Source organism: Toxorhynchites rutilus, chromosome 2 (assembly GCF_029784135.1).
Source record: "Toxorhynchites rutilus septentrionalis strain SRP chromosome 2, ASM2978413v1, whole genome shotgun sequence".
In the NCBI taxonomy this organism is placed as follows: Eukaryota; Metazoa; Arthropoda; class Insecta; order Diptera; family Culicidae; genus Toxorhynchites; species Toxorhynchites rutilus.
In genome coordinates, this window is record NC_073745.1 from 267,906,869 (window position 1) to 268,051,047 (window position 144,179).

A 144,179-nucleotide genomic window follows, 5' to 3' on the forward strand; every position below is an offset into this window, starting at 1 on the left:
TAAGAACTGTGACTCATCAGACATCATAAAAATACAAAACGGTGCATATATAATCGAAGAAATGTCTATAAAAATGATGTTTTTGATTTTTTCATAAAATCGGCACAAATTTTCAGGGCAACCTTATATTTCCCACGATGAACGAAGCGGTACAGAAAAATATTGGTTAATGGAATCATCAATCACGATTATACTGCAGGTGTTCAGTATTGACTAGGTTCATTGTAGCCGCCTAGCACTACACAACCAAGTTTTGTGTAATGTAAATGAAGCTTAGAAGAGAAAATATTCTACATTAACCCATCAACGACCAAGCTGTAAAAAATATTTTTTTAACAAAAGCCATTGATGTAATTTTGATTATTGCAGTTACAGAAACCCCAATCTTCAAGAATTTTTTTTCCGTTCTTCCGTTTTCCGGAAAATGACAAAAAAATCCAAAAACCGCAAACAAAAACATTGGCCTAAACCTACATTTCGGATCCTGCACGAAGTTCAATTCAATAGTTGTTTATCGAAGTAATCAAAGTAATATCAACATAAAACTGTAGAAAAGTTTTTTCGTTAGGTTATGTGAGGTTATGTACTTTTCACGCGTAGTTGCGTTAAACTGAATTTATTGCCGAATAAAGCTATATAAAACTGAATGGAATTGATAGTTAGTGGTAACTTACAGATTAAGTTCCCATTTGATGCCAAAATCTTAACATATGGTTGCTTTCCAGACCCATGAAAAATTATCAAAGTTGGTGCTCGATTTTTCAAACGCTTGGCATAAAATGGGTTAATAAACTAAACTTATAATAAACATGACAGGTATGATGAATATGCGGATCTGCTAAGTGGACGGCGTCAGAAATCAGGCACTGACTAACATCTCTGAGTTTGAGCGGCAATTTGCCCGCAAAGCGAATTGAAAACTCAAAGAACTCACCAAACTTGCGTCGGCTTTTGATAAAAATGCGTGAGATTATTTCCATGAGTATTATTTTCATATGGACTTCAGCGGACAAAAAAACAAAAAGCTTCATGAGCTCGGTTAAAAATAAAAAAATGAAACAAACCATTTAATAGCTATAGCTAACATTTCTACCAATAGAAAATATGGAATAGAACATACAAAATTAAATCATTATTAAATCTCTAAAAATGGAAGAATGTTCACGAGGACAAGATGGGGAGGGGTATCAGGAAAGTCCACGCTCGTCCATGGAGGGGGAGGTGGTGTTTAAAATCGTGCTTTTTCTGTCCACGTGGTATGTTGACAGCCCCAAAAGTTTTGCTAAGAGGATAAAGAAGAACACGAACGAAAATATATCTTTCTCTGTCTGGGCCGTGTATTTGGCAAACTATACGACAAGCTTTCATATGAATGGTTGGTTGGTTCTTTGTTTTTAAGAGGCTTTAAACTTTACATTTCATTCGCCTCTAATTTCATATGATTTTATTTAACCCTTTCATTACGGCGGTGTGCTCCGCCAAAGCGCTACCCCTGTACGGAGCACTGCGCCGAAAAGTATGCACATCGCGCTGGAGTGATCGAAGAGCAGTATGAATTTCATGTCGTCTAAAGACGACGCTCGTACACAGCTCGTCGCGCGAATGTCGTCTATAGACGACACTCGTAATGAAAGGGTTAAATGAGTTTCCTGTTTCGCTCGTTCATATTGGCTCTAGCATATATATTATACAAATGATATATATGTCTTGGGGAGTAGAACATTTTCTGTTATTTCACAGCTCATTGATTGTGATGAATCGGGATGCAATAACTTGTGCTCAAAATTAACTTTGGCTGTAGATCATCTGGGATTTCATAGATTTCTTAATTTCTGTGCGCCGCACTCAACCTTTTCGCAGAATCACGTCCGGAGATCTCAGAATTCTTTTGGACTTCTTAAACCATCTTCGCTCGCAATTTCCGATCATATTTTCCACTTCACGGCTTAATTTATTCACATTATTTTACGTCGATTTTTAAAATTTGAGAATTGAGAATATTGACGATCATTCTTCCTGATTTTTTTTTTCACTATAAAAACGATCCTTCTAGATCCAAAAGCGGTCGTAACTTGCTACTCGAAAATGGAATCAGGATATGTTATTCAACAACGAAATTTAAGCTAGGCACAAGTAGAAAAATAATACAGGAAAACTGTGTTTAAAACACATTAGGTTCTATTGCTTGGTTTCAAGTTAGAATAAATAATTGTGGGAATATCTATCAATGGGATAAGCAATCACATCATAACTCTTGCCCCCCATAAGAAGTTTATCCATATTCGATTATTACTATCACTGAATTGAAATTCCAATTCGTAAATAGAGTATTATCGTTTTAATTTTATTCTGATTCGATTCTTTGACCATTAAACTACGAACACATAACATGCTTTTCTGGCTCTTTCCAAGAAATTGGGAAGAGCACATTATATTAAAATATACATTCATTCGCGCTTATCCCATTTTTCGTTTCGGAATGATACTATTAACATTGTTCAATATTTTAAAACAACAATCATTGGTTCGCTCGCTTTCTCAATCAACTCGAGGTGATAAATCTTTTTCGTCTAACACAAACAATTTGCTCATTTACCATTAAACAGGCCCGCAAATCATTCCCCAAATCGATTCCCGCTGATTTCTATCGAATAAAGGAGAACTGATTTGGCTATTAGAAAATACTTTATCACAACACACCAAGGTGAAGCCTCGAATGGGTTTGCCTGCACGCGCGCTCTATGCTACGCTGCGGCTTTTGTCTTCCTGTTGAAACCCGATAGGGGTCATAAATTGAAAGTCTTAATTAATAAAACATCGATTAGTGACCGTCTGCTGGGTGCCGTCCATTGGATGTCCATTAGCGTGTGGTGGCTTTTACTACGAGGACTACTAGTGCCGCCACGCCACGGCAGGAAGTCCCCATCGCAGTTATGTTCGAAATACCAATTTAGACGTGGTTAAGATTTGAATGGTGAGTCCCCGCGTAGTTTACCGGAGAGGACCACACACGGCGCATCTTGGTCGACAGCAAGACAAAGCAGACACAGATTGGGAAACGATTTTCGGCAAGGGTTTGTAATTTTTCTCCGCGCGCCGACCAACCAGAACTGTCACGACTTTTTTGGCCTCGGCTTTTTTTTCGTGGCAGATATTGCGGATTCGTTGGCATGCATTTTTTTTTTGCTTTTGCATTGTGGTAAGGTCAGCTAAGCTTATTATCTCGGCACATTTCTGTTCCGTGGCGTATCCTTCGATGTGCGATCACGGAACGTTTTTATAAGACGAGCGTTTTATGCCGCATGGGGTTTGATTGTAAAGTTGCACCTTACTCACGCCGTTTACAATCCCTTCGAATATTTTCAAACAAGAAAAAAAGATCGCGTCGTTATCCCTCATTTACTCCGAACCGCGGCGGAGAAAAAACCTCCGAAAGAACACTACGTGAAATTTATTCGCCTGATATGCCAAAGTGAACGATTGAGCAAAGAAGGATTATCGGCGTGGCGCACGAGAGGTACAATAAAAAAAGGAGAGTCTCGCAACGCCAAAGGGTTACCCAACGCACTTTATCTAAAGCGCAGGTGCAGTGCATGGTCATGCGATGGCCGTGCCGACCGCATAGTTGATACTGCGAGATGCAGAGGTACTTAGCGTAATCACTTCTCGGCGAATTCCACGATCCGAACCGACGGCCGCGTGAGCAATGAAAGTAATGTGCTCTTGGCCAGGAACAATTATTGGGCGAACAATAAATCACGCTCAGCCAGATAAATTTAAAATTAACGAAATCGTTAATGTTGGGCGCGAGGATTTCAGCTGCATTCAGCCGCTGGGCTGCAAGAGGGTAAGAGGATTTTTGGAAAGTTACTTTTATATTTATCGTTAAGAGTAGAATTACTGCGCGGTTAAGTTATAAGAACAAAAAATCAATACCGTCTATTGGGGTAATTTTATGTGTTATCCTATAAAACTTCGTTTTCCTTTTTACAATACAATTGGTGAAACGAAAGATGAGCTGACAAATTTACAAGAGTATTCCAGTCAGAACAATCTGATAATATACGAATTTTCAATCGACTATAACGCATAAACTTAATTTTAAACCTTTGGCTCTGTAGAAAAACTGTTTAAGAACGAGTTGTTTGGACATAATATGACTTTGTGAAATGGAAAAAACTTTGTTTGGAAATGAATAATCAAAAGTTCACCATAGATTTTTCTTAATCCTGAAAATTTTAGCTTGGTTTTGAAGTTTTCACACAACAAATATGAAAAAAAATATAATTTTAGAGTCATTCAAACTGATTTTTTTTTCATTTTCTTCTTGCTGCATTCACTTACCACGACTCGAGGAATCACAGAATCGTAAGCAGCAAAAGGACTAATGACTCCGTCCAAATGCTCGATCTCATATAAAAAAAACACTCCATTTCATTTATTTTCTTTTTTTTTGTTTTGTTTTTTAGAGCACTGAACAAATATCCAATGAAATAAAGTTATTCAATGGTTTTTGCAACTTTATTTTCACCAATATTTTCATTCAAAAAAAATTTTTTTGTCTTCTTCGCACAAAACGCTAGCCTTGGGCAGAATAACCATTTCACGCATTAAAATATTCATCAAATCTAAGAAATTGAAATATTCTTTTCAAATAAATTTAAAGGTAAGTTCGAAACAACCCTAGCGTACGTAACAGCCAACTTGTCACTTAGTATTGAAAGTGGTAAATATACAGCCATTCCATGCCAAACCGATTTAGCGGCTCTCAGATTTTCGTGAAAAGCGATAGTTTTGTTCTTTATCGCAAAACATTAGACCCGTATTTTTTTTTATTTTTTCAGTAGGGTGACCATTTCCATTTTAGGGTGGTCCGAAAGAACAAAACTACCACTTTTCACGAAAATCTGAGAACCACTATATCGGTTTGGCATGGAATGGCTGTATATAAAGCTCGAAATAGGTTTTGTTTTAACCAAATTATTCAAATTCCGGACTTATTGCGTCTAGATAAAATTTTAACTACATTGATTTAGGACCCTACGCATGAAACAAAAAAAAATCTGTCTAGACAAACATAAAAATGATTTTTCATGCTTGAATATGATAATTTGTAGGTGGGTGACTGTTAAAAGAAACTGACGCTGCCTCAAAAAAAGTACGCCGATTCCGAATCCCTGTGACCAGCAGCGGTTGAGCATTCTAAAGGACAATATACAATGAAGCGTTTAATAAACAAAGCATCTAGATAGCGTACGTGAAAATGAAAACATTAGAATGTCATCGGAGACTTCTATTTAAAAGGACCAAAATCACTACAAGTAAAAACATAATTAGATTCCACGCTCCTCCATCGTATTCAATAGATGAACAGACAATGTCTGAATTTAAGGAAGGTCAAAAGAACATGAAAAAAGACCAATAAAATAGTGGAAATTCGCTGAAAGTGAGAAAAATTCCTCTGCTTATAACTGTCAGTCCCATTGATCAACACTTTCCTAAAAAACTTTCCTCACTTTCCTCACCGCCCTTGTTCTTCTGCGACTTGTTTTCGTTCCCCATGACCATATCGGTAGTTAGGGCTTAGCTTCAGCTTAGCACAAACGTATCAACTTGGAACACTCACACTGAAGACTGGTGATGAGAAAGATACAAAGTTAGGGACAAAAATCTCACAACATTTGTCGCATGTGCAGATCACACACCAAATTGAATATATGCATATTTTTTGATTAAATATGCTTTGTCTTGATTTGTAGTTACAATTTTTCGTCAGCTTCCGTTCACAAAATCCCGTCTTTCATCATAACGGGGATAGTTCGTAAGCTTATTCTCGAGAAAAGAGTTCAATCTTCCGCTTCATGGACGAAGCATTTCCAATCATTCACCTTCTGCTCAAAGATTCTTAAACTTGCGTCAGTTAGTATATGTACGGCAGCCGCTTCATGCCAAACCGTATTTTTTATTTTTTCGCTAGGGTAGCCATTACGATTCTAGGGTGGTCCGATAAATATTTTTTTCAAAAATTCATATTTTTTTAACCACTAAACCGATTTAGATGATCGACATATGAAATTAAAGTCAATTAGCTAGTCTTTTTTGGAAAAAAATCACACTTGCAAAAAAATCGAATTTCGTTTTCGTAATTATTCACTGTATCTGTTCCTTTATTGTTTACATGATTTCGAGACCAAGAGCGCTATATTTTTTTATGTATTTTCATGAAAGGATGGATTGAAGATTTTTGAGGATTGAGGATTTTGTACATAACATATCCAAAAATCCGAGCTCTTTTTCGTTTTTGAGTTATGATTTTTCAAAGTAAAATGAAAAATAGTAATGAGGGTATTTGAAAATGCGAGAAACTTCGATGATTCATTTTTATAAATTAGTTTATTTTATTTATTAATTTCTTTCGTCAAACAAACCAACATTTTTTTGAAAATGTAGCAGGTAATCTTAACGTGAAAAATATAAAGCATAAATGTTTTGAAGATCTGTAAAGGATTGGGAAGATGCAGTTATACAAAAGTAGTGCTCTAAACTCCGAATACCAAAAAAATGTTTTTATGGATTATAAGGTGTCGAGACAAAACAGGTTTTCTAATTGTTTACGAGCAGCTTTGACAATGTTTAATGTCTTAATGACCATATAGTAATGTTTGGACATCAAATGATAGCTTAGTTTATAAGCTTACCATCCACTACATTCAATTTAGTATAACTTTATTGGGAAATAAACTCAATGCAATGCAATTTGACGCAAGTGTGTGCGGAAGGTGTTTTCAATCTCAATAAAAAAAACTACAAAAGTATGTGAACCAGAATAACTTTGATAAAAGAAAACACATTGCGATATAGGGTAAAAACCATTCGGAAAACTTTACAGGGAAAAAAGTGCGAAATTAAAGTGATCGAAAAATCGAACATTGGCCATAACGAACGTTATTTTTCTTGAATAAATTTGACCTCCGCAGTGCATTTATTTAGGATTGTTAACTTCGAAATACGGTATATTTTTCTTTTTTTCACAATTTTTTGCATTTACAATTGTGGATGTTTATAAGCATCGATTAATTGATCAAATACGCTCAAACGCTTTTATTTGCAACAATCTTAGCTGATGGCTTTTTTTACAATTTCGAATGTGGAGGAGCTGAATAGAATAATCGAGACACAGAACGACGATTTTAATGAGATTGCTAGTGTTAATATTCTTCCGCCGGGTCCGATGGGCCTTGTCACTGTTATAGGAATCCTAGGTGACGATTATATTCCACTGAATGACAACCTTTCAGCCCTCAATGCCATTATTTTTCGCAGCGTATTTGTACTTTGCATGTTCTGGAAAATGTTCGATTTTCGGGAAATGGATAATCAGAAATAAATAATTCTCGAGCATTGACATTAACCAACAATAAAAACATCAGAAATAGTTTTAATTTGAAAGGAAACAGCTTGCCGGTAATAAGTTAAAATTATATCAAATAAGAAATGTCACATCTCGCCATAGGTGGGGAATTTAGGTTTTTCCCTAGAGACTGTCAACTTGTTCGTCTCAGAATGTAAAATTAACTAATAAATATGTCTTTTTGTTTGCAGTGTGTTTGTACTTGCAAAAAAAGTGCAGGTTTTGGTCAATGTTATTTTTTTTTTTGACAGTCATTTCCCGGAAAATATAAGATTGGGTTAAGAGTTCAGTAAGATATATTCCTATTGAATAAAAACATATTATTTATAATTTTGAAAAAAAAAATATATCTCAAAAATAAAATACACATCTTCCTGAAAGCCTACGTTTTACAAAACATCCGCAAAAGCTTACAGCTTACAAAATATAATTATCTGCCCGGGATACGTGGGTCAATGGTGGGTCGCCATATTCTCCAGACATCATCGCTTCTGACTACAATTTGCTCTGATCGATGACTCATAGCCTGGCTATGCATCACTTCCAAGTTACAAAGAGACTGAAAGCAAGGTAGATTCGTGGATCGCTACGAAAAATCGGTAGTTCTTCAGACGAGGAATCCATATGCTCTCAGAACGATCTATCGATTATTGTGGCCAGCAGTGTTGCCACACGTACAGATTTATCTGAAAAGGTACAAATTTTTTCGTTATTTTTGGTACAGATTCAGTACGGTACAGAGTACAGATTTTCATCAAAAAATACAGATTTCAATTGTGAAATTTCTCACATTTAAACAAAGCAACAATAAAATACATGACGACTTTTACATCGCAGTTTCGTTTGGTGCTGCTGAACATAAAAACACTGATCAGTTTCATAAAGACGGAATTCCTTCAGGATCGTCTGTAAAGATACGCGTCGGACTGTGCGATGTATATTTTGCCCCAGATCAACAGATAGAATCGTTTTTTCCAGATTGAAAAAACCTGAATTCACGATGCTAAATGAAGAGCTCAAAGTTTTTTATTTGATCGCTCTCACTATTATCTGCGAGGAGTCTTACGTTAATTCAATGTCAGATGCTATAAAATTTGAAGATCATTTCAAAAGCGGCAAGAATTTTTAGATTGGAATAACAGCAGAAGAAACTATGAGAACAATGGACAGCGAAAGACGGATCGTTTCTAAGGATATTTGTCGCAGTAGATCAAGCTAATGGAAATAAAATAAGTAAAAAAAAAACTTTTTAAGTTAAACGATTTAATTGTGATTAAACATGATAGTGTACTAAAAGCTAGAAAATAATTTGGCAAGTAGCAGTTAGCAGTTATCACACTTCTACTTCACTAGTCTAGGGCATTGATAAGACTAAAATAAAATAGTGGGACATATGATGAAGTCGCTAATTGTGCATAATAGAAATCCAATGACACGTCATATCAATTCCATAGACTAATGAAGAAGAAGTGTGATAACTGCTAACTGCTACTTGCCTAATTTTTTTTAGCTATTAGGACATCATTATGTTTATTCACAATTAAATCGTTAAACTTAAAAATTTTTTTTTACTTATTTTATTTTCTAGTTTTTAGTTTTTTGTTTCATTAGAATATTTCTCTACAATAAAACCATTGTACTATATTCTATAAAATTTTATTTGATACCGATATTGAGTGGATTGCAGAAAATATACAGTGTGTTATCCAAGTCAAGTTCGTTCGATTGATACACATATCTCAATCAACATTTTTTTGAGATGATATGGAATCAGCTATTTTGTAGCGGCGACCAAATTGGATTTTTCAAGATAAGCAGTTTTAAAACGACAGCAGAGATATGTTATAAATCCGGTCAGTTCCTATTGGTCAAATTTCTATTGATGTGGGACAACCCTACAGACATACAAACATACATACGAACAGTTCAAGCTAAATAAAGCCGTTCAATAAAGTAATTTGCTGTTTTGTGATTGCGGCCATCTTGAATTTGGATTTTTCATGATCTACTGTGATCTACTATTCAAGCCCTTTCATTCGATACCCATATTAACCGGGTTTTGAGAAAATATGCAGCCCACCATTTGATAGTGGCAGCCATCATAGATTTGTATTTTTCATAAATAACAGTGTTCTATTAGTCAAGTCCTTTCATTTGGTACCCATATTAATGAGGTTTTGAGAAAATATGTAGTTCGCCATTTTGTAGTGGCAACCATCTTGGATTTGCATTTTTCTTAAATAACCGTATTCTACTAGTCTAGCCCTTTCATATCATACCCATATTGATTGGGTTTCGGAAAACGCATATTGATGAGGTTTTTAGAAAATATATGATCCGCCATTTTGTAGCGGCCGCTTGGATTTTCAAGATCATGAAATACGCAGTTTTATAATGACTACAGAGATAAAGGTGTGTTCCAAATTTCAGATCAATCGGTTAACAGGAAGGGGGTCAAATTTCTATTAATGTGAGTCAGCGCTACAGACAAACATGTAACAAACATACAAACATACAAACATACAAACAGATCACAGGGCAAGCTAAATAAAACCGTTTAATAAAAAAGATTCGACTTTGATGATCCGACGCCCATGACTGCGGCAATGTTCGATTCCAGAAACTTTTACAATTTGACAAGCTATGATACCATGAGAATATACAAGATCTGGAGAATTACATCCGTACCTCAAAGTTTAAATTACTCTGCAACAACATGTGAAGGATTGGTGGACAAAAATTGTATGTCTAAAACGAATAGACGGTTGGCTCGCATTTCGGCGCTTCGATGTCTTGTTGCAACGTTCTCACTATGTCTCACTCCTCGGCAACTGTCGAAAGGTTTTTTTATGAGTCTAATCAGAACAAAAATAAGCTTCGAAATCGGCTCAGCAACGACACGATGAACGTTATTTTGAGATCAAAGGATTTGATTAAATTGATGATTGGCGGCAGCTCGAAAACATTAGTTAATTATGGTATACTATCTAGATTCTGAAAAAACTATGTATAAGCATCATCAAACACACGAATGACTTGCAAATGTAAATATAGTTTTTGTAGTAAATATATGAGTATTTTTTTCATGCTAAAAAATAGTTCTTTTCTGCAACGAATATTTTTGGAGGAACAGATTTTTGGGAAAAAAAAGTACAGATGGTACATATAAAAATGTGGCAACACTGGATGCTAGTGGCATTGTGGCTGGTGACGGCTCATACTTTCAAGGACGAGGATAGCCTTTTTTTGTAAATAAATCTCAAATTTTGTCAAAAAATAATGGATTTCAATGCACACCTAATAATAATTTATAAAGAAATCCAGAAACGTTCAGTAATAATAACCTCCGTATGTTTTTTCAATGCGAAACTATATATAACTATCTTTGTACTAAGTATTCAAACAATATTTCTATTTCAAAATTATCTTCCATTAATTTTTACACTGACTATATCTTCAACGGAAGGTCGGATAGGTCAAGGTGAGTTTTATGAATTGATAACATACCAGTAATTTAAAACAGGTTCTAATTTTTCACGATTTTTTATTTCAAAATTTTACCGTAGTTTGACCAATGTTTCTTAGATTCTTGTCGTTGCTTCATTTTTTTAATAAGTGGCCATAAAATTCACTATTCTCATTGTTTGTTTGTTGATTAGCACGTTTATCAGGCTGATATTAATTATCGAATTGAGAAAAATGTAAAATCAATCAGTTGGAGATTCTTATTAATGACATGTAGACATCTGCATACCCTCCAATCATAAACATAATTCTCACATACGTTAAACTCTGGTACAACATTCAAACATCCAATATCAAATTCATGGAAAAAACTGGAGCTGATTACCACATCTTGGAGCAGCAAGCCATCGAAAACAGAAAATCCCGTTTATCTCTTTCGGGTTAATAGCCGACCACTCCCCGCTGCGCCACAGTAAAAGGGTGTTATTTCGAACACCTTGTTTGTGGCCGATAAAAAATTTAAATAAAACAATCTTAATAGCCACTTTTCGGTGCGAATCAAACGCGTTCACAGTTTGTTTGCTCTTTTTTGTTTATTTTTTCAACGCCACATTCCATATTCTCAAATCCAATACATGACATTGGCTTCTGACTGATCCTTCTGGTGGACGACGGGAACCGCATTAAATGCATATCGACGGTGGAATCGTATAAAAATGTTATTACCTGGTCCACTGGTAAAATATGATCCCAGCCGCTGATAAGAAGGGGAATCACTTAGCGCTAAGACTGCGCAGAAGCGGAAAGTGTTTTCTCGAACGACAATGCCGTTTATAGAATGTGTTCCCGAATTTCCGATAGTTCATGTGATTTAATTTTTTGTTAAATATTAAAAAAAGAAGCTGTGAGAGTTGTCTTCAGTGCGAAGATGCTTGTGTTGCAGTTTTATTAATCACGAAAATCCAACCTTTTTAATTTCATCGCAAAATGCTCATCACCTTAATCGGTAATTCAATGTGAACAATGTAATGAACTCAAGAATAATCTCTTTTTGAAACATGTTTAACACTATGAAAAGAATTGGGAAGTAACAGAGTAACACACAAAGCCAAAGGTTCCCCGAATAGGGATAATCCTCCCAAAAAAAGAAAATTAATATATGGAGCGGATTTGTGAAAAGAGTTAAACACTCTGCTGCCACAAAACGCATTAAACAAAATAATTGGTTCAAATCTTGTATTTGCGGTGAACAAAAATTCAAGCTACGCCCATTCGCCAGCTCACAATCGTAAGTGATCAATGTTATTTTTTTTTCTCAGCAAAAAAACACTTCCTAGAAGCTTTTTTTCCTCAAACTGCAACAGTACAGTCAATCATAAGTCTGTTCCAGAAGAAGGACCTTTCAACCTCAATAAAGCAATTCATCGCTCATCAGAATTGTCCTGTTCATCCGCCCACAAAACGTTTCCATCGGGACGAGAAAAAAAACGTTCTATTTGTCCGCTCTAATCATAAAAAATGCAGACCCAAGCTCTGATGACACCAAAAAAAAGATCAGGTTTTTTGAGAACTAAGGCAAAAATTTGCCTAGCTCCCAATGCGCTCGGTGTCTCCCCCCAATAAAGCAATTCCGGCCTATTTCTACCCCGCAAGGCCGCTCGACTTTTTTAGGACAAATCGTAAAAAAGATGTCCATTTTTTTCCGACCGTCAAAGTACCGTTTTTTATGGCGGTCCAAAAAATCACACCCAGGCCAGGCAATTAGTGCAAAAAATGTTTGCAAATAGAGCCCCTAAAATGGGCGAAAGCAATAGAACATGATCCGGAGTTCGTAAAAAGTCCAAGAGACGCACGATCTGAGGGCGATAAAAAAACAGACCATTTGAGGGATAAAATAAGAGCGCTTTTTTAAGGCAATCGACAGGACGATAATTTGCAAGTTTATTTGCGATGTTTATGGCCGAATTTTACGACAGAATGTTGCAAATTTCGGTATCGACGTTCTGACCTGGTCGGCCGGCCCGTTTCTGGTTTGCCGAATTCAGATTTGAAATTCAGTTCATCCTGCCAGTGGAGGCCAGTGTGTGACTTTTTTGCAATATTCTCGTCGATTTTGTCTCTCTGCCTTTTTCTTCACGTTGGATGGCTCATGCTCAAGGGCGTTCGGTGATTTAAAGTGATTTTTTTTTTGCAAGTTCAGGTAGTTCCCGAAAAGATGAATCGAATAAAAAAAACTAATTGTCCGATGGGCGGCAGAGAAGAAAATAGCGTAAAGGAAACCGCCACACCCGCTCATCAAATGATAATGAGCGATCGACAAAACAAATTCATAACTGCTTTAAGCCGTCTCCGAATAAGTCCACTCTCGGAATAGATGCACTCGGTAGATCTCCACCCTTGTGTCATTTGAGGATCCGAGAGCAAGGTGCTCTCCGAAGATCGAACACAAAGAGCGAGATTTTTTTTGTCGGGAACTTCGCCAACAATAGATCAAAGGAAGCCGGTCACGCTATATTTGAGCCGTGGCACGCTTAAACGAGACAAAATTTTGGTTCCAAATATCCATGGTTCCTACGGCTCTTCGGTCGGTCAGCAACGATTAAGCGAGGTGTTTACGGGCGATGGCCACAGAAGAAAAATAAAATAAAGTAAAAGCATCACCACAATCTGCGCTGCGCAGCGATCTCCGTAATCGTGACCTTTGCGTTATGGGCGGCACATTTGCAAAGATTTGTCGGCATTTTTGTTGAGCACGTATGGAAGTGCTCCTGGTTGCGGCGCGTTCTTTTCTGCTCCTCTCCGTGCAGCAACAGCAGCTGGATGCTGCGAAGTCATTATCATTAGGCTACTAAATTCAACAATCGTTTTGAACCGATTCAAACCAGGGCGGCAAATATATGTAGCAAATCGGTAGGAAATTTCACACAGAGCTGGCAAGTGCTGGTGGCGTATAGCTGACCGGGTGCGAGATTCCTTTTCCAGAATGGGGGGAGTGAACTATGACGGTTTCGGGATCAATCAGAAGCCGCTTGTTGATGATCCGAAGCAACACTCAGTGATGACTACGGTATGTCATTTTAAGCTACGTTGGTTGAGTATTTGAATGTTTATGAAGTATCGGATTCTTATTGTTTATTTTATTTTTATTATTTATTATTATTGTTTATTTCCTTTGTCTTCGAAAAAAATCGTACAGACTGTTATTAATTTAAATTCCTTATCCTATTTTTGAAAACGTCCTAGCTTATATTATAGTCAAAATAGTCAGAAACATCGTTGAATGCACGTAAACTCGCACTGAGTGGGTTGTTGTGCCCGTAGTTCGTCCTGTGGAGGGGGATATTGATCGCGTTATGATTGCGAAGCAAACGAGATGGAGCGTTCAAGTTAACTTGCTGGAGCAGAGCGGAACAATCAGTTCTGTTTGTCATTATGTCGAATATGAACATCCGTTGCAATTTCAATCGTCTGGATGAAAGGCTTTCAAGGTCAAACAGGAGACACCGTGATCTGTAGGGAGGTAGGTTAGCTGGGTCCAGCCATGTCAACTGTCGAAGGGCGAAGCGAATAAAGTGCTTTCGGATCCGCTCAATTTTGACGATCTGGGCCATGTGATACGGCGCCCAAACTGGAGGTGCATATTCTAAAATGCTGCGGACAAGAGCACAAAATAATTATGTCAATGCGTAAACGTCAGTGATGAACGATGCGTGTCGACGAATAAATCCTAGGACAGAATATGCCTTGAAAGCTGTAGTTGTGACATGTTCGTTGAACCCCATTTTAGAATCGAGGATTACTCCAAGATCGCGGATGGCATTTACACGTTCAAGAGCTATCGTTCCGATCTTATAAGCGTGTCCCAGACTAGCGTGACTCCGAGTAAACGAGATCACCTTACATTCCATTCTCTTCACACCATTTGAGTAGCTCGTCGATATCATCTTGCATGGCAAGACAGTCCAGATCTGATGCAATGACCCTGAAGATTTTCAGGTCATCAGCAAAGAGTAATTTATCTGTTGACAATCGATGATCTAGGTCGTTGATGGAAAGAATGAAAACTAGGGGTCCAAGCACGCTTCCTTGTGGAACTCCGGAAGGGATATCAAAAATAGTGGAGCAATCTGCGCCAATCTGGGCATAACCTTTGCGGTCCGCTAAGTAGGATATCAGCCAACTAGTTATCCAATCCGGGAATCCTATGTGCTTCAGTTTAGCTATGGCAAAAGTGTGAGGTACCGTGTCAATAGCCTTTGAGAAGTCCACATAGACTGAATCTACCTGCTGCCGTTTCTCCATCGCATGGAATAATTTGTTCACGTAGCACATCAGATTTGTAGTTGTCGACCGGCGTTCAACGAAACCATACCGATTTTCGGACAAAATCGGTTTAGCGACATTTTATAGGAAGTGGTGAACTTTGGAAGCATTAAGTTTATTGAGAGCTTGGAGGGCCTCTGTAGTCGAAAATTGTCTGGCAGGGAGATGAACATCGAACGAAGGCACGTGTTGAAAATTCTCTAAGAGGTATATTTGTGTAGACGTGCGAAACACACTTTTAAATAATTTGGCAAATAAGTTTGCTGCTTCGCATGATGTACTGGCTGTAGATCCGCAATACTCGACGTTGGATGGTATCCGTTTTTTGTTTTTTTGTGCTCTACTGAAACTCCAAAATGACTTCGGATCTTGCTTCAGTTTGGTCTGTAGTCTATCAACGTATGCTTTGTAAGCTGAAGCTAGGAGTTCATTGTAGCTGCTTTCGTTACGACGCAGAATGCGCCTGTTTTCGTCAGTCCTATCGTTGAAAAAAATGTTACGGGCTTTTCGAAGTCTATTTCGTGATTGACGCAACTCATTGGTCCACCAAGGTTTCCTGTGATGGATGTTAACTGGACGACGTCGACGGGGAACTATTGCTTCGAAGACGGTATTCAGTGTCTCATAAAACAGGGCTAAGCTATCGTCAACTGATAAGCAGTTTTGTAGATCCCAATCCCAGTTAACTGACGAGATTGTTTACTTTAGAAGCTGGATGTCGCATCGTTTGAAGTCGAAATCCAGGACATCGACATCAGAGCTAGTGAGCATTGTTGCGTTATACTGTGTGTCAAGTCGTAAAATAAATGGCTCATGGTGAACATCTAATTTGAGTTGCGGGATTGGGGGTACTACTACTTCAACGAGATCTTTTGCATTCACGAACGCAAGGTCAAGGATTCTTCCGTTGGAATTCATTACCGCATTTACTTGTGTCAACCCATTAGTGGAAATTGTTTCAGTAAGCACTTTTTATTGCTCTGTTGATGAGTTAAAGAAGAGATAGCCATTAATATCTTCATCGAAATACCACCTTAGATTAGGAAGATTATAGTCGCCTAGAGTCATAACGATGTCGTCTTCAGACATCATGTTACTAATTCTTTGAACAGCATCGCAATGATCGGAATATAAAACTGGACTAGAATTTGGTCGTAGATATATGCCAATAATGTATATCGAACGATGCGCATGACGGATACCTACGATAACCTGCTCAAGATGATCACATCCCGGAAGCGAAATTATTCGACACTGGTAACTGGGCTTGATGGCAATCAGTACTCCTCCACCTCTTGATAATTGGCTCGAACTAATACTGCGATCACATCTGAAGATGAAGTAGTCCGACGATAGCTCGGAATCGGTGATGTCCGAACGTAGCCAAATCTATGTCAGCACGAGAACATCATAATCACAACTAGACAGTAGTAATCTTAACTCGGTTGTTTTCGTCCGCAAACCTCTGACATTTTGGTAGTATACGGTAAGAAAACGGTCGATGGATTTATGATCGATATTTGCGACACATGCTGGATCACAGAGCAATGCAGAGAGATTGTTCGTCGGCAAAATGAGGCTAGGGATAGATTGAGGCTGAATCGGTAAAGGCTCATTTTCATCTGAAAATAAATACTCGCCTGGGATAGCAGGTTGAGAGAACCGATAATCGCTTCCGTACACAGGACCCGACTTATAGCTGATTCCTCGGTAAAAGGCAGGACTGTGACAGAATGACTCAGGTCTCTCATTGATTGTTTTTGTGCGCGCTCGGGCTGGAATAATGCAGATCGGCTACAATTGATAGTTTTTTGGAGCCAGATCCACGAATTCTCGAAACTGCAAATTTTTTTACCAATACTATCTCTCCAGGGCTTTTACCATGAAAGCCTAGTTAAACGACCTTGTAAGAAACCGAGGTGTACGAAGAAGTATCCGCTCCCTTTGGAACCAGTCTCACAGCTTTAATATTTTCCGTGACTTCCAGACAGCGACTAACGATTTTAACGACATCATCGTCAGTTATGTTCGGATTTAAACCAGCCAAATATAACGAAAACTTCGGTGAGGTGGAGAGCATATTTCAGGTATTGAAAGGTAGTTCCTGAACATCACTCCGATTGTAATTCACAGTAAAGATTGGTTTCAAAAGAATTAGAGATCTAGGGATGATGTTCAATTCATATCACTTCGGGTTTCATACAATTTTCGTGCTATAGTCCCGAGATAAATCTCTCTTCCATGTATTCAAATACATTTGTTTCATACCAGCAGGCAGCATCAACCATTTTTATCTTGGGGAAAATCGGCAATTTCAACGTAGAAAGTAATCTGGAAAAGTTATTTTCTGTACGTGTAATTTTACTACATTGTTTCATATGAATTCTGTATGTTGGAAACAGTTCTTTATAAAACTAGCTGACCCGGCAAACGTTGTTTATGTCTGTCTAACGTGTGAATATATTGGTTGTTAAAGTATTGTACTAATGTATTGTCAGTGTGTTTAAGTGTTTGAACGATCTACACATACGTGAAACGTTCATTACTCTTGTGTTCAAACTTTTGTTTGACATACCGAGGAATTGAGCGCCAATTTGATGACCACCGACAAAAATTTAAAAAAAACACAAACCATTCCCGATGTATTTCATTAACGAATCTGACAACATGTAATTCTCTTGAACCTTAAATGTAAAGTGAAAAAAGGAATATATTTTTGTCATAAAGTAGAGAAATTAAATAAGGAAAATCAATATGAATTCCGTTGTTGCAAATGTATTTGTTGCTCTTCATCGAATCACAGAACTCAACATTAATACGAGCATTGAATGTTTTGCTCAGCTGAGGCGAATATGGCACTGCCGATCGATTGTCCCTGTCAATGTCTGCGATGTTAGTTTTTATGAATGATTGTCCGTCATTATCAGTATTATCAGTCGTTGATATATTTGACATCCACCTAGACTTGCGGTCGTGTTGTTGGTTAAGCCTTTAAGAAAATGCATTGTACATTTTCCATTTGCTATGCAAGACTATACAAGTTTCATATTACCGCACGGCAATGAACCATGTTTGTGGTAACAATATCGAACAATCACCCAAATTTCGTCATTAGCAGACCCGCAAGCAATTTTAAGCTGTTGAAATTTGAATGAGAATTTTTATTCGATGTTGTTTAAATACTCAATAGACATAGTCCGGGCCCTAACTTAACTAACTCTCTATGCATGTCAGCCAAAATATAATCCAGAGACTATTTTCGTTCAACATTTTTCCCTACCTGCAGAAAATGTGTTATTCTGTTACACAGAACACACAATAGAGCCATATTTCTTTTTTTTTAAAGCGTGTTTATTTCATTCGAAAACTCGAAACAATTTACGCTTCACAGAAATGGAACAAGAAGTTCAATGACCGCTATACGCATTGAGTTTCAAGGTCAGATGACATTTGCACATCCCGACGAAGTCGACGGATGGCAGAATGGGAATGTGAGCTCATTCTACATTTCATTCCTTTTTTTGTTTGAAGACACGTTTTGTAATATCATGAAAATGTATGTTTTAGGCCTGACAATATCAAAGGCTGCGTCGGCGTTGCTCATGATAGCGTCTCGCAAGTGAGTGTATTTTTCTTTACACCGCTTCTGATTGTCTAGAAACGCTTTCGTTCGCCCTCTACCTCTATATCGTTCGCAAGTCATTCTACATTAGTATCATTGAAGAAGAAAATGGAGAGCGTCGTTTGAACGGTGAGTGCAAACGGTGAACTTCAGATTATTGTTTCTTCTACGAGTCACAAGTTTTCGCGTCGCTGTGCAGTCGCCTACCATGACTCCAGCAATGTGTTCAACAACATGCGCATTGAATGTATACACGTGTTTTCCAGTCGGTGTTTCATTAGGATTGATGACAATAACGTGAATGTTACCTTGCAAAATCTCATGAAAAATTTTAATAATTCATTATGTTTATCCAAAAAGTCTTCCAGCTCGCTAGCAATACGCATTGCTTTAGCCGAATTAAGGTTATTGGCGCGTGTGAGGATGAAAGTTTGACGGAGCGAACTTAGTGCCATCTGTCATTTAACAACGTAAATAAATTCGGTCGCTTTGAAAAATAAACTACGGGTCGATTATTTGGATATAATTTATACCAAAATACTAGAATCGCGTATAAAAATAGGAGATGGGGATGAACCTTTGAGGTTATATGTACTTTAATGCAAAATTTGAGAAAAAATAGAAATTAAAATTATTTAGAATTGTTTTTCTGCATAGGGTCACCCTAATCGGTATTAAACATATGGTAATCGGTACCCTAGCGGTATCATATATAGTTTACGTCCTATTCTCATGCCTACCAAGTCAGTGTTCATTTTCACCCAAGGAAAGTTTATACGGCGAGAAAAATTGGAAAAGTGAAGAAATATTAGAAAAAGTGATTCACCATATGATCTACATATAGTATTAGCTGTTGTTAGTCCAATTAAAATTCGCACTCAGAAAGTAAAAATTATAAAAGAAAATTACCTTTTCCATTTCAAATATGTTTTTTTTTTATATTAAAGTAACATGTTTTTACTGATGATAAAAATTGATAATTGTGTTTGGTATAGGTAATTATATTATATTACATTGGTGAGTTTTATTTCTTCATTTCATCCATACATAACACAGGAGGCATCTCGTCTAGGAACACAGAGGGCGGTTTTCATCATATCTCGTTCCACTTCGGTATCTTTTATCTGATACGCACCATCCAACGACTGTTTACCATCATTCGGTAAACACTGGTGGAGTGAACAAACAATACCCAACAACCAAACGAAACGGCCCTTTTCAGGACCACCAAATCATTATCAAAGGGTTTAACGATGTAATTCTTCAAACAAATCCAGAATAGATAGCCTAACGGAATCCTACGTCAACTATACGGTCGTGTCTCTGACACAACCCTTCTGTGACTTTTTTCACTTGTTCTGTTTTATTGATCTTATTCGAATAAATTTGATAAATCGTTAAAACATTCAAACACTCTTACAATAGATTATACAAGTTTCATTTAACACCCGAAATATTCACTAGAAATAATTTATATGGCAGAACAAATGTTTCTATGCTGGCTCGAGACCCCTTCCCTATCTCTAAGGAGCGACTGTCATACAAATGAAACATGGATGGGTACATGAAATTTGGAAAATCGGAAAATTTATGTTCGATGCCAAATAACATAAAAATGCATAAAATGTCGAGATCTGGTGACATCTCGGAAAAAAAATCGGCCGAAAATCGACCTTCTGGGACTTAACCTGAGTGACAATGAAGGTATGGAAAAAAATTAATCATCGAATTTATAGAACCGACAATGTACATTTTGTTTATTTGCACTATGAGTGCTTTCGCAGTTTCGCACTAACGGAAGCTAAAGTAGTGTAAACCGTAGCTGAAGGATAACGAAATGAGCAGTAAGCCCGATATTGTAGAGCTGATTGCGATTATTTCTCTTTACGCACTCATTCATAAATAGCGCGATAGCGTGAGCGATGATAGTATACATAGTTCTAGAACTTCAGCCACTAGTCGGTTACCGATAATCTTGAAATATAATTATTGTACAATATAAGAAAAGTAGAACGGAAGAAAGGATTGTTTTGGAAAAATAAACTTTTAAGAGAATAGGGCTCAAAGTGACCCTATTCAAATTTGATTTAATTGATGATGAAAATAATTTGTGATTATTTGATCAATATATTATATTTCAACTATGTGCGTAACACTTAACGTAATCTTTGAGATAACCCGAAGATTATTCGGCGATTTGTTAATAGTAAACGTGAAGAGACTGGCTTACCGTGTTCTTAAATGATGAAGTCTTCAAGTAAATGTGCTTTGTTTGCGAAATACTTTATTCAGCATGGAATCAATATCACCAGATAATGGAATTAATTCTTTGCGTTTCGTTGCTAGATGTTGAGGACGTTTCGTTGCTAGTTGCTAGTTGCTTTTTTTGCGGTTTCCAAAATTAATCAATCTCATTGTCCTTGGCCTGATAGTATTCCTGCTGGATCATTGACTTTTACTTCCAGTTTTGGAAGAATGTCGGGAGTGAGAATTGAACTCGTGACCTTTAGCGTGAGAGGTATGGATGTTACCACTATTCCAGATCGCCTCCATTTATGCCCATTGTCTTTGATAATCTACTGTTTCGGGTGAAAAGTTCCATTTCTACTGCACAATATGGAATCGATGTGGCCGATCAGTTTCAATAAATTGATTGGAATTTACATCGCTATGTACCATGAAACAGGGTAACCAGATCGACACCATTCGATCATGTTGATCGTGCAATCTTGTTTGTCAAACTCAACAAATTAGTATCATCTAGCTTGCTTTCGTGGCTAAGCTATTTTTTCGTGAAAGTAGGTTACTCCCAATCGAGGTGGTTCCTGAATGGTTCTGGAATACTACAAGGCGGCATTTTAGGTCATTTCTATTCTCTGAGACTGGAAGTTCACAAAATAGTAAAATAAAAATATATACGGTTTGTTTTCGGAAGTTTAACGAAATGTGACTACTTTCTGTTCAAATTGCTGTCTATTTTCTATTTATACAATAAGTATCTTTGGGAACTGAGGCCGACACCGATATTGTGAAAACGCTCATGGTGCGGGTTGAATAGAATGCGCAGCAAGAAAAAATCGGAGCTTAGCGTGTTAAAGACATTACTCGACTATTGTGTAATGGAACTAGGTTATGCTACGTTGACGATGTTAGAATTTATCTGCAAATTGAGAACATCAGAGTTTGTTGAACATAAGATGTTTGTGAAGCCAATAGTAGGCACGACTTCCGTTGATTATGCGTCTTGGAAATTTCACGGCTGTTGTTGGTAAAACAGTATTCATCAGTACATCTAAGCGCACACAGGACCAGTAAAGTTTTGACCTCATTTGGCAAGCAACCGCTACAGTGGATAAAAACTACAATGGTATCGAGACAACGGGGTAGATTAATGCGAAAAAAACACCAATCCACCCAACTGCCCTCATTACTTTTCTGGTATTCGAAGTAGAGTTAGAATTTTCACCGAAACGGAATCGGAATTATTTGTTTTTTCTTCTATTCTTCCTTTAAAGTGCAATAAATGACCTGCAATTTGATTATTCAACATTTTTATTTCATTAACATGGTTCCAAGATAGTAGCTCCGTTCATTTGCGTTCATATTTGAAATGACTCAAGCTTTAGTTTCATTCGAATCGAGACCACTCGAATCAGGCCAATCCGTCATTTGACGTGAACATGCTCAACATCACTTCGGGGTCAAAAATGCTTATACCAGGACACTAAACGTTTCTCCGTGACGTGAACATGACTGTAATTGCTAGAAAATGAGTATATCATTGTCTCATGAATAATTTTAAATCGACTCATTGTCGTTTATCCTCTAGCAAAAACAAGACAGATATCATTCCAATCAAATCACTATGAACGAAGGTCCCACGTCCATCTCATCTCATCTTGTATACAACAGGAATTATAAATCAATCGGATATTCTTATTGGCATATAATCAAAGCCGATTGGCAGGAAAATGACAAAGAGAATACAAAATAACTAAGGATGATTATAATAGTTTTATCCATCTCAAATGTAATTTCAATTGTAACAGTTAGAAATTAGCACAGTAGACCCGTCGATTTCAATGACTAGAAAAGGAGCGATAGCTAACAATAGATTCAAAAATCAAAGTTCTTGTATCATTTGAATTCTTATAAGCACAAACATTCTATTCCAATTGTCGCTCGGTGTATTGAACACGGAAATAATCGGACTAGGATGAATATCCGAGCTTATGACGCTATTAGTAAGTCAATATTATAAGAATCAAAATACGAAAGTTACACAATATTGTATATGCATGGTGGCGCAGTGGGAATCTCATTTCAAGCATACGGAGTTTCAGGCAACCTATTTCAAATCTTTCAGGAGGTAATTAGGATGTCATTTGATGAAAAATGCTTCTACGCTTATTATCAAATTTCGACCATCACATGTTCATCCAATTAATTCTAGTTGTGTACTACATTTGTCTGGAACTCATTCATACTCTATAAATAACCTACTGTTTTTTTCTTATAAGAACCAACTTCTAGCATCACTAGCTCAAAGGTTCATTCATGTTCAATAAAAATCATGTTCCAATGCACTGTGTGTCGTTCACAACTAAACCAACGTACACTGAACTCTTTTTTACGCGACTGAAGCGTGCGCGCAAAAAAAAATTGCGTAATTTCGAGCGTATTTGGGATTTGTCAAAAACAGAGCAAGATGCGATTTGTTTTCTCCAGGAGCGAAATAGAAAACATAGAAAATGTACCAAATCTCATCAAACGAAAATTTATTTTGGTAAACGTATGTTTTGAAAATATATACAGGTCGGACGCGATTATTTACAGTTTTAAAAAAAATTTTTTTTTTAATTTCAAATATGACTTATTTCAAGAAGAAATTTAACTTTTTGACGTTAAGGTGCAATTTAAGTGGTTATTACATGTACAGTGGGATAAAAATCGTGATTTTTGAAGATTTTGCTTGAATTTTTTATATCGATATTGCAGCCAAACTAAGAAAGGCAGAGGTTGGGTGTCAAAAAACAAATTGTAGGGCGGTTAAAGTGCTTCAATTTAATTGATAGAAACAATCTAGTTTAATATATATTTTTAGGATGAAATTAATAATAACACAGTAAAAATAATTAACTTTTAAGTTTTTCACTCCAAACACCTTATTAAAATCCACTAATTTAGATGTTCCATTACTATATCCTGTACAAAATTTTCTCATCTTTCAAATGAAAGCAACAGAATCGTATTCCGTAGTGTACATTGTAATGTAGAGCCAGTTTGAGGCAACAAAATCCGAAACAAAAAAAAAGTTCAATAACTCTGTCATTGTTGAAATTCGAACATATGCGTAGAAGGATTTTTTTTATCAAATTTGATTGTCTATCGCTTCCTGAGAGAATTTGGATAAATTTATTGTTTTCATGTGAGAAAAGTGTTTTCTGACTTTAAGGGGATCGTTCAGTCCACCGCTCAGCGCAGCGCACTGAAAGTACGACCAACAGGATGGTGGAGGAAGGAACGCAACGAAAGGGCGATCGCGAGGGCACAAACACCAACATACGCCCCACCCGTGGGAAGAGTGCATTGCGAGCGCAAGAAAACTGCACTGCGTGCATGGACCAGACTCCAATTTCAACCGCCGCTTTGGAAAGAAGGAATTTTAATCTGCTAAACGTTTAGAATCTAAAAAGAAAGTGATAATATTTTATCTTGTAAATTTGGTGTAAATAAAATGTGTACAAAGGATTAAGTGACTTATTTGCTATCAACCGATTAATTCCTCATTCGGTCTGTGGTGTGGTTTGGTTTTGGATTGGCCCTTAACAGGACCAAAGAAGCGAATGGAATTTTCCATTTGCTTCGCATCGCACGCGGCACTGGGCCGCTCGGAATCATTCCGTGGAAACGCATTCTCTCCTAAGTAGCATAACTGCTACTTTGGTTGAGATTGAAAATTCCAGTGCCTCTTTCAAACTCAAAGATCCTTGTTCCGTGTATGTCGCAGAAATGGGTGCGATATACTATGCTCTAGGGATCATTGAAACACTGCCCATCGACCATTATTTTAGTTTTTCAGACAGTCTCAGCTCAATAGAGGCAATCCGCTCAATGAAGGTTGATAAACGCTCATCTTATTTCCTAACAAGAATAAGACATCTATTGAGTGTTTTGGTCGAAAAATTATTCAAGATTACCTTAGCATGGGTTCCCTCTCATTGCTCGATTTCGGGGAATGAGAAAGCGGACTCGCTAGCTAAGGTGGGCGCTTCAGAAGGCACACTTTTTGAAAGGCAAATTGCCTATAATGAATTTTTTCACATTCCTCGTCAGGACACACTCGTTAGTTGGCAGCGCATGTGGAGTGAAGATGAGTTCGGTCGTTGGTTACACACGATTATCCCTAAGGTCTCGACGAGTGCATGGTTCAAGGGATTGAATGTAGGTCGTGATTTCATTCGCGTGATATCTCGGCTTATGTCCAATCACTACAACCTAAACGCGCATCTCTATCGCATTGGGCTCGCAGCAAACAATCTTTGTGATTGTGGCGATGGCTACCACGACATCGAGCATGTTGTCTGGTCGTGTATCCGGTTCCATGCTGCTCGCTCTCAGCTCTCTAGAGCACTGAGAGCACAAGGCAGAAAATCGGATATCCCCGTCCGGGATATCTTAGGTAGCCGGGATCCTGATCTTCTGCTTCATCTATACCTGTTCCTCAGAAACGCCGATGTCAACGTTTAATGATGTTTCCTTCGTTGTGTCCCCGTTTCATATCCCTCCTATCCGATCGATAAACTTTTACATAGTCGCGGCAATACATACACACACTCTTTACAGATGCACGGGCCGAAGGTTGTGCAGTCCACTGATCATTCAACAAGAGCCAAAGGTTGTACCGCTCATGACAACTCTACACGAACTGATGATTGCGCCGGCTAGTGACCATTCTATCCTGGATTCCTCGAGTCGAGAAAGACGCACCACGCTAGATATGGGGTACAGACTAGGGAGCGTTGCTGATTAATGGTCAGCTGCATCCCAATAGGAAGTAGCCCGTGTCGGGCACACGTATAAAGCATCGAAGACTGCAACATACCAATTATGAGAACACTTGTAATACTAACCTCGAGCCAACCGCGAGTAATCGGTTACATATTACTAACATAGTTGTAAGACAAAAATTGTCAAAATATTGGACTCCCGGCCCCGTCAGGCTAACGCCACATGTGCCTTAATAAAAAATATATTTTGGAAAAAAAAAAAAAAAATATAGGGGGACAGCGATTTTGCTATCTATTGTGTTTCGACTCCGGTGACGGATATCTACGGATACTTAAGTACAGAAAAAGATTATAATGGGTAAAATTTTCAGCCATTTGTTTTTTAATATGTATGTTAATATGTATTCCATTGCACTATACTGTTTGTTTTAACGTGTTGGTAGGAGCTTATTGAAGGCAGCAAAATGTTGATTTTATGATCTATGCAAGTAGGCAGGCTGCTTATTAAAAAGAAAACAAAGAATGTAACGTATGCTTCAATTTTAAAATTCTTTAATAATTGACGTCCATGTTCCAGTCTTTCATGATCCTGAACCATTACGATGAAATTTATTTAAATTTATTTAAATTGTAGTTTGTTCACAACTGGAAGTACGAAAACAATAAGTTTGCATTTAAATTCTTCACTCTCATCCACCTTCCCATCCTTCCAAGACATGACTTTTAATAGCAACAGCCGAGCGCAAACAAAAAGGCAACATGTCACAATCAGTGTGTGTTAAATTTGTACCAGAGGGGTCATAATCTTTCTCATTTGTACTTTTTTTCCAAAAATATGTACCAAAAATTTTTACCTTGAAAATATTCGTTGTAGAGAAAAAAATAATTTATTAGCATGAAAAAACACTCATTTATTTACCACAAATACTACATTTACATTCGTGTGATTGATGATGCTTATACAATTTTTTTAAATCTAGATTGCATACTATCAAATGCATATAAATGCATAGAAATTTTCGAGCTGCCACCATGATGTTTGGCCAAATCCTTTGATCTCAAAATAGCGTTCACCGTGTCGTTGTTGAGTCGATTTCAAAGCTTTTTTTTGTTCTGATTATATTCAGAAAAAAAGTCGCTCGACAGTTGCCGAGGAGTGAGGCATAGTGAGAACGTTACAAAAAAAGCATCGAAGCGCCGAAAAAGCGAGCGAACCGTCAATTCTTTTTAGGCATCCAATTTTTGTCCACCAACCCTGCACATGCTCGTTTTCTGAAATTATGATTTCCTCACGGAGTAATTTTATCTTTAGGCTACGTAAATCATTCTCCACATCTTGTACATTCTCATTGTAGAATCCTGGAGACGCTTCGAACACAACGTTAATGCTAGTCAAATTGGAAAAGTTTCTGGGATCTAACACTGAACCTACCGATGTTTCATGTGTACCTATTTCTGCCACAGTGAGTCAAGTGACTCTTTATGAATCTATCTATCTATATATATAAAAATGGAGTGATGTCTGTCTGTCTGTCTGATTCTTATAGACTCGGAAACTACTGAACCGATCGACATGAAAATTGGTATGTAGGGGTTTTTGGGGCCGGGGAAGGTTTTCGTGATATTTTGAGACCCCTCCCCCCTCTCTAAGGGGGGGCTGCCATACAAATGAAACACAAATTTCTGCATTACTCGGAAATTAACCAAGCAAACGAAACCAAAGTTGGCATGTGAAAGTTTTAGGGTGCAATAAATGTTTCTATGATGGTTAGACAGTCCTTCCCCCACTCAAGGGGGGGGGGGGCTGCCATACAAATGAAACACAAATTTCTGCATTACTCGAGAATTAATCAAGCAAATGAAACCAAATTTGGCATGTGGAGGTTTTAGGATGCAATAAATGTTTCTATGGTGATAAGATACTCCTTCCCCCTCTCTTAGAGGGGGCTGCCATACAAATGAAACACAATTTTTTGCATTACTCGGAAACTAATCAATCAAACGAAACCAAAGTTGGCATGTGAAAGTTTTAGGGTGCAATAAATGTTTCTATGATGGTTAGACAGTCCTTCCCCCACTCAAAGGGGGGGCTGCCATACAAATGAAACACAAATTTCTGCATTACTCGAGAATTAATCAAACAAATGAAACCAAATTTGGCATGTGGAGGTTTTAGGATGCAATAAATGTTTCTATGGTGTTAAGATACTCCTTCCCCCTCTCTTAGAGGGGGCTGCCGTACAAATGAAACACAAATTTTTGCATTACCCGAGAATTAATCAAGCAAATTAAACCAAATTTGGCATATGGAAACTTTAGGGTGCAATGAATGTTTCTATGGTGGTTAGATACCCCTCCCCCTTCTCTTAGGGGTGGCTGCCATACAAATAAAACACAAATGTCTGCATTACTCGAGAATTAATCAAGTAAATGGGCGGGACGAAGTTTGCCGGGTTAGCTAGTAGTTTATATATGTTTTTTTGTATACCTTCAGTGGACACACTGAACTCAATCAATAAAATAACGTAATAACAAACAAAAATAGAAACTGAATGGTTGAGCTAAACTAAAGAAATTTAAAGCAATAAAGGGAGAAAACAACAGTACATGTGCTTCTAGTGGATCAAGACCCTTTGAAAGAAGCACAGTAAAATATATCAAAAAAAATTAAATGTTTAATGACGGTTTACACTTAACAATATAGACAAACACAACATCAAATTTAATGACAATAATAGTAATGATAAAACATAATTATATATTAAATTAATAATTGCGCAATTTGTTCTTTCAGAAAATAGTTGATCTTAGTTTTGAAGGTCAAAATGTTCGTAACTTGTTGAATGTCGCGTGGTAGGTTATTATATCTTGTCGGACCTATAAAGGATAGCCGTTTTTGACTGAAATTGGAATGCGTACGGGATCTTGCAAGGTGGTAGGCTTGTCTGGTGGCCTGAATCCGAGGAGACGTATCAATATTTAGATTGTGTAGCATTCCTGGGTTGTGTAGAATGTTGTGAACCATTATCAGGGTTTGTTCCTCACACAAACCTAAGATTGGCATTATTTTGCGGGATGAGTCCGAGTATAGTCCGATCGATGGATATAAAAATGGAAATTTGAAAATAATTTTGAGGGACCGGTTTTGTAAAGTCTGGAGTTTCTTTAGCTTTGATTTACTAGCTCTAACCCATGTTACGATCAAATAACTCAAGTGTGAATAGATATGGGCAAAATACAGAGAGAGCATGGCATAACGAGGGAGAAAAGTACTGACACGTCTCAAAATTCCACACATAGAAGCTACCTTACTTGCGACCTTGTTTATGTGGACATCCCAAGATAAGGTAGAGTCTAGATAGACCCCCAGGTATTTGAAAAATGCAACCTTTTTAATGATGTCGGCGTTCATAGCTAAAACTGGTGCTTGAGGAAGTACTTTTTTCGGTGAGCGGAAGATCATGTACTTAGTTTTTTGTAAGTTCAGCGAGAGAAGATTAACTGAGAAATAATACTGAAGCAATCGTAAATTCTGATTCATGTTTGCGTGATTGTGTCCAAGTTTGAATGCGGATAAAATATAGCTGTGTCATCGGCAAACAGCCTGGGGGTTACCAGTGAGGTTTATTTGGCTTAAATCATTCATATAAAGAAGAAAGAGTAGAGAACCAATGTTGCTTCCCTGTGGAACTCCAATACTTATTTTCTTTCTAGAGCTAATTTCACCATCATATGCAACATATTGACTTCTGTCCTTCAAATAGCTACGAATAATGCTGTTAGCAATACCTCTTATGCCATATTTATCTAATTTCTTTAGGCCTTCTTTAAATCAAGGAACAAAGCACCCACCATATTTTTCGAATCTGTGTCTTCCAGAATCTGATTTACAAGTTCGACTACAGCCACAGTTGTACTACTGCCGTTACGAAACCCATATTGCAGGTTGTACAATATGCTGTGTCTATCCAAGAAATCTACGATACGTTTCATAAGTAACATCTCAAAAATTTTGTTGAAAACCGACAATCTCGATATGGGCCGATAATTGTCGGTTTGGCCTGAGTCGCCAGATTTAAATATTGGTATAACTTTAGCCGTTTTGAGACGTTCTGGATACGAACCTGTTTGAATCATCAAATTGAAAGATTCACTGAGAATTCGCGAAAAAGGAACAACATTATTTTTAACAATTTTGGAAGGAATATTGTCAGAACCTGGGCTTTTTTTCAACTTGATATCGTTTATCAGCAGTATAACCTTATTCAAAGATGTTGGTTGTAGGAAAATTGAATCGGATACAGGGCTTATATGACGTAACGGATTACCCCTTCTAGTAAATATTTTCGCAGCTAAGTTAAGTCCAACATTTGCAAAATGATTATTGAATGCTTCACAAATAGATTTACTGTTAGTAATCGGAACACTAGTAATAGTTAATGAGAGCTTCGAAGTTTTTACGGATTTACCCATAATACCATTCATATTTTTCCAAAGTTTCGAGTGAGTTGTATTGATCAGTAGATTTTCAAAATAATTTCGCTTGGCTTGTTTCTTGGCTGAATCTAATTTTTTGAGACTTGTTTCAAAAGCTCAGATGCTCGCACATTAATTGGATTTCTGCGACATTTCTTCAAATAATTAGTTTTAATTTTCATAAGTCGCCATAAGTACAAGTTCATCCAAGGGCACTGTGTGTCTTTGGTGTTCACAGTTTTAGTCACAGCTTTACAACAATCTTTCAAGATAGTGTTGTAGCTTGAAATAATATTTTCTAAGCATTCGTTCACATCACAAACTGTATCTATGGTATCCAAATATCTATTGAATTCGTTCTCAAGTTTATCATGATTAATTATGTTTTTCGATAGAAGAATCCGGTTGGAGCCAACATTCAACTTGAATTCTGATATGATTGGAGAATGATCACTGAGGTCACTAAAAAGAGTATGATTGCAAAGCCGATGAGCATCAGCAGTTAGTGAACAATGACTCAATTTATGTGGTTTCGTTGAGAAACGTAACATACCATATTTCTCCGCTATATTTCGACACACTATTCATTCACAAATACAACAAAATATATAAAGTGTAATGCAATGGTTTTGTATCACAAACACACATACAAGAGATGAGTAAACACTGAAAAATACATTGGATGTATGTTTTAGGAAAAGTAGTATAGGCAAATTATGTTGTGACAATGTAATTTACAAGAAAAAAATCAATAAAAGCTTAAAATGGTTAATTTTACCCCTCGTGGTAGGTTTAGTGTTAACATTGCCGTAGATTTGAGCGTCGAATCATCGAAATCGATTTTTGACGTAGAACTACGTCTTTCATTAAGGGTGCCAAATCAGAAAACAGGTCACGTTTTTATGAAATAAAGTTCACGTTAATAACTGTTTTTGCCGCGAACGGATTTTGGCGATTTATATACCAAACGAATCGGATGTTCTCTAAGATTTGTTTGATATTCTATACATTACAATCCCATAGTCTGTATATGGTTTAAATTGATGAAAATTGGAAGAATTCCCATTTCATCATACATTTGTTCTGTCCATTTGTGTGCTTTCCCGATCAGAGCGGTCAATAACGAGCAACTTATCGACGAGCAACGAAGCGAAAATCGTAAGATGTAAAGTGAACAAAGGAAAAAAAGAAGAAGAACGAAGGGGAATATTTGCCTAGAGTATAAACAGTGGATCTCGCTGAGGCTAACTTTCATTCTTCGTGAGGAATTCGACTGAACAACATCGTTGCTGGGCGAGCTGGACGGCGAGGGATCGAATGCCTTTCTTAAGGCAATGGGGGTGGAGGAGTAATATGATGGATAGAGTAAAGTTTTCCAAGGGCCTTTTTGAAGGTTAGAGACGAATGAATTGAAGAAGTTTAAAGTCTCAAGCAAGGAAGGAAAGCAAACTTTCAGTATCGTTCTATATTCGAAGCAATGACAATCGCTTGTTCTTCCTTGTTTTGCGTCATCATATGTCTTCGTTTCGGATTGAGCTGTGGACGCGACCAAATTACTCACTCGCTGATGTCTCTAGCATTGCAATCATTGCATCAAGCTGACGCCATTTCATTAAGGTTCTGAGCTACACAATTGTATGGGGAATCATCAAGTTAGGCTATCGTCAGCTCACCAAGAAAATAAATGTTCTGGAATTTTTTCAGTGATTTGGTTTCGCATGACGGTAGAAAAACTCTCTCCACAAAGGAGAGCTAATCTAAGCTAAGCTAATCTAGACTAGCAATATTAACAGAAAGGCCTTCTGTTGTGAAGAGCACAAAACGGAGATAAGTGTGTACGTGCGTGCTTCATAACCTGTACGTAAAAAAACTGCATCTTCGCTACGCTGTAACCCCATTTTTATCTGCTCCCGTGTACATTGGCCCTGCAACCGCCTATTTTTTTATGCTATGATTGCCGATTTTTTTTTTTTTTTTTTATCTTCGCTTATTTTTCGTCGGCCTATTTCCGCCACTTTAGTGCCAATCACCGACATCAGGGAGGCGACTCCACCTGTTCCTACCTATCAGACTCAACAACTCATGAGCCGGGCCAACTTCTTTTACTTCCGCTCCGAAGGAAGACGTAACCAGAGATTTTTCGCCTCAGAAAATCCCAACGACGCCAGCTGGGATTGAACCCAGGCCGATCGGATTGTGAGGCTGTTACGCTAACCATACAACCACTGGCGCCGTCGATTGCCGATTGTTTGTGTTGCAAATTATGCATTCGTAATGATAAATATAAACAAGGAGGTAAGATAGTGCGAAGGAAATAATTACGCTAAGGTATTAGTAATGAATATCTGCTGAGGCAAATATTCAGCCTTTTTCCATGCAGTTAACAATCTTTGTTTTCTGTCATCAATGCATTGAACTGACGCTATGGTGAAGCAGGTGTTAAGGTTGTGCAGCAAAAAATTATTTGGGGAATACCAAGTTATTCAATTAGTTATATTAAGTTATTAATTTATTTGGGCTCGCGTGCCAGTCGCAAAACTGCTTTCAACTAGGATTGCATTTGCGCTAATCGTGATCATAATGAAGCAGTGCTACTCTTTTCAAGTTTGTTGATATTAACAGATAGAGTTTATTTCGTTTATTAGTCACCAAGAAAGTAAATGTCGTTCTGGAATATTGTATGTGAATTGGTTTCGCTTGCCAGCAGCAAAAATTTCTCCACTAAAAATGACAGCTGCGCTTATCTCGAGCAAAGTATTTGTCTGCGAGCACATGAATTAATTAATAATAAACAATTATCATCAAATGATTCTACAATAAAAAAAAATATTTCAGAGCGACCAAACTGGAAGAATGGTTATTTCAAAATGTTCGTTGCATTATAAAATAATATCCGCAGTTATAAACAAGCGACTTGAATTAAACCACAGCGTAGTTCTACGTCAACAATGCGGTCGTGTCTTGAATACAACCTCCTATAATTTATACTCTCATTTTTTTTGATACTTCGACGTTAAAGTCGTCATGTACCTCAATGTTGCTTTGTTCAAAAGTAAGAAATTTTACAAATGGAAAAAATCTGTACCAAACTGTACTTTTTGACGAAAATCTGTACTCTGTACCGTACAGAATCTGTACCAAAACTAACAAACTATACAATTCCAGATAAATCTGTACGTGTGGCAACGCTAGTCACAACGTACAGCATGGAAACAAAAGGAAAACAGATGGTACTCACAAACGGAATCATTAGGATTTGAGTTATACTTTTAGCGGAACTTTTTTTATGCGGTCCCTATCCACATAAAAAAAGGTTTTTTTACATTGTGTAGTGAACACTTTTTTTTTAAACTGTTGGTGAAGTTTTGTACAACTTTTTGGGTGATTTTTTTGTGCGGTCCCTATTATGCGTACAAAAACAGGTTTGCCTGAATATCATATGATATGATACATTTTGCATTATGAAAACTGTTTGTTTCTATTATAGAATTGGTATACAAAACAACTCAAGATCAACCAAGCCCATTTGTAACAAAAGTGTTATTTAATGAGTAGCAAATGATGTTTGTGGATGGCTGTCTCATTCAGGAGATAGAAGTTACTCAATTGCAAAGTCAGAAAAAACTATGTTGCCACAGACTTGCGACATTTAATTTCACAGTCTTTTAGATTCGAAACCTGGATGAAGAATTCGTCTATCCTCGATTTCATGGCCATTCGGTCCGCACTCAAACACATGCTTTCCGTATCCCGTGAAACCGCAAAGAATGCATCGATTCACGGAGAAACCATGACCCAAAACAATGAAGGACAACAAAAGAACTTCATTATCCTGGCTAACGATGCATCAATTCGCCCGTGTTCTAATGGGAATCGATTCGTCACGCAGCTCCTGGTCTCGGCTACCGCCCGGCAAACGTTAAGCGGCGGGGAAAAACATTTATAATTTTTTAAACGATTATTTCTGTTTTGCACCGCATTCAGCAATTAAAGCTGTAGAACAATAACCGTCCAAAATTGCTTCTTTCCCGAAAAAGCGAGAACCGGTAAAACAATCTCGTGGCCCGTTGCTCGGCACGGTTAATGATGATAAACGAAGTGATGTGTCCGAAATATCCTTCAAAAAGCCAAAACAAAAACCGAAATGAAAAGAAGGCAACGGGATCAAAGGTTGAGCAATCACTCGCGGGAATGCAGATTCTTTTTGTTTTTTTTCTCTCCTGAAGGAAGATGAAATGCGAAATTGATGCTTGTGGCAGCTGGATTTCTCTTCCGACTTCTCGACCCTCGGACGAAGCGGTGCCAAATGCGATTACACGATCTTTAACCTGAATCCTGCGAAAGCGAAAGTACCATTTTGACGCCAAATTATTTTGCTTTTCGCTCCGGAGATACGTTTAATCCCCATTAGTCGTAAATTACATTCGAATATTTGAATTTCGATTTGATTAGGCTTTAATCACCCGATCGCGTGCGTCTTTTGCGTCCAGGGCGAGCTGCGAGCTGCTAATTTGTGCAGTTGCCACAGAGTGAGTGGCCGATCAAATTGGGAGCATTTCAAGAAAAACTTAATGGAGTTTCGTATTTACAGAAGATCCCCCAAACATTTGTATAATGGGCACCGGAATCACGCACGAACAGTTTCGCAGTCTGGAGCGAGATGAAATTAATTTAGTCGTTCCCGAAGCGATGGCTCGCGCGGCATCTTCTCTGGGAAGGAACATTCCTCCGGTCTTAATACGATATTAAATTAGCTATTGCTGTTATGACTCGTCCATGCATTGCGTAATTTGAGAGCATATGCCATGAAAATAAGTACTCAAAGTTGCGCGGGACGAGCTCGTTTGTCAAACAGAATCACGGATGTTTGAACCTCTTGATTGTAGGTTTTGTTCTTGAGACAAATCGAGTTTTAATACCTGTTGTGCGTGAAGAAGTTGTTTACTTTGACAACCAATTATGGCGGTAGCCCGCATGGGAGGGAAGAGCAACGTTGCGCATCTTCCGATGGAACCAGTTTCGTAAACTTTACATTATCATATGATGTGAAATGTACCGGGTCTCACATACAGATATCGCGTCTTTTATCAGATCCTATATGTCATCGTTGAGAGTCATATTATAGGAGCTTTCGTTCGAAAATTGTTAAGAATTATTCATTATTTTCAGAAGGATAACACTTTTGACGTAGGATTACGTCTTTCGGGAACATATTGGGGTACACATTGAAAATCGAAAATCGAGCACATCGTGAAAATTGTCCAACTTCAAACGCTTATTGTTCAGTTATTTCATGATGGATTGATGAAATTGTGGTGTCAATCGATTTCGGCACTCCATAACAATTTTGTATATTGAAGAAAATAATATACGTCATGAAACTAAATATCGAACAATTGTTTTATTTTCTTCATTTCATCCATACATAACACAGGAGGCATCTCGTCTAGGATCACAGAGGGCGGTTTTCATCATATCTCGTTCCACTTCGGTATCTTTTATCTGATACGCACCATCCAACGACTGTTTACCATCATTCGGTAAACACTGGTGGAGTGAACAAACAATAACCAACAACCAAACAAAACGGCCCTTCTCAGGACCACCAAATCATTATCAAAGAGTTTAACGATGTAATTCTTCAAACAAATCCAAAATAGATAGCATAACGGAATCCTACGTCAACTATACGGTCGTGTCTCTGACACAACCCTCCTGTAACTTTTTTAAACAAGTTTCGTTTTTTTCTCTTCAAACGAGGAAAAACACAAACTTTGCAAGTTCCATGAGATTTTAAAATAATGACCAAACTAGAAGAATAAGAAGAACTAAATGGAGGATCAGTTCAAACGTGATAATCCAATCTCTATGTGAAGCTGAATCAACAACCTCGTACACTATTTTCAAAGTCAAAGTCTAAACAACCTTTCGGAAACGGAAAAAGTTTTTGGCGTAAACAGTAGAGATATACTAAATCAGGGTTTCTCAAAGTGGGCGATATCGACCCCCTGGGTCGATTTCGGTTTCCCAGGGGTCGACAGAGACAGAAATTGATTTTGGGGGTCGACGGGGTCTAGATATCGACCCCTATAAAATAACCCAAGTTCTTATCCAAGTTATATTTAAGATGCTCCATAAGTTATGTTACTCGAACCATCCTGTTATAAAAATGACCAGGGTTGCCACATTTGATCCGGTAGGATTTTCTGTATATCTGAATTTTTAGAAAAAAACATCTGTATCAAAAAACTAACGGAAAAAATGGAAAAAGGTTTATTTTCATTTAGAATTTATTTTGTCTTATTTTAGTCGCATAAATATTCATATAATATTAAGTCGTATCAATACAACAAAATAAATCATAAAAAAAAAGTTTTCTTGTGTGATGTTTCTAGATAGTTTTGTTGCACTTTGCTTTTATTAAATTTTCGGCCAATTTCATCCTTGATGCTCCTCCTTGAGCCGATACATAATTCTTTGCTTTCAAAATTGAATCCATCATTGTGGAAGCCAACCGATTTCAGAACTTTGTTTTGTTGGCATTGTGAAGCGAGAATATTCACTCAACACACGCTGATGAATGTGGAATTATCAAGAAGTGTCCAAAAACATCCTGAGCAGGAATGGAGAAGTTTATAACGGGTGTTAAATAAAAAATGAGAATTTTTTCAATAACACATAAAAAAAATTTTTTTTTCATCGATTTCAGTAGTTTTTATTAATAACATAATGTATTTTCTTCAAAAAAAATGTCAGTGAATGTTTGAGTAAGAGCCGTGGTCTGCTTTTCGACGCAACTTTGTCGCGATACTCTCACAAGAACGTTGTACGGCACTTACGTTCATTTTCCGGATACAATTCCGGATTCTTGTAGTCAGTTGCTTCGTGTCCTTGGCCCTCCAATTGTTTTAATACACTAGGGCACTGAGTGAGCCAAAGAAATCCTCTATTGGGCGGCACTGGGGCAAGTTTGTTGGGTTACGATCTTTCGGCACGAACGGTATCTTTTTCTCCTCAAGATACGCCAGCATCTTCTTGGCGTAATGGGAAGACGCCTTGTCCGGCCAGAAGACGTACTTCCCATCCGCGTGATGCTCGTTCGGGAACGGCAGCAGGATTTCATCGAGGCACTCTTCTCGATAGATTTGTTGGTTGAATGCCAGACCGCTCGGCTTAAACCAAGGCTTTGAAATGCCCCGGTCGGAAATAGCGTTGTACAACATAACCTTTTTTTCAAACTTGTGCTTGAACTTGTATTTCATTTCAGGCGGTGTGGATGACTTGTCGCTGGAGTAGTAATTATCATTTCCTGGAATATGCGTTTTGGACAGCGGAAAATAGCTTTCGTCGTCCAGAACGAAAGACGTCCCGCGGTATTTTTTGGTGATCCATCGACACTGTGATTTAACCGTCTCAATCTGCTCCTCCGTGTTTTCCGGCGACCTCGTCTTCTTCCTGCAGACGATTCCTTCCATCTTGAGGGTCCGATGGATCCATACGTGAGAGCAGCCATATTTCCGACCGGCGTCACGCAGGCTGGTTGCGTCCTTGTTGTCAAAAAGCTTCTTTAACGATGTCTTCCTCTGCTTCGTCATAATCGTCACCGGACGACCACTTCCGACCTTCCGATCTACGTTCAGGGAACCCAGGATACGATATACCGTACTGACAGGTACATTTTCTTCCTTAAAATGTGCCACCGTGAACTTTTTTCCTTGATGGAAATGCGTTTCGTAGAACCGTACAATGCGTTTGCGGAGCACGTGCTGTTTCGACGCCATCTTTGCTTTGACTAAATTCAAACTAACAAAACCAAACACGCCTACTGTTTCTAGGGAGCCCAAAGAGCAATTTTCTTGGAGAAAGAAAATTTTACGCTCTTTATTTGAGTTACTGAAAGGTATTGAAAAAATTATCATTTTTTATTTAACACCCGTTAAATCAAGGTACATATCTTCATGACTTAAAGATAAAAAAACAAAGTTTATTAGTAAGAAGGTAGACAGAAAAAATGAACTGTAATTAATTTAACATTTAAATTTGAATTTGAAAAAATATTTTTAAATTCTGTATCTTTGCAGAAAATCTGTGAAATACAAATACTTTATATATGTGGCAATCATGAGAATGACTAATATCCAAGTAGAAAATATTATTGCTGTAATTTTAAAAACTCAACAAGACGATGAGTGTGCACAAGATGAAAATAAAAAAGTACAAAAAGTACAAGATGAAAAATTCGGCATGTAAAAAAACGTGAACAGGTTCGTTTAAGATAATGTGTTTGAGAGCACGAGGTCTCCAGGCATGTTTAACATTTCTCTGTATTTTAAACATATACGCGATTTAACACGAAGGAAGTCATCATCAAATTCATGTCCAAACATGCTCTCTATATTTTACTGTATAACAAGCTTGTCCTTAGGTTGTAAGTTTATATGCGTTTTGAAATGCGTTGGAGCTTGAATGATAATGTATTCATCTTCTAATTTAATTCAAGAGATTGTAAGGTATTTACAATCTAAATGAAGTTGAACTAGAATAAAGTGTTTTTCAGGAAACTTGAGATGGGTCGCGAAAAGGGAAAAATGCTATCCAATTTATTATAGACCAATATATTTTCTCTCCAGCTGAATGAGTCTACATTACCCAGCAATTAAACTTTGTTGTTTGGGTATGTTCTATGTATTAAAGATGAAAACATGTGCCAAGAAATTATTTTTGCTACATATATGAAGGCTGATACCAAAGGAGAATCGATCGATTTTTTTTACCGAAAAAGCTATTCCATGGAAGCACATTGAGACTGATGGTGCACCATCAACGGTTGGTCGTCATCGTGGTTTTACAGCTCACTCAAAGTTACAATTGCGTAAGGTACTGGCCATTCACTGCGTGATTCACAGACAGCATTCAGTAGCAAAAAATCTGAGCCCTAGATAGCTTCAGTCTTTACTATATGTTATGAGTGCTATCAAAAACCTTCGAAGCAATTATTTAAACACTCGATCATTTGCTCAGCTATATGAGAAAAACGACGAAATCTATACTCGACTAATTCTATACACTGGAGTTCGCTGACCACCAAAGGTCTTTCGCATAGTAAGTTTTCCATCTTTTTTTGAATTTGTGTTTCAGCTGCAGGGTGACTATTTCAACTTGATTGAAACAATATTTATAATATCGGCCCGTTTGAAAAAACTTTCAAAACAAAATTTCAGCAGAGGAGAATATTCACAGTTTCCGCATTTGTCAAAATTATCACAAAAGCTTCAAGACCATGTTCTATTATCATATGTCTCTCAGTTGGACGCATTACGCAAGAATTTTACTAAAATGTTTTTAGATCTTCAAAATTAATAAATAAAAAAATTAAAAAATTAAAAATAATAAATCAGTGCTATATCACATCCATGAAATGAGCCAAGGTGATAATGCAAGCAAAGTTCATTATCATTAGTACAGATGAGGCAGGAGTACAACCAAGGTTGTCATATGTTCTAATTATAGCGAAACATTGAAAACAGTATCTTGCGATGTGAGATATTGCTGAAAAATACCTTCTCGTTTTTCCATCATCATACTTTGTCGAAAAAGGCTTCATTATGGTTACAAACTACACGAAACCGAAGGAACCATTTGAAAATCAACGAACGCGGAGATTTAGGGCCTTAACCAACCAATATTGAACCGTATTTTGATATGTTGGTAGTTGTGGATAGCTTGGTTTGCAATTCGAATGTTTTTATAGTTTGTGAATAATTTGTATTAATAATTATTTGTTACACTTGATATTTACTAAATTTTATCGCTTTTTATCGCTATGATGAGAAAATATTTTTTTCTGTATTATAGTTACCTTCAACACTTATGGTTTTCAAATTGAATTATTCAGTAAGAAAAAAAACTAAAGATAGGATTTTCAAAGAAATTTGGCTAAGGGGGTCTAAGGTATGACTTAATTTTGGAAAAGGGGTCTCTTGCTCAAAACAGTTTGAGAACCCCTGTACTAAATGATGTCAATAGTTGAATAACTTTTTTAAAATTAACTGAAAATAGGAATATTTTGCGAATCATTGAGGAGAACGGATGTGCGGAAACTGTATTATCTATATTATCTTCTTCTTCTTCTTGAATGGTGTTAACGTTTCCTGTGGAACTTTTGCCGTCTCAACACATGCATTAACTAGCGTCATTTATTAATACTTAGTCGAGATTTCTTAGGCCAAATAATACACCTAATCCAAAACTTATTGGATTAAATCCCATTCCCGAAGTTTGTCTGAACCCTAGAAAAACCGGGCCAGAGAACAGGATCCCGATATCCCGTTAAACAATACCAAATACAGAGATTGAAACGACGCCCTTCAAATACAGCCAATCCATGCCTGCCAAACCGATATAGTGGTTCTCAGTTTTTCATGGAAAGAGGTAGTTTCTTATCGCAAAATGTTGGACGCCTGTTTTTTTTTTTTTTTTCATTAGGGTGCCCATTCCCATTTAAAGGTGGTCCGAAAAATCAATTTCTTTCGGTTTTTTTCAGATTAGAGATAGAGGTACATTTTTTCTATTTTGTCTTGCAAGCTGAAGTATTTTTTACATGACATATCCAAAAATCAGTGATGTAATTTTATTCGTTTTTGAGTTAAAATTTCTCAACCGATGGTAAGAAAACCAATTTATCCCCTTTCTCCAAAAATGTTTTTTCTAAAATACATAACTTTTGAACTACTGAACCGATCTGAAAACTGAAGATCGACATTCCAAATTGAATCCAAGTTTTTGGTCGTATCAGTTTTTTATAGTTCACAATGTACCGTTCTGAATCATATTTCGGACGCTTAAGGCATATGATGTAGAAAACAGATCTAAACTTTATGCACAGGTATTATTTGGTTGATATTTTTTGATAAATTAGTTCAATATGCTTTTATGCTTTCTACTTTGGTACCTAGTTGATTGAAAACATAAAAAACAGCGAATAAAATGCTTTTCAAATAAAGCGAATAATAATCAAACTCTGAACCCTATTTATATAAAAAAAACAAATTTCGGACACTCTGTTTGCATAACGGTTTCTTGTGGTGTGAGGCACAATTTAGATTTCTGTACAATTAATAATACTGTAAAATGATCAAACATCCGAAAATAACAACGACTTTGCCTGTCTAAAAGTGTGCTGCAACCGTCCATGCACACACAAATGTCTTAAAAATTGTCTACAATCGTTGATGGCTGGTTAAATTGTAATAGAACTTAACCAATTGTCTTTTTTAATTGACTTAAAATAATTTTCATCAACCTCTTTTATGATATTTTCTATTTTCCCCAAAATGTTTGTCGTTTATTGATGTTTCTTTGTAGCTTCATGGTTTAAAATACCGTAAGGCTTATATTACTTCAATGACAATTATTTATTTGAATTCAGGTTATTTGTTGATCAAAGTAATAAAATGATTGAAGGCATAAGAGCATGAATCTTGATTCTTAATTTTTGTTACATAGTTACATTTATTTTGTCATTATCCTTTTGTACCAATTTCTCTTTCTTAATTCTTGAATTTGCAGCTTTTTTTGTCTTTTTCAGTTCTGTTCAGTTTTCAGTTTTTCTTTCTGCTCCATGCATTCTTCCTGCTTTCTTAGTTTAGTTAATGTTTGGATTTCTTTTTTTTTCTCGTTTCAACTCAATTTTTCTTTTCTTTTCCTTGAGTTTTTTGGCGCTTCGCCATTTCAATCAACTTCTTCGCAGGTTCTACTTCTTTATACAACATATCCCAGAACTCGCTTGTGGACACTGCAGGAGTAACGTGAGGCTTACTTTTACCATGAGTTGATGAATTACCAGGATACACGGCAACATAGGGAGGATTCAAGGTTTCTTCTGTTAGAAGTTCATCCAATTGCACATTGTCCACTAATTATTCAACTTCCCTCATATCTATCTGTTAGTCTGAAGCTGAAAAACATTTGTATTACAGTAAATATTCACTAACTGGGCGAAAAGGGAAGACCAGTTATCGATATTCACGTTTTAACTGGTCCGGCATGATAAACGTCAAATAAAATCGAGAGGACCTTCATCGAATTGTTTGATTCGTGATGATCATGAAATTGGATAAACAAAGGCATTCCAATGGAAGTTTCGCATTGAGTGCGACAACAGGTATGAAACATAATTTGAGGAATTTTTTTTCTGTTATTTAATCAATGATTTTTTCATGTGAAAATAATGTCAATTTTCATAACATTTCAAATTACATTCGAATGCTTCTCACTGCAAATCTTCCATCTGCAAACCTTCGCCCAGTTAAAAAGCAGACCAGTTAAACCAGGTCCAGTTAGCGAACGATTACTGTTATTAAATACAATATTTCAAAATATTTTGGTGCGTTATATGAATCTACGCTTTGCATCCATAATAACCCTGAAAACTCAATTTGTAGTATCACCAATTTCAACTGTCCGAAATATGAATCGTAGGGAAAAAGTTCGATTCAAATTTCGGACACTTTATTTTGTAATTCTTTGAACGAAAATTACATTACACTTGATTATATGTTATAGTCAACTGTGTAACACCTACCAAGCAATCACAGTAACCTGATAACGATGATGAGAACTGATGAAATACGAGAGAAATTTAAATATTGATGAAGGGGTAAATTCTACGTGCTCACGCTAAGCAAACGTCAAACACAAACAATAATGAGTAGTGCTGTTAGATTTTTGCCGATTATGTTATAATTCAAATGTAGTTCTCATATGAAATGAATGTGAAACCAAGGGATTTCTCTATAGAAGCAATTGTGATATTAATTTTATAGTTATATCATCAGTGCATTAAGCATTTCAAGATATTAGAACAAAGTGTCCGAAATATGATGTTGTCCGATATATGATTCAGAACGGTGACAATGTTGCAGTCGCTATAAAAAAACAGGATATGTTAGGTCAGCTTCCAAGAAAAAATATTCAAACAATAAAGCGGTCTCTTTTTCCAAACTATGTAAACCAGAATGCTCATGGGCTTTAATTTTATACGTCGATCATCTGAATCGATCGAGTAGTTCAAAAGTTATGAAATTAAGAAAAAGGTAATTTTCTGAGAAAATGAGAAAAAATGATTTTTCAGGCCACCCTAAAATGGGAATGGGCAGCCTTAGGATTTTTTTTAAATCCGGTTTAATATTTTGCGATTAGGAACAAAACTACCAATTTCAACGAAAATCTGTGAACTACACATTGGTTTGACATGGAATTGCTGATTAGTAAAAATTACTGAGATTTTGATCATCTTTCAATTTTTTTTTTATCCCATTTATTTATTTAAGGCTCATTAGCATTTCAGCTGTAACATCTGTGATCGTGTACATGTCACATGGTTATCATATCTATAATCAGCACATAACACAGTTGCCGTTCGCCAGTATTCCTTCTATACCATTACATATGGTACATTCACACAGTAGCCATTTAGGCGTAAGAGTATTCTGTCTGTTCTTCCATTATCCAGTTGGACCACCGGACAGCAGAGACAGTTGATTGATCATTGTTGAGTTATTTATAGAACAGCAGCCCGATGTGTCTTGCAGAGCAGAGCAGTTGTATGGATGAATCGATCTTATTTCGACCGTGGATCGATCTCCATCGCTGATGATTGTTGCGTGGACGTAGCTATTCTTCTGTAACAACACAAAGATGGTCAATGAGGGTCCTGAGTTTTGAACTCACGATCGATCGCTTACTAAGCGAACGCGCAACCAATGTGGCTACGGAGACCCCCATCTTTCAATTTTTCATTTCATTTTTTTCAAACTTCGAGAAGTAGTTCCCCATAATCTGCTTGAATATATCTTAAGTTTTCAATGACACAGCGATGTAATTTCGTCCATGTGTGTGTAACTACCATGCATGGCTTTCTGCTATCGTATTTTCTTCGTGGATTGGTACCTTAAACGTGCGTTATCAAGTTGAATTTTTGACGCAGGATTTTCCTGGTATACTACACATTACGATTTCCCAGTCAACAAATAGGAAGCGGGAAGTATATCCATACATTCGTTTTATGCGTTTCTGTGCTTCATAAATCAAGCCGTCAATAACGAGTATCCAAATCAGCGGCGAGGCACAATTACAATATTCCATCAGCAATAGCAGGTGGCTGAGAATAAACGCTTCATCGGATGATTTCGGGGTTCGATTGAGTTTTATGTGCATTCGTGGACTCACGATCTTCTAATATTGGTCAAAGATTAATTGATTGTGTGGAAAATTATACTCAAGAATTAATTTCATTTCATTCTGAAATAATATTCGAAGTAATAGGCTAACGCATTGAATGAAACAATTCCGTCATCCTACAGGGTTTTCCAACTTTAAATTCCGAAAGTAAATTGAAATAAAACACACTTAGAATTCGAATTTCGATGAAACTTTTATTTCAAATTAAAGTTTGGTTTATGCCATTATGTGTGAAATACAAAATCATTCAAATGTCCACCTAGGGCTTCCTCCCACACCTTGATCCGGAACAGGTAATTTTCGATGACTTTTCGGCACATATGGGGCGGTATCTCGGTCATAACTTCACGAATGTTGTCTTTCAAATGTTCAAGAGTTTGCGGAGAGTTGGCATAGACACGGTCTTTCGCATAACCCAACAAAAAAAAGTCTAGCGGGTTCAAATCGCATGATCTGGACGGCCAATTGGCATCACCAAAACGCGAAATTATGCGTCCCTCAAACTTCGTTCGCAATATGGCCATGTTCGGTCGTGTTGTGTGGCACGTTGCGCCGTCCTGCTGAAACTACATGTCATCCGTATCCATATCTTCAATTTGTGGCAAAAAAAATCGGTTAACATGCGGCCATAGCGCTCACAATTCACAGTTACCGTCTCACCGTCCTCATTTTCAAAGAAATACGGCCCGATGACTCCACCAGACCATAATACGCACCAAACAGTGACTTTTGGCGGATGCAATGGCCTCTCAACAATCACGTGTGGATTTTCTAAGCCCCATATACGGAAATTTTGGGTGTTCACATAGCCACCGAGCTCGAAATGTGCCTCATCGCTGAAGAAAATTTGATGCGAAAATTCAGCATTTTGCTGCTGTTGTTCGTTCACCCAATCGACGTATGCCCGACGCATTCCATGGTCACCACGCTCTAATTTTTGTACCAGTTGGACTTTATATGGATGTAGGTGCAAGTCCAAATGTAAAATTCGCCACAATGATGTGTTTGACAAGCCCAATTGCTGAGCACGCCGTGGAATCGAAACATTCGGGAGGATGACACACTGGCAGCAACAGCAGCAATATTTTCGGCCGAACGCACATTACGATGATGCACAGGTTTCACAATATCCGCTACGGATCCAGTTTGTTCGAATTTACGCACTACATTAGCGATTGTGTGCTCTGTAGGCCGTCCATGACGACCAAAATCCGTCCGTAATGCTCGAAAAACATTTGCCGGGTTTTCATCATTTTTATAGTATAATTTAACAAAATTAACACGTTGTGCGATGCTAAAACGATCCATATTGTAAAATGGCAGACATTCAACTAACGATATGACGCTTTGGTTGACAGCTATGTCAAACGGCTGTCAGCGCAGGGCTGTATACTTTCGGAAGCCCGAAATGGAAAACCCTGTATATTAACAATGTAGTCGTGCTTCGGGTTCATTTCCTTTGGCATGAAGGTGACCCCGTTGGCTTCGTACCACTCCAACACGTCCTTTGAATAGTGGCAAGAAGCGAGATCCGGCCAGAAGATGGTCGGGCCCTCGTGCTGCTTCAATAGTGGTAGTAAGCGCTTCTGTAGGCACTCCTTAAGGTAAACCTGCCCGTTTACCGTGCCGGTCATCACGAAGGGGGCGCTCCGCTTTCCGCAAGAGCAGATCGCTTGCCACACCATGTACTTTTTGGCAAACTTGGATAGTTTCTGCTTGCGAATCTCCTCCGGAACGCTGAATTTGTCCTCTGCGGAGAAGAACAACAGGCCCGGCAGCAGACGAAAGTCCGCTTTGACGTTGGTTTCGTCGTCCATTACCAGGCAATGCAGCTTCGTCAGCATTTCGGTGTACAGCTTCCGGGCTCGCGTCTTCCCCACCATGTTTTGCCTTTCGTCGAGGTTAGGACCCTTCTGAACCTTGTATGTACGCAGGCCCTCCCGCTGCTTGGTCCGCTGGAAGAATGAACTTGACAAATTCAGCTTATTGGCGACATCCCGGACCGAACTTCTCGGATCACGTCTAAACTGCTTAACTACGCGCTTGTGATCTTTTTCACTGACGGAGCATCCATTTTTGCCGTTCTTCACCTTCCGGTCGATGGTTAGGTTCTCGAAGTATCGTTTTAGTACTCTGCTGACCGTGGATTGGACGATTCCCAGCATCTTACCGATGTCCCGATGTGACAACTCCGGATTCTTGAAATGAGTGCACAGGATTAATTCACGACGCTCTTTTTCGTTCGACGACATTTTTCCAAATTTACGAAAAATTGACAGTGAAGCATGGCCAACGTGATCTATACACTCTTATTTGATTATAAGCGAAAGCTGAAGATATAATTCCTAAAAATTAAATTTCTACATCGTTTTTTTCCGTGATGCAATTTAATGTGACACACCCTTTATTCTCCAGATTCAGTTTTTTGCTTCTACACAGAAGAGTATGGTTTCCGGTCGAAACCATACTCTTCTGTGTAGAACCGTTTCATGACATGACAAACTGTAGGTTGTACGACTTACAATTTTTTCAGATGTTTTCAAGATGTGAAAGATCCTTATTTTCGAAGTACGTGTGCAGAAATTTTTTCAAAAACTCTTCCGTCGAATCAATTTATATTACTCTTGCGCAACTAAAGATTAAACTCCCACATAATAAACTAAACTCACAAATTCTGTCAATTTAACTCGAAGATTCGAAAGTTTAATCAGTTTGTGTGCTGCATATTTATCATAGACACCCTTTAGCCATGAGTTCTCAAAAATATTCTTATTCATATGCAACTAGGGATTGTTAACCGAATTACCGGTAATTTAACAATCAATAACCGGTAATTTCGGTAATTTAATTTTTACAATAATATTTGCCTTTATGCCGCTTCGAAATATTACTCGTGAATCAAAATAAGATCGATAAAACACAACTAGTTGTGTTGCGCCGATTCTAGGACCTCCGAGTTTCAGCTTCAGAGCTGCTCGATCTGAAGACGAGACACAGAATAAGCTTCAGCGATGATATATATATATATATATATATATATATATATATATATATATATATATATATATATATATATATATATATATATATATATATATATATATATATATATATATATATATATATATATATATATATATATATATATATATATATATATATATATATATATATATATATATATATATATAAGTTAACAACGAGACCAACCTAAACCCCCGAAGTGTCAACCCTGGGATGAACACGACTCCAAATTTATCTGAAGATAAGCAGTGCCCGCTCGAACAACTCAGAGCCCTACAACAGATACAACAACAACAAGCAGTTGCTCTCGAACTTTTAGAAAATAAGGAAACGAACCTAAATAAACAATGACAATGTTTGCCACACCGTAGTTAGACAGTAAAGATAAGCAACGAACAATAAGGACCGAAATAGCAATAAACGATTTAGATCATTAGCAGTATCTCACATTCAGGAAAACACAACACAATGCCGATAATAGCTTGAGCTTGAGCTTGGGTAGACTGTACAATTCGTAGTTGCTCTCCGTGATTGACCTGAACCAACCAAATTGCACAAAGAACACACAGAATGACGCTTGGGACTAGCAAATCATTCTCGTTGTGCAATTTTCGCTGATTCGAGCTTTAAATGGTCAATAACGACGCCGGCTACGTCCTTACAGTCACCAGGGGAAGGGAAGGAATGTTAGTATGATATTCGCCGCCCGAAGGCCAGAAGGGTCGCCTCTATAGCGTGGTTCCCTAGCGTTTATCAAGGAAGGGATAGTTGTTAGTGGGAATGGTTAATGTTGGCACGATCACAGCCCCGGCAACTAGGCCCACAGCGCCTTCACTGTAATCGACTTATCGAAGGTTGGTTCGCTCCATCAACGGTAGGTTCGCTGTCGCTGATAGAGCGAACCAATGCATAAACAACACCTCAATTGATCTTCTGCCACTAGAAAATTATATTGTTCTGATAGCAAATTGAAAATTGTACCTTAATCTTAATTTCTCTAAAATCTATATTTGTAAGTAGCCTATAAGTATATGAATTTATTGCCTATTTACCTACATTCTATTCTTAAAGTACAGCTAAAATTATATCTATCTAAAGCGAAAAAAAGTGAATTTGACTAGCAACAAAAATTTGAACTTCGGGTAGGTTAGAAAGCCACTAAAATAATTAGAGAACTTGAACTAAAACAATCTGTATTCCTACAGAACAGGATTTATTACTAATTGAAACCGCAGCCTGAAACAATCAGGATCGAACATAGCACTATTTGATGTAAGTTAATCCAATGAATTCCTCGCAACCAATGTTTTCAATCGATTTTATTTTAGCTTTAAGCAATACAGTAAATAAAATTGCTGAAAAGAATAGTGCTCGTTTGTTGACCGCAACAAACTTAAAGATCAAATATCGAAATGGACGTGAATCGATTGGATGGTACCCCAAATCCCCGACCAGAGCACAGCTGCGTCGCATGTGAGCGACCAGATTCAGCGGAGAACCTTGTCGCCTGCGATAAATGTAGTTCGTGGTGGCATTATACCTGCGCTGGGGTCACAGATTCGGTGGAGCACAAAGAATGGACATGCTCGGGATGTCTTCCCGTACCAACAATAGCAACATCGGTACGATCACTCACGTCAAGTCGCAGAGCGAATCTCCAGGTGAAGCGACTAGCGGAAAAGCAAGAAATTGAACGGAAGCAACTTGAATTGGAGAAGAAGCAACTGGAACTTCAGAAGAAGCACACGCAGGAGAAATTCGATCTGGAAGAGTCGTTAGCGGAAGAAGAAGACAACCGAAGTGTAAGAAGCCGAGTGAACGAGATTGAGTCTCGAAAGAAGCAGGTCTCTGCATGGGTTGATCAGCACGCACCCGCAAAACACCTACTAGTCGTACCATCCTCCGATCCTGTAGCAGCGCTTACTGGAGTTTCACAGCCCACGCTGTCGTGTAACAACAATCCCGCAAATTTCCAGCAAACAGACAACGCAGTGTCGTTTGATCCTGGCATGATGTCAGGGCTTCAATTGCTACAACAACAGCTGGAACAGTGTCAGCAGCAGTCAGAACCGACACTTGAGCAGATCAAGATGCTTGAGACGCAACTGCAAAGCTTTCGAATACAGTTACAAGAGCGAAAACAATCCACTCCACTCTCACACCCTACTCTGACTACATCTAAAGGTGCTATTCCGAAGACAAATCACTTCGTTGATCGAAATACCTGCGACAGGGTCCTTCCCACTACAACCGTACCAATGATGGTACCATCGGAACAATATCCTATCAGTAAACCGGTCCCAACCGAGCAGCCGCGTATCAGTCATGCGCGCTCGAATCCTCCACCTGTGCCGGTCCCAATCGAGCAGCAGCGTACTCATCAAGCGCGCTCGTCAATCCAACTCGCGTCATTTTCTAACGAACAGCCACGTTCTCATAACGTGTCATCGAGTTTCTTCCCACATGTATCGGTTCCACGTGAGCAGCCGTTAGCGCACGAGACGCCCGTGAATACTTCTGCGAGTGCACCGCTGCCATTCGAGCAGCCGCCCAACTATCCTGCGCACTCGAATCGAGCTGCTGCGCCAGCAAACGAAGTGCTTCAACGACCATCCCCGGAACAATTAGCTGCAAGACAGGTTATGCCACGTGATCTACCCGAGTTCACGGGCGATCCAGAGGAGTGGCCGATATTCTTCAGTAGTTTTAGTAACTCCACAGCCGCTTGCGGGTTTAGCAACGTAGAAAACCTGGCTCGTTTGCAACGTTGCCTGAAAGGTAGCGCTCTAAAATCAGTGCGATATTACCTTCTGTCGCCCGATTCTGTCCCGGAAGTGATAAATACACTCCGAACCTTGTATGGTCGGCCCGAGATTATTATAAATAAATTAATTCGAACCGTGCGTGAAACACCTGCTCCCAAATCTGAGAGGCTTGACTCGTTGATAGATTTCGGGATGTCCGTCAGAAACTTGACACAACATCTTATTGCAGCAGGACAGCAAGCGCATCTGGTGAACCCAGCGCTGCTCCAAGAACTGGTTGAAAAATTACCAGCCAACGTAAAGCTACAGTGGGCGCAGCATCTTTCATTCATTCCTCATGCGAGTTTGCAAAACTTCAGCAACTTCATGTCAGCGATCGTCGAATCGGTCAGCAAAGTCATCGTTATTACTGGCGGGGAATACTCAGCGAAGCATGAGAAATCTCGAACCAAAGACAAAAGTTATGTCCATGCCCACGTCGAAAACTCAGCATCAGATAGTGCCGCGAAAGAAAAAGCGGATCAGGGTAAAGTTTGCTTGTTCTGCGGGAAAGCTGGTCATCGATTGAAAGATTGTACGAAATTCCAACATCTACCGGTGGACGATCGATGGAAAAGTATCCAGTCGCTGAAGGTTTGTCGAACTTGTCTCAATCCGCACGGACGGCGAACATGTCGCAATTCGAGTCAATGTGGGATCGACGGTTGTCAATATCGGCATCATCGATTGCTACACAACAAAGTGGAAACAGTGGCCAAGAAGACCCCGGGAACCTCTCGTGTAGAAGATCACGCACATCACCATCACGAACAATCCATTCTCTTTCGCATTATTCCCATAACGATTCATGGAAATTCAAAGTCTGTCACAGCGTTTGCCTTCTTGGACGAAGGTTCTTCTGCAACGCTTGCTGAACGTAGCTTGGTTGAAGAACTTGGGGTGGAAGGTCCCAACGTCCCGCTTTGCCTTAAATGGACCGCTAACATGACGAGAACCGAAGATGAGTCGCAGATAGTTTCGCTTGAGGTGTCCGAAATAGATCGAAACAATCGATTCCACCTGGTGAACGTACGCACAGTGGAAAGTTTGAATTTACCATCGCAAACGCTGTGCTTCGAAAAGCTTCTAGAGGATCATCCGCACCTGAAAGGACTTCCGGTTCGTAGCTACGAGAATGTAACACCAAAACTGCTAATCGGACTCCGAAACCTGAAATTGGCGGTGCCGTTGAAAATCAAGAAAGGTGAAAGCGGAGTCATAGCGACCAAAACTCGCCTAGGATGGTGTGTCTATGGTAGTCTGAATGCCAAGACAACGAAGCAAGACTACGAAGAACTTAACTACCACGTATGTGAATGCCAATCCGAAGAAAAGCTGGAACGACTGGTCAAAGATTACTTCAATGTGGAGGACTGTGGGGTGAGCAATGTGGAAATTGTGGAATCCACCACAGATGTAAGAGCACGACAAATCATGGAGGGGACGACGCGAAGAATAGGTAACCGTTTTGAAACGGGCCTGCTTTGGAGGACGGATTATGTAGAGCTTCCCGATAGCTTTCCGATGGCCCTACGCCGTCTACAGTGTCTCGAGAGACGCATGGATAAAGACCTCGTTCTCAAAGAAAACATCCACCGACAAGTACAGGAATACCAGGATAAAGGGTTCGCACATCTAGCAACGGCGGACGAGTTAGCCGACGCAGATCCGAGACGAACCTGGTATCTTCCGTTAGGGGTGGTTTGCAATCCGAAGAAACCGGAGAAGGTGCGGCTAATATGGGACGCCGCAGCGAAGGTCGATGGAATTTCTTTGAACTCCTTACTATTGTCCGGTCCTGACCTTCTCGTATCACTGATTTCGGTTCAATTTCATTTCCGTCAGTACCCGGTGGCAGTGAGTGGAGACATCAAAGAGATGTTCCACCAGACGAGAGTTATCAAGCAAGACCGATCCTCTCAGAGATTTTTATTCCGCAGCAACACCAACGTCGAACCTAGTATTTATATAATGGACGTACTAACGTTCGGAGCGACCAGCTCTCCTGCATCAGCCCAATTCGTTAAGAATCGGAATGCGGAAGAGTTTGCAGGCAAGTTCCCGAGGGCAGCCTCTGCCATTCGTAGCAGGCACTACGTCGATGATTACCTTGACAGCTTCGAGACGAACGAGGAGGCGAAGAAGGTATCCAGCGAGGAGAAATGGGTCCATGCGCAAGGAGGATTTGAAATCCGGAATTGGTCATCAAACCGAAAGGCAGTGCTGGACCACTTGGGGCAATCTCCGAATCAAGCAACGAAAGACTTGTCATTGAGGTCGCAATCGGAGCGCGTGTTAGGGATGCTGTGGCATACCGAAGAGGACAGTGTACTTTTTTCTACGATCTTCAGGGAGAAAATTGCGGCACTGATCGGAACGGGAACGAGACCGACGAAACGTCAGGTGCTGAAATGTATAATGAGCCTTTTTGACCCGTTAGGCCTGCTGGCGTGTGTGCTGGTACACGGGAAAATAATGATGCAGAATATTTGGCGTAGCGGCATCAAATGGGATGAGTTTGTCGACGAAAGCGTCTACGAATCGTGGACGAAATGGATTAGCCTGTTGGATGAAGTCAACGATGTTCGGATTCCAAGGTGTTACTTCGAGAATGCGAGCACTGAGCTGTACCGTTCGTTGGAGGCCCATGTGTTCGTCGACGCGAGTGAAGCGGCGTATGCAGCGGTGGTGTACTTCCGAACTAGCAATCGTTATGGAACAGCGAAATGCGCTCTAGTGTCAGCCAAAACGAAGGTGGCTCCTCTTCGATATGTCTCCATCCCTCGGTTGGAGCTGATGGCCGCGGTATTGGGAACCCGGTTGCTGGTATTTGTGCGTTCTAATCATTCCATCCGAATCAACCGCGTCATCTACTGGTCGGACTCCGAAGTGACTCTGGCTTGGATCCGGTCAGAACATCGAAGATATCGCCCTTTCGTAGCCTGTCGCGTTGGAGAAATTCTTTCATCGTCAAACGTAAACGATTGGAGATACGTTCCGAGCAAACTTAACGTCTCAGATGAGGCTACCAAGTGGAGTAATGGACCGTGCCTCAGCGCATCAGGCCGCTGGTTCAATGGCCCAACATTTCTGCAACTGCCAGAGGAGGAGTGGCCTATGCCGAAGAGATCGCTCGCAACTACTGATGAAGAATTGCGAGCATGTCATCTGCATCAAGAAGTGCTCATCCTGCGTACTCCGATAGTATACGAACGCTTCTCCAACTGGAACCGATTGCTGCACGCAACGGCATATGTAATAAGGTTCGGAACTTTTCGCAATCAGAAAGGCACAAAAGGTAGCATATCGTTGACTCACGAGGAATTGAAGGCAGCCGAGATATTGCTTTGGAAACTGATTCAGTCTGAGGTTTATCCAGATGAGTTGACTATTCTTACTAAAAATAAGACAGTACCGATCTGTGAACGACTGATCTTAGAGAAGTCAAGCCCTCTTCGGATGCTTACACCGATGCTTGATGATGAGGGAGTTCTCCGAGTCGACAGTCGCATTTCCGCGGCACAAGGAGTAGCGGAAGATGTGAAGTTCCCAGTGATACTACCGAGAAAACACCACGTCACCAACCTTATCGTCGATAATTTCCATAGGAAGCTTCTCCATGGAAACTCCGAAACGGTGGTCAAAGAAATCCGCCAGCGATTCTACATTGCACATCTGCGCACAGTAGTTCGAGGCATCGAGAAGCGGTGTCAATGGTGCAAGGTGATGAAAGCTAAGCCTTCAACTCCAAGGATGGGTCCTATTCCGGAAGCACGCTTGTCGCCTGGAGTTCGCCCATTTACTTATATCGGCATCGACTACTTTGGGCCAATCCTGGTGAAAGTAAACAGATCCGCAGCAAAACGGTGGGTGTGTCTGATTACGTGTCTCACAATTCGTGCAGTACACGTTGAAGTTGCGTATGATTTATCGACGAAGAGCTGTATCGCCTGTATACGTCGCTTCATCTGTCGCAGAGGGTCACCGAAAGAAATATACTCCGACAATGGTCGGAACTTTACCGGAGCGGAACGAATTCTGCAAGACCAAATCGAGCGAATCGAGCAGGATGCAGCTACGACGTTTACCAACACCGAGACAAAATGGTTATTCATTCCGCCTTCCTGTCCCCACATGGGGGGATCGTGGGAGCGCATGGTACGTTCCATCAAGAACGCCATGAAAAGCATTCCCCAAGATGACAAACTCGACGACGAAGGACTACAAACTGTATTGGTAGAGGCTGAAGGAATTGTCAACTCGCGCCCGCTCACGAACCTACCACTGGACTCAGCAGAGCGAGAAGCACTCACTCCAAACCACTTCATCTTGGGAAGCTCATCTGGAGTAGTGCAGCCAATAACAAAGTTAAAAGACTCTGCTAATGAGCTTAATGCATCCTGGAACCTGGTCCAGAAACGTATCGACCATTTCTGGAGGCGATGGGTTCGGGAATACTTACCCACACTCACCAAACGCACTAAATGGGTTGAAGAGACGAAGCCTGTCCAACCCGGAGACTTGGTCATTGTGATCGACGACAGTAGACGAAATGGGTGGATACGTGGACGAATTGTAGAAGTGACTCCGGGCAGCGATGGACGAATCCGGCAGGCGTTGGTTCAAACATCTAGTGGACTGTTTCGGAGACCTGTCTCAAAGTTGGCGGTGCTGGCTGTAGATGGACTTGGTGAGATTGATGGTTCCATTCATTCTCACGGGGAGGGGAATGTTGGCACGATCACAGCCCCGGCAACTAGGCCCACAGCGCCTTCACTGTAATCGACTTATCGAAGGTTGGTTCGCTCCATCAACGGTAGGTTCGCTGTCGCTGATAGAGCGAACCAATGCATAAACAACACCTCAATTGATCTTCTGCCACTAGAAAATTATATTGTTCTGATAGCAAATTGAAAATTGTACCTTAATCTTAATTTCTCTAAAATCTATATTTGTAAGTAGCCTATAAGTATATGAATTTATTGCCTATTTACCTACATTCTATTCTTAAAGTACAGCTAAAATTATATCTATCTAAAGCGAAAAAAAGTGAATTTGACTAGCAACAAAAATTTGAACTTCGGGTAGGTTAGAAAGCCACTAAAATAATTAGAGAACTTGAACTAAAACAATCTGTATTCCTACAGAACAGGATTTATTACTAATTGAAACCGCAGCCTGAAACAATCAGGATCGAACATAGCACTATTTGATGTAAGTTAATCCAATGAATTCCTCGCAACCAATGTTTTCAATCGATTTAATTTTAGCTTTAAGCAATACAGTAAATAAAATTGCTGAAAAGAATAGTGCTCGTTTGTTGACCGCAACAGTTAAGAAAAATCAGGATTCACTGCGGTAAGTGATGTGATTTCCTAAACGCAGAGTCTCAGCTATGTGACGGAAACCTGAAAAGGTAATCCTCAGCTCCTATAATTTCGCTATCTTGAAAACATGTGTATAATCAGAACACACGCATGAATGTGCGTGTGAAACATCTTTCGATGACCTAACAAGGTCTAACCTAACCTAACCTTACCTAGAGAAATGTTGTGTTTCTCGATATTCTAATCATTTATGATTTCTCCTTGAAACAAACACACAACATGTAATACTGAACTCTGGTCGGAGCCCTCCTGAAATTCAAAGCAATAATGGCAACACTGCTGAATTGTATGTGTCGTAACGCTTTCGTATATTTAATTGCCCTGGTCTGCATTGATGCATATCAACACTTGCATATAGCTCCGCATCACACAATACATACTTGCGAGCTCAAAAATGGCAAGAAACGAACACTTTCACATATAATTCTGAGTGTGCTAACAATGATGATGTTGTGATAACAACACTGCACATGACCGGCATGAATACGCATATTTAAACTTCTAAACAAAATTAAATGTAGGGGAATACACAAACACGATTTCACCATCCGGTTATGAATTTTCTCTTCACAACACAATGCCGATAATAGCAGCAATAAAAAGGATCGAAGAATCGATAGGGAAATATAGAACAAACAGGTAGAAATAGGAAGTTAGGAGTAAAATGTAATGATGAGTAAAAATCAGTTGGTATTTTAGCTTCAAGAGAGAGATCACCTCCCGAACGTAAGTTATGTAACTTATATATATGATATATATATATATATATATATATATATATATATATATATATATATATATATATATATATATATATGTATATATACATATATATGCTAGCTAGATATAGGTTCATTATACCCGTAATTTGTTCTGGTTGACGGGATGTATAAATCGTTCTTAGATCGTAAATTACGGTAATTTTTAACATAAATTAATTAACCGAGGGAACTCAGGACAATCGATGTTCGACATAATCAAGTCGGAGGTAAATAGGGCTAGGGAGGTTTATTGGATCATTCCACGGTAAATTGCGCAAGGCGAAACGAACGAATTTCCGCTGTATCGACTCAATTCGCTGAACATTATTCTGGTAATACGGTCACCAAACCACGCATGCATATTCAACGATCGACCGTACCAATGAGCAATAGAGAGCCATAATGCAGTGTACGTCCTTGAAATCCTTTGTGAGGTGGAAGATAAAACCAAGAAATTTCCCGAGGTCTTTGATGGTGTTGACACGGTCAAGTAAAACACCATACAGCTTATATCCGAAGATTATTGACGAACGCTAGCGTGAGAATGAAATTACTGAACATTTTGATGGTTTTAAAAACATCCTGTTGGTTACACACCATTCGGCGAATATGTCTAATTACTGTTGTAAAAACTCCGCTTCTTCGATGCAGTTCACTGGGAGGAACAATTTAAAGTCATCCGCATATGAAAGTTTCAGACACTTGAGGCTACAATTTACATCGTTAAGGTACAACAGAAATATGTATGAACCCAGGTGACTGCCTTGACGAATACCTGATGTTACGAGAAAAGACGTAGATATAGTGTCAACTAATTTCACTGACATTTCGCGATCAGTGAGGTATGAATGAAGCCACTTCTAATAAGGACCGCTGAATCCAAGACCATGGACCTATGGACCTAGATATTGCAATGTCGCGGTTGATTGAATCAAACGATGCAGAGAAATCTGAGTACACCGCATCAGTTTGATTTCGAGATTCTAGAGAGCGGGTGATGTACGAAGTATACAGAACGAGATTTGCAGTCGTTGATCTCTTAGGCGGCTCGCACACCGCAGCAATAAGCAACTAGCAAACTGCAGTACACAATATGCAACAGGAAACATATTTTGTTGTTCTTCGCATACCAGAGCAATAAAAACCCCTGACATTATGCAAACAATCGCCTTAATGTACGAAACTTGTCAAAATATGAGCGATAAGTTGCTATTCAACCGACACGCCGTGTTGCTAGCGACATGTGTTGCTCTGTAAAGGCGACAGCGATATCGTATTGCGTCGGTGTGCGAGATCAACAAAGATTAAATGGAAAAATCCATTGGTGATAATATTGCTTATTGCATGTTGACAGTTGCTAGTTGCTCATTGCTCCGGTGTGCGAGCCGCCTTAGACATGAATCCATGTTGTTCATCGGCAATGTAGTTGTTGCAAGCTTGGGAAATGTAATTCAAAATAATTATCTCAAATAGTTTGGAGATACCGCATAGGCAGGCAATTCCTCTGTAATTCCTGACAACCTTCCTGCAACCCTTCTTGAATACCGGGAACACGAATGACTTCTTCCACACATTTGGAAAAGTGCCACAGAGGATGGAGCGGCGGAATTAGATGCTCAACGGTGTCGAGAAGTTGCTCGAACACTTCTTCAAAATAATAGACGGGATACCGTCAGGTCCAGCTATACTATGGCGGAAGAACTGCACCCTTTATGAACCTGACGTCGGATTGCAATTTATGTTAGAAGAACTATCGGAGCAACCATCAGAAATTTCGATGTAGCTGCTTGGAGCCCTGAAGGAAAGGATAAACGTTTTGTATAGGTAGATTTGTTCGCGTATATAAATAATCATTCTGCTCGTGGTCGTGACTAGGATTGGGCGATCTTGGATCGATTTAAAGAAAATCGATCTTTTCCCTTCGATTTTTTGGATCGATTCTTTGTACTCAAAAAAATCGCAAAAACCGATCTTTCTCTTCCGTTTTTCGATCTTAGAAAAACTTTTTATAGATTTGGTTTTTAGTGTAGCACGGACGGATTTCATGGGATGTTTGCTAGATGAGTTCTTTTGAATTTCAAGTAATAATTTTCAATTAATTGATTCAATAATTTCCATGACCATGACAAAATTGCATTTCCCAGAGCTTTCATGTTTCAAGATGCAATTTTTCTGATCTTTAAATTTTTTGTGGCCTTCATAATGAGTAACAAAATTAAATGTCTTTGATGTTTGAATAGAAATACAAAATTTGTATTCCCTGTTTAAAGAGAAGACGTAAATAAAGAAATTGTGAAAAAACATTTGGTTTTTCAAAGATCAATTCTTTAGTACCGATTTAATCAGTGGATCAATCCATACGCCGTTTAGAAAATCGATTCGTCGAGATCGATCTTTTTCTAAAGAGCGCCCGTTCCTAGTCGTGACATAATAAATGATGACTTCGGCGTCTTCTATCAAATGCCACGGAATGCATTGATCAAGCAGGCATTTGAAATCGTTCATGACTTCAGACCTCAATAGCTGGACAACAAGAGGGAAAAAATTCCATTGGACGATGCAGAACCTGCAAAATAGTTGAGCATCAAGTGAAAACTTGTACAACGATTGCAGGAATCAAAGGTTTTAACAGAGGGCATCGGAGGCAAATATATGACAATGGTATTCGATGCTTTTCGTACTGTACGCCTAACATCATTGAACTATGAACATGCGTTTTTCTCTCCTGGAAATTTCGTTCATTTGATCCGATTAAGATCAGAAAACGACAAAATTTACATTATTTTTGTAGCAAAGTAGGTACTAGGTAGCACAAACTTGAAAAATGTTTTTTGTAAACTAATTATTATCAATAAAAGTCGTTTCTTCGAGAAAATGGTTTATTTCAAAGTATTTTTTCACCGGTAATTTACCGGTTTTACCGGTAAAGAAACTTTCATTACCGAATAACCGGTTATTGAAATTTTGGCACGGTAATGCAATCCCTATATGCAACTGACTGCGTGGAGCTGACCAAAAATTTGTCGATATAATGTTCAGCATCAACAAAGTTCTTTTCAGTTGAATGTCATTAAAACCAGTACATTACATTGTGACAATATAATCCTCTGTTTTCAACTGTAGTCTAACAATTTTTGGGCAAACTAATAGCTTGGAGAATAATTTTTCAAGTAATTATTCACAATTTTTTACTTTTACTTCAAAATCCTACAGAAGCTGGGTATTCGATGTGAAATCCTTCAGCAGAAAATATGAGTACCATCAGATGAGTTATATAACGACCATATCAGATATATAATTACTCTTGCAATTAACATAAGCACTCAACACTTCCACTGTCTCGAATCAAAACGAAGCTTCCGTTGAATTTCCTCATCAATATTAGCGACTCCTGCAGATGCCAACGAGTCGTCCGAGGCATCCTTCATCTATTCGAGCACGTTTATCACTGCCCGAGATAACAATAGTCATCATCCATCACGTTGCCGCAGCAGAACTGAAGGTGTTAAAAATGATAAATACTTTCTTTTCGAGAAAAATACAACCTTCACCATATGTGGTTCTGCGCGCAGTGAGTCAATCAGTGACGCATTTATGCAGCTGCTGCAGTAATCATCCGTGCATACGCGTTCGGACATCAATCATAATCGCACCTCGAGGGGGGAGAGAGCGAAGGAAAAGATTGACCGTCGTCGCTGCAAGGATACACTCGCCAGTAAATGTTGTCTGTGACCCAAATTATCATTTAAATCGATTCTGGCGAACCTCACCCACCGGGACAGTCCTTTTGGTTCTTGATCCGCGCGTCGTATCGTTGACGACTGTATGCCACTCGTTAACCCCACAGCGGGCCACGGCCATTCCAAGTCGGCGCATAAATCGTTAGGACTAAGAATTTCCTCTCGCGGGGCTCTGTTAATGTCCCGGTAGAACGGGAAGGGAAGCCGACTGGCGAGGAGGCGGCCTTTCGCAGAATTGTTACCGCCGACGTTATTCATAATATAAACGGCCCAGGATAAACTAGTGTTCGGCCATCAGTTATAAATAATCGCTGTCCGCTCTCGGGAACAAGGAGCATCAAAAGCGGGCGGAGTGTTGCACCTCGAGGTAAAATTAAGCGTTTTTCACACTTTAGGCTGTCAATTACTGGAGCGGTTTTTTTGCGACCCTTGCAAAATGCACGGCGCGAGATGAATGGTTTCGATAAATCCACAGGCAATCAGCTTTACGAGCTTCGAAGCAATCCTACGTAGGGGCACTGGGAAGGCTTATGTACGAATGCCCCAAGATTCGGGGCGCAGAAAGCTAAAGCTCAAACGAAATGAATTATGGGAGTGGTGATTAAGATTTTGCGAATATTAATCACAAATGAATGGGCATAATTTTCCGACGGAAATCATGCTGTGTGGAAACGTTCTAAACAACTTCATATCCGGAGGTCAAGCATATGTGAAATTGCTACCTTTGGCGGAAGATAAAACGTTCGATTCGGTGTGGCTTGTTACAGGATGTTATTTTCTGTTATTACTATTCTTTTTGGAACAAGAACCAGTGTCCCACCAAATGTATCCATTATTAAACAAACGGCTGACCCAGATTTCCTGGCAGCGCGTGTCTCAATTATTCATCCTTGCTTCCGAGCGAACAACGCAGACCTTGAAGCCACACGTGTTTCCCTCGAGATGATATACGAACCGTCACGAGCGGTTGACCACGGGACAAAATTTGAATTTACAAAAAAAAACCTTTCTGCGACACCCTCAAGAGATGGGATCACTGATGCTGGACTACTTTTCTCCTCCACTTCTTTTCTCTGCACACACGGAGACATTTATTCATTCACTGCGAGCTGTTGTTATTTAAATGTATACACTAATTACAATTGTAGGCCACTGGGACAGGCCCCGCACGTGGTACTTACCGAAAATATGTGTGTGTGTTTCCGTGTGTACCGCTTCTTGTAGCCTGCGGTGATCAATTACACGGAAAATTAATCACCACGGGACAACCGGGATCTGGATGGACAGTTTCGTGTCAGAGGATTGAGAACCAAAACACTATATTTAACGAGCTACATACTGTCATGAGTCGTATGGAATAAATTATATACCCTCGAAAATAATACATTGTTAATACACCCAATTCTATATTCAGGAAAAGGAAACGAAAATTGGGACTCGCTTGAGACATCAAGTGTTTTCGATATTATCCACTTGTCTGCTTGCAATAGGTCAGAAAGTATTCTGATACGACGGACAAAAGTTTGATGTTTTCAAAGTCATATAATTCATTCCAAATAATCCAATTTTCCCATTACCGAAGCATCTTTGTGATCACACAGAAATTTCCTTTAATCAAAGTTTTTATGTAAATCTGCCATATTATAAAGTAAAGAGAAAATACCTAGAAGATGATCAAAATGATTCTATGTCAGCGGTACTCAACCTTTTTTTTCTAGCGGACCACAAACACGTGTTAGTCATGGTGTCACGGGTAGCACCTTCAGTTTTCCACCGAAGAATGCAGCTCTCATCACTGAATAATACCTTCATAACATCTGGCTTGAAAGGCGCTGAACTTTGACGCCACTTCTAAACCGGAAGTGTTGAAGTTGAAGTATAAGCAGTTAAAATTGAACATAAGTAAAACTAAATATTTTATAATCTCGCGAAATCGCTCTAATGAAAGCGTCTCTATTGTGATTGATGATGAGACTACTGATCGTGTTCGGGAAATAAAATATCTTGGCGTGATTTTTGATGACAATCTCAAGTTCAACACTCACATTGACACTGTCATCAGCCAAAAAAGTATGGAATCTGATGTCGATTGAAAAACGATTTGACCATTCACAGCAAAATACTACTGTACAAATCAATCATCTCTCCTCATTTGGACTTTTGTTCTTCCATTCTATTTTTAGCCAATGACATACAAATATTGAGATTACAGCGCTTGCAGAATAAAATAATGCGATTGATTGCAAAATGTAATAGGTCCACTTCCTCATCTTTGATGCTGGACGCTCTGCAATGGTTATCCGTGAAGCAAAGAATTGTTTATTTAACTATGGTGTGTATTTTTAAAGTTGTTAACGGTTTGCTGCCTCGATATTTGAGTGATCGAATTGAAAGAGGAAGTGATTTTCATAGATATAACACTAGAAACGCGAATGAATTGAGAACACCTAATTTCTTATCATGTGCTTCACAAAATTCGTTGCACTTCAAAGGAATAAATGTTTTCAACTCGATGCCAAGACATATTAAATGTACAACAACACTTAAGTAAATGTACAACAACACTGTAAGTAAAATCAGTTCGTTTTTTTTTTTGTTAAACTGATTTCAAAGCTGAGGGAAAAAAGTATTACCTAGAAGGTAATATAACTCGTCTTGCTCAAACCTCTGTAGGGGAAGGTGGCGGGACCATCATCATCATCTAAACAGTTTTCGAATTCACGAAAAATAATGATTCGATCTGAAAAAATCCCCAAAAAGTCATTCATGATTTATCTGGCATCTTACTAGCGACCAGATGGCGGCGGCAACTATGCTATCAAAATTGATCTTTCTCAAAGCCGATGGACCATGCTTACTTCGTGCATATTATGAAAATGCATTATGAGGCGAAAAATTTTGCACGCCCGTTCACCACGGTAGTAAAATAGAAATGGAGAGCGAGCACAATATTTTTAGTGCTTTCACGGTAATTCAACGACTAGCATCAACCGCCGACTAATCCTGACTTCGATGGACTTATTTGTGTTTTGTGATTTCACCTATATTCATAGATTTTGCGATTTCGATAGTTTCCCTTGAAGAAGTTTTTTAACTATGGTTTTTGTGTCAGTAAGTAATAAACATCACTCATAAATCATTTATCTTTCGAGAGTGATTATCATAATATTTCGTTCCGCCGACACAGAGATATGAACGCTCAATTCCTTGCATCCCAAATATAGCGCTCTCGTTTTCGAAAGTTTCATATCCTAGTACAGATACTGAAATGACGTGGTGCAAAAATGCAGAAGCACTCTCCAGCAGACGGCGTCATTTTTATTAGTTGAGATTCCTTATACCATAATTCCTTATACCTTAAAAGCAGCACAGCAGAGACCGTCATCGGGTATGAACAACGAGGACAACGGAACGAATGGTTTGACGACGAGTGCCGAGCGCTCCTGAACGAGAAGGATGCAGCACGCGCAGCCATGCTGCAACGAGCGACTCGACAAAACGTGAAACGATACAAACTGAAGCGAAGGCAGCAAACACATCTCTTTCGGGAAAAAAAGCGACGCCTGGAAGAGAAAGAGTGTGAGGAGATGGAGCTGCTTTATCGTTCTCGAGAATCGCGGAAGTTCTTCAAGAAACTAAACGCCTCGCACAAAGGCTTTGTGCCGCGGGCCGAAATGTGCAGAAACAAGGAAGGAGGCATCTTGACGAACAAACGCGAGGTGATCGAAAGGCGATCGAAAGGGGCGCGCAGACAGGAGACCAAGACGGCGTTGAGGAGGACTACACCGGCGCAAGGAACAACGACGACGTACCACCCCCGACGATGGGTGAAGTTAAGAAGGCCATTAATCAGCTCAAGAACCACAAAGCAGCTGGTAAGGATGGCCTCGTAGCGGAGCTCTTCAAGGGAGGTCCGAGAAAACTTATAGAGTATATGCACCGGTTGATAGTCAGGATCTGGGACACAGAACAGCTACCGGAGGAGTGGAAGGACGGGGTAATCTGCCCCATCTATAAAAAAGGCGACAAGTTGGATTGTGGGAACTATCGTGCCATCACAATCCTGAATGGTGCCTACAAAATTTTGTCTCAGATCCTCTTCCGCCTTCTATTGCCTCCTCCAGAAGTGCCGCGAGTATCAGGTCCATACACACCACATCTTCGTCGACTTCAAGGCCGCATATGATACAATCGACCGACGACAGCTTAGAAGGATCATGGACGAACACGGCTTTCCCCGAAAGTTGGCAAGACTGATTCAGGCAACGATGAACGGTGTGCGGATCTCAGGTGGGCTGTCGGAATCATTTGGGACTTACAGGGGACTTCGACAAGGTGATGGACTCTCCTGTCTGCTCTTCAACGTGGCGCTGGAAGGTGTTATGCGGAGAGCGGGCTTCAACATGCGGGGCACGATTTTCAACAAGTCTAGTCAGTTTATCTGCTTCGCCGACGACGTGGACATAATCGGAAGAACACATGCGACGGTAGCCGAACACATGCGATGGATGCGACTTGTATACCCGACTGAAACACGAAGCAGGGCTGATTGGGCTTGGGATCAATGCGTCTAAGACTAAATACATGCTAGCTGGAGGGACTGATCGCAACAGAGTTCTTCTTGGTAGTAGTGTTGTGATCGACGGCGACGAGCTCGAGGTGGTGGAGGAATTTGTCTACCTTGGCTCGTTGATAACAACTGACAACAACAACAGCCGTGAAATTCGAAGACGCATTGTCAATGGAAGTCGTGCCTACTATGGGCTCCGCAAATCCTTGAGGTCCAACAAGCTCCGACCCCGTACGAAGTGTACCATGCACAAATCCCTAATTCGACCGGTTGTTCTCTATGGGCACGAAGCATGGACGATGCTTGAAGAGGACTCACAAGCGCTTGGAGTTTTCGAACGCCGAGTGCTCAGAACAATATTCGGTGGTGTACAGGAAAACGGAATATGGAGAAGGAGAATGAACCACGAACTGGCGCAACTCTACAACGAACCCAGCATTCAGAAAGTCGCCAAGGCTGGACGAGTGGGATGGGCAGGGCATGTTGCAAGATTGCCGGACAGCAGCCCTGCAAAGATGATGTTCGCATCTAATCCGGTAGGAACAAGAAGGAGAAGAGCCCAGCGAGCGAGGTGGTTGAACCAGGTGGAGCAGGACTTGGCAAGAATCGGTGCAGCCGTGAGTTGGAGAACTGCAGACATGGACCGGGTTTATTGGAGAAGAGTAGTGAATCAGATCTAATCTCAATGGGATGTAGAGTAATAGTAAATAGATAAATAAATAAATTATACCATATAACACACCTTGAATGTGTTCTTTATGGCAACTTCTGGAATACGCGTCTACCAGTGATGATCGGGAGAGCTTTCTTTGAAGAAAAATCCTCCGACTAGAGCGGGAATCGAACTCGAACCCCCGGCATGATAATGTGTGCACTTCTTTGATTTATAGAGGCTAATTTGGAAAACTAAACTAAGTTCTCAGTAATTTGAAAAAACTCGCTGCCGTCTGATCGTTATCCGGACCACTCGTAGGTCATGAATTCTGTGAATTCCCGAATAGTAAATAAACTGAAAACAGGCGGAGTCTCAATTTCATTTTTTGACGTAAAACTACGTCTTACATTAAGAAACCAAATCAGAATACACATTCACATTTTTATGAAATAAATTTAACGTTAATAACTATTTTTGCTGCGAGCGGATTTTAACGATTTTCATACCAATTGAATCGGAAATTTTCTAATATTTGTTTGATATGCTATACATAACAATCTCATAGTCTGTATATGGTTTAAATCGATGAAAATTGGAAGCATTCCCATTTCCCCATACATTTGTTCTGTCTATTTGTGTGCTTTCCCGAACAGAGCTGTCAATAACGGGAAAATTATGCAGCCGCTAGAATAGAGACAACGGAGCGGGATAACGAAAAGAGAATATTTGCGAAGTAAACTCCACCCTTGCAGAATAAGTAAGCTGTCGCTAGCGTATAAGTATCGCATCTCCTCTGAGTAAAATTCTCAAAATTTTTCTGTGCCCGAAACAACTAAGGTCGTTTATTCTGCTCGTTTTGTGTTTTATGTTTCTCCTCGAGATGTGAACGGCTCTGTTCTGATGCAACAAGCTCATAGCTTTGTCGACGGTTTTGACCAAGAGTCGAGAAACGATTTTTCATAAACGGTCATTCACGCGATGTTTCATTTTTATCAATCATATTTTTTATGCAACCGTGTGCATCTGTTAGACGCGTGTTTGATGCTTGCTGAATAACGATGTACGGAAGATACCTCTCGTTAAATACTCAGTGCAATGTTGTACAAATGTTGCAATGAAACAAATTGCAACATATGACCAATTAGTGCAGTGGTTTCCAACCTTCTTTGCTCAATTCCCTCTTTACGAAAATTAATCCCAGTGCTTCACCCCTATCAGTATGTTCTAAGAGAGTCTGTAGCATATCAGTAAAGTAATATAAGAATACAAACGGTTTTCAAGTTATATTCGCAACAAAAACGGTATATAAAGTTTAACAAGTCAGTATGGCACCTGCGCCTGAACGGCTTCCGCCAAAACCGAAATTCTTTGTGATTCGTCTTCGATATCCACTCTGTTACGGTGTTTTGTTCCCATCAGTAGTATTGTACGAAATCCATATTCATATTCATATTCAGATAAATTTTACGCAAAAGAAAACAACACTCGTAATACTTATTCCGCATATCAGGATAAGAATCGATCATTTGTAGATCGTTGAGTTTATTCTGAAATAGATCCTGCCAGTCGGAAGGCATTTTAAACCATGTCCAAATTTATTCTTTGATATAAGGAAAATATGTTTCAAGTTTAACTTCCAAGTCTTGACAAATACTTGATACTATGATCTTCTGTACTGTTTCGTCGTCTATTCCATCATCATTCACTGACGAAAGTCTTTCAAACATTGCGAAGTTGTTCATTTGAACATTAGGTTTCTGATTTGGAAATGTTTGCCGAGGATCGCAAATTTGAGCGTATCCAATAAAGTTTTTATGGCAATTTTTGCTAATCATTGTCATCTTCATACTAGGTAAATGCGTAATATTCCCTTGCACAATTCCCCCCTTTCAATGACCAAATTCCCCACTAGGAGGGAACTCCCCACCGGTTGAAAATCACTGAATTAGTGTATTGTTCTCGCAAAGGCAAGAAGGAATCGTTACTTCTCGAAACGATTCTACAAAACCACGCAAGCCATTGAACCTTTTCAGGGTCCCGGACCTTTTTACTAAAGAGTAATTTATGAAATTTCGACATATTCCCAAATAATATCCGAAATGATAAACCCACAAATTTCGAAAAAAAAAAGATTTCGTAGTCTTACGTCCTAAGCGGTCGTGTCTCGGATACAACCCCTCGAATTTTTTTTCAGTGTCATGCTTTGCCATGCCGAAGATTCGTAGGTGAGAGATAGATTGAAGAAAATCTTGCACAGAAAAAGCATCGAATTCCTGTGCGTTCCTATCATTTTGAGCCCCTCAAATATAAACGGAGAAGATTTAAGCGGTCTTTCGAGGGGCTCAAAATGAAAGGGGTGTAAGTGACATCATCGATTTCTCTCCATCGACTCTCTCTTATGGTCATAACTAAGCTATAAACACATTCCCAGCTGTATTTGATAATGTGGAAGATAGGTCAGAACCTCATCTATCGGAGTCTATAGTAAACTCAAATTGGAACGTTTCTGCAGTTGAGAACGTTTCACTTACACCCCTTTCATTCTGAGTTCCTCATTTGTAATATTGCAAATGCATCTACAGGTTAATCAGTCTGCGTTTTTTCGTCGAAATATTCCCAGTCGACAGAGCTTCCGATGAATATTTCGTATGTCTTGTAAATATTTTTAATTTAATAATATATTTTATTAATTATTATTATTTTAATATCATATTTATTTTCTCAAAGGAAATGCATGCTCGGTCAAAGGTCAAAGGAAATGTATACATCAACGACATTCGGAATTTGGATTAATAGTTTATGAGCAACGTAATTCATATCCTCTTTCTTTTAGAACCGCTTAACTTTCGTCTGGATCGTGGCTTTCGGTTTGTTGTGCAGCATCGTGGCACACTTGGGAATGTGTCGCTCGGCAGCGCTCTGATTGAAGCGTCGCGAGCAATGCGGGCACTGGATGTAATCCGGATTCTCGGATGGCGGAGGAGGTGGCAAATCGGACAGTTTGCCGCCCTTCGCTAGATGAGCTTGCATTTCTTTAGCCGCTCGAATTGTCCGGATGAACTCCTCATGCTTCTGGCGCCAATTATTTTTACGAGTCGTATCCGTCCCACCAGCCGAGGAAACAGATCTTCTCCCAAGCGGCGTACCCTTCTTGTTGAGGATGTACTTTTCCGCAACTGTTCCCGCTAGCCGTTGGTTGGTGGTGTCGAAAACCTCCCGTTTCTTGGCTTTTGTTTTCTTGCAGATTTCCCGATGTTTGTTGATACGATCCTCAGCAAAGTTTCTCTGGCACATGTCACATCTCACAAGTCTACCCGAAACAGATCCAACGAAAGTGGAACCCGCTGAAGCTACTGACGATGCCAATAAAGGTCTTCTGATGGGAATCATTGTTGAACTGCGTTGTAGCTATCGTGTGGAGAGTGGACTGAAAATGTAATGACAGTTATTTAGATTTTTAACAATGCCTACTTTAGTGAGTTTCAATCAAAAATTGTGTTTCTTTGTCGCCAAGAGGCCCAAAATCCACTTTCACAAACAAGTGGACGCTAATGATACTCTAGCACTTTTCATTTGAAACCAAAAACAAATAGGAGAACCGGGGGTAAGCCCGGCCACATAAGGGAAAGCATTGTTTTGTGTGATCTGAGGGCACATATTGTTATGTTTCCCTCACAGAATCATTGTCTAGATTATTTTCCATGAGATATAAGAAATATCAGTGCTTTTAAACGGCAATTTTGCAAGTAGTAGTCAAATTTCAATTTTCAGTATGAATGTGGCAACCACCAAATGGGAGGTATTCTAATTCTAGATGTTGCTTTCGAATATGGTTCGAATCGCTCAACTGATTCCGGAGATATGGTCGGAACATGCTCCGGTGAACATAGAATATGGAGAAGAAAGGGGGTTGAAATTAGGCAGATCTATCATGTTGCACCTCAAACCACACCACAATTCAATTAGTTCGACAGAATCTAGGTCCTAGTTTCGAGCATACCACCTTTCACAAAACGTGATTCTGTAATGTAGACCTGGGGTTCCCAAAGTCTTGGGAGTTCGTTTCATAGAAACTCCACAAACGATAGCTTCTTTTGCAAGTGCGAGATTCTCCTGGGACCCACTCTCACAAGTCGATATCCTTGGAAGCTGCGAGGCATCTGAAATAGATGGAAAATATGTCCCAATAACCTTCAACTAACTGGAAATCATACCGGGCTTACACCACTCAAAGGGTGACGGTCTTACCTCAACAGCATACATTTTTTAAGGAGGCAATTCATATTAATTTATTGGCTTAACATACCTCAACTCGAGTCCCAGTAATAGTAAACAATTCAGGAGACAAACTGTGGAACAATTGATTTAAATTGGATTTGATTTAAAACGTCTAAAATAAGAAATACAAACATGTACAGTGTTCAAAAACAGAGTTAACAAGAGTTTTCTATTAAAACTCAAGTGGTGCCGGTCTTACCCTCAGTGACGGGCTTACCCTCAGTTTCCCTACTCTTACGCCTAAATGGCTGTTGTGTAATAGATAAAACAAAGATTTGTCGATAGATAGGAATACTCTTACGCTTAAAAATGGTTACTGTGTAATATACAACAAAAATTGTCTTTACACATCAAGGACCGGAAAGTAACCTGTAAAGGCGGGATTCCAGCTATTCGATTTGATGCAAGTCAATGCATCTTGCTTATTGAGGTGTATCATTTTACGACATAATTGGTCTTGTAGAACACTTATCCAATGGCTTGCGGATCGGTGCGGCTTGTGTAGCACGACATGTTTGACAATATTGGGGCAATTATGTCATTTATTGACGATCACCATAATTCACCAAAATAATGGGACAACAAAATTATTGATTATAAAAACAATAACATCAAGACATATGTTGGAGCAGTGCGCAATCGCACACTACTGTGGTTGACGTGGAAACAAACATTTAAAAAAACGCGCAAGTATCATATACATTGTTGTTAACGGATCAAAGTTTTTGTTGCGTGCAAGTTTTTGTTCTACGTCCGATTTTTTTTTATCCAATTTCAGAGCCGAATTTTAATCGTGTATATGTCACATCTTTATCATATCTATAATTAACACATTACACAGTTGCCATTTTTTCGGCGTAAGAGTATTCCCTTCTGATCTTCCATTATCCAGTTAGACCACCGGACACCGGACAGTGGATCGATCTCAATCGCTGATGATTGTTGCATGGACGTAGTTATTCTGTAACAACACAAAAATGGTCAATGAGGGCCCTGAGTTTTGAACTCATGATCGATCGCTTACTAAGCGAACGCGCATCCAATGTGGGTACGGAGACCCCGAATAATGAATTATATCAGGTTAAATAAATTGATTGTTTATCAAGGAACAACCTTCAAAATCATGCTCATTAGATAGAGAATTGAATCGTTCATCTTTCCACGTAATTCATTTTTTTCTTGATCGTGATAGACTGGACTGAAACGTGAGCATGGGTCAATATAGGATAATATACAGAATTTCGAAAATCAAGAAAAGCTGTTCGAGTAGAGTTAACGAAGTTATTCGATCGGGAAATATTATACCTATCTTCCAGTCACAATTTTATTATTCGGAATAGGGTCTGAGAAAAGTTATAGGCCAAGTAATATGGCTGAAATTAATTATTGTAATGAAAATTGAAAATCATTAATTGAAAGGACCCAAAACACATTCTCGAGATAGTACTCATTCGATTTAGAATATTTTTATCTATGTTTAGCAAAATTTCGTTAGTCGGAAGAGGGTTAAGAAAAGTTATAGGCCAAAACCTATACAACTTCTATGGGAGAAAATAATTAATTGAAAGAAAATTTTAAAAAAGTTATTTGAAACGACCCAAAACGCATTTTCGAGATAATACTCATTCGATAGAGAATATTTTTATTTATCTTTAGCCAGATTTTCATTGCTCGGAAAAGGTTATGGGAAAAGTTATTGGCCAAAACGTATACGAGTTGTACGGGGGAAAGGGTCTGGCCGGGTAAGGGAATATAAAGTGTTCCCAAACCAAATCACCAGCTCTGTGGAAAATATTGTATAAAAATTTTGACTATTTTTCGAATCCCTATGTAATTCGCCATAGGATCTATGGTGAAAAATGTACCTTTCTATTTTTTAGCACGCCATTCTGAATAGCTTCGAGATAAAAATTTGGAAAAAATGGGTAGGTTATATCTATGATATAACCGCAAGGTTGACGAGGGACTACCTTAGCTTAGCAATCATTTGTTCATATTGATTAAATTTTTGATTTAAAGACAAAACAAACTTCCGACTTTCATGTATTTGCAATGTCGATTTCTCCAACACTGCTTGGTTTTGAAGTCTGTGTTAGGGAACACATTTCGGTGAGAACAAAAGTCCCCATACTTTTATGTATTTGCTATGCCGATTTCCCCGAGGCTGCTTGGTTATGATGACTGTGTTGGGGAAACCGTGAATCGGGCCAATCAAAACGAGGCAGTTAGGGCGTTTATAACGCTTAATATTTTACAGTTATTCAATTGTTCATCTAATGAAAAATAACATTTTATTAATTGCGATAGACGCGTAGAATTATTCCCTATCAATTGATGCAAACATCTTTCCGATCAAGTAAGAAATGTTCAAGTTATGAGCATTCGGAATCTTTCATTTTTTTCCTGCATGTTCTGTGTCTACGTCTACGGTTAGACGTAGTCCCACGCCAAAATACTGAAAGTTCAACTTACTATGATATATCGAGGAATATTATTAAAAAATAAATTCCTCAAAAATTGAAGTACTAAAAATCTTGAAATATTGTTTCTTTTCAAGATTTAGAGATTCAGTACTACTCTAATTCGTATTTAAATATGTTCGTATGTGTTTTCATATATTTGTGTTTTATTTCAGAAAACTTAGAGAACTATGCGGTACGAAAATATTTAATAAGTCTAAAAATTCTCTGTAATTCATTTTTTTTATTTTCCCGAACTCTATAATGGTATTATATTCATGGGTTCGTAAAAAGTTCCCCAAATATTATCACCAGCACTATGGAAAATATTTTATAGGGTACCAAACTAGAAAATAAGATAATTCTCCTATCTGGTTCATTATAAGAGCTATAATAAAAAAAAGAGTTTATCTTTTTTTCCTCATATTCTCAATAGGCTTGGAAATGAAAATTTGAGAAAATACTCAAAGTGCATCTACTATGTTGTACCACGACAAATTATAACAAGACTCGCGTAAAAAAATCCAAGGTGTATAGAATTTATTCATCATCAAATACGAATTCGAAATTTTCGTTCAATCAATAATATCTCTGTACTGAATGGTCCTACAACAACGTTATAGAAATCAAATGAAAGATAGTTAATCACGTTGATTGGATTTGCTATCTTTGAAAAAAAAAAAGAAAGAAATCGATTTCTCATTTCTTCCCGATATTTTTTCCCTACATCTACATACATCGAGATACAAATTTCTCTGTAAAATATTCTGCCTAAATCCATGTAAATTATGCTTTAAAGTGATTTGATATTTCACGATTTTAAAGCATTTCAAAAATCGCCTAAAAATTTCGGCTTCGCACTCTGTTCCTTCATTTTTTTTTCAAGTGTGAAAAAGTTCTATTTCCATTTTTGTTAAATTTATAGATTTCCCTCCTACAACTTGTATACATTTTGGCCCATAACTTTTCTCAGATCCTTTTCCGAATAATAAAGTTGTGGCTGGAAGATAGGTAAAATATTTCTCTATTAAATAACTTCGAACAACTTTTTTTGATTTCAAAATTCTGTATATTATCCTATATTGACCCATGCTCACAATTCAGTCTATAACTTTTCTCTGTCACGATCAAGAGAAAAATTGAATTATGTGGAAAGATGAATGATTCAATTCTCTATCTTATGAGCATGATTGTGAAAGAAAAAAAGTTGTGAAAGTTGAAAAAAAGGTTTGTGGATCTGAGCCTAGAGGCTCGGACGGGATCTTGACATAGGACTGTGATTGTGTGTAGTAATTGCATTTAAATTGAGTTTTTCATTGTTCAAAATCTGTATTTTTTCTCTCTTTTTATACATCAAATGGATGCCCTGGAAAAACCGTTCCCTGTATGAAATTGTATCCTTTAAATGGGTTAGATGACATAACGTGGTAGAATTCGGCATCACATTCTGTTCAAAAATGTACACAAAAATACCATTAAAGCCATTACTACCCTTTTCTTCTGTTTATTTAATCATGCAGCAGAAGACAAATATTCATCATGTATCATCTTTAAACACAAGTAAATAGTTAAGACCTACATAAATATAAGCCTGAGTCAAATCAATCTATGACCACAAAAATATATTATATAATATATATCGGGGTGGGAGCGAGTGGATAGTGCAATCGAAAGAAAACATACCCAATTAAATCGTCAAATTGTTAATTTCTTTACTATATTCACTGTTCATGTTTCAATAAAAAAAAATCTGGATAAATTTCCTGTCTAATGATATATAACACAACATATGTCGCAATAACCATTTTGAGTAATATGCGTTTGAAAACTCTTAATAAATCGTTACATTTTTCGTAGTGACCCGCCTATATAGAAATCAAAGACATAGTCGTATGTCAAAAAAATTGCACACAACAAAAACTTTTATCCGCTAACTTCACACAAGTCCGTAACGGAGGAACGCGGAAATGAGAAAACTCGTGAGCGTGAAAGTGTTAAGAGAAAAATGTACACGAAAAAATTCGGCTCTTTTACAGCTGGATTGCGAAATGAGCCTAATGAAATAAACAGATGGGGTAAAAAAAAAGTTACAGAGGCCTACTTCGTTATTTGCTTCACATCGACACCTACTGTGATTGCATTGTCGCAAGGTAACAACAAAGAGAAACGTATTCAGTAGTTAACTGCGGGAGATATTTGAATATCATAAGGGGCTGTTCACATACCACGTGGACAACTTTAGGGAGCATAGGGGTTACGAAAATGTCCACGCTTGTCCACGGTGAGGGGGGAGGGGGTTTTGATAATGTCCACGTGGATACGTAGGGTAATTTTGTCAAGTAAAACGTTCAAGTTAATAGTCAAAATTCAATGAGATCTGTTTTGTATTCACACGATTTTTTGAACTTCACACCCGCCCTGAGTACTCAGTATTCATCAATAAAAAGACTGAACTGCCTGAGAGTGCTGCTCGTTCAAACATCCATATTTTTTCATATGACTGAACCTTTTTCCTGAAATGTATATTCTGAATGTAACGCACATGAACTAGGATCCATCAATTTATTCCAATCGATAATAGAGGGCCATTAAATCCGTCAGGATAAAGACACCCAATAACACAAAGAATGTTGGATTTTTTGTAGTATTAAAAATTACGACTTAAGTGCGGGTTCTTCTTCTTCTTCTTTTTGGCTTTAAGAGGGTTTAAACTTTTCAGTTCATTCGCCTCATTAAGTGCGGGTTGAATTCAGCTTTTGCTCTTGATGACAAAACTGTATGGTTTTTTTTCGAGAACTCTCAAAGATTTCTGAACGTTGAAACGAACAACAATTTCTTCCATGAGTGTACGTGCCGTATCTCTGGAGATCTATTTCTTGCAATGATGTTGTTCTTCATTGATGTCTGGTAACTTTTGTAATAGGCTCCTTTTGAGTTGTCTGGAAAGTTCATGCTGCTACTGCTGTTTAATCAAAAGAAAAGATTAGTCCTTGATGCACATGAGTTAGTAAATTAGCACAGATGTCGAAAATCACCGTTCATGAGAGACGAAACAACACGAAAAACGCTACAATGCATGGACTACATATGAGTCCATATTACGGAACCCGATCGGATTTGACATATCGCAATCCGAACGAAATACACTTTTGCATTCTGCATTTCAAGGTTGCAACATTTGCACAATCCGATAGGATTTTACTCGATCAGATTGAGGGGGATAGAGACACGAATTTTGGACGTTTCTTTGAGCTCCGAAAAAGTAAAACAACGAATATTTTTACCATCCATTATATCACTATCTCTATCTTTCAACAATAAAACAAAAATTGAAAGGAAAAAAATATATCCATAATTAGAAGCTGATCAAGTGAGGGGGTTCAAAGAAAAGTTGTGCCATGGCGTACACGATTCCAGCCCTTCTGGTTATCTGAAACAAACAAATCGAACAGATTCTGAATCAGTAAAGATGCCACTATCGCATGAACCTCGGACAAGTCAAAAACGTGTTTTTGACAAAATGGCGGAAATTTGAAGAAAAAAAAGATGTTTCAAACATTTTGGCGTAGGACTACGTCTTTCATTTCTATACTGGGGTGTAAGTTCAAAGTTTCAAAAACGAAAGAGTGACGCTGGACTGCAAGGTTTTGAACGTTAATACCTCGTTACCGGTTGAATGGAGTGTTTCAGTTTCTGTTCTGCTTTCGCATGGAACAGTCGTGAAAAATTATATGCGTGTGAATGCGCCCGAGCGAAGGAATATTCGCACCCATGACTTGTTCCCGTGATGCAATCCAATAGCATCAGTTTCTGTTCTGCTTTCGCATGGTACAGTAATTCAAAATTGCCACATCACGATAAAAGCGAAATGAATTGTATGCAAGGTTATAAAGACATTATTTCGTTTTCACCGTGAAATGGCGCCCTCAGTTTCTATTCTGCGCATGGAGTGATCATGAAATATATACCAATGTTCGAGATTTCGGTCTATGTTAGTATCAGAAAGGGATACTTTGCTAAAAACGCATTCGCTTTGCAGAAATTGCTTTAAAACCGGACATCAAGCAAGAACTTGCGAATCCAAATATAGCTGTAGAAACTGCAAGGGTCGTCATCATACGCTTGTGTGTTTTAAACCTGGTAAGGATTCGAATGTCAAAATAGCATCAGTCGCAAGAAATGATTGTAACTCCGAAGAAGCTGGCTGTTCATCAGGTTCTAATTCCTCCCGTGTGGCAAACACTGCAGCAAGCAATGTTCAACTGTCTGGAAGTGCGCAGCGATTTTCATCATCGATTTTATTGGCAACAGCGGTGGTGCTGATAGAGAACTGTGAAGGCAGTTGGTATCCAGCTCGCGCACTTTTAGATTCTGGTTCCGAAAGTAATTTCATTTCCGAGCGGCTATGTCAAAGGTTGAAACTGAAACGAGACGAAGTGGATATTTCAGTTCTTGGAATTGGGCAAGCTGCAACCAAGGTTCACCATAGGATACATACAGCAGTTAAGTCTCGGATTTCAAACTACACGCGGGAGATGAATTTCCTAGTCCTACCCAAGGTCACGGTCAATCTTCCTACAGCAACGGTAAATACCAAAGGTTGGTCCATCCCAAATGGAATTAAGTTGGCGGATCCTGCATTCTTCGAATCCAAGGCGGTGGACCTGGTTCTTGGCATTGAGGCATTTTTTGAATTTTTTGAATCTGGAAAAAGAGAAACATTAGGAGAAAATTTACCAATACTCACCGAATCCGTTTTTGGGTGGATAGTGTGTGGAGGATTATCCGTTCCAAACCATGGCATCCACATCAACTGCAACGTTTCTGCTTCCGAAAAACTGGACGATTTAATTGCTCGATTTTGGTTCTGCGAGGAAATTGGATCAACGAAATATTCACCGGAAGAAACACGCTGTGAACTATTTTACCAGCAGACTGTTCGGCGAGAAGCAAATGGACGGTACATAGTGTCACTACCGAAAGATGAAGGCGTTTATCCACGGTTGGGCGAGTCAAGGGACATCGCATTCCGGCGTCTTCAGGGAATTGAGAGGAGGTTGGCTCGAGATTCCACATTAAAAGATGAATATACCGCATTCATGCAAGAATACCTGGAGCTAGGTCATATGAGGAAAATTAACGCTGATGAGCGTGATAGTGTGAAGAGATGTTATTTGCCACATCACCCGGTTATAAAGGAAACCAGCACAACTACCAAAGTGCGTGTCGTCTTCGATGCTTCCTGTAAGACGTCCACAGGTGTATCTCTGAACGATGTACTACTGACAGGGCCGGTGGTACAAGATGATTTAAGATCAATAATTCTGCGTAGTCGAACTTACCAAATTATGCTTGTATCCGACATAGAGAAAATGTTCAGACAAGTTAATGTGTGTCCTATGGATAGAACGTTGCAGAGCATTTTATGGCGTTTTCCACACGAGGATTCCGTTGGTACATATGAGTTGAACACCGTTACCTACGGAACAAAACCCGCACCTTTCTTGGCTTCTCGAACGTTGAAAGAATTGGCAATGAATGAGGAGCAAAACTTTCCACTGGCAGCCAAATCTATAATAGAGGACACATATGTCGATGACATCATCACAGGAGCAAACAACATAGACAGCATAAATAATTTAAAAACACAGCTTAATCAAATTATGGATCGAGGCGGATTCAAACTACGGAAATGGGCATGCAATCGATCAGAAGTTCTGGAAGGAATTCCCAAAGAAAACCTAGCACTGTGCGACTCAGTCGAATTCAAAATGGAAACAGATCGTTCTATAAAGGCCTTAGGATTGGCCTGGATCCCAAAGGGGGATAAATTAATTTTCCAGTTCAACATTCCATCTCCAACAACGATCAAGCAGCTCACCAAACGCCAAATACTGTCCGTCATTGCATCGTTGTTTGATCCACTAGGGCTATTAGGAGCTACGATTACTGCAGCCAAGATCATTATGCAGCTGCTATGGTCATTAAAAGACGCAAATAACAAAGGTCTAGATTGGGATCAACCTGTACCATCGAAAGTTGCAGAGATGTGGTTGAAGTATCATGTGGAGCTTCCATCATTGAATGAAATACAAATAGATCGATGCGTGGTCATCCCCGATGCAACCATGATAGAAATTCATTGCTTTTCGGATGCCTCAGAGAAGGCATATGGTGCATGTTTATATATTCGAAGCCAGAATGTAAACGGGAAAATTCAAGCCCGGCTTCTCACTTCCAAATCCAAGGTGGCGCCATTAAAATGCCAGACGATTCCCAGACTCGAGCTGTGTGGTGCACTTTTGGCAGTACAACTGTACGAGAAGGTACGCGAATCAACGCGATTTAAATCAAAAGGTTATTTTTGGACGGACTCCACATGTGTACTGCGTTGGATAAGAGCAACTCCAACGACATGGACCACCTTCGTGGCCAATAGAGTGGCAAAAATACAAGCTGTTTCTGAAGGTTGTCAATGGAAACATGTTCCAGGTATCAACAATCCAGCAGATATGATTTCCAGAGGAATTTCACCCCATGAAATCACAATGTCCAAGATTTGGTGGCATGGACCAAGATGGTTGGAACAAGAAGAATGTACCTGGCCCGATTTCAACTTAAACAGCATTGCTGAACTAGAAGAGGAACTACGTCCTAGAAAAATCACGAGTAACACCAGTTCCGCAATCAAGGAGTTCAGTGAGTGGTACATTGAAAAATTTTCCACTTACACTAAATTAATAAGAAGCACCGCATATTGGCTGAGGTTGATCAATCGTCTTCAATCAACATGCAAGACTAAGGAGCCAAACACATTCCTTACCACTGCAGAGCTACGACAAGCAGAAAACACAATAATTCGTCGAGTTCATCAGGAAACGTTCATTGATGAGTGGAAGAGCCTATCCAAAGGAGAACCGGTGTCGAGAAAATCAGCGTTGCGTTGGTATAATCCATACATCTGCAAAGAAAATTTGATTAGAATAGGAGGTAGACTATCGAATTCGAACGAAACAGAGGATACAAAACATCCAGCGGTGTTGCCGGCTCGACACGTATTTACTCGTATGCTGATGCGATATTATCACGAAAGACTATTGCATGCGGGTCCACAGTTGTTGTTGGGAACAGTCAGGTTGAAATTTTGGCCATTAGGAAGAAGGAGTGTCGCCCGAAATGTAGTTCACCAATGCTTGAAATGTTTTCGAGCAAAGCCATCAACAGTCCGTCAGTTTATGGGGGAACTGCCAGCAGCACGCGTCACGCCATCTCGTCCATTCCTGAATACCGGAGTTGATTACTTCGGACCTCTTTACGTACGAGTAGCTCCTCGACGTACCACAACGAAGGCATATGTTGCCATTTTCATTTGCCTATGCACAAAGGCCGTGCATCTAGAGTTGGTGTCTGACCTGTCGACTGACCGATTCCTTCAAGCCCTACGCCGGTTTATATCAAGAAGGGGGCTATGTGCACACATCTATTCTGACAACGGGACAAATTTTGTCGGAGCCTGGAATAAAATAAAAGAAATTTTCATAAGAATGAAGAGCAACGATTACCGTGATACGATTTCCAAGGAATGCACCAAATATGGTATCCAATGGCATTTTAATCCTCCACGTGCTCCCCATTTCGGAGGTTTATGGGAGGCAGCGGTCCGTTCTGCGAAAAAACATCTTCTGAAGGTCGTTGGAGAACATCCGGTGTTGGTAGAAAATTTGTCAACGTTACTGGTTCAGGTGGAAGGCTGTCTCAACTCACGTCCATTGACTCCATTAAGTGATGATCCAACCGATTTAGATCCTCTAACGCCAGCGCATTTTTTAATTGGTTCCTCACTCCAAGCACTGCCGGAACCAAGCACCGAAAATATTCCCATCAACCGGCTTAATAGATGGCAGTTGGTACAACGACAACTCGAGGATTTCTGGAAACGGTGGCGCAGAGAATACCTTTGTCAACTTCAAGGGAGAAACAAACGATGGAAACCTCCATTGAAAATCGATGTTGACAAACTAGTGGTCATTCAAGATGACAATCAGCCACCCATGCGGTGGAAAATGGGCAGAATCATCGCCACTCACCCAGGCCCAGATGGTGTTGTTCGAGTAGTGACATTAAAAACTGCCACAGGAATTTTGAAGCGACCGGTAGAGAAAATATGTATGCTTCCGATAGTTGACTGCAATGCCGATTCAGCACAAGAACATATGTAGTCGAAGACTGTTTACATTTCTTTCCAGTATTCCCATCCAAATGAGGAGGATTCTTTGCAGAAATTGTGGAATTTCAGGGTGGGTGAGAATGTTTGGTAGAAACGCACCCCTAAACGCGCTCCTGCGGTTGTTACACAGCGAAAGGAGAGAACGGAGTATGGCAGAGAGTGAGTGTCCTCACTGAATGAACCGTCATCGTCATCACCTACACTATTACCGACGATGATCGAACAAGGGACCTTTGTATGCCGAGATAAAAAGCCAGAATGCTACTAAAAAGGAAGTAATTGTGTTGCGCAAAAATGGTCGAGAAATAATTGTTAGTCTTAAGTCCAATAAATTTGTATAGTTTTGTAAGAGAATAAATGTAGTTTTGTGTAGAGTTTGTCTTATAAAATTTGCGAGTTATAATTTTGTGTTGAGTAACCGAATAAACGGAAACGGAAATTGGTTTCGTCCAGTGTGGATTTGAATAAACGCAGTGTTGTAAATTGGCCCAACCCAAGCTATCGAAGCCGGAAATCCCAACCCTGAGGCGCCAACGATACAACACTCGTATTATTCTCACTAAAACAAAAATGAATCAATTATCAAACATCTTCAGTTGCTTTTATAAGGCCACTCAAATTCCATTGGTTCGTTTCGGGACTACCAACAAGTTCGGAAGAGTTGAATTTTATGTTAATAACAATTCCATACTTATACTCATCCACCCACACACTACAAAAGAAAAACTTTCATCTTTCAAAATATTCATTCATTCATTAATTCAGAATTGATTCAGGTGCAATTTCAAATAAAGATTACCGAGCCAATGGTAGTCCTACGTCTACCTTGCGGTTATATCACAGATACAACGCACTTCTTGTTTTTTTTTCAAGTTTCTTAATATTTTTAACATAGTAAAGTTACGAAATTGTGGTTTTTTATAGGTTCATGCGATAGAGAGATGCATACAGATTGTATTCATAAAAACATAGATCGGATAAGTAGAACTTGAGATATCAGGTCAGCCTCTTCTATGGTATATTCTTAAATGTCTGAATTAGAGAAATATGAAGAAAAACATTGATTTTTTTTTCAAATTTCTAGACTAGAGTACCCTCTTAAAGAACGCAATACTGTGTTAATCTCAAATCCAACCGGATTACGGAATAAGGGTTTCTTTTACCGAAAAACACTTGAAGGGACTTATCTCAATCTGCGATTCGTTTCATAAACGCGACGAAAATACATATTTGTAGCGAATTGTAAAGGGCAAATCATTCACAAGAATGTTGAGTTAAAAAAAATCTTAGCAAGTAAATGGAACCCCGAAGCAGGTTTTCGCTTGAAGAAAGTTATGGCTGGGTCTGGTAGGACTGGGTGAAAATTTGTATCATGAGCTTCTGCCAAGCAACTAGTTTCGATGAATTCCGACAAGTACTGCTAACAGCTGAACGTATCAAAATCAACGATCCATAACGCTTCTAGGGCCCTTCTAAAACTCCACCCGCCTTACTCACCAGATATTGCATCTTCAGATTATTGACTGTTAAAATTCTTGTAAGAACTTCAACTTACTGCATAGCATAAGTTCTGAGAGGATGGAATTCTCAAGTTGCATGAAGGATGCTGAAATATTCAGGAAAAACTGTGCATCTATGATCGAAAAGATGTATGTCTACAAAAATATGCTTCTGGTTTTTTCCTTAGAATCGGCACGAATTTTTCAGGACACTATTTAGCATGATTTAACAATTAAGGGTTGTAGGTCAACGGAATCATCGATCACGATGATACTGCAGATGTTTTGTTTTTACTATGTTCATTATAGCCATCAGGCACTACCGAACCTGTAAAAGCGAAAGTCATTGATATTCAGACGAGAAAATTCTGTTTTCAAACAAAGTGCTTGATTTCATTGTCTGATTTTTTGAAAATTCAAACAGCCAGTCAGCTTTTATAAAAATACTAGAGAATAAGTTGACAATCGATATTTTAAAATGGATATGGAGATAACGTAAGTGGAATTCGGAAGAAAATAATGAGCTCCCGGACTATGTTGAAAAAAATTGAAGATTTCAAGACAAATCGTTACCATTGGTAAGGCTTTAATTTTTATCAATAAAAATATGGAATAGAAAATATAAACAAACTTGTAATGAATTTTAAGCGAAAAAATAGAATTTCTTGATTTTTTCCTCAAAACCGGAGGAATGTCCACTTTGACAACAGGGGGGGGTATAAGGGATGTCCACGCTTGTCCACGAAGGGGGAGGGGGTGTCTAAAATTATACTTTTTCTGTCCACGTGGTATGTGGACAGCCAGTGTTTTGGTGTTATTGTCCACTGAACCAAAAATGAAATTATGTTACTATGATTGAACAAACTAAATATGAGAATGTGTCAATTATTTGATTTTTATATTTAATAATTAAATCTGATAATAGCAAAGTATGCATAGATGACAAATGTCTTATTTTAACGTTATTATCATCCCAAATTTTGTCACTTAATGCGCTCTGATACAACGTTATCAGATGACATTAGATCTGTTAATGATCCATTGAATTTGAAAAAAAAATTTCTTGCCCTCTTATATGCGTCTAATTTTAAGTACTTTTTACTTCTACTCTATTGTCCACAAATAATGAAGTGCATGGGTTAATATTGTGTGACCGTAATGTTATTCTAGTTCAGCATTTGTCGCAATGAATCAAAAACGGATTCCGTGCATACAAATAGTCTTTAACCCTCGGAACCAGAAACAGGAAACATCGAACTTGACACTTCTCCGCGGATAGGTCGACCTTTGGCTGTCATAAATATCCTCCAGAAGGAGATGCTGAGATACATGAGAGTTTGTTATTTCAGTCTTAAATAAGCAATGTTGTTCACATTGTCAAGAGATCCGAACGCAGGCAGTGTTTTGGAGAAATCGAAGAAAAAACAATCACAACTCTTACAAAACCATTAGGTAATCGGATACGGCATAATTCTCCGCAAGGCACGCAATCCATTCTTCTTGGGCCGTACCCTCCCATTTCGTTCCGCCGATAGCAGGCGGTAACAAATGTCCCATTACGGCAAACCATCGGCGCGCATTCGGTACGCGTGATGTATTTAGTGGGAAACCGAGGAAACACCATCCATTCTTCCGAGACAGCCTGTCGTCAACCGCGACAGTCGTCCAATTGTTGCCACTTGCCTTGGCATGCAAACCCGGGTCGGCCATGTGTATTTCTCGCTTCCTACGCCCGACGGCTCCGGGGCATCATATTTCCTAGAACAACTTTTTGCTGCTTCTTCGGGAACATGTGCGCGTGTTTTCGACTTGCTGAAACCCGAACAAGCCCAAGCGGGAACCTCGTTGGAAGGGAATAATAAACGGCTGGGAAGATTAACGTTGACACTTGTTTGTAACCACTTCTTGTTGTTTTCTCCCCAACTCAGGGATCGGAAGATGTCGCATCGTTATGCATAACGTCATCCTCCGGCGTCGAAAGATATGCAGACAAGAATGAATTTAATCCGACCGGGAAGAAGAGATGAAAGCGCTCAAGCTGAAATGTTTGTTATTGCTCATTATGAAGGCATTCCGATGCTTGACGCTGATGGCGTTTGTTTCAAGCAAGCGGAAGATTATTTATTCAATTAGCTATAAGGATTGCGATGTGATTTTGAGCCATAGCAGCCTCGAATTCTCCCGAAAAAAATGTTCAATGTTTGCCATTTTGTCCGACATTGCGATTTTCAGTCATTCGCCGGATCAAGTTACTTACCTTTCACGATTTCGCCACGGTTCGATAACTCACCAGCAGGACCCAATCCCAAAGTTGTTTCCCACCGCCCTATCAGAAAACAGCTCGTTCTGATCTCCCCTGTTGCATTCTCATATATCATGAACGCGCACACGTCTCACCTGCCGCGGTACGATCTGTATCAGTTTACCTTGAAGAAAGTATTGCACATCCCCCGGGTTCCACCATAAAACCTTCCCTGGAGCAGGGCACACGGTGCACCAACATCTTGTAATTAAGAAGACTGTTGCGTGTTCTCTCGGACGTGCAGAGGGAAGCCCCCCAAAAAGGGCACCACAGGCAAGTATTGTACCAATGCGTCGGCACGAGAATCCGCGCAAGTGCGACACCGCGTTCCGCTTGGCAGCGCCCCGAAAGACTTCGAAAACGCAAACAAAACAACCCAAAGGCCGTTGTATCGCCGTAGATCGTAATTTACGCGAAAGCCTTGCGACCTATAACCCCGAGCACCGCAGCCAGCAACAACGGCAGCGCAATGTTTCACCTACGCACCTCCCCACCCCCCCTCGACGAAACGGTCACGATCGTGCGCGATTGGTGCTCAGACACGGAGGGGCCACATTCGCCAATTTCCAATTAAACCGTCATAACTTATAAACCGTACTTAGGTACCGTATTGGATTACCTCGGAAACGAGCGAGCCTGGGATGGGTCGGAAAGCATTCAATTCCGTGAAATTATTACGTGCCTCGGCAGGTCGGAATCCGCCAGCGAAAGGACGCGGCATTCGCGATTTAATTATGTTTTTGTTTGGTAGCCCAGTGTTTGGTTCGGCGTTTTGGCGCTTCTTGGATTATTGTGAATTCGTGTGCTTATCAGAGAGGTGGGTGATACGCAAGCAGGGATCCACGAAAAACAAGCGTGAGCACTAAATTAATGATTTTTTGACCGGTGTTTAATTTGAGCCGAGAGTTATTTATCGATATGTTGTTTTCATATAGCGATCAAATTATAGATTACGAATGGATGCGTATTGCAATAAATTGAAATTACCTTATATTACTACTAGCTGACCAGGCAAACGTTGTTCTGCCAAATAAATTATTTCTAGTGAATATTTTGAGTGTTGAATAAAACACACTAATGTATTGTAAGTGTGTATGAATAGTTTAACGATCTTTAAAATAAATCGAATGTTACCGATAAAAAAACGAGTTAAATGATTTTAACGAAAGGTTATATGATGTTTCTTGGTGTATTTCATTAACGTAACTGACATGTTTGATCTCTTAAAAGTTTAACGTCAACTGAAAAAAGTAATACAAGTTTGTCATAAAGTAGAAAAAATGAAATATAGAAAATCAATATTTATTGCTGTCTCCTTGTTAGAAAATACGTGCATGTGATTTTCAACATGGCTTAGTTTATAACTTGGTCTCTTGGTCTTGGCTTGGTCTCGTTCATAAATTGGAAAACAGCGATACGCCAGCTAACTTCAATGGAGCTGATTAATCGGCCTGTTTGGAATCGCGTTATTTTATCGTTGTCATTCAATCGAGGAGTATTCACATCGGTAATCTAAGTTTGAAACACAGCCAAATTGCTTCCTTTATTCATGGATGTTTTTATTACTCTTCACCGATTTGCAAAACTCAATATTCATATATGCATATGAGTGATCGGATTTTACAATTCGATCGAAATCGACTTTTACACTACTAAATTCGTTCGCCTTGTCGCGAAACAATGGTCAAAATAAGTCATCCGTATTTGTGGTTCAATTTACTCTCTATCTGATCGGCATAGTTCCGGAAATAATTCTAAATTGTTGAAATTTGAATGAAAATTATTATTCGATTTCGTTTGGATGCTAAATTTGTTTTGAATGTGTTTGAATGCTAAATTTTGCGTGTTTATTCCACCCGAAAAACTATTACTATTTTTGCTTCATAGAAATGGAACATGGAGACCAATGTTGTTTACGTCGAATTGCGTGGCAAGGTAGTCACATTTGCTCAACTCGATTGGACTTGAGCTTGAATAGAATGCAAAATTGCGCTTTTTCCATTCAACAGAACACAACCAACAATATGTGGGGACGAATACGATCGAACTTCATTTTGTGTTCGAACACACGCACAATGTCATGACAATGCATTGCGCTCTGGCCTGGCTATAACTAAAGCTGTGTCGGCGTTGCTCATGATAGTGTCTCGCAAGTGAATGTATTATTCCTCGCACCGCTTTTGTTGATTGTGTAGTAAGAATTGCAGTCATTCACTCTCTACCTTCGCGTATATGTCGACCATAAATTGTTGACACAGCTTACGATATCTTGAATTAGTGTTTCTTGACAATGTCAAATCACCATATGATAATCATAAAAATCCTTCGAGCGCGCCCTCTGTTTGTTTCGTCGCATGTTCATAAATATTAAATCAAAATGAGAAATGATGTTCATAATGAATTAAGTATCTGTGACGGGGTCTCGTTGGTATAATGTTTATGCAAGAGATGTTTCGTTAAAGAAACTCTTCTGACTTGCACTGTAGTCACGCGTATTCTTGAGCTTGCCACTCCAGAATACATTCAAGGCGTATTGTTCGTCATCGAAATCTCAACTATTTACTAATAAAAATGACGCAAGTAGTACTACGTTGAGAAGGCAAACCTTGGGAACGTTAGTGCCATTGAAGAAGAACATAGCGAGGGTCGTATGCACGGTGTGTGTCAACGATGAATTCCAGATTATTGTTTTTTCCTCGCATTAAATTTCTCGTGTCACCGTGCTATCATGAGCGCTTGTGCTTTGGATCTACACACGTGCTTTCCAGCTGATGTTTTATCAGGGTTGATGGCAATAGCGTGATTGTCAATTTGTAATCCGAGCAAATGTGATTTGAAGAATTTCGATAACTCATTGTGCTCATTCAAAAAGGCTTCCAGCTCGTCGGAGATGCTCCCTGCTTTAGATGAATTGATGTTACTTGTGTATTTGTAGATGGATGTTCAATGAAGCGGGCGTTACGCCATCAGTCATTGAACAACTTAAATAAATTCGTTCTGTTGAAAAAACGAACAACGGTTAAATTATTAGAATATTTTTGACACAAAAATAATAAAATCGCAATTAAAAATAGGGAATTGGGGTTATATTTAAGGTTATATGTATGGTATGAAGTCAAATTTTTGAAAAAAAATCCAGATATTTTTTTCTGCATAGAGCCACAATATTCGGTATTAAATGTATGGTTATCGGTATCCTACCGGTATCATATATAGTTTACAACCTATTCTCATACCTACCAAGTATTTTGAGTATAATTTCATCAAAATCGGTCGAGCCGTTTCGGAGGAGTTCGGTAACAAACACCGTGACACGAGATTTTTATATATATAGATATTCAGGTGTGTGTAATGAATGTTGGATCTGGAATAACGAGATCGATGCTTTTACGTGCGTTTGTTTGATATCGAACACGCTGTGAAAATGCCATTGTTTTAAAGTTGTTTATTTTTACAGGCTCTGTTACATAAGTTCGAAGGAGCCGAACTCTTAACTATATTTTTACTGGTATCTATCAACATGTTTTCTTGATTCTAGGGTTAATTAAGTAGGAAACCGATAACTCGCGGTCGACTCGAGTTTAGAAGGGTAACATATTTTCTTCAGGAAAAGGATGGGATACAAGGAAATTCTAACATTATTGATGAGCGGTTTGAGCCTAACCTTAGGGATAATTGAGTGAAGCCACCGGCCAAATTCATCTTTGTTCCATTTGCGCCACCAATTAGCGATGGTTTTTTTACGGACTATAGAATAAAATTCATTGAAGTTGATTTGACGCTGATAAATGTTGCCTTCAATTGCACCTAGCTTTGCTAATGAATCAGCCCTCCCATTACCGGGAATTGAGCAATGTGAAGAGATCCAAACAAAGGTGATGACATAACAGCGTCTGGATAAAGCACTCAAAATTTCTCGTATTCTCTCAAGGAAGTACGGCGAGTGCTTTTTCGGACTCACTGCACGGATAGCTTCGACGGAGCTAAGACCATCAGTTACAATGTAATAGTGTTCAACAGATCGTTAGGCGACGCTGTCCAGCGCCAAGTGTATCGCTGCTAATTCAGCAATACGCGAGGCCAGTCCAATAAGCCTACAAAAAAAAACAAAATTTTTTGGAAAAGTGGCGATTTATTCCTCAACATAGTCTCCTTTTAGCTCGATGCACCCAGCGATGCTCCAACTTCTTTAATCCATCTGAAAAATACGTTTTCTCGTGGTCTGCAAAGTAGGCCTCCGTGGCGGCGATGATCTCCTCATTTGACTCAAATTTTTGCCTGGCGAGTGACTTTTTTAAGTTTGGAAACATGGGTTCATAACCTTACACCGGATGAGGAACCGGAGGGATAATAAATTGAAGCGATCTTTTAGTGGGAGTACGCCTGCCAAAACCTCGAAACTCATGGTATGCGTTGAGGGCATACATCCCAACGCAATACGGAGACAAAGATACTGAATTCGCTCGAGTTTAAAATGAGGTGTGTTTTGGCAGTTTACTGAAAACAGAAACTGCCATACTCCATCACTGAGAGAATAGTTGTTCGGTACAACATTATAAGATCTTCACGATGGGCTCTCCACCAGGTGCCGGAAATTGTCCGGAGAAAGTTTATGCTTTTTTGACATTTTTTACCCCCCCAAATAGATTTGGAAACGCACCAGACCCCGAGATACTTGAATGATATAGTATGAGTGATCGGTTTAACCGGAAGTTTAAACTTTGGTTTTGCTGGTCTATGCTTCCTAGAAAAGACGACCATCTCTGTTTTGTCCGTGGAGAGTTCAATCGTTAGACCAATAGCCCAGGTTGAAAAATTGTGCAAAGTATCTTGTAAGGGTCCTTGCAGGTCGGATTCATTCAATCCTACGACAGACATTGCTCCATCAGCAGCAAATTGTCTCAGTCTACAATTATGTGTAAGGCAATTGTCGATATCGCTTACGAATAATTTGTACAAAAGGGGGCTTAAATATGAGCCCTGGGGGAAGCCCATATAAGAGACTCGACTTACTGCCGAATTTCCGTGAGAAAAGTTCCTCACAAAACAAGTTATATAACATATTATTCAATAGACTCGACACACCCCGAGAGTGTAATTTGTCTGACGAAACCTCTATTGAAACTGAAGCCATTTGTTTTTTTTCGGCATTAGCCATTTGGATTTCTGGAGAAAGCAACGCAAGACAATCATTCGTCCCCTTGCCCCTGTGGCACCCATATTGTGTATCTGAGAGTAGGCCATTTGTTTCAACCCATCGACCAAGGCAAGTGACTCGAAACGAGTCGGACAGCGTAAAATTTATTGTTCCCTCTTCCTGGGTGATTCTTCCAATTTGGCGACATTCCGAGTTATTGACTTCCATTGAGGGAAGCCTCTTGAACTTGCCAACTCCCTCACTTTGTTTTTTTTTTCGATGGTAAGCTCAATCCTACTGTTCTCGAACCTTTTTCTCATCCTTTTATTTCCTAAACCAAACTCCACAGTCCTATCCCTACATCGGCTGTCATTCGTGAAATGGCTCTCCTCGGCGAAAACCCTAAACGACAGCCATGATCATGTCATAATACCGTTGAATACATGTCAACGGTATTATGACTGCCGATGTTTACATCGAGATTTTGTGCGAGAACCTGGAAGAATCCATGTTGAATGTGAGACTACACCTTCCAGCAAGATAAGAACCCCAAACATACTGCAAAGAAAACAACTGCATTTTTCCAATCGGCCCGGATCAAACCAATAGTGTGGCCACTCCCAAGCCCCGACTTGAATCATAATAAGAATTTTAGGACGATTTTGGACAACAAGGTGGACAAAATTGGAAAAAAACCACTTTTTTGCCCCGGGTGCAAAAGCTTCACTCGACACCACTGATAAGAGTCATCTCTTTCTGACATTTATATGTAACGTGATGTGCTGCTTTCTCATGTTCTATTTAACATGAAAAAAGACGGGTGGGTAATGTCGGGGACATAAGCGGAGTGACGTAGGACTATACAAAGGGGACAGCTTTTGTTAAATATAAATTTTAAATATATTGTTTTATTTTCTTCTCCTACGTGAATACCTACCTATCTACCTGAAAAATGGATTAGTTTACTGTTTACTCTTTATGAATATGTTGATGGTTCTGAAAAGAACCTTTGGTGTTGTGTTTTTGTTATCACTCGATATTTCCATCTTATGTTCAATATGTTCGGTTAAACCTTCCTTTTTATCTATTGCGTTTGCCACTCGCCACAGCTTTCACAGTTGGAAAATTTCTTCCCATCCAGCTTGTGACATGTTGTTCAGTAAATTACATTTAATGCGACGTGCCGGAGAAACACTTTGCCACTCACTGAAACTAATTGTTGCCTTGATGAGCGCCGAACCGAAGCTGCTCTGTTCTTGATGCGGGTTTTCTGATTGTCGTGAGCAGCTTTGCAAGCCAACTCGAGCACTCCGACGGCCGAAATTCTATAATCGCTGTTAGGTATACTGGTGCTCCGGCACCAATCCGTTCGGCCTAGTTACCCTTGCGGAGCAATCAGTGAATGCGACCAACAGGGAACTGAAGACCTGCACGGTTCGAGTGGGACTTTGCCTTTCCCTTAACTTGTCCTCCTTTGTTACGTCCACGATGCCGATGCCGTACAACCACACGGGTTTACGCTTTGAAAGAAAATAAGATATTTTTTTGGGGTCCGCGTGTTTTATACTCTAGCGGTACACACTCACAGGATAGAGACAAATCGGCAGACTCAGCCAGAGGGGTGAGTCCAACGAGACGAACGAATGAGCGTTAAAAGGGAGCGATGGCAAAAAAATACATTCATTACGATTTGTTCGCTCGTTGGATTCACATGCAGGCTAAAAAGGGTCCTTTTCAGGATCACAAAATTATCTTCAATCTGAAGAGTTTATTGTTTTGTTATCACTCGATATCCCCATCTTATTCGGCTAAACCTTTCTGTTTAGCGATTGCATTTGCCACTCGCCACAGCTTTCACAGTTGGAAAATTTCTTCCCATCCAGCTTGTGACATATTTTACAGTAAATTACATTCAATGGCACGTCGCATTACCACCACTCAGTATCGGATTGGAGGTAATTTTAACCTGTAATTAAACATTTGCGATGACAGTGGTACAGTGTCGACTTTCAATGTGGGGTCATAATTTGGACCCCGAACTCTATGTTTACAAAAATGTCCAACTAAATATGTCACATTACAGGTCCGTCCAATTAGCTAAATGTCGAGATAAGTGTAAATTACTGTACTTTCAATCTAGAAGCAATTTAAGAATTGGTGAAAATCAATAAGCTCAGAACAACTGCCAAATTCACATACTCATCATATCCTGGCAAACAAATTATGAAAAAAACAATTTATGTTTTATTATTATTTTGGATATTGTTTTAGAAAGCATTGAACTGTATTTCATAAACTCTTTTTTGGAAGGTTTAATGGCCCTGAAAAGCGCCTTGTTTTATGGAATGGTTCCAATCGGCGGCCGAAACTATATAACGCCGGCTAGGTGGACGGTGCACTGGTACTAACGCGCTCGGCCTAGCTACCCTAGCGGGGAACTCCAGATCAACACGGTTCGAGCGGGATTTTGCCTTTCCCTTCACTTTTCCTCCTTTGTCATGTCCAGACATGGCTGCTTGTGTTGGTTTGTTGATGTGATGTGATGCGAAACGATGTGGTGTACGGTTTGAATGAGAATGATCGTTACGGCAGCGGAGCGGGGATTTTTAAGCTGACTGGCTGGCTCGAGAATTACGCATGTGTGAGACTGCGACCAATGTTTCGTTCATTTTTTTCTTTTTCCTTTCCAATCGTGCTTCATTCTATTCTTTTTCTTCTTTTTCTTTGTTTACGGAGACTTTAAATCTATTCATTCTATTTCGCTGCTGCTCTGGTTGCTCGTTTTGGTCGGTACGATTTGAGGAGCACAAAATGGACCAATCAAAAATGGGCACATAGTGCATTTTGACAATGCTTGATATTTCACAATTATTCAATTATTTATCTCAAGAAAAATGAAATGTTATTCGTTATGATAGATGCGTAGATATATTTCCTATCAATTGATGCAAGAACCTTTGCGATCTATTGAGAAATGCTCGAGTTATAAGCGTTCCAAATCTTGCATTTTTTCCTACTTGTTCAGTGCCTAGATTTCCATTTCACCCCCTATATCTTCCGGTTGGACGTAGTCCTACGTCAAAATGCAAAAGTCTACGTCAAACTTGAACCGGTTAGCGTTATAATGCATAAATTACACCGCCTTTTTTTTCTTTCTATAAAACAATAAATATGAAGTTTTAAAATGTACTTACGTTGTCGGTAAGTTCCATTTTACTTTGAAAGTTTTAGTTGTAGATTCTATCAAATGTATACCAAGAATTTGTGTCTTTGGAGAAAATGCTATTTATTTATCATCTAATTTTATATTGTCGTCTTCAAAATAGGCCACTTTTTACAGCTGTGTTCAGGAAATGTCTTCGATTCACGCAGTGAATTCGTTGACGTAGTCCCACGTCAAAAGATTTGAAATGAGAGCTTCTAATTTTTCACATATTTCTGTAGGCCCCAAAGTATCCGTAACTAGTGATCAACTTTGACTTGTTCGAAGATGTTCAAAATCAACAAAATAATATCGTAACGTAATCCTGCGTCAACTATGCGATCATGTCTCGGGCACAATTTTTCCACTTTTTGGTATGAAATCGCCTCTGTGTTCTAAATCATCCGCAGTATACATCTGATTTGGAACCTTGTGCCTTTTCTCTTCTCCAAAATTATAAGACAAAACGAAAAAGACGCCTTTAGACCAAATTAAGACCATTCGAATGGCTTCAACTGAAGCGTTGAACATTGAACCATTTCTCATAACGAGCTGGTACAATAATTCGAATAGATAATAAATTGATGCAAAAATCAAATTCAAGCTGGAGGAAACTCGAATATCCACGGAATAAAGATGAGGTGCAAACACGAAAAAGGACATTGCAGCATGTAGACTATGTTTTATCAATACAGAAACCATTAAACTACCATCTGTAAGGTTGTGTAGACCAGTAGATAATGTGGAAGCCTTGGTCAAAACAAGAGAGCAGAAGCCTATCACTCACTGACAAATTCCGGGAAGACCTGTAAAATTACTGTCGAACTTCTTCTTCTTTTTCTGTAGGAGCATTGTACCACTGCCACCATTAGTTTGATCTATTGTATTGCACTCCAGTTTGCTATGTATGCAGTGTCAGTTCGTTCCATCACTCAGGGAATAAGTGATAGTCGCACCAGGACTTTGCATATCCCCCCACGAAGGTATGACTTCCTTTATGAAGTTCCTTAGCTGTTTTGGTTCAGCAGACCAAATCTCGTTAGGCATAAGAATGCCCTTTCCAAGAATTCACATTCTTCGCTGAATTAGTGTACTGCATTGACACATAAATGTTCCGAAATCTTAGCTTCGAAATTGTAGAAACGACAGTTTACATCTGCCAGTTTTCCGATTTTTTTAAGGTGATACCTGCTCGGACAGTGTCCGGTCAATAGACCGGTTAATGTACTCAAATCTGCCGTATTCAAGCTGAGTAGATTGCGTGTTATTCTGTTACAAGGTGTAATGATTAATTTGGATTGTCTTGGTGTTGATAGAGCCCTCCAGTTGGCTTCAATCATTGATATTTCCCAGGTTTTGAGCTCCGATTTCATGCATGATGTAGATAATCCACAAAATGGCTCACGAATTTAGTTGAAGATACTGTCTAACTTACTATCGTGGGTAATCGAGGTATCACTGTACATTGATTTCGAAAAATCCACAAATAAAGGGTGTGTCACATCAAATTGCATCACGGAAAAAACGCTGTGGAAATTTAATTTTTAGGAATTATATCTTCAGCTTTCGCTTTAAAATCAGATAAGAGTGTATAGATCACGTTGGCCATGCTTCACTGTCAATTTTTCGTAAATTTGGAAAAATGTCGTCGAACGAAAAAGAGCGTCGTGAATTAATCCTGTGCACTCATTTCGAGAATTCAGAGTTGTCACATCGGGACATCGGTAAGATGCTGGGAATCTTCCAATCCACGGTCAGCAGAGTACTAGAACGATACTTCGAGAACCTAACCATCGACCGGAAGGTGAAGAACGGCAAAAATGGATGCTCCGTCAGTGAAAAAGATCACAAGCGCGTAGTTAAGCAGTTTAGACGTGATCCGAGAAGTTCGGTCCGGGATGTCACCAATAAGCTGAATTTGTCAAGTTCATTCGTCCAGCGGACCAAGCAGCGGAAGGGCCTGCGTACATACAAGGTTCAGAAGGCTCCTAACCGCGACGAAAGGCAAAACATGGTGGGGAAGACGCGAGCCCGGAAGCTGTACACCGAAATGCTGACGAAGCCGCATTGCCTGGTAATGGACGACGAAACCTACGTCAAAGCGGACTTTCGTCAGCTGCCGGGCCTGTTGTTCTTCTCCGCAGCGGACAAATTCAGCGTTCCGGAGGAGATTCGCATACAGAAACTATCCAAGTTTGCCAAAAAGTACATGGTGTGGCAAGCGATCTGCTCTTGCGGAAAGCGAAGCGCCCCCTTCGTGATGACCGGCACGGTAAACGGGCAGGTTTACCTTAAGGAGTGCCTATAGAAGCGCTTACTACCACTATTGAAGCAGCACGAGGGTCCGACCATTTTCTGGCCGGATCTCGCTTCGTGCCACTATTCAAAGGACGTGTTGGAGTGGTACGAAGCCAACGGGGTCACCTTCGTGCCAAAGGAAATGAACCCGCCCAACGCGCCGGAGCTTCGCCCAATAGAGAAATATTGGGCGATTATGAAGCAGGCCCTCCGGAAGAACCCAAAAGTTGTCAAATCGGAGGCGAACTTCAAGAAAAAATGGATTTCTGTTCAAATAAAACTACAACCTGACGTTGTACAGAACCTTATGGAAGGGGTAAAGAGGAAGGTGCGAGCATACGGGCTTGGGCTCGAAGTATGAAAAATGGAAAATGCCAAAAGTTGTTTAATAGTTTTTATTTTAATGTCTAACATTTTCAAAAGGATCGGTCTAGTGGGCGAATTTCTACAGTGTTTTTTCCGTGATGCAATTTGATGTGACACACCCTTTATTTTTAAAAAAATGTTTGAAAGTCTATTTAACACTGTGTATTACATCAAATTCCTGCAGTTAGTCGTATAATCGATAAAATCTTATTTATGTACACCATTGAATTCCCTTCCACCCACAATCATTCGAAGTCCTTGTTCGATGCCCAGTTTTACACCTTTCCAAAAAAAACGATTACCGGTGATCGTTGCGTGGCGGGAGGGAATGAAAAATTTCGACTTCCAAACAATATAAACATTTTATAAATATTTTCATTCCAATAAATTATGCGCCTGGGTAACAAAACACGGTGGAAAAGAGGAAAGGATCAAAACTAGAATCCTTCGACCGTACAGCCGCAGCCTTAAACCCCCTCGGGGGAAATTTATGGTGATGTTTATCGATTCGTGCTCGCAAGTGCTCCGCACACCTTCAGCGCGATTATGTTTTCACCCCCTCCTTCCGTGGTGATTCAACTAGTTTGGGATGCAATCGCTCCGTTTCGACTGTCGGCGCTTTGTTAAAGGATAATTATTGCTATCCCGAGGGAAGTGCAGCAGAAAGAAAAACATGGCTCATCGGTTAAATCAACCTCAATAATTTGAAATTTATAAGGGTAAATCGAACTCTAAACGATCGTAAACATAATTACAGTTGACAGGATCAAACTGTTTTGTCGAGCATCGAGGATTCAAAAGGCGAACAGCGCACCAAACGCAGCGGGATTAATTGGATTTATTACAGGTGCAGCGTTCCATCACTCAGGGAATAAGTGAATTGAGCGTTCGAATAAATAACATATCCATGTTTTGTTCGCTGATTGTGTTATCCTCTTTTTTTCAGAATATTTATTTGAGGGGTCTATTCAACTTTAGTATACAAAGCAAAATTTAGCCTTAAAATAGAACTCGTTAAACAGAATCTTTCATTTCGTAATTTGAAGAATGCAGTCCTCTATTTTCACAGCGATCAAACTTGAGTGCCATTTAGCTTGTAATGTTTTATTCTGTCTGAATTTATGCACTCCACAGAAAAAATAGAGGAGCAAGACTAAGACAATATCTCTGTAACAAAACCAATGACTAATCCAAAGAACTCAATTACCAACAGCTTTCATATGCTCCCAATGAAATCGAGTGAGACCTGTTGAAACAGAGATCCAGTGCTGCCACATTTAAATCAGTACCAGAGGGGTTAAAAATCTTTCTCACCTGTACTTTTTCGTCCGAAAATCTGACCATCGAAAATATTCGTTGTAGAAATTTAGCATGAAAAACTACAGATTTATTTACTACAAACACTACATTTAATTTTGCAAGTCCTTGGTGTGTTTTATAATGCTTATACATAGTTGTTTTTTTTTGACGTGGGACTACGTCTAACCAGAGTATATGGGGGGTAAAATGAAAACCTAAACATAAAACATGCAGGAAAAAATGCAAGATTCCGAATGCTTATAATTCGAACATTTCTTACTGGATCGGAAAGATGTTTGCATCAATTGATACGGAATATTTCTACGCTTCTATCGCAATTAATAAAATGTTATTTTTTATTAGATAAACAATCGAATAACTGTAAAATGTTGCTCCCTAACGCCCTAACTACCTCGTTTTGATTGGTCCGATTTACGGTTTCCCCAACACAGCCATCATAACATAGCAGTCTTAGGAAAATCGGCATTGCAAACACATGAAAGTATGGGGATATTTGCTCGCACCGAAATGTGTTCCCTAACACAGACTTCAAAACCAAGGTGTCTGAGGAAATTGGCATTGCATATTTATGCAGGTCAGGGGTATTTTTGTTCCGACTGAAATGTGTTTGCCTAATAAAGACTTCTAAACCGAGGTGTCTGGGGAAATCGGCGTTGCAAATACATGCAAATCGGGGTCATTTTTGTTCTGACTGAAATGTGTTTGCCTAACATAGACATCAAAACCAAGATGTCATCATACCAAACGTAAAAGGACCGTCATTAAATTTACTTGTAACGAAGAACATAATCTATTGCATGAATTGACCTTACATGGCATTATACAATCTTTTTACTCACAAAGCAAATATATTGAATTCAATTGAATTCGGAAATTGTTTCATTCAATCAAAAATTTAATCAATACAAACTAATGATTGCAAAGCTAAGGTAGTCCCACGTCAACCTTGCGTTATATCATAGATATAACCTACCCATTTTTTTAATCCAGATTGCGTACTATCATAAATTAAAATTTAAAAAAATCGCTCCAAGCGATGTTGCGGCCCTCAAGTCGTCATGTCCTTTAATGTTGCTTTGTTCGAATGTAAGAAATTTCACACGCGGAAAAAAATCTGTACCAATCTGTACTTTTTGACGAAAATCTGTACTCTGTACCGTACAAAATATGTACCAAAAATAACGAAAAAATCTGTACCTTTCCAGATGAATATGTACGTGTGGCAACGCTGCAGAGATCCATTTGATCAAATAAAAAAATTATCCTTTCTCACTGATTATTGATAATACATGAAATTAGGATCGTATAGAGAATCGATTGAAGTTTCTGGCAATTTAACTTTTTTTGGAAATCCAAATCATTGGTTCGGTGATTTTCGTTTTTTTTTAAATTTACCTGATCAATTTAAAAAAACACTGCAAAATTATTATTGCTGTAGAATTTATTGTAAATGAAATCTAATGTAATTTCGCAAAATCGTAACAAGTAAGTAAATCGTCAGTCTAATACGTCTACAAAACTCATTAGATTTTTTTTCTTTCCCGATCGATAAAAATTTTGAATAAATTCGAAATTGTAAAACAGACTATTTTTGAGTGTTAAATGATGTATAGAACGGATTTCATGCCAACTCGTCATCATCTCAGAATGCAGCGAAACGTTGTGAGTGTAAATACATTGCAAATCTTCAAAAAAGAATTAGACTACTTTTTGAATAGAGCCAAAATAATTTTCTTTAGTTTTTACAAAAATGTATAACTAAAAAACTATCTACAAAATTCTGGTCAATGGATGACATGTAGGAAATTGTATGAATTTTCATTAAAAAATACCATTTTTTTTAAAGAAAAATTACACTAGAAAAGAATTATTTTAAAAATTTAAATTCATTTTTCTCGAAAACGTATTTTTTCAATTCCCAAAAACAAGATGTGAATAGCACTTACAATTTCCAGCAAGTCAACCATACATCGGAAGAGGGGCACTTTCACAAAGAAAAAATTTATCTAACAACAACTTTTTCATGTTTTCTTTTAAAAAATTACAATTGATACTAATTTTGTTTAAAGTCAAGATAGCGATATAGCACATTCGACAAAGGTTTAGATCTTATTAAAATATGAACTTATGACGAAGACATTAACTTTCTATCTTTTATAGTTTCTGGTATACATGACATTGTTGTATGGAGACTCCAGAATAATGTTTTACTTATAACAATTATGCGTGTAAGTTCTCGCGTTTGACATGTTCTTAACATATTTATAAATAGAAAAATGTTAACAGAACATGTAATCGCGATTATTTATACATAAAAATGTTACGAATTAAACATTAATAGTATTTTTTTCCAAGAAAACATGAAAAACTGGTAACATCCATACCTCTCACGCAGAGATCACGAGTACAATTCTCACTCCCGATATTCTGCCAAAAAAAATGGAAGAACCTGCCGAAATGTGTTGAAAGTCACTATAATAGAGAAAAAAAAATAAATTTACAGCCACAACATTTCATTGCAATCTGAGATGGTCTGAAATTCGTCATATTTATTTCTACAGCTGTTCAGTTATCACGAAGTTACACTAAAAATAACGATACTGCAGCTCGCTCCTTTATTTACGAGTTTTCTTCATTTTTATGTTACTACTTACTGACCCGGCGAACTTCGTCCCGCCTCAAATTAATTTTTTGGTATGAATTCTTTCGAACATTCATTTTTGCATACTAACTTAGTTACTTATAACAACAATGACACTGTTGAACGTATATAATGTTTTTTTGCAAACTTTACCTCAAACCTTTGAAAAAATTAGATTGATCTACGAGAAGAGACAAATACAACAAAATAAGGACAGCTCAAATCCGATGATACCTTTCTCAGGTTTTGCGCTTTCCAACACATTTGACCTTCCCATTTCATTTATATAGATAGAAGATATAGGAATGCGTTATTTCGCCTGAAAATACAATTCCACTTTCGAACAAAGATCAATTTCTTCAGCCCAAACATCGAATGGATCAACAACGCTTATCATGATGTAATTGTTAAACACATGGGAATTTAATTTTTCGAAATTTCCCATTTTCTTCCAGAGTTTTCCGAAAATTTTCCGATGTTTCTCTCTGTGATATTGGTCTCTTTGTATAAATTATATTTTTATGTTTTTTGGAACGATTTTTACCATCATTTTTATGGTTTGACAGAATTTTCCAGGACTCCCATAAAATGAAATATACTCGCTGTTCCGAAAATATGACTTCTTCACAAAATTGTGTCAATCCTTCATTGGAATTCCCAAAAATAAGATGTGAATAGCACTTACAATTTCCAGCAAGTCAACCATACATCGGAAGAGGGGAACTTTCACAAAGAAAAAGTTTATCTAACAACAACTTTTTCATGTTTTCTTTTAAAACATTACAATTGATACTAATTTTGTTTAAAGTCAAGATAGCGATATAGCAAATTCGAGAAAGGTTTAGATCTTATTAAAATATGAACTTATGACGAAGACATTAACTTTCTATCTTTTATAGTTTCTGGTATACATGGCATTGTTGTATGGAGACTCCAGAATAAATAATGTTTTACTCATAACAATTATGCGAGGGGGTCTCCGTAGCCACATTGGTTGCGCGTTCGCTTAGTAAGCGATCGATCGTGAGTTCAAAACTCAGGGCCCTCATTGACCATCTTTGTGTTGTTACAGAATAGCTACGTCCACGCAACAATCATCAGCGATGGAGACCGATCCACGGTCGAAATAAGATCGATTCATCCATACAACTGCTCTGCTCTGCCAGACACATCGGGCTACTGTTCTATAAATAACTCAACAATGATCAATCAACTGTCTCCGCTGTCCGGTGGTCCAACTGGATAATGGAAGAACAGAAAGAATACTCTTACGCCTAAATGGCTACTGTGTGAATGTACCATATGTAATGATATAGAAGGAATACTGGCGAATAGCAATTGTGTAATGTGCTAATTATAGATATGATAACCATGTGACATGTACACGATTAAAATTCGGCTCTGTTACAGCTAAAATGCTAATGAGCCTTAAATAAATAAATGGGATAAAAAAAAAAAAACAATTATGCGTGTAAGTTCTCGCGTTTGACATGTTCTTAATATATTTATAAATAGAAAAATGTTAACAGAATATGTAATCGCGATAATTTATACATAAAAATGTTACGAGCTAAACATTAATAGTATTTTTTCCAAGAAAACATGAAAAACTGGTAGTTGGTAGTAACATTTTGTAGATCTTATAGTTTTTAATTTAGAATTTTCCGAACAAAAGTTGAAAAAAAACACACTTAAAAAAATTAATTCAAAAAATTAATGGTCTCCGAGAAGAGTATTATATTCGTATAAATTATATTTTTATGTTTTTTGGAACGATTTTTATCATCATTTTTATGGTCTGACAGAATTTTCCAGGACTCCCATAAAAAAAAATATTCTCACTGTCCCGAGGAGCCATCAAATCACACACAATTGTAATTACTTTAATTACGCAACGGCAAAGGGCCGAAATTTCATCACATCTGTGGAGACATTCAAGATTGCGAGGCATCCGGGTGGCAGCAGATGTGAATTGGTTCTCCGATTCCGATCGTTTACCACAATTGAGTACAATAGTGCCGTGACAGTGCAAACATAACAAAAATCTGTTCCCCAATATCGGAAAAATTTCAACATTGATATGCGTGCTGTCAGTGCAGGAAGATGTCACTTTTTGCCATCGACCGAATATACGAAGTAAAATGATGCAAAAGAAACTGCTTGCCAACACTGACCAAGAAATAAAGTGTCAGCATCACTTTGTCCACAGCCAGGACAGATTGCGCTATCTCGGTCATTGTTTCGGAAGCTCTGATGAAAAAAACCCGCCGTAATAATATAAATATTTTCTCATTACAAGCCATTAAATACAGAAGCAAAGTGGCGTAATTGTTGCATCACCGAACGCAGGGCAATGTCTCTTAACCTCAAATTTTTGGTCAAAGTTTCTTATAAGAAATGTGCGAGATAAACCACAATTGCAGCACAGATGACATCGGCTGCGTTAAGTCTTTTTTTGCCTTCTTTTTTCTTATTATGGCTCAATCGTATACAACATAACGAGCGGAACAAAAATCAGTGGTGATATGGTAGCGTGTGAAAGTTAAGTTCGGAGATGCGGAGAGTGTAAAATTGCGTGTCGAAAACTCTGTTCCAACATGTGGCTTTGCGGAACAGATTCAAACCAAAGCATGAAGGTATGTCAGCCAGATGATGGCCGGTTTCATTCAGTGTTGCTGAAAAGAGACTCCGATTAATTCGGACTTTGTTAAGCCATGGATCAACAACGAGCTCCCAGCATCCCCCTGATAATTCCCGTAACGAACGTCAACAATGTAACGCAGTGGTTCTGTCTCTGTTCGTTTGAAAATTTCATAATTTTTGATCCCCATTACCAAAGGACTCAATTCGTTTCGCGTTAGATTTTTCTCTGTTGTATGCCAATGATATCAACTCTCATTCGGACAGATTCGGCAGACGCTTCTTCTTCTTGAATGGCGTTAACGTTCCCTGTGGAACTTTTACCGTCTCAACGTATGCATTAACTAACGTCATTTATTAATACTTAGTTGAGATTTTCTAAGCCAAATAACACGCCTTGAATGTATTCCGAGGGGCAAGCTCTAGAATACACGTGATCACAGTGCAAGTCGAAGGAAATTTCTTTGACGAAAAAATCCCCCGGCCAGAACGGGAATCGAACCCGAACACCCGGCATGATAATGTGAGACGCTAACCACTCGGCCACGGGTGCACGGGTGTATGCGGCAGACGCATACATACCAACATTCTCAATTTCATTTCGACTCACGGGAAAGAACAACGTGAACATATAGGACTCAGCATGGGATCACTATGAAATTGAAAGAGCAAGCCTTTTTTCATAACAATGCGCCGAGAGCCAAGTGGCAGTCGATTACAAGGTTGTGAACAAAAGGATGGAAAACCAGCAAAAGTGTCGAGAGCAGCAGGTGGCTGCGTGGGAAGACGCCACGATATGCTGGAAGGCCCCCCGCTGGCAATCTAAATTGGTTACTCACTGGAGGGCTGCTTTTGCGCTGGAGACAGCTGAAAACAGGCCGAAAATAAGCGAGCAGTGTTTAATTATATTCAAGCATCCACCAAAGGTGAAAACTGTTTCCAATTGGAAATAAATGGTGTTATATTGCAATAGGTGAAGTTTAATGTCCCTGGTACGAATTAAGTTTGATGAATGCTACTTCAATGAAATAATTACCTATATTGCATGGCAATTTTTTGAGACCACTGAGCTTGTGAAGGTAAATTGAATATGGATTAACTAAGCACCAGTCAAGGGACATAACTCCATTTCTTTTTCAACAGAAATTGTAAAAACAGTGTAAGAAAGGACATCTTGTTCCTAATGACTTGTTAAGAAATTTTCTACAAGTTGAAGGTACTTTGGTCATACATTTTTCTCGAATCGCCAATAGTTTGGATGGCAAGTTGGACGTCATCCAAACTTGACAACTAACAAAACAAAGGGTCATTCATTAGCGACTTGACAGTTTTGTGTTTTCGTATGAACGAACCCCAAACCTCATTGTGATGTATTTTGCGAAAAGATCTTGGACTACATCTATACAAGATCAAATTGACTCAAGAACTTAAGACACTTGACTATATGGAACGCACAAACATCTTCGATTGGGCTCTGGAGAATCTTGAAGAAAACGATGATTTTAATCACAAATCGGTAATGAGGCTCATTACTGCCTAAATGACTTTGTCAACAAGTAACATATGCGTTATTCAGATGCAAAATAACCGTCAATGAAGAGTGCTATCGCGACATGCTGGAAGACTATTTTTGGCCATAATTGGAAAATCTTAACATCAATGAAATATGTGGTGTCAACAAGACGGTGTCACTTGCCACACAGCGCACGTTACAATCGACTTATTGAGAAGTAAGTTTGGTGAATGTGTTATTTCGAGAAATGGACCTGTCGGTTGGCCACCTCGTTCATGCGATTTGACGTAATTGAATTTTTTTTATGATGCTATATCGAGTCACTGGTCTATGTCAAGAAGCCAGCAACTTTAAAAGAACTCAGAGACAACAGCGAAATTCGCAAAATTCCGGTCGAAATGTGTCCGAGTAGTGAAAAATTGGGTCCAACGATCGCTGTAATCGGGATCGTAGTCAAGGGGCGCATCATATGACCGGAATCGAATGTCATTCTTCAAATGTAAGAATTAAGCACTGCTTTTGATAAGTGTCGTGGTTTATGGTTTCAGAAATAACGAAAGCGTCATGTTGAAGTTCGCAGCTGCATACCGGAATGCTTCGGACTCTAGACAGTTTGCTAATCCGGACACTTTATAGTTATATGCAATATCATGAACAAAAATGCCCCCGACTTGCATGAATTTGCAATTAGTCTCAACAATGCCCTAGCTTAAAGGAAGGGGCAGTCATCAGAATGCAACCCGGTGCGGATGTGTAACAAGATTTTTGTACCCAGTTGAGCTCCCACTCCTTGTGTACACATGCGCTCTGGCGAATGAGCACGCTCCGAAACACAGATGAATTGTTTGGTTGTCAGCGCCGTTTTTGCGCCTAGTTTTACGCAGGTGCGCTGTTGTTTTTATGCTTTGCTTAGAGCGAGCGAAGACAAAGTGAGCGCTAGAATTTGATGTGTACGTGTGTGTGTGTGTGTGTATGTGTGTATGTGTGTATAGAATGAGGTGCGCATCACACCAGGAGAAGAGATGCTTAGCATCTGAATTCTACGCCGGGTACATTTTGCGCTGTCGTGTTTTTGAATTTTGTGCACTTCGCACCAAGAAAGAATACGGGTTTGATTTGAACGCGCGCTGATGAAAATAAAACTCAATCTCAGCGCTGCGCAAATAATTTCATTTGACACCGATAACGATGAGATTGAAAAAAAAATACATTGTCGACCATTTTGTGTCGGCAACCTCTCTGAATTTTTGTTCTTCATAATTTAGTTTGTTCTTCAAGTCAAGTCCATTCATTTGACACACATATCTCAATTAACTAAAATGAAAGCAGCCTTTTATAGTGGCGGCCAAATTGGATTTTTTTTTTTTTGAGATTGTGGAATACGCAGTATTATAATGACAGCAGAGATAAAAGTGTGTTCCAAACTTCAGATCAATTAGTCACAAGGAACGGGGTCAAATTTTTATTAATGTGGGACAACCCTACAGGCATACGAACAGGTCAAGTTGAATGAAACCATTTAAAAAAGTAATTGACTGTTTTGTCACTGCGACCATCTTGGATTTCAATTTTCCATAAACAGCTGTGATCTACTGGTCAAGCCCCTTCATTTGATACCCATTTTGATGGGGTTTGTTTTGAGAAACTATGTGATCCGCCATTTTGTGGTGGCGTTCATTTTGGTTTTGCCTCTCTCATGAATAACTGTGTTCTACTAGTCAAGTCCTTTCAATTTTTACCCATATTAATGGAGTTTTGAAAAAATACGTAATCCGCCATTTTGTGGTGGCGACCGTTTTGGTTTTGCATTTTTCATGAATAACTGTGTTTTACTAGTCAAGCCCTTTCATTTGATACTCATATTGATGGGGTTTTGCGAAAATATGTAATCCGCCATTTTATAGCGGACGCCATCTTGGATTTTGAAGATCATGAAATACGCAGTTTTATAATGACTGCAGAGATAAAGGTGTGTTCCAAATTTCAAATCAATCGGTCAACAGGAAGAGGGTCAAATTTTTATTAATGTGGTATAGCGCTAAAATGTTGGAAAAAAATGTTGCACATCTCATGTTTACGTAGTTCTCGAACCGCGAAAGTTCATTCACCTCTAGTATCTGAAATGACAATTTTCCCAGGCTTTTCAGTTTGAAAGGTACGTTTTAGGGAAACATGTTCCAGTCTGCACAACGACAAGCGAGTACAAAAGTACTCAACATCAAAAAATATCCCCGACTTGCATGTATTTGCAATGCGGATTCCCCCAGGCACATTAATTTTGAAGTCCGTGTTAGAGAAACACAGCTCGTTGGGAACAAAAATATACCTGACTTACATGTATATTTGCAAAGCGGATTCCCACAGGTACATTGATTTGATTGTGTTTGGTTGGGAAAACCGTAAATTGGGCCAATCAACCCGTGACATTTAGGGCGTTTAGATAACGCTTGAAATTTTACAGTTATTCAATTGTTCATCTCATGAAAATTATTTATTAATTGTGATAGACGCGTACAAATATTTCCTATCAATTCATGCAAACATCTTTCCGATCTGTTAAGAAATGTTCGAGTTATAAGCATTCGAAATACGGGTAGAGTTAGCACACAAATAAGGAAGAACCGTTTAAACCGAATTTAAACCGTTTAGAGATTAGTGAATTGTAATGTATAGCATATCGAACAAATCTTAGAGAATTTCCGATTCGATAGGTATGCAAATCATGAGAACTCGTTCACAGTGGAAATAGCTATTAACGTTAACTTCATTTCATAAAAACGTGACCTGTTTTCTGATTTGGCACCTTCCCTGAAAGACGATTTTCTACGTCAAAAAAACCATATCATGTAATGTAACGTTTGAAGTACATGCAGAAAATTTACTTGGTGTGTTGTGGAGGAATCCATGCGGCGTGTAGAGTTAAAAAAATATTGGGGAAAGTCGGAAAAGATGGATAGGGTAGGAAAGACGGACACCCCTGTATAAGTTATAAATTACATTTTAATTTTACATTTTGATAATGTACAAACTTGCAATACAGCGTATCAATACCTTTGAGTAATATGCATTCGTAAACTCCTAATGAATCGTTACATTTTTCGTAGGGTGACCCCCCTATAAAGAAATCAAAGACATAGTCCTATGTCAAAACGCTTTCTTGCAGGTGGCGAAGCAAACTCATACAAAAATTGTGTTTGAAAACTATTTTATACTAGCTGTACCCTGCCACGTTTTGCTATGGCTCAATAACTAATAAGCATATAACGCGTCGACATATTATCTTTATGATGTAGAACTTCGTCTTTCATTAAGGGTGCCAAATCAGAAAACAGGTCACGTTTTTATGGAATAAAATTTACGTTAATAACCATTTTTGCCGCGAACGGATTTTGGCGATTTACATACTAAACGAATCGGAAATTCCCTAAGATTTATTTGATATGCTATACATTACAATCCCATAGTCTGTATATGGTTCGAATTGATGAAAATTTTAAGCATTCCCAATTCCTCATACATTTGTTCTGTCCATTTGTGTGCTTTCCCGAACAAAGCTGTCTATAACGAGCAACTTATCGACGAGCAACGAATTTACGTCGTAAGATGTAAAGTCTCCGTGAACAAAGAAAAAGAAGAAAAACGAAGGGAAATATTTGCCTAGAGTATAAACAGTGGATCTCGCTGAGGTAAATATTCATTCTTCGTTAGGAATTCGACTGAACAACATCGTTGCTGGGCGAGCTGGACGGCGAGGGATCGAGTGCCTTTCTTAAGGCAATGGAGGCGAAGGAGTAATATGATGGATAAAGTAAAGTTTTCCAAGGGCCTTTTGAAGGTTAAAGACGAATGAACTGAAGAAGTTTAAAGTCTCTCTAATTCATCAAGCAAGGAAAGAAGGCAAACTTTCAGTCTCGTTCTGTATCTTACTATAAATAAAATCGCTAAAAAATAAAGCGCGGTCGTCGTGAACGGTCGTAAACGGTCGTAAATGGTCGTATTCTCGACGTAAACACAAACAGATTGAGAGAGTGTGCAGCTGCGTTGTGTTTTTTTTTTGTGTGAGAGAGTGTGCGCGTTTGCATGTGTTATGTGTGTGAGACCGTGCGCGTCTGCGTGCGTGTATGTGTTTTTTTTTAATTCTTTATTTGAGAGGCTTTCAGCCCTCTGGGCTGGTTCGCCTCTGTAGCGACGGCAGTAGACATTGCCGCATGGTTAAACAAATGACATAAAATATACATAAAAATTAACATAAATTTGAAATTGAACGAACAACAATTTGAACTAGAATAATAACATTAAGAACATTTTAAAACATTTTTAACTAATTAAATAAAAATTATTGGTATTTCTCCACTTGCGTGTATGTGTTTGAGTATAGTAGAGAGTTGAGAGAGTACAGAGTACAGAGTAGAAAGAGTAGAGAGTAGAAAGAGTAGAGAGTAGAAAGAGTAGAGAGTAGAAAGAGTAGAGAGTAGAAAGAGTAGAGAGTAGAAAGAGTAGAGAGTAGAAAGAGTAGAGAGTAGAAAGAGTAGAGAGTAGAAAGAGTAGAGAGTAGTAAGAGAAGAGAGTAGAGAGTAGAGAGTAGAGAGTAGAGAGTAGAGAGTAGAGAGTAGAGAGTAGAGAGTAGAGAGTAGAGAGTAGAGAGTAGAGAGTAGAGAGTAGAGTGTAGAGAGTAGAGAATAGAGAGAGAAGAGAGCAAAGAGAGTAGAGAGTAGAGAGAGTAGAGGGTAGGAAGCAGGTAGTTGATAGTAGAGAGTAGACAGAGCAGAGAGAGTAGAGAGAGTAGAGAGTAGCGAGAGGAGAGAGTAGAGAGAGTAGAGAGTAGAGAGAGAGTAGACAGAGCAGGGAGAGTAGAGAGAGCAGAGAGAGTAGAGAGTAGAAAGAGTAGAGAGTTGAGGGAGTACAGAGTAGAGAGTAGAGAGAGAGTAGAGAGAGTAGAGAGAGTGGAGAGTAGAGAGTAGAGAGTAGAGAGTAGAGAGAGTAGAGAGTAGAAAGAGAAGAGAGAGTAGGGAGAGTAGAGAGTAGAAAGTTGAGAGTAGAGTGTAAAAAGCAGAGAGTGGAGAGTAGAGAATTTAAAGTGAAGAGCAGAGAGTAGAGAGAAAAGGGAACAAACTATAGAGTAGATAGTAGAAAATGAAGAGTAGAGAGTTGAAAGTTATAGTAAAATTGGAAGAGCAACAATTGAACGCAGAGAAAGAGTAGAAGTTTTAGACGTAGAAACATTTGGACTGAAAAAAAAATTGAATAAATGAAAAGAAAAAAAGTTACGAGAGTCTGTTCGAGTGCAACAGCAATGCTATTCCAATGACTTTGTGGTAAACTTATTGAAACATGAAATTGGGCCGCTAGTTCAAAGCAATAAATATTGCTTGTTCTTCCTTGTTTTGCGCCATCACATGTCTTCGTTTCGGATCTCGCTGATGTCTATGGCATTGCAATCATTGCATCAAACTGACGCCATTGCATTAAGGTTCTGAACTACACAATTGTGTGGGGAATCATCAAGCTAGACTATTGTCAGCTCACCAAGAAAATGATGTTATGGAATTTTGTCAGTGATTTGGTTTCGCATGACGGTAGGAAAACTCTTTCCCCAAAAGATGACAGCTAAGCTAGACTAGACTGGCAATATCAACAGAAAGCGCTTCTGTCGACAAGAGCGCAAAACGGAGATAAGTGTGTGTATATTTAGTTAATTTATTTGGGTTCGCGTGCTAATCGCAAAACTGCTTTCAACTAGGATTGCATTTGCGCTAATCTTGATCATAATGAAGCAGTGCTACTCTTTTCGAGGTTGTTGAGATTGACAGATAGAGTTTATTTCGCTTATTTAGTCACCAGGAAAGTAAATGTCGTTCTGAAATTTTGTATGTGATTTGGTTTCGCTTGCCAGTAGCAAAACTTTCTCCACTAAGGATGACAGCTGCTCTTATCTCGAGCATGTATTATTCTGCGAGCACAAGAATGAATCATCAAACAATTATCGTCAAATGATCCTACAATAAAAAGATATTTTAGGAAGACCAAACTGGTAGAATGGTTATTTCAATATTTTTTTAGCATTTTAAAATAATATCCGCAGTTAGAAACGAGCGACTTGAATTAAACTACAGCGCAGTTCTGCGTCAACAATGCGGTTGTCTCTTGAACACAACCTCCTATTCTTTTTTTCCATTTCATTCAACCGACAAAGAAATAAATCAAAACTTGTTGTTTCGGCGTAACGCTCTCGTTTTCAAACCTTTAAAAATACATCCCAGTATAGAAATGAAAGACATAGTCCTATAATATAAAATCCTATAAAATATGTCAAGGACACACTCTTGAATGTCTTAGCTTAAGAAATAAGATTGTTCAAGATTTTTTCACGACATGCAGAATGCTATTGATTGGGATGTTCATTTAATACAAAAAAGATATTTCTCATTTCAAAAATGTGTTTATTTCACCAAGGTTATGATAGCTAACATTGCCGCATTGCTATGAACTGCCAAACTTAATACAACAAAAGTGATCGTTTGAATTGAATAATTCTGATAACTTGGGATGAAGTGATTACTGGTCATCACGTTATTGATTATCGTGTAGGAGCCATTTCATAAACATCAACATTAAACATGATAACATAATTTGAATGTATGAAAGTATGAAAGAGCTCTCTTCGCAATGAGAAAGGATTCACACATTCAATATGTGTGAACGGCATATCCAACTAAGCACTAGCATATGCTCTTTAAGAACGTATCTCTCCGGGAACCTAAAATCTCTCGTTTTGTATGCTCAATTATGTGACTCAGATTTCACAATCCTCGAAAGGATCAGCAGAAAGGCACGAAATACGCTTCTAGTTTCCACCCATTCATACCACCAATCTCCTTTCATAGACAGCTCACCTTCAGATGGCTCTTTTGAAGAGATGTCAGAGCGTATAATCCGTTTTCTAACCCGTGACAGAAGATTAGATCTTATCGAGATCACAACGCTCTTCATCACATGTGGAGTTTTAAAGGCACATTGGTTCGGAGTGGACACGATGACGACGGATTTTTATTTCGGACAAAAGAATATCCTTATTTTAAGTAATTCACTTCGGGGTTAGAGATCTGGAGCTGGAGTTTTTACGATTAGTCTAATCGTATATGTGCTCGACATACGAGTAACCACATGTCATCTTAGATAGGTTTGCTGTAATGAGTTTCTGTCCTTTTTGATGAATTTCTGAATGTGATTTTTACAATTCTGGTCTTTCAAACCAATTGACATTAATTGAATAGTTCTCATCCTAGCAGATGTAGGTATTTTTGGGTTTTTCGTGTCCTCCGTTCTGTTCAACATAGTAATGTTTGCATAGGTGGTTCCTCTGTCTTTGCAGGATTGCGATTGCAAATTTGCCTCACCCGGAAAACGGAAAGCTTTTCACAGCACAGCATCAGGTAGCCATTCTTTCTTTGGCGAGCGGCTAACGATGTGTTCCTTTCCTGAAAAAATGAACCATTTGTGGCTCCACGTGAAACAGGATACCCAAACAACCCCTTCATTCCATTCGGTATTGTTTCAATTTTTGTTTGAAGTTCAGGAGCCTCAAGGGACAAACAGCGGACAACCGCAGTCCGGCTACAGCCAATCCTTTTTCAATCATCGGGAAATTAGCCGAACAGTTGCCTTCTGAAGAAGCTTGCAGACCACTTACAAATTGATGAAGCTTAAAATACATGTTTTCCTAATCCGAAACGGCAGAATTCAACCCCTTTGACTTTTTGCAAAACGACCCTGTTGTTTTTGGCTTTATTTGAAATCGGAGAAAGAACAAACAACCGGCAGCCGTCGGCTAGTCCATCGTCGGCGGCAAATAGGATAATTCTCTGGAAGCAACAACTCGGGCGGTACTTTTGAACAGCCCCGGAACGGAGTATTGAAGCACCGCTTGGGGGTGCTTATTCATTTTCTTCAAGATTTATTTATTTTGTCCTGCAGGTATCTCTGATGACAGTTGCTGTTAAACTTTATCCAACACTGAGATGAACGCCCGATAATCCTGAAATTTTCACAAGCTTCATTAACCTCAGAGGTTATATCTCAGTATCAACGACCCGATCAAATATTTGCGCAACAATTTCATATCGATTTCCTCCGCCTATTGGAGATCAATGTTTATCTAACAATTCACTGATCGTAACCATCTGCCCGATGTCATGATGACAGGTAATAAATCGTCTTTCGGTTACATTCTCAGGTCCTCTACCGTTTGTAAGCTGGTGCGCAAGCCAATCTATCCGCAGTTGGCAGAATTTCAAAGATCACATCGTGCAGAATCCCGTGCTTATCCTCTGTGTATCAATGTGCGATTGTTTCGGTTCGCCTTTTAAGTTATCAACAGACCTTCCCCGGGTTATCCCTCTCCGACAGCCAACCACTATGCCAACGATGGGTAAAAAACCTTATAAATCATACTTCATTTCAATCAAATCAGGCAAACTCCGAAAATAACGAAACGTGGGAGTCGGAAACAAATTGCACCGCGCTTTCCTTTTTTCGTGAGTCTCTCGTCTCGGTAGTCTCGAATTTCCAGGACTTACCTCATTGTGTGTTCGTTTCGGTTCCTTCGCTTTCGGGATATATTTTTATCTGGTTTTTATTAACAATTTCATCTCTCAATTACAGGGGATTGAAAGCAAAATCGAAATATTTACACAATAACCTACCAGTTGAATGAGGTTGGATAACAAAAAGGAAGCGTCCGAAAACGGAGTCCTTTTGAGGAGCGAAATGGTTTTTCTTTCCACCGTTTCAAAGCCGAGAGGCAAACAAAAACAGTAACGCATCAGGCACACGAACGTGAATGGTTTCCTTTTTTTCTTATTTCACCTCCGAGAGATGTTTGGAACTCACGGATATTCTCTTATTTCAATGGGTAGCCGATAGTGCGGTAACGTTCGTGAACAAAATATTAGGTGAAACGGTTACTAGTCGAATGTCACAAAATGTTCCTCAAATCTTCTTAATTGTTCCAACATTTTCTCCTCACTTTATCAACCCGAAAATTTCAAACCAGAATACAGCTTGCCTGCACCATAAGCTCTCGAACCGTTGTAAGTGAAAGGATCATCAAATTGATTAACTGTAGCTCGTCAAACGTCGTGTACTGATTAACCGGTCAACAGTTTAATTTCAATCAAAATTTGATTGAAGCTTTCTCTCCGCTGACGACAAAAAAAATTGGCTTGGTCATGTTTTTCCTCAACCAAGAATCTTTGGAATCTGCTGTTCTGCGTTTTTTACGGTTAAGCCAATTACCCGCCCAAAAGGGCACGGATCATCGAAATCAACCCCGTACCACAGATGGTTCCCGAAGGAAGGCTTAAATAATACCTGCCGATCATTTCTTCCTTGCGGTTTGGAATCCCCTCGAGTCCTGGCGCTCCTTCTGTTTACCGATGATTAATGCTATAGATCGATTCACGATCCATTTTTTTAAAAGAATCCATCCAATCAAAGTGCATTATGCTGCTCGATTCGATGGGCTCTCGAAAATCACGATCGTATTAAAATTGTGTTCCCCCTTTTCCCTGTTTTTTTTTTTTTTTTTTTTTGGAGCACACTAACGGGATCCGAGTTAATGATACGGGACCGGGTCGATGTCAGTCACCGGTAGGCCTGGAGAGCGGTCAAATATCGGCCGTCAGATGGATCATTGTTTTTTTTATAATCCTGCCCTGAGATCCTTGCATGCATCGGTTGAACCGCCGTGCGAGAAAGCATTTTGATAGATTGATCGGTAAACTACATTATGCGCATGCTCTCGTGCTTAATGCAATGATTGACCTAATTTCCAGCCAAGTGTACAAAAAATTGTTTACGAAATATAATGTTACACGGTTTTGAAAAGCGAAAGTGAAAGTATCACGCCCTGGGTCGGAGTTAATCCTTTGATGGTGTTTTTTTTTTCATTCGGAAACATGCTTGCTTCTGGTTAAATTTCACGTGCATTGTAAAAAAGAAACCCATTGCAAAAGTCACGACCAATAATCATACGGTGTCAGCTGCCGGCAGTCTAAATCTGACATTTGCGAAGTATAAAAACTGAAACAGAACAAAAATGGAAGATAGAATTGAGACTTATATTGAAATGAAAAATCAACAGCTTCAAAGAAATAAAAAATCAAAGTCATTCAAAATCTTATTAAATCTTCGAAACCGTCCTGTTTTCCCAAATTACTTTTTAGTCGGGAACATAAAATGTACTAGGTTCGCTCCCTGAATGTATATTTTTTTGTAATTTTTACCTTCACGCTCTGATGGCGATATTCACGAAACGCGAGTACACACAAACAAACATAATATTAATTCTCATGATTCACACTTGAAATCTTATGCTGGAAGAATGTAATTCATGTTCACTTACTCAGTATTTTAGCAATAATCTTCTCGTTTACCGGAAGATAATCATTTTTTTACTATCATGTTTTGTCATTCCGGTTATAACAATTTCGTCGTTCAAGAAACACAAGGATGTTCGGTTTTTTAAAGGGTGTGTCACATCAAATTGCATCACGGAAAAAACGCTGTAGAAATTCGCCCAGAAGATCGATCCTTTGGAAAATTTTAGACAGTAAAATAAAAACTATTAAACAACTTTTGGCATTTGCTTTTTATTCATACTTCGAGCCCAAGCCCGTATGCTCGCACCTTCCTCTTTACCCCGTCCATAAGGTTCTGTACAACGTCAGGTTGTAGTTTTTTTTGAACAGAAATCCATTTTCTCTTGAAGTCCGCCTCCGATTTGACAACTTTTGGGTTCTTCCGGAGGGCCTGCTTCATAATCGCCCAATATTTCTCTATTGGGCGAAGCTCCGGCGCGTTGGGCGGGTTCATTTCCTTTGGCACGAAGGTGACCCCGTTGGCTTCGTACCACTCCAACACGTCCTTTGAATAGTGGCACGAAGCGAGATCCGGCCAGAAGATGGTCGGGCCCTCGTGCTGCTTCAATAGTGGTAGTAAGCGCTTCTGTAGGCACTCCTTAAGGTAATCCTGCCCGTTTACCGTGCCGGTCATCACGAAGGGGGCGCTCCGCTTTCCGCAAGAGCAGATCGCTTGCCACACTATGTACTTTTTGGCAAACTTGGATAGTTTCTGCTTGCGAATCTCTTCCGGAACGCTGAATTTGTCCTCTGCGGAGAAGAACAACAGGCCCGGCAGCTGACGAAAGTCCGCTTTGACGTAGGTTTCGTCGTCCATTACCAGGCAATGCGGCTTCGTCAGCATTTCGGTGTACAGCTTCCGGGCTCGCGTCTTCCCCACCATGTTTTGTCTTTCGTCGCGGTTAGGAGCTTTCTGAACCTTGTATGTACGCAGGCCCTCCCGCTGCTTGGTCCGCTGGACGAATGAACTTGACAAATTCAGCTTATTGGCGACATCCCGGACCGAACTTCTCGGATCACGTCTAAACTACTTAACTACGCGCTTGTGATCTTTTTCACTGACGGAGCATCCATTTTTGCCGTTCTTCACCTTCCGGTCGATGGTTAGGTTCTCGAAGTATCGTTTTAGTACTCTGCTGACCGTGGATTGGACGATTCCCAGCATCTTACCGATGTCCCGATGTGACTACTCCGGATTCTCGAAATGATTGCACAGGATTAATTCACGACGCTCTTTTTCGTTCGACGACATTTTTCAAATTTACGAAAAATTGACAGTGAAGCATGGCCAACGTGATCTATACACTCTTATCTGATTATAAGCGAAGGCTGAAGATATAATTCCTAAAAATAAAATTTCTACAGCGTTTTTTCCGTGATGCAATTTGATGTGGCACACCCTTTATTAAGAATCTCATTTGAAGTGAAAACATAAACTTTCACGATTGGACTAATTGATAAATTGTCCTTCCAATCTACTGTATTTCAAGTTGCACCTCATTCACTCTGGTTTAATCTATTGCTGCTTTCTTCTCATGCTCAATGAGGAAAAATTATTTCCTCCTTCGCGAACGCTTCTTCCGCTTCAAGTGCATTTGTTTCATTCTTCACACTGAAGTAAAGTTTCCAAGCGAATAGAAATGTTCATTCAAATGAAATTTTCGAAATGTGCTCTTCGAAACAAATGAACACGACAACATCCGTTATCGGCGCCGTTGCCGGCGCCGTTGGTTTAGTGATAAGCGTGATGGCTCCACATGTCTTTCTAAGTCTCTTTTAACCCCTTAGCCTACAATTTAATTTTCAAAAGAGCGAACTAAATGCAAACACTTGACTACTCTACTGAGCATCCTAGTGCCCTATGATATGCAAGTGCACTACGAGCGAGACTCGATGTTTCACATATAACATCGTGTCTCACTGATGTTATATGTGAAAGGATTAATGTCAATTTTTGTGGAGACGGTCCGGAACAACCCATATTCGTGAATTGGAAAAAGTTATAAAGAGTTGAATTTTTGGAAAATCCTAAAATGGAAATGGTCACCCTAATAAATAAAATACGGCTAATGTTTTGCGATAGAGAACAAAATTACCACTTTTGACGAAAATCTGCAAACTACTATATCGGTTTGAAATGGAATTGCTGTATCAAGCCATGAATCGGACTGTTCCACAAATTGCAGTTGAAAATGGTTACTCCTCTCAAAACTGCATCACGGATCGAAAACGATTAGTTGGTAAAACATAAACACAAATCATTCTCTTGATATAATTTCTATGATAGAAAGGTCCAAATCGAAGCTACTCAACGATTAAATTTATATGGTTAGTGTCTCAACAAGCGGTTTGAACCTGCCCTTCAGCATACCATACGTTCTACTCAATTAGTCAAAAATAGATCCTATTTACAATCCTCCGGAGAAGTTCGAATTCGTGCTTCTTGAGTGAAACATCATGTAATTGTATTCATCAAAGAAATCCTTTTTTTGCCTCCCCCACCCCGAAACCCTATTGAACCTTAAACCTATTTAACAATGTCCTTTTGTCAATCGTTTCAGCTGATCAGGCAGCCCCGAGATGCGTTGTTCCCGTGCAACTGCGTCCTTTTGTTGTGAGTGGGACAATGCCAAGGGCACTGCCAAGGCATTACATAGCTGCACACGATGTTCTGGGAAAGTTAAGTCATGTGTGAAAACAAACGCCAACGAAAATTGGGAAGACGATGGGAGAACGAAAGAATTGCTCAAGAACTTGGCATTCAACCTTTCGCAGCAAACGAATAAATCACTGCGGGGATCGTTCCTGAACGCAGGGTTTGAAAGGAGGATGTGAGGGATTTGTTGTTCGCTTCTGCTGACGACTTGTTTGTGTGAAAACATACGCACACGCACTTTGTGCCCAACACATCTCGGCTGATATGGTTAGCCAAAGATTTGCATTGTTTGGCTTTGTGGTGCTTTATTAATTGTGCCTGTGTGGAACAGCCAGGGAGGACACAGGCGTAAAAGGTGTTGTGCCACGGTGGCAGAGGAGAAGAATCACAAAGATCTCCCAGCAGCAGGCGGCGTGTGCGTGTGGGAGGACAGGGCGATCGGACGCTCGGGTTGACAAGCGTGACAGTTTCATTTTAGGCACATCTTGTTTGCACAACCAACGATTCGTCCTATTCATCGAAGGCTACAAAACAGAGAATGCTGTCCGATATTGAACTGGGTTGGAAAAAGGATGGTGTTACATTGGTTGTGTTCACAGCAAAATTTTCCCCTTCGAAGTTGTAAAAATGTGTCCTCTCATAACTCCCGGAAATAGAATAAATTACATCAATATAGAAACGTCCAAATATGTTTTCTGTGGGATATATGAATAGCATTTTTCTGTCATTGCGCTGTAAACAATTTCACCTCCCATCAGAATAAGATCGGCTTCAAAATTATTTTTCCCCTAATGTACATGTGAGTTTGGTATTAATTACGGTTATGGTATTTATCATTATTGTTTTATATAATATTATTGATAAATATAATTGAATGAAAAACTCCAGAAAACATATTTTCTACAGCTTCACAGCTTGTGAAGTTCAATTTGAATGTTATCTTTAAAAATCACAAAATCACCAAATTTAAATCTGTTTGCAGCATATACAAGCACAGAAGGTGACCTTCCTAATTTTTCAGGAATTTTAAAATTTTTTGACACGTTCCCTGATACCTTGAGAAACACTCAATTTTGCCTGATTTTTCTGAATAATTCTGAATTCTGAATGATTTTCGTACTTTTTACTTTATCAGAATGAAAATTATCCGTAATATATAATATATTTTGGGATCCCTGTCGAAATTTTCCTGGTTGGAAATGAGAGCAGTCATTATACACTCTGTCCAACTTCTATAAGACCAGGTGATGATCTTGCTGGTTTATGTCATTGTAAACAATTTATATTCTAGTGTGTAGGTATTGGTGACAACCATTCACTTCATGATTTTAATATGTGTGTGTGTGTGTGTAAGCGCTGAGCGTAAATGAATGTTTTCGTATTTTCAACTGTCAAGTTTCTATAAGACCAATTACATTTTCCGTTGTTTTAGTTGTTTTGATCAATTAAATCTGGCAAATGCCGAAGGGAAAAATCCTCACGGAGAGAGGAGAAGAATAAGTCCATGTATTCCACCAAGAAAATGTTGGTACCAGAGAAATTTCTCGTCGAATCGGACGATCCCATCAAGTAGTGCTCAATTATTTGGCGAATCCTCAAGGATACGATAAGAAGGAGAGAGCACCACGTAAATCGAAGCTCTCTGACCGGGATAAGCGGGGAATAGCTAGAACAGGTTCGAATACCTCAAAATCGCATTTGCATATAAAGCAATATTTCAACTGCTCAACTGCTCGAGTGACATTTCGTCAAGTTTTAGTAAAAAATCCTCACATAAAGAGGGCTTAAAAGGTTAAAAATCCTCATCTTACACCATTTCACATCGGAAGATGTCTGAGTTTTGCCAAAGCTCGCATGAACCGCATGGCATGTTGTGACAAAGAATGTTTCCAAAAGAATACATTTTGCTATATACCACAAGGAAAAGTTCTATAATGTATAGGTTATCTTCACTGATGAAAAAAAGTTAAATTTGGATGGTCCTCACGGTTTCAGCGGGTACTGGCGTGATTTACGGAAGTATTTTTCAACCAGGAATTTTGATGGAGACTCGTGCATGGTTTGGGCGGGATTCTGTGCAACCGGAGAGCTCAAGATAGCTTTCACATCATTCAAGCATTACACACATGTTCTGGAATCCTCTCTCCTGCCGTTTTTGCGTGGATATCGTCACAAAAAAAAAATCAGATTCCAGCAAAACAATGCTACCATTCTTACCAGCAAGTAAACTAAGCAATGGATTAAGGACCAAAAACTTCATTCTTTGAATTGGCCGGATCGCTCTCCATACTTGAATCCTGTTGAAAATCCTAGGCAGAATCTACACTGAGGGAAAACCGCCACCACGATTGAAAAGCTCAAGGTCGCAATTTCGGAAAATGTAAAAATATCGAGAAATCCGTTCAGCAGAATTTGATAAATATTATTCCAACACGAATTTTCAAGGTTATTAGTCTAAATGTCAAGATTACTAATTATTGACATGTAAATCAGCCGATCGTTTTGAATTTTTCATCGATGATACTTATTAATTTTTAAGTGGTCTTATAGAAACTGTACAGCTGAAATTATCCTATTTAAGCACAATAAATAAATAAACAACTCTTTTGAACGAAATTGACGTTAAATATTCTTTATTCTGAGCATTCAACAATGTATGAATGTATCTTGTTGAAGTTCTAATCGTTTGTGTTACAACGAAATAGAATCAGGGTGGTCTTATAGAAGTTGGATAGAATGTAGCTCTCCGGGCTGCACATGTCTAATGCTTACATTAAATTAAATTCTCCTGATACAACTGTTCCTGATACTGTTCCTAACATTTTTATCAATATGTATGACTGTTGCAAATCGGCTGAATAAGCTTTTTCAGAGTGGAAATCTTGAATCATTTTCCCTACGCACAAATCTTTCAAGGCTTTTCAAAACAGTGCTAGAAAATTTCATGGAACCAGAATATCTCACGAATTATACAAATAATAACGGCATTAACTTTGAGGAAGATTCATCCACTACTGATATGATTTCCTCATTTGGTGAGTAAAGATTCATTCTAAAGTATGGAGGGTGAGTTCATTGGAATAATTTCTTTGCAATTCACAGTGATGCTGTAGGTTTTTGGGAAAAAATATAAACAATCTAAAGATCCCTGCGGAATTCTATCAATGACAAAACTTCAACTCTATGATGACGAAAGATTGGAGAACAAAATAATAAGAATGTAGAATGTATAATAAAATCAAATAAATGTAGAATGCTTCTGATTTTTCCCAAAAATCAGCACGAGCTTCCCGGTCTTTCCGGTGCTCATTTCCATTTTAGGGTGGTCCGAAAAATACATTCTCTCGCATTTTTCCAAAAAAATTATAACTTTTGAGCTGCTGAACCGATTGAGATGATCGGTATATCAAATTGAAGCTAATGATTTAGTTATCTGGATGAAAATATATTACATTTTGAGGAAAAATTCTAATTTTTAATTTTTGTAATTATTGATTGTGTTGGGTTTTCATAGTATTCTCGGTTTAAGATAGAGGAAAAATTGTGGCCCTTTTCTAAAAGTAGTCTAATTCTTTTCTGAAGATTTCAAGTATGCAAAGTTGCTTAAGGGAGTATTCTAGTCTAGAAATTTGAAAAAAAATAATTTGTTTTCTTCATATTTCTGTAGTTTAGGCTTTCAAGAATATACCCTAGAAAGGGCTTAACGAAAATTCTATTATTTACCGAGTTAGAGCCATTTTGGTGATGCGATATCTAACCTAGTACGGCCAAAACAATGAACTTCAAACGCTTTTTTCTCGAAACTAGTTTTTTCAAACTGGCGTACACGGATATCTCAAGTTCTACTGAACCGATTCGTTTCGAATTTATATGGATGCAATCTGTAGGCATCTCTCTATCGCATGAACCTCTAAAAAATAATATTTTTAAATTTTACTATTTTTAAAAAATCGGGAAACGTAAGAAAAAACGTTTTAAACCGCATTTTGTTTTTCAAGCCGCCGCCATTTTGTCAAAAAAAAGATGTTTCTGACTTGTCCGAGGTTCATGCGATAGCGGCATCTGTACTGATTCAGAATCTGTACGATTTTTTTTGTATCGTGTACGCCATGGCACAACTTTTTTTTAACCCTCTCACATCAGCGCATAACTATTCTCGTTATGAATATTTTTCTCCGCACAATTTTTGTTTTTTTTTTTGTTAAAAGATAGATGAACAAATAATGATATAATGGATAGTAAAAATATTCTTTCTTTTATTTTTACGGAGTTCGGAGAAACGTCCGAAGTAAGGGGGGACCCCTGTCTGGAAGGTCGGAAAATAATGAATTTTTGTGTTTTTGTTTAGGATGTTACGAATAAAGCCAAGTGTTCGGGTATTTTGATCATTGTTTAAGGTATATTTGAAGATATTTTTTTCCATTTTTGAGTGCACGAATAATGATTTTTACGCTGTTGACAGTTGGGTGCATAGATGGTGTTTAAATAACGTTACCTTGCTGATGGTATCGGTTCTGAAGCAACAGGGTGTCGCAGAACGAATTCCAACCAATATTTAGAAACTTTAGGACAATACCTAAGGCGTTACATAGGGGTTTTTGAAAATTCGAAAAATTATCAAAATGGCGGCCATTTTTGTTAAAGATGAGTTATTTTTCATGACAAATCGCTGCTCATAAAAGCTCATAAAAAATCAAAAAAATAACATATCAATGTAACGCATTAGATAATCCATTTTTACATGCTGATAAAATTGTCAGCCAAATCGGTCGAGTAGATCCTGAGATATCGATACCACCAGTTGAAAAAACATGGTTTCAAGAAAAACGCGTTTCAAAATTTGTACAGCAATACTATATCCCTTGAGGTGACTTCAAACTTTTGACTGTAACTTTCCAACGAAATCAAATATCGAAAAATCCTTTTAGGACAACATTTCTGTGGGCATAAGCTTCCCAAAAAATCGATTTTGTCATTGTTGAAATCCGAACATATACGTAGAAGGATTTTTTTTCATCAAATATGACTCGATTATGTACAGAATTCAATTATATACAGTGGAAAGAAAAATGCAGACTGTATATAATCGAGTCCACCCTGCAACTTAATATATTCCACAAAAAAATAACAGCTATGATTAATAAAATTAGCTATAAATATCATGAAGATACAATGCATTATGGAATCGTATGCAAAACAAACAGATCTGAGTGAAACATTATTTTGAAACCATTACCCTTTTGACACCTGGCAAATCCATACTGAAAGCCACTGCAATGAAGTTATTTATTAAATATTTAGATCCTTCGCACCATGCTTTTCTACCATCATTGTCTTTATCCCAGGGGAACTAGCGCACACGGAAAACAAACAAACAAACAAACCAAAACGCACAATTCCTTCCTTCTTCCTCCACAGGATTCTGTGGGTCACAAGAAAAAAGATTAGTTTATCACTGATCTCAATCTCCGGGGACACGACAAAAACTGCTCGAATACAATAGCCCCGAAGAACGGAGACGAGAACGGCTATCGAACAACCAGTGACATCACGTCCGTGTTCGAAGAATCCTCTCCCTTTGTTCCGATCACGATGATATTCCGAGCGGGAGAGACACGCATGTGAGGGAGTTTGCGATCAAGGATTAAGATAAGCGACGAACCCGAAATGAGCCGCTTGCTGCGAATTCCGACTAAAACAACATCTCGGACAACATCACCCCCGGGAGACACTGTGGCTCGGGAGAGGTCGACCAGCTGGTGCGGATTTGAAGGGTTTTAGAAGCTGAAACATTTGAAACAAAACAAACCATCCGCAGACTGTTAGGTTTCGGTGAGACAAATGTTCTTTTGTTGGGCAAATATTTGCTCTCCCGATAAGAGAAGCGGACTAATGGTGAGCCTGTAGAACGTATTTGCTGAAGCAATCATATCGAAATTCAATCTAGCGCCACACAATGGACGTAATTTGATTTGCAGTGGGTTGTTTTATGAGTTATTTGGAAGGTACTTGTCCATGTAGATACGAATCTAGATAACGCTAGCCCTTACGAATGGCATATCGTGATTTCGATTTCACTGCTTAAACAAACAAAAATCGGCAATTATTTCCATGTTAATACATTAAGGACCGGAAAGAAATCTGCAAGACATATGCCTGGGTCCGCACGTTTTGACTTGTATGAAGTTAGCGGATGAAAGTTCAGCGGATAAAAGTTTTTATTGCGTGCAAGTTTCTGTTCAACGTCTTGCTGGATTTAATGAATAATTAATTATTTCAGTTGAAATAAATTGATTGTTTATCAAGTAACAACCTTCGAAATCATGCTTATTAGATAGAGAATTGAATCATTCATCTTTCCACATAGTTCATGTTTTTCTTGGTCGTGACACAGAAAAGTTATAGACTGAAACTTGGGTCGATAAAAGAAAATATACAGAATTTGAAAATCCAAAAAAGTTGTTCGAATAGAGAAATATTTTACCTATCTTCCAGCCACAATTTTATTAATCGGCAAAGGGTCTGAGAAAAGTTATAGGCCAAATAGTATGGAAAAATTAATTATTTTAAAGAAAATTGAAAAACCAATATTTGAAAGGACCCCAAAACACATATTTGAGATAATACTCATTGGATAGAGAATATTTTCATCCGTCTTCAGTCAAATTTTCGTTGGCCGAAAAATGGTCTGAGAAAAGTTATGGACCAAAACGTATACAAGAGAAATTAATAAATTCACAGAAACTTGAAAAAAAGTTATTTGGAAGGACCCAAAACACATTTTCGAGATAATACTCATTCGATAGAGTATATTTTTATCTATTTTTAGCCAACGTTCCATTGGACAAAAAAGGGTCTAAGGAAAGTTATAGGCCAAAACCTGTACAACTTGTATGGGTGAAATAAATGAAAATAAAGAAAATTGAAAAAATATATTTTAAAAATCCAAAAACACATTTTCGAGATAGTACCCATTCGATAGAGAATATTTTTATTTATCTTTAGTCAAATTTTCATTGGTCAGAAAAGGGTATGAGAAAAGTTATTGGCGAAAACATATACGAGTTGTACGGGGGACAGGGTCTGGCTGGGTAAGTGCCCCCAAACCAAATCACCAGCTCTAATATTGTATAGGGTATCAAATAGGAAATTTAGGCTATTTTTTTAACGTACTTTTTCATTTATTTCGCGCCATTGAGATTGAGCTTCAAGATAAAAATTTAAAAAAAAAACTGGATACACCTTCAACAACTCTTACCTGAACGCACCTTCCTATCCCATGCTACTTAGGCCAACACATATACACAGTGACAGGTGGACCGACATGTCACTGGGTGGGTATAAATAAACAAACAAGGACAGAGAAAACAATGGTATTCAACGTTTCGGCAACTGAAGCGTCCAATATCGGTAAGAAAAATATACGTAAAAACAACTAGAAATTAAACTACCTAAACTATGACTAGGACTTATAGATAATTAAAACTACGACTACGGACTACGATTAGGGCTTACAATTAGTCTCATTGACCTACGCTCGGAAACAAAATAAATAGAAAAAAAAGCGTTTAGTTCTAAACCAATTACTCATTTGTAATACTAGAACCAAAAATGATGTGTAAAATTTGTTAAAAAGTTTAGGAAATTATATTCTCTCAAAAATTGGATCAAACGACTTTTATTCGCTTTCAATGCAAGAATTATTAGTTCGGAAAATTCCCGTTGAAATTTAATTTCAACAGCCAGAAAAACCACCACCAGAAAAATTTCGAAATTTTGAAAAGACCAAACTAATAGTAGCGGTAGTTTCAAACTCATACAGAGAAACCTTGATGCCATTTCTTTGATTTCCACCATTTTGGTGTGATAGTTGTTTTTATGATAAATAATTGTATTTTTAAAAAATCTATTAATGGTTCAGATAGAATCTAGACGCACTGCTCATTTGACTCCCTATGATCGGTTCTGGAATGTTTTGATAGCAGATTGTTCGGAAAATTCAATAATGAAAGTCCTGTTACAACGCATTCATATTTTAAAAAAGGGATTGATGGAAACCAAAAGCAGAAAAAAATAATTTTGACATCCATATCTAAAATACGACGTCAGGGTCAAAAATTGCAACATCGCCCACTATGTTAATTCTCATAACCAACCGATGAAATCTTTTAAAAAGTCACAGGAGGGTTGTGTCTAAGACACGACCGCATAGTTGACGTAGGATTACGTTAGGCTATCTGCCACATGCTGATTTTGGATACGTTTGAGAAACTACAGGGAAACTTGGATATAACATACCCTCGTTATAACGTACCCTCGATATAACGTACATTTTACTTCGTACACATTTCCAAAGTGTAAAGGAAAAAAAAAATTTTTTCTTGATAGAACAATGAAGTATATGTATTGTGATGCTAAAACAGTTGTGTACCTTCAATCAATCCCGAAATACAGCTGATTTTGTGATTCCGGATTCTAAATGAATCAAGATTTAATCAACACTACGAAGGGAAACATCATGAGAAAGGCTGGCTTCGTCTTCTGATTGAAGTTATTCATTAACTTTACTAAAACAGCAACACAATAATGTATTATAGACTACGTATGCTTCGATATAACGTACAATTCGATACAACGTACAATTTTGAAAGTGAAATGTACGTTATATCGAAGTTTACCTGTATATTGTTAAACTCTTTGATAATGATTTGGTGGCTCTGAAAAGAGCCGTCAAAAATCAAAATAAAAAAAATAAATACATTTAAATTTTATCAATTCAAAACTGCCTTTGGGCCTGCTAGTTCGATGGGAGATTAATCTGCCTCCCTAAATGAATATTGCTCATGGCGTCGCTTGGTGCCGCCGAAAGCAGACTCATTTGCTGAGGAGTGCTGAGCGACAATGAAAATGTCTTTCTAAAGGTAGGTCGAGAAAGAGTATGAACTAGTTTTCTTCGCAAGGACCCTTCTCAGGGCTAGAGACGAATGAACGTAAAGTTTAAAGTCTCAATAATACAAAAGAAGAAAAATATTGTTACCAGATGTCACGAACTTCGACATTTTTTGCTACTATGGTGCTACTCGCCCGTGTAGATGGCGCAAAGGCACCGCAAAAATATTATTTTATAGAATTCCTTCATGCATTTGTCTGATACGGGCTGTGTATCGTTCGTTCTTGTTTTTGAAGGGACTTTAACCCAAAGGTCATTCGTCCCTAACGGGCTGTGTATGACTGGAGCGTTCCGTTATATGCATGCATGCATATGTCCTTCGCTTCCTTTGCCAAATCCAGTAAAAGGTGGTTGATGAAACGTATGTTTTTGACGTGATACCTTCCATGTTAGTTGTTAGTAGAAAATGTAAAAATAAACAGTATTTTTGATCGGTTTTATATAGTTTTTGTGGCAAGTGGAAAACAGTAAAATAAACTCTTTTGTTTCAAGACAAATTGATAGTCCTGACAAGGACTGGAATGGTTTAATGGGTTGTGCGGAATCTGCTGCGTTTCAGTCGGATGTAGCAGTTTAGTTTTGGGAGTGGTAGCTTTTACGGAATCGCTGATGCTTTCCTTGACTTTGGCGCCATCGGCTTCTGTGCGTCGATTTGCGAGGGTTTGATTGGCACCACCACGACGAGCTAAACGACGGATAGCGGGTGTGATACGATGCGATGCAATGCACTTCGCTCCCCTGCCTCATTTGCCGCATCCAATTGTTGATGTGAAGAGGAGCGCACCAGCAATGCACACTAGATTTAATTCGATGCTCTCCGCTGCTTCCTCTTCTTTGCTCCCTTTGCCGCACCGCATCCATCGTTGGTTGCCGATGGCTTCCTCTCCTTTGCCTTTGCTTTCTTTGCTTTTGCCGTATGGTGTTGGTTGATTTGTAGAGCACTGCACACTAGAAGCCCAGATGTATGCCGATCTGAGCGTTGAACGAGAATGATAAATCCAAAAATGCTACCCGTCCTTTTATATCAGTTGGTATGTGAGAAATAGGCGCCCCCCACTCGCTCGCCATGCAAATATTTGACTTATCGGGGAATGAAAGAAGCGAAGCAGGCGAAAAAGAAATGACGTCAATTTCGACCAATCAGTACCGTTTGGATAGGGGTTGAGATTTTTCAATTGTTCGATAGTTAATTACATGATATATATTATTTTATTCAAGGTGAAAAATTGTTATAGAGTGCCGCAATGTTTTGATGTAAAAATCTCATCAATCCGTCATGAAATGACTGAGCAATACGCGTTTGAAATTGGACATTTTTCACGATGCGATCGATATTCGATTTTCAATTTGTACCCCAATATGTTCCCGAAAGACGTAATCCTACGTCAATAATAGTGTATAACATGTTATTATGTTTAAATCACTCGGATAAAAATAATCGTCTAAACACATTTTTTTATATCTGTATTATAATAGTGACTTTCAACACTTTTGGCTGGTTCGTCACTTTTTACTTCCATTTTTGGAAGAATGTCGGGAGTGAGAATTGAACTCGTGATCTTCAGCGTGAGAGATATGGATGTTACCACTACGCCAGATCGCCTCCATCTTATCTCATATTAAGGACCGCACGTTTTGGGGCAAACTTGAACGCTTCATTTGTTCGGATTCCACGAATGAGATCGTTTCCTTCGATGTGGATGAGACGAAGGCGAGGCATCGGTAGGCCTTGTTAGACTCTTGGGAAACCAAGGATTTAGCATTCAAGTGTAGAAAACACTGGTTATTTCGTGATCCATCCGTAACAGACGGAACGAGAAATCTCGTGAGCGGTTCGCAATGTGTTAAATATAGTGAACATAATTTATTTTCCATTGTAAATGGCACAAAGTTGTTGGTCCTCTCCTAGAAAAAAAAGGGTGAAGTACAGTAGATAATAATTAGGCGGAATTATATGACCGAGAATTGTGAATTTTTGAATTACTGAATTACTTCAATTTTCTCGAATTGTGTTTAGTCAGAAGAACTAGAACATTATGATCTACCGGATATAGAAAATGCACCGCAAATAAATGTTTTAATAGCGCTGCCATCTATCATAAATTAAGAGTATGAGATTTTTTTACAACTTTATGTTCAAATCCAATAATGTTGAATGATTTCAAGGAGAAATGTAAAGTTACGAACCGCTCCGAGAGTACGCATAAAACTTTATACTTCTGGTACAATTTGCGATAGAGCGTTACTTCAATCAACTTCAAAATTTAGATCGATCGGCTAGAAAAACAGCTAGAAAGTTGCCTATAAACATTAAAAATTGCTACAATATTTACAGAATTACAGCAGATTTTAAAAAACACTGTAAAAATTGATGCAAAAATTCAAATAATTTTTCTTCGTCGAAGTAACAAATTATCCTTGTACACCGAGATTATTTCCGTGAATCTTTCAATATACAAATAGTTTACGGGGACCCCGCGAAAAAAAAACCTGAGCAATAACACATCTCTCTCATGCACCCGATATTTTTGTCCACTAAATCTACATACAAATTTCTCTGTAAAATATTCCGTGTAAATCTATGTAAATTATGCTTTCGAGTGATTTATATCATGCGTTCATGCGTTGATATTCCACGATTTTAAAGCATTTCAAAAATCGCCTAAAAATTTCGATTTCGCCTAAAAATTTCGGCCAACGAAAATTTAGCTAAAGATGGATAAATGGATGGATCTCTATCCAATGAGTATTATCGGGACGGTGTTAAGTCAGAGCGGACCAAGTCGCAAAATTAAAAATTCCGAGTTATTGATTGCATTAGGTTAAACATTGTGTAAGCTACATTCCACATTTATCAGATTTGGAAAATCACGCGAACATCAGGAATAACTAATCGAAATTGTTTAGAACGCTCAATGGAAACCCTTTATAGCACCAAACTTCAAACTCGTTTTTCTCGAAATCATAAAAATGTCACATGGTCCGGTCTGACTTAACACCGACCATCTCAAAAATGTGTTTTGGGTCCTTTCAAATAACTTTTTTTTTAAATTAAAATGTTTAAATTTCCCCCATAAAAGTTGTATAGGTTTTGGGCTATAACTTTTCTTAGACCCTTTTCAGACCAATGGAAATTTTGCTAACGATAGATAAAAATATTCTATATCGAATAAGTACTATCTCGAGAATGTGTTTTGGGTCCTTTCAAATTACCTTTTGACGTAGGATTACGTCTTTCGGGAACATATTGGGGTACAAATTGAAAATCGAAAATCGAGTACATCGTGAAAATTGTCCAATTTCAAACGCTTATTACTAAGTCATTTCATGATGGATTGTTGAAATTTTTTCGTCAATCGATTTCGGTACTTCCGAACAATTTTTAATATTGAATAAAATAATATATGTCATGAAACTAACTATCGAACAATTGAACAATCTCAACCCCTATCCTAACGGAAATACCCACTTCTGATTGGTCGAAATTGACGACACATGCGGCGGTTCCCTAACAGAGACATCAAAACCAAGCTGCCTGGGGGAAATCGGCATTGCAAATACATGAAAGTAGGGGGAGCTTTTGTTCCTACCGAAATGTATTCCCTAACAGAGATATCAAAACCAAGCTGTCTGGGGGAAAACGGCATGGCAAATATATGCAAGTCGGGGGCATTTTTGTATTGCAAGTAAGGTAAGTGATACGATTAATTCTTGCAAATAGATTTAAATTTAGAACTTTAATGTTGCTTGCTTCGTGAAGTTTCATGTCAATGACCGATCGTGTATTGTGAAAAATTCAGCACAATTGTAAGTGCAAAATTGTATATGGTAGCAGTTGCGTTAGAAATGACTTGATATATGAAACGATTTATTTCAATTTTCATATATAAAAACCAAGATGTGTTCCCGAGAACAGGTCGTTTGGTTTAAGCTGTCTGTTTTGTTGTGTTCATTTTCACCCAAGGAAAGTTTATACGGCGTGAAAAATTGGAAGAGTGAAGTAATATTGAAAATTGATTTCCCATATGCTCTACATATAATGTTAGGTGTTGTTAGCTCAATTAAAAATTGGGTTGGGTTGGGTTGGCATTGGGTTGAAAAAACACTCATAGAGTAAAAATTATAAATCAAAATTACCTTTTCCATTTCACATATGTAACATGTTTTCACTGATGAGAAAAATTGATAATTGTGTTCGGTATTGGTAATTATCTAAAATTTTTGAAGTGAAAAAACTTTTATTTCACTCATACATATCACAGAAGACATCTCGTCTAGGATCACAGAGTGCGGTTTTCGTCATATCTCGTTTCACTTCGGTATCTTTTATCTGATACGCACCATCCAACAGCTGTTTACCATCCTTCTATCGTCATCACTCGGTAAACACTGGTGGAGCGAACAACCAAACAAAACGGCCCTTTTCAGGGCCAGCGAATCATTATCAAAGAGTTTAACGATGTAATTCTTCAAACATATCCAAAATCAACAGATAACCTAACGTAATCCTACGTCAACTATGCGTTCGTGTCTCGGACACAACCTTCCTGTGATTTTTTTTTTCAATTTTCTGTAAAATTATTAATTTCTCCCATTCAACTTGGCCTAAAACTTTTCTCAGACCCTTTGCCGATTAATACAATTGTGGCTGGAAGATAGGTTAATTTTTTCTCTATCGAATAACTTCGATAATTCTATTCGAACAACTTTTTTTGATACTCAAAATTCTGTATATTTTCCTATGTTTCTCATGTTTCAGTCTATAACTTTTCTCTGTCACGATCATGAAAAAAAATTAATTATGTGGAAAGATGAAACTTTTATCCGCTAACTTCACACAAGTCCGTGAAGAAGAACCGCGAAAACGAGAAAACTCGTGAGCGTAAAGTGTTAATATCTTTGGAATATCCAGATTACCCGTGATCCTTTTATAATAACCAGAAATAAAATATTATTGAGATACTCTAGTGTAGAGGTACGAATTTCGAACGTTTTTTCGAGCTTCGAAAAAATAATACAAATTATTTAATTATGTGTTTAATGATCTATTAAAAATACAGAAATAATTAATCGAAGAAAAAAATAAAAAGGAATTAAAAATTATAAGGGGTTGTATCTAGGACACGACCGCATATTTTCGACGTAGAACTACGCAATTATATTATGCAACCCCCTTGTTTACCACTTCGAATATTATTTTAGAATGCATCGAAATTTTCGTAATAGATTATGGTCTTCGTTACAAATAAATTTGCTGAACGTCATTTTACGTTTAATATTGGGTTGGGGGAAAAAGAAATGTCGTATTTCTGATCGAAATTTGACGCTTTATTTAACATACTTAAAATTATCCAATTTAAGTCAAATATGCGCCGTTTTATTGCCATTTAGAAGGCAATTTCATTATCCCCTCCTTATGAACTTACCCCCCCCCCCCTCTCTCTCTCTCTGCAAAAAACACAGACAGCCAGTTTTCGCAAGCTTCTTTTGAGGCCAACTTAGTATCACCAAGAGCGTTTTGCATGGACCGGAAGAGATGATAATCACTTGGAGCCAGGTCCGGACTATACGGTGGGTGCAATAGGACATCCCATCCGAGCTCCCGTAGCTTCTGGCGGGTCATCAAAGATGTGTGAGGCCGAGCGTTGTCCTCGTGGAAAACAACACCATTCCTATTGATCATTTCTGGCCGCTTTTGGTCAATTGCCTGATTCAAACGGTCAAGCTGCTCACAGTAGAGAACCGAGTTGAGGGTCTGACCATAGTTGAGCAACTCATAGTGAACGATTCCCTTCCAATCCCACCAAACACACAGCAAAAACTTCCTGGCCGTCAATCCGTATCTTCGACAGCCACTACACCAGAACGAAATCGATCAAACCAACGCTGTGCTGTGCGAATCGTTACAGTGTCGAGTCCATAAACTACACGATTTTTTTCGGCCGCCTTCGTTGCAGTTTTACCTCGCAGGTAGTAAAAACGTAAAATATGGCGAATTTCTTGTTTGGTGGACTCCATCTTTGACGCGCTATAACTTGAGACTGAAAAGGACAATCACAACACTGTCAAAACGAAACTTGTAGCACAGATTGTCGTCTTTAAATAGCCGTATAGTATGACCCGATGCGGTAAGTAGGACACAAGATATGTTTAGGTGTTGCCATATATTGACAATATACGACATTTCTGTTTCCCCAACCCAATATGATGCCTAGGACTACCAGAATATGTGAACGGAAGAATTGTCAATCGATCATTGTATTTTACATTTCCCTCTGAAATTATTGCACATCTCATGTTTACGTAGTTCTCGAACCGTGAAAGTTCATTCACCTCTAGTATCTGAAATGGCGATTCCCCCAGGCTTCTCAGCTTAAAAGTACGTTTCAGGGAAACGGTTTGCACAACGACAAGCGAGTACAAAAGTACTCAACACCAAAAATTACCCCCTACTTGCATGTATTTGCATGCAAGGCACAATAAATTTGAAGTCCATGTTAGGGAAACACAGCTCAATGGGAAAAAAAATACCCCCAACTTGTATGTTTTGACGATGCGGATTCCCCCAGGCATATTGATTTAGAGGTCCGTGTTAGGGAAGCACAGCTCGGTGGGAACAAAAATACCTCCGACTTGCATGTATATTTGCAAAGCGGATTTCCAAAGGTACATCGATTTTTAAGTCTGTGTTGGGGAAACCGTAAATCGGGCCAATCAAAACATGGCAGTTAAGGCGTTTAGATAACGCTTGACATTTTACAGTTATTCAATTGTTCATCTCATGAAAAATTGAAATGAAAACATTTTATTAATTGTAATAGACGCGTTGATGCAAACATCTTTCCGATCTGTTACAAAATGTTCGAGTTATAAGCATTCGAAATACAGGTAGGGTTAGCACACATATCAGCAGAACAAATGTATGGGAAAAGGGAAGTTCTTCCAGTTTTCATGAATTTAAACCGTTTAGAGATTAGGGAATCGTAATATATAGCATATCAAACAAACTTAGAGAATTTCTGATTCGATTGGTATGCAAACCATGAGAATTCGTTCACAGTGAAAAAAGTTATTAACGTTAACTTTATTTCATAAAAACGTGACCTGTTTTCTGATTTGGCACCCTTCCTGAAAAACGTAGTTCTACGTCAGAAAAAGTAATTTCGAGAAAAACGCGTTTGATGTTTTGAGACAAGATTGCACCAGATTAGATACCATGTAACTAAAATGGCTGTAACTTTATTCTTGAATGTGGAGGCCTCAGAAATTTCAATTGAGAGTTTTGTTTTTCGAAATTCTAGACAAGAATACCTCCTTAAATTGTTATTCTGCTGAATGAAACTGTGAGAAAAATCATCTAGCGATTTGATTATCTTAATCGCCGTCCACCTGGCACGTTCCAAGAGTTTGTATAAACCGATCAATCATCGCCATAAACTGCGGCTGAATTCTATATAGCTATCGGGCGCTCATTTTTTGAACAAAACAATTTTCCCTCACATCCGTTGGCAGGACTCCTGCCAACCTGATGTGATCGATCGTGTTGTATCGGCGCAAGCGTCCACCGAACATCGATCATTCCCGCTTCTTCAAATTAAAATAGCAGTTCGTTGAATCAAGTGTGAACGGGCGATTTGGTGTGATCCTCTAATTTGTAATTAGAACCCCTTGAAGTGTCTGTACCGGATGCTTAATGGGTTTATGGTGCTCTGCTCTGCTTTCGATTTCAAGAGCACACGGACTGGGCAATGGATTTTCCCCCGAGGCTCTTCGGGCCAGTTTCAAGGTGCCCTCGTGTGAGTTATACGGGTTGGGCGGCGGGAAGAAAAATGATCCCGATTAACTGCAGCCACTCAAACCAAGGTGATGCGGCGTTTGTTTATGATTAACTATGGGCATGTGTGAGCTTGAGAGCAAATTTTTCAATTGGTGCGAGCGATCAACGGTGGAGTCTTTTTTTCTGTTTTGTCGGCCAAACGAGGAGCTCGAGGGGACTGTTTCTATTACCGAAAATAACTAAGCGCTCTTTATGGGCAGGAAATTTGACTGACGCGAGGCAGGGTCTGCGATCTTATTACATCCATGGCTCTAATGCAGGTTCTGCTGCCCGGTACCATCCAGAGCGCCGCAATGGACTGCCAGAATAGCCTACAGGGAGGCGGCGGCAGCTCAAATGGTTTGGTTAAGTGGTGGTTTAAGGTTTCATCAAAAATCCGCTTGATTAGTTTCGGTTGAAGGGTGAAATGATTAGAAGCGATTCGTGAGCGTTGGAGGCAATAAAGAAAATGATACAGTTCATCCGCCGTTCGCTGTCCAAGCAGCACCACGAAATTCGCCAGCTTGCACCACAAACCTAATCTTAAATGGGAATGAGTTTCAATTAGTAAATCATTTCAAAGCTGAATCTCAAAACCATTACTCATCACTATCAATGGCAATTATTATTATCCACCGGCGGCCACTCGCCGTTTGTAAACTGTGAGAAGCCTCCCAAGAAGCATCTCCACGCCGAAGCTGTGTGTCACCTGCCGCAAAGAGTACATCTATCCCGCAGAGTCTTTCACGTCCAGACCGTGCGACCTGTATGAATGTGGCAAGCATCGCGTCATTAATCTTCGATGCGGTAGGTGTTATAATCGGAAAACGTCTCTGACGAATGGATCTCCCCGGCGCAGTTTGAAGCGCGCGCGCACACCGGCGTCGTGGTTATTGCGATGTCCTATTAGTCACAGGTGTCAATCTGAGATAGCCTCTACGCGCACGCTGTCTTTTTTGTGCCTTATGATGGGAAGTGTCTTCCTTGGACAGTTTTTGAAAGAGACAAGCCAACGTCAGTGTAAATCTCGTTGGCACTGTTGGACAGCATTAGCGTATGTGCTCATGAGAGTTTATTGTTATTATCTTCGAATCCTAGAAAAAGAGAATCACAGCGATCCACAACGAAAAAAATCCACTTGAACCATCATCCTATCATGAGACTTAAATGAACAATGTTTGTGAGATGAGGGTGTGTATTTGTATTAAAACAGTTAATAAAGGGTGTGTCACATCAAATTGCATCACGGAAAAAACGCTGTAGAAATTCGCCCAGTAGACCGATCCTTTTGAAAATTTTAGACAGTAAAATAAAAACTATTAAACAACTTTTGGCATTTTCTTTTTATTCATACTTCGAGCCCAAGCCTGTATGCTCGCACCTTCCTCTTTACCCCGTCCATAAGGTTCTGTACAACGTCAGGTTGTAGTTTTTTTTGAACATAAATCCATTTTCTCTTGAAGTCTCCGATTTGACAACTTTTGGGTTCTTTCGGAGGGCCTGCTTCATAATCGCCCAATATTTCTCTATTGGGCGAAGATCCGGCGCGTTGGGCGGGTTCATTTCCTTTGGCACCCCGTTGGGGTTCATTTCCTTTGGCACCCCGTTGGCTTCGTACCACTCCAACACGTCCTTTGAATAGTGGCACGAAGCGAGATCCGGCCAGAAGATGGTCGGGCCCTCGTGCTGCTTCAATAGTGGTAGTAAGCGCTTCTGTAGGCACTCATTAAGGTAAACCTGCCCGTTTACCGTGCCGGTCATCACGAAGGGGGCGCTCCGCTTTCCGCAAGAGCAGATCGCTTGCCACACCATGTTCTTTTTGGTAAACTTGGATAGTTTCTGCATGCGAATCTCCTTCAGAACGCTGAATTTGTCCTCTGCGGAGAAAAACAACAGGCCCGGCAGCTGACGAAAGTCCTCTTTGACGTAAGTTTCGTCGTCCATTACCAGGCAATGCGGCTTCGTCAGCATTTCGGTGTACAGCTTCCGGGCTCGCGTCTTCCCCACCATGTTTTGCCTTTCGTCGCGGTTAGGAGCCTTCTGAACCTTGTATGTACGCAGGCCCTCCCGCTGCTTGGTCCGCTGGACGAATGAACTTGACAAATTCAGCTTATTGGCGACATCCCGGACCGAACTTCTCGGATCACGTCTAAACTGCTTAACTATGCGCTTGTGATCCATTTTTGCCGTTCTTCACCTTCCGGTCGATGGTTAGGTTCTCGAAGTATCGTTTTAATACTCTGCTGACCGTGGATTGGACGATTCCCAGCATCTTACCGATGTCCCGATGTGACAACTCCGGATTCTCGAAATGAGTGCACAGGATTGATTCACGACGCTCTTTTTCGTTCGACGACATTTTTCCAAATTTACGAAAAATTGACAGTGAAGCATGGCCAACGTGATCTATACACTCTTATCTGATTATAAGCGAAAGCTGAAGATATAATTCCTAAAAATTAAATTTCTACAGCGTTTTTTCCGTGATGCAATTTGATGTGACACACCCTTTAACAGCCATTCCATGCCAAACCGATATAAGTTCTCAGATTTCCATGAAAAGTGGTAGTTTTGTTCTTTATCGCAAAATATTAGACCCGTTTTTTTTTATTTTTTCGTTAGGATAACCATTTCCATTTTAGGGTCCGAAAAATCAATTTTTTCCACTTTTTCTCAAAAATTACTTTTTTCAAAAAATTCTTCTGGACCACTGAACCGATTTAGATGATCGAACTAAAACCAGTTGAATACTACCCGACAGAGAAGCTCATCTGTCAAAGAAGTTATAATCTTCTGTAATTAACGTAATGTACCTGCCGTCGGAAGAGGCGGCCTCTCGAAAGCCAAGCTGTGTTCCACTGATTGATCGGTTAGTTTGAAATGTAGTAGATGATCTCTTAGTTAGGACCTTAAGTATAAAATTAATTACGAAAAAGATAATTCATAATAAAAATTGCACTGCTGTGGTGTTAATACGTAAGATCGGATTGAGAAATAAGCAAATATTCCTTAATAGCCGCAACCCCACGAGCGTATGTCCGGAGATTTCCTTTACTTGCCCCTGGCAATTCTCCTACGTCCAGCTGTACTCCGTCGTAGATTATTCGGAAGATTTTGCATGAGAGAACTTAAAGGGGAGTTTACACCTTTGCAAGCAAGACAGTCTACTCCTGTCAGTAAATACAAATGACGCCATTATTATCGGGGGACATCACATAATATGTACACCGTGAGTGTACAATGTCCATTTAAAGGTAAAGGTAACTTACTGTACCAAACAAAATATGATTAGTAAGCTACACAAACACCTTATGCTCGGGAAAGTTGTTTTTCATTCCTAAAATTGTTTGCGCCCAACGATTTGCAACTTGCACAGATTCTTCCATCTTTTTTAGCTAAATCATTATTATTCTTTTATTCATTGTTCACTCTTCAAACGAAATGTGCTCACCTATCTGAACAAGAAGTTTTATACAAATGTTACCATGGATCTCTGGCTATTCAGCAATGGACTTTTGTACAATCCATTTATACTGCTGTGAATCTCCCAGAGCCTTCCATTTTCCAATGTACCCCAACGAATATCGTGAAACAAATTACGGGTTTAATTTCACCTGAACCCAACAGAGTTTTAAGAACACTATGCGCCTCATTAGTTAAAAATATTTCTCCTTTTTATGTTGATGAATTCTAATAAAATCATCAAAATTACCAGCAACTTTAGTAGTAGATACCTCACCTCTTTGAACAAGGCCAATAGATGTTTGAAAGACTCCTAACTGATCTCTGGTGAAAATAAACATAGTTTGGAGGTTTCAAATAAATCACATAGTATAACAGGCCTATGAAAATAATTAAAAATTTTCCCAGCAATGTTTTAAGTATCGATTTCTAATCACTCCATTTAATGTTGAAGATGTTAATTCGAAAACTATCTATTGAAAATAATGTAGAGGAATAAATCATGTTTTCTAATGAAAATACGGTACAAATTGATAAAAAAGACGGGACAATAAAAATGGTAGAAAAAACGGAATTGTCCCGTTCAATACAGTAGGTTTGGTCCATGCATACAAACATGAAACAAGAAAAAAAGTTTACGCATATTGTATTTGTGATTCCTGAATGTTATGTATTAGTAATAAACAATATGAGCTGTCGAATTTTTTCACCTGCTCCAATTTTTGGAAAATTGAAAAATATATATAATTAATATTCGTTTGATATTTTTCCATAACGCTATTGTGAATAGTGAGTGCAACAAAAAAATTGGAAATCCATACTAAGCAAAAAACCCATACAATCGATAAAAAAGTCGTTGTAATTGTGATTCAAGAAATCAACCGTACAGTGTTTTAGATCTCACCGTATCGAGGCCCATATGGCCTCTTTCAGCGAGGGCGGTTCTGATGAACCTCCCGAAAGAAGTTTTCCTGAACTCTACAACCATCAAAATGAGTTTGGAGCATTAACAACTTTGCTTATGACAGGCAAAAACCAATCTCCACTTCCAAAGAAACCTCTTCTAATTGCAAAAAGCATTCGAGCACAGGTCGGTCAGATCGAGAGTGCACGGACAGCAGAAAAAGGTACACAATACATTCTTAATACAAGAAAACCAAATCAGATCAAAGAGCTGCTCAACCTCACTCACTTGTCAGATGGGACAGAGATCGAAATTAAGCTGCACCCTACGCTTAACTCATGCCGCTGTGTTATCGCGTCTTGGGACATTGCTGACATGACCGACGATGAACTACTGAGCGAGTTGAAAAGTCAACGAGTAAAAGCAGTGAAACATATAAAAAATACGCCAGTTTTTGTTCTGACAATGAATCAATCAATATATCCTAAGCATGTGAAAGTTGGTCTGCTACGAATTGAAACGCGGACGTATTACCCAGAACCGATGCTTTGTTTCAAATGTTATCAGTATGGTCACCCCAAACTCAAATGTCCCGGCCCAAAAAGATGTTACAATTGCTCCCAAACACATGAAGATGCAAGAGAATCATGCGAAGAAAACTCTCATTGCCTCCATTGTAACGAAAACCACAGACCGTCCAGTCGTAAATGTATAAAGTACAAAGAAGAAAAAGCTGTCATCCAAACAAAAATCGATCTCAACCTCTCGTTTGATGAAGCTAGAAAACGTGTAGCAACTGGACACACTACCTACTCTAAAGTGGCCGCTCAACCTCGCCTTGATCGGGCTAGACTAGATGCACTACAGGAAGAAAACAAGAAAAAAGATGAACTAATTGCACTCCTAACCGAAAAAGTTAAGCAAAGTGAAGCGTTGGAACAGAAAATGGATGTAATCCTTAAAGTGCAAGCAGAAAAGAACTACGAATTTGATAACCTACTTAAAACAGTCCAAGAGCATGAACAAGCAAACAAACAGCTTGAAAAACAAAACTCTGCTATGAAACACTACATTCAAAAACTTCAAGAAAAAATCCAATTCGAGACGCGTAGTACCAACAAAAGTGAAACTGAAACTAGACGAAAATCAAAGCGTGTGAATGCTCGAGCATCATCATATCAACACAGTCAGGAAATTTCTCCCGAAAACAACCAACCTCCCTCCAAAAAGTCACAGTTACCAGCAACTTATCAACCTCCTGTATTATACGCGGAAGAACAAGTGGTGGATATTTCCGATTATGAATTAGAGTTCGATGAAGATTCTTCACCTCACTATGTTCGGAAAACTCAGTAAATCAACACCAACGCACAACAATCAACCCACCAGACTCAACGACGCAGACGTCATCAACAACAACAACACTAACAACAACCACGCATCTAACTGGATTGAGACGAACGAGAATGTACAAACTCCCTCACTTTCCGGCCGGGAAGCCCAGCAGGATAACATACTTGTCCAGGACGTTACACCCACACCTGTTAATAGCGAAACCCTCTCTGCGACCAGTAAAAACAGTAGCAGCTGCTCAACGCCAATTAGCACCGTTAGTTCTGCTTCCAACATTGCAAATGATTCCAAAACTCTAGAATTTTCTTCGAACGATGCCTATCAAGAGTCTATGCATTTCCACACACGGTTCCTGACAGTAGATGTTCCCGAATCTCGGAGCAACCCTTCAAAAGCTTTCGATGTGAGGGGCCTGTCCCAACAACCAACTTTACGTGATTTTTACCAACTGTGGGATCCAGGCGAAGGTTCGAGTTCCCGAATATCAGTCCCAATGATTCAACATCATTCACCACCGCCTACGTCTTTTCATCTTTCACAAGCTGCAACTACTACCGGTGAGGGGTCCGTTAACCCCGGGCATTTCCTAACACCGGTCCTGATTGTAGATGTTCCCGTACCTCGGACTGATCCTACAGCAGCTACCGGTGTTGGGGACTTGCCCTTACAGGCAAGTACCAGTAAACGTATTGACAACAGACAATTCTCCCCAGCTACCTTCTCATTCTCAGATACTGAATTCAGACGAGTGCGAGACAACGAGAACGAAAGTCAGTTCAGCAATATCTCCGAAATCAACACAAATAACAACGAAACTTTCCTTCTTCAATGGAATGTGCGAAGTATATGGCGAAACTATCCCGAATTCAAAAAACTCGCTGATGACAACACTCCAGCCGTTATCTGTTTACAAGAAATGATGACCGATAAAACCAACAACCTTCTATGCAACAATTACAACTGGATAACACACAATCGTCCAGCGAGCCTAGGGAAGGGAATCGCTGGTTTGGGCATTCGGAATGACTTCTGCTACCAAAGCATAAACAATACCACTGATATGCACGCTTGTATTGCCAGAATTGGCGATCCATGGAACATAACTGTCATTTCGCTATACATTCCAAACAATGCGAACAACGAAAACCTGGTCAACGAGCTCAACGAACTCATAAGTACAAGTGAACCTCCTTACATAATCTGTGGAGATTTCAACGCAAAACATGAAGCTTGGGGTGCATCTACTTCCACTACTCGAGGTCGCAGGATTTTTGAATGGGCTGTTGATAATAATCTTGTCTCGCTGAACAATGGATCACCTACTCATATACACTGCACGTCAGGATCATTTTCATCAATTGATATTTCTTTTGTTTCTGCTGGCCTCGTGTCAAACTTTACATGGTCAGTTGAGCAAGACAGTTATGGAAGTGATCACTTTCCGATTCTCATACGGTCCCACAATACGCTCCGCAACATTTACTATCGCAAAAGATGGCTTTTCAAGGATGCAGACTGGACTGCTTTTGAAATGATAATTGATGAAAAAATTCCAGCTGGTGCCACCATGTCGCTAGACAATATCACTGCTAACATTATCCATGCCGCATCACTTTCAATTCCAAAATCAAGTGGGAAAATCGGGAAGAGGAGCCAGTTTTGGTGGAACCAACAGATAGCGATGGCGGTAAAAAAACGAAGGAAAGCTTTGAGGAAACTCCGCAAATTAAGCATAGAGAATCCAAGCAAAGAAGCTGCGCGTTTGGAATATCTAGAAGCAAATAAGCATGCCAGAAAAATTATCACGGAAGCCAAACAATCATCTTGGGAACGATTCGCGGAAATCTTCAATTCGAATACTAACTCGTCGGAATTGTGGCAAAATTACAACAAACTTGCAAAGAAAAAACATACTGGAGCCCGTAGTATCTTCATCGACGGGAAACAAACGGATGACCCTCAGGAAATCGTCGAACACTTTGCCGAGTTCTTTGCGTCAACCTCATCTACAGCCAACTATTCAGAAGAATTTCAACAACTAAAACGAGATCGTGAAAAGCATAACTTGAACTACAGCTTTGAAGTATCCTCACCCCTAGACAAGGATTTTTCAATTGACGAACTACTGCTAGCCCTAGATAACACGAAAGGTTCATCAACGGGTCCTGATAACATCGGCTACCCGATGCTGAAACGGCTTCCACTCCATTGCAAATACACCCTTCTAAAGGCATTCAACCATATCTGGTCTCATGGAGTAATTCCGAATTCATGGAAACAAAGCATCGTGATTCCAATACCAAAATCGGGAAAAAGCAGCAAGGATTATAACCAATTTCGTCCCATTTCTCTGACCAGCTGTATAGCCAAAACCTTAGAAAAAATGGTCAACCGTAGGCTGACTACCCACCTAGAAACAAACGGAGTATTCCACCCACATCAATTTGCCTTTCGTAAAGGTATGGGCACAAGTGATTATTTTTCGGAATTAGACCATGTGATAACGGAAGCAGCAAAAAATCGAGAACATTGTGAAATTGTAGTTCTCGACTTGAAAAAAGCTTATGATCGTGTATGGCACCGTCACGTGATGGATAGAATTATCAGCAACCACCTGGGGAAGAACATGACGCGATTCATAAGAAATTTCCTCGCAGAAAGAACATTTCAAGTAAGCTATGGAGGATCGTTGTCGCGAGCAAAAATTCAAGAAAATGGTGTGCCCCAAGGGTCTGTGCTTTCTGTGACACTATTCTTGTTGGCAATCAATCCTATCTTTGGTGCTGCTCCTAAGAACGTCCGTATGTTCGTTTATGCTGACGATATTGTGGTCGTTGCTACAGGCAAAATGGTCAAACACTTGCGCCTAAAGTTGGAGAGAGCAGTTCAAGCCATCTCGAAATGGACTTCTAGCGTAGGGTTTGAAATCTCGGTCGATAAGTCTTCAACCATGCATTGCTGCAAACTACAAAAACACCGAAAATGGCACCTTGACGGAGGGAAGATAGACCTGGACGGAGTCGAACTCCAAAGGCCAAAAACCACAAAAATTCTTGGTGTGATATTCGACAGAAGATGCTTGTTCAACAATTACACCAAAAAGTTGATCGAAGACTGCAGAAGTCGACTAAATCTGCTGAAAGCAATTTCTCGGTGGGCTGACAGGAAAACCCTCGAAAGAATTGGATACGCTATTGTTCTCTCCAAATTATTTTATGGACTTGAAGTACTCAAGTGGCAAAACATCATCCAACTTACTCCAACCTATAATGCTGTCATTCGGATTGCATCAGGTGCCCTCCGAACAACTCCAATACAATCGATGATGGCAGAAGCAGCACGGCTCCCATGGGAATTTGTGGCAACCTTAACATTGGCAAAAAAGGCTTGTAGAATCATGGAGAGGGAAAACGCTACAACCAAAACAATATGGAAGAAAACCAATCAAGCACTTTATGCTCTAACCAATCAAAAACTCCCGATGATCACAAAAATCCACACTAAGCTAGGTAGACCCTGGTATGAAGCGTATCCTAAAATCGACTGGTTTTTGAAAAAACGGGTCAGAGCAGGTCAAGGACGTCTGATAGCCCAAAAATTATTTGAATCACTAGTGGAAAAAAAATACGCTGATTACGACCTTTGGTTCACAGATGGTTCGTTATCACAATCCAAAGTTGGAGTTGGAATTGTAGGCCCGAACTACCGGCTTAGTGGAAGCCTTGGTAATCAATGTTCCGTTTATTCCGCCGAAGCTTTTGCAATTGCGAAAGCTACAAGGCAAATACAAAATAGAAGCGTAATTTTCACAGATTCTGCAAGCTGCTTACAGGAGATAGAAAAAGGGAAGTTGCATCATCCTTTCATTCAAAAAATTGTAAAAGAGATGAAGGATAAACAAATCATTCTATGCTGGGTTCCTGGTCACCAGGGAATCGACGGAAATGAAAAGGCGGATGACATGGCTCGCGAAGGACGAAATGCGGAGGTGATTTGTTCCTCGATTCCCGCACAAGATGCAGTTAGCTGGTGTAGAAGGATTTTGTGGCAAAAACATCAATTTATCTGGAACAACGCAGATCCGAGAGGCCTAAAACTCATTAAAGGTACCATAACGAGATGGAAGGACAGAAAAACTAGGCGAGAGCAAATAGTACTGACCAGATTGCGTCTGGGACATACTTGGTACAACAAAAAGCATCTGTTCGAGAGGAAACCTCCCGCGATGTGTGACATCTGTAGCAAACCAATCACTGTGAATGATATACTACTCGATTGCTGTAAATACGCTATTGAAAGGAGACGAAATGGACTACCAAACAATATAAGGGATATATTAAGTAACAACAACAATATGGAAGAAAAAGTACTGAAATTTTTAAAAGACATCAAACTGTACAATCATATATGAATTACTGTAAACTCACAAAATAAAATTGAAATACAGAGGCGAATGCCACATTAGGCAAAGTCTCTATAAAAAAAAAATAAAAAAAAAAAAATAAACAATAGAACTGTTTACATCACCATGAAACATTTGGGGCGGGAACTAAACAAAAATTCAAACAATTTCCATTCCGACGATCTCCTTTTTATCTCAAAGAGGCATTCTCTGGATAAAAAGTTGATGGGTCTGATAGGACTGTGATTGTGTGTAGTAATTTTTCAAAATCTGTATTTTTTTCTCTTTTGATATATCAAATGGATGCCCTGAAAAACCCGTTTCCTGTATGTACGTGTATCCGTTAAACGGGTTAGATGACATAACGTGGTAGAATTCGGTACCGCAATCTGTTCAAAAATGTACACAAAAATACCATTAAAGCCATTACTACCCTTTTCTTCTGTTTATTCAATCATGCAGAAGAAGACAAAGAGTCATCATGTATCATTTTTAAACACAAGTCTAAATAGTTAAGAACTACATAAATATAAGCCTGAGTCAAATCAATCTATGACTACAAAAATATATTATAGATAAAAATAGCATTATCTCCTTCGTTACCACGTTGTCCGGAACATTGTTTGTAATAACTTTATAGCCCTGTAAGATCGCGACTACTCAAGCTATCATAATCTGATTTACGTGGCTATACCCTTTCGATCTTCTAAATCAGCAACCATTGAAATTCATTTATTGCATTTTCACGTAACCAAACAACATACTCGATATTATGACATCCTGGACCACAATTACATAAATTACAATTGCCAACCTTACAGAATACTAATCTGGACAATGGCACCGA

At 38.9% G+C, this 144,179-nt stretch overlaps 4 protein-coding genes across 4 annotated transcripts; 3 read left to right on the forward strand and 1 right to left on the reverse strand.

Annotated features, from left to right (window-relative positions):
- The first annotated feature begins 48,984 nt into the window (after nt 1–48,984).
- LOC129766874 (uncharacterized) lies at nt 48,985–55,158 on the forward strand. Its single transcript, XM_055767475.1, has one exon. It carries the CDS (start codon nt 48,985–48,987, stop codon nt 55,156–55,158), a length of 6,174 nt encoding a protein of 2,057 aa, XP_055623450.1.
- A 13,072-nt stretch (nt 55,159–68,230) lies between these two features.
- Nucleotides 68,231–68,904, reverse strand: LOC129771321 (zinc finger C2HC domain-containing protein 1C-like). The gene has a single exon (XM_055774839.1). The coding sequence runs from the start codon at nt 68,877–68,879 to the stop codon at nt 68,319–68,321; it is 561 nt and encodes a 186-aa protein (XP_055630814.1). The 5' UTR covers nt 68,880–68,904; the 3' UTR covers nt 68,231–68,318.
- Nucleotides 68,905–76,761: 7,857 nt separating this feature from the next.
- Nucleotides 76,762–79,523, forward strand: LOC129766875 (uncharacterized). The gene is made up of 2 exons (XM_055767477.1): nt 76,762–79,291; nt 79,342–79,523. The coding sequence occupies exons 1-2, from the start codon at nt 76,762–76,764 to the stop codon at nt 79,521–79,523; spliced, it is 2,712 nt and encodes a 903-aa protein (XP_055623452.1).
- On the forward strand, nt 79,473–80,471 carry LOC129771210 (uncharacterized). Its single transcript, XM_055774630.1, has one exon. The coding sequence runs from the start codon at nt 79,771–79,773 to the stop codon at nt 80,443–80,445; it is 675 nt and encodes a 224-aa protein (XP_055630605.1). The 5' UTR covers nt 79,473–79,770; the 3' UTR covers nt 80,446–80,471.
- The last annotated feature ends 63,708 nt before the right edge of the window (nt 80,472–144,179 follow it).

Coding starts and splice junctions, on each gene's coding strand:
- LOC129766874 (XM_055767475.1), top strand. CDS start 48,985: ATGGACGTGAATCGATTGGATGGTACCCCAAATCCCCGACCAGAGCAC.
- LOC129771321 (XM_055774839.1), bottom strand. CDS start 68,879: ATGATTCCCATCAGAAGACCTTTATTGGCATCGTCAGTAGCTTCAGCG.
- LOC129766875 (XM_055767477.1), top strand. CDS start 76,762: ATGAATTTCCTAGTCCTACCCAAGGTCACGGTCAATCTTCCTACAGCA. Junction 79,292..79,341: donor GGCTCGACACGTATTTACTC/GTATGCTGATGC, acceptor GCGGGTCCACAG/TTGTTGTTGGGAACAGTCAG.
- LOC129771210 (XM_055774630.1), top strand. CDS start 79,771: ATGAAGAGCAACGATTACCGTGATACGATTTCCAAGGAATGCACCAAA.